The sequence below is a fragment of the Scyliorhinus torazame genome, chromosome 14 (assembly GCF_047496885.1).
Source record: "Scyliorhinus torazame isolate Kashiwa2021f chromosome 14, sScyTor2.1, whole genome shotgun sequence".
Taxonomy (NCBI): domain Eukaryota; kingdom Metazoa; phylum Chordata; class Chondrichthyes; order Carcharhiniformes; family Scyliorhinidae; genus Scyliorhinus; species Scyliorhinus torazame.
Window position 1 is genome coordinate 82,457,284 of NC_092720.1, and position 144,179 is coordinate 82,601,462.

At 48.4% G+C, this 144,179-nt stretch overlaps 1 protein-coding gene across 1 annotated transcript; it reads left to right on the plus strand.

Moving 5' to 3' along the window:
- The first annotated feature begins 231 nt into the window (after positions 1-231).
- Positions 232-54,944, plus strand: LOC140389853 (transient receptor potential cation channel subfamily V member 6-like). The gene is made up of 15 exons (XM_072474430.1): positions 232-296; positions 24,114-24,208; positions 28,998-29,120; positions 31,890-32,030; positions 34,867-34,965; positions 41,325-41,497; positions 41,981-42,127; positions 44,915-45,121; positions 48,803-48,889; positions 48,999-49,075; positions 51,138-51,303; positions 51,888-51,954; positions 52,861-53,129; positions 53,598-53,707; positions 53,801-54,944. The coding sequence occupies exons 1-15, from the start codon at positions 262-264 to the stop codon at positions 53,943-53,945; spliced, it is 1,941 nt and encodes a 646-aa protein (XP_072330531.1). The 5' UTR covers positions 232-261; the 3' UTR covers positions 53,946-54,944.
- The last annotated feature ends 89,235 nt before the right edge of the window (positions 54,945-144,179 follow it).

Sequence of the window (144,179 nt, forward strand, 5' to 3'; positions counted from 1 at the left end):
GGCATTCTAAGTAAAACCTATCATCCTGGTTAAGAGGATGTATGATCATATTATTCTACATTAAAATGAAAACACTAAAATTAAATGTTTACTGTTCTTATCGCAGAATGCTCAATCATATATGTTGGAGGTTGTGCAGAACTCAAATAAGCAGGTTGAGCATGGGCAAACCTTTCAATTTTCATTCTGAAAGCAAATGTTTACACTTGCCTTTTCACTTTTGAAGGATTTCACTGGGACCTTGAACTGTCCAAAGTCCACATGCATGTCACAATGGATATGAATGACACAACAAGGTAAATTAAACGAATAATTTTAATTCATGAAAAATAATGCTTTTATGAAATCACCTTGCAGTTGCCTGCTGAAAAAGACTGGGTGGTTGAAATTTGTTTCTCTGAATAAGTCAGAGCAGCAAATCAATCTGTTGCATATTTTTCCTTAGCTGCTGGTAGATGCCTGGGGCGGGATTCTCCGACCCGGCTCGGCAGGGGGTGACGTGAATCCCGCCCCCGCTGGCCGCCGAATTTTCCGGCACCGAAAATTCGTCGGGGGCGGGAATTGCGCCGCGCAAGTCGGCGGGGCCCCCCCGGTGATTCTCCGGCCCGCGATGGGTCGAAGTCCCGCTGCTGTCATGCCAGTCCCGACAGCGTGAATCAAACCACCTCCCTTACCGGCGGGACTGGCGGCGCGGGTGGGCTCTGGGGTCTTGGGGGGGGGGGGGGGGCAGGGCGATCTGGCCCTGGGGGTTGCCCCCTCGGTGGCCTTGCCCGCGATCGGGGCCCACCGATCCGTGGGCGGGCCTGTGCCTTGGGACACTCGTTTCCTTCTGCGTCGGCCATAGCCTCCGCGATGGCCGATGCGGAAGTGACCTCCCCCTGCGCAGGCGGGCGGACTTCCACCGGCCGGCGAAGTCCCTTCGGCCCCGGTTGGCGTGGCGCCAAAGGCCTTTCCTGCCAGCCGGCGGCGGAGCAACCACTCCGGCGCGGGCCTAGCCCCTCAAGATGAGGGCTTGGCCCCTAAAGGTGAGGAGAAATCCGCACCTTTGGGGCGGCCCGACGCCGGAATGGTTCCTGCCACTCCATCCCGCCGGTATCCCCCGCTCCGCCGGGTAGGGGAGAATCTCGGGCCATCTGCAAATCCTGGGGATAGCGTCATTAGCATACAAGGAGCAGATGGTATTTATGATATATTGTGGGTTGGCTCCAGAGAAGTCAGATTGGGAATGTTTTATTGGCTACGGAGTTGAATTATTTTCTTAATGTAGTGTTTCTTTAACGCCAATTTCCTGACATCAGTTGATTGTCCTGTGATCAATTACCTTTCGAGAATCAGCATTGGGCCTCCCAATTTGACCATTGCTACACTCATTCTGCTGAATGCATGCAGATGTAATGAAAGAAAAGCAAAACCTACATTTATGCATCACCTTTCACAATGTTGCAAATCACCTTACAGCCAGTTAAGCATTTTTGAGTTGTAGTCACTGGTATAATGTAGGCAATGTTATCAAATGGCGGAGTAGTCTCAAGGGGCCGAATGGCTTACTCCTGCTACTAATATGCATGTCAATCTGGATGTGCTGGGTTAGCTATAATAATAATAATCTTTATTGTCACAAGTAGGTCTACATTAACACTGCAATGAAGTTACTGTGAAAAGCCCCTAGTCGTCACATTCCAGTGCCTGTTCGGGTACACAGAGGGAGAATTCAGAATGTCCAAATTACCTAATAATACGTCTTTCGGGATTTGTGGGAGGAAACCGGAGCACCAGGAGGAAAATCACGCAGACACGGGGAGAACGTGAAGACTCCGTACAGACAGTGACCCAAGCAGGAATTGAACCTGGGACCCTGGCGCTGTGAAGCCATAGTGCTAACGTCTATGCTAACGTGCTGCCCTTTGTTATCCATAATGATCTTGTAAACAAAGGGTGGAGTACATGGCTAAAATTATGTTTATTTTGTAGCTTTGGAAATTTGGAAATTTACTGTGGGCAGGTTTTGTGGGGTGGAAGTACCAAGACAGGAGTGTGTAATAGTGGATCACTGACCTGGTGTTGGAGGGAAGAAAAACCTCAAAGTCTGTTCTCGACCACGTGGTGTTGGCAAAACTTAGTTTAATTTGGAATAACTGTGTGCACACAGGAGAGATAGATTCTGCGACTATCCTGTAGCTCGCAAAGGTCAGCTCTGCCTGTCCTCAGAATTACATGCATATATATTTAAAGTTCTTCAGAGTCACAAGCAGGTATTGACTGTCATGATATGCAGACACACACATAATGATATACATACAAGCAGCTAATGGACACAGAGAACAGGACATGACCAATAAGCAGGCAGGACACTCAGGGGTGGGATCTGACTATAAAAGACACGAGGCACTCACACTCCCCCTCTTTCCACTGATGAACATCTAGAGAGTCAGTCAAGGATGTTGTTGCAATCTCACACCGCCACCACGTGGCTAAGAGCTAGTCTGGTTCAGTCAGACAGAGTAACCACACTTAAGTTAGCAGAGAGTTGAACTCAGAGAACTGTGCTATTAGTTCAATAAAGCTGATTGAACTAACTTCAAGGTCTGGAGTATCTTTTTGATCTAAGCTGCATCCAGTTGCAGCCAGTGTTATAACACAACATGATACCAGGAGACTACTAATTTAAGGTGCTTACCTCAGCCCGTTCCATGATGATCAGCAAATGTATCCCGGCACCATGGAGAAGATTCAGGCTCCTCACCAGTCAGGCCCTCCGGCAATCTCAGTGCCAACTGGCGGATATTCAAGCAAAAGTTTCTGCTGCACATTGAAGCTTCAGACCTCGAGGTTGCGCCTGATGCAAGAAAGATCGCACTTTTCCTCTCAACAGCGGGTGATCAAGTCATCGAACTCTTCAACTCGTTTAACTTCACCGAACGCCAGGACAAGACAAAGTTTCAGACCATCCTGGACAAGTTCGGTTGTCACTGTGAAGTGGACACCAATGAAATCTTCGAGTGCTACATATTCAAACAACGTCTTCAAGGTAAAGATGAATCTTTCAGTGCCTTCTTAACTAACCTCCGCCTGCTAGCACTGTCCTGCAACTTCAGTGATATTGCTGACTCCATGATCAGAGAACAAATCGTGTTTGGAGTTCACTCTGATCCTCTGAGAGAGCAGCTACTGAAAATCAAGCATATGACCCTGCCAGTTGCGATTGAAACATGTACGGTGCATGAGCACGCATAAAATCGGTATTCCCAATACAAATCGGCTGAAAATTAGAAACTTGCCTCCCACGAGGCAGAGAGTGTACAGGCCATCTCCCGGATGCAGCGCCTTAGCATTGAAGACAGCGGCCATCTTGCGTGCTTTTCCCGGAGCCCCACGCATGCGCGATGCGAATGGGACAACAAAGCGGCCGACACCCACACAGTGCAGGTGCAGACGTCTGCCGACCGCACTGTGCATGTGCGACAACGTACACCGTGTCATGCCGCCGACGTCATGACGTGCCCGAACTGAGGCACTGCCCACTTAAAGGGACACTGCCCTGCAAGAGGCAGGTGAGGTTTAAACTGCGGGAAGACTGGACACTATGCAGCCTTGTGCAGGTCTGCACCGCCAGTCAGAGGCCAGCACTCCCAATTCCGATGACTACACGTCCAGAATGTGCAACGACGATTACAGGATTCTGATCCTGGCAGTACAATGGATCCAGAGGACGAGTGCCTGGAGTCCGCCTACCGAGTGGACATCATTACTACACTTGAACATGCCACACCTAACTCATCTTGCATTCAGTCCATCCTCGCTGTGGATTCGGAGGACGAATGGCGTGCGGTGATGCAGGTCAACCACTGCTCCATCCAGTTCAATCTGGACGCGGGTGCTTCTACCAACCTCTTCTCACAGGCAAACTTCAAATGCATCCAGAAGCCCCCCAAGGTTCTTCCAGCAGCCTGCCAGCTCCTGGACTATAACGGTAATGCCATCATGGCACTTGGGTCCTGCCATTTACTCATCTCCAACCAGAGCATCCATGCACGGCTAAGGTTTGAAATTGTCAAGCTGAACAGGGCACCCCAACTGGGCGCGCATGCTGCAAAAAGCTAAACCTGGTGAAGTGGGTTTATTCAATGACATCCTCCAATGTGGATCTTCAAGCTGGCATTGACGACATCCTCGCTCAGTATCCAGATGTGTTTGACGGGATGGGCACTTTGCCATATCGGTACAAGATCCTACTGTGAACTGATGCCAAGCCAGTGGTCCATGCACCACGCCGGGTCCTGGCTCCGCTGAAGGAGCGCCTGAAGGAAAAGCTCAAGTAGCTGCAGCAGCAGGGGATCATTTCCAGGGTAACCGAACCAACTGACTGGGTCAGCTCGATGGTGGTCGTTAAAAAACCCTATGGAGACCTGCGCATTTGCATTGATCCCAAGGATCTCAACGAGAATATAATGCGTGAACACTACCCCATCCCGAAGCGGGAGGAACTCACCAGTGAGATGGCACATGCAAGGTTTTTCATGAAGTTAGATGCGTCACGTGGATTCTAGTAAATCCAGCTGGATGAGTCCAGCAGAAGGCTCTGCACCTTCAACACACGGTTTGGCAGGTGCTGCTATAACCGTATGTCGTTCAGCATCGTCTCGGCGTCGGAGATATTTCATCGCATCATGGAGCAGATGATGGAGGGCATCGAAGGGGTTCGTGTGTACGTGGACGACGTCATCATATGGTCCACAACCCCTGAGGAGCATGTTTCCCGTCTCCAGCAGGTATTCCGCTGTGTCCATGCTAATGGCCTGAAGCTGAACAGGGCCAAATGTTGCTTTGGCATGTCGACACTCAAGTTCCTAGGAGACCAGATCTCTCAGCAGGGCATGTGCCCCGACACAGACAAGGTCAAGGCCATCGCAGCCCTGAAGGTCCCGGAAGACAAGAAGGCGGTATTGCACTTCCTGGGCATGGTCAATTTTCTGGGCAAGCTCATCCCAAACATGGCCTCACACACCACGGCCCTACGAAACCTAGTGAAGATGTCCATTGCCTTTGAGTGGCAGGCGGCCCATCAGGCAGAGTGGTTGGAGCTGAAAGCCAAGCTCACCACTGCACCCGTATTGGCATTTTTCAACCCAGACAGGGAATCGAAAATCTCGACAGATGCGAGCCAGGATGGCATCGGTGCGGTCCTGCTGCAACGTGATGACACTTCATCCTGGGCACCGGTTGCCGACGCATCAAGGGCAATGACGTCCACCGAACAAAGGTATGCACAAATCGAGAAGGAATGCCTCGGCCTCCTCACTGCCATTCTCAAGTTTCACGACTATGTCTACGTTCCGACATTCACAGTCGAGACGGATCACAGGCTCCTGGTCCACATTATCCACAAGGACTTTAATGACATGACGCCTCAGTTGCAGCGCATCCTCCTCAAACTCAGAAGATACGACTTTGACCTGGTCTACATGCTTGGCAAGGAGCTCATCATTGCCGATACACTGTCCCGCTCCATCAGCGTGCCTAGTGAACCACTGGACGTCATCCGGCAAATCGAGTCACAGGTTGAGTCACAGGTGCAGCTGTGTGCTAGCACTCTCCCGGCATCTGATGCACTCTCCCGGCATCTGATGAGAAGGTGATTCGTATCCGTGAGGAGAAAGCCAAGGACCCCCTCTTGCAGTGTGTTATGCAACACCTCGCCAATGGCTGGTAAAAAGGGCAGTGCCCTTAATTTTTCAATGTAAAGGATGACCCTACGGTGGTTGATGGTATCCTCCTCAAACTGGACCGGATTGTAATTCCACACAGTCTCCAGAGCTTGGTGCTCCGTCAAATCCATGAGGGCCACCTGAGTGTGGAAAAGTGCAGACGCCAGCCAGGCAGGCTGTCTACTGGCCCGGGATCAGCCAGGTCATCGCGAACATAGCCCTTAACCGTGCGACCTGTCAACGCTTCCAGCCAGCGCAGAGTAAGGAGACACTTCAGCAGCATGAAATCGAAACCTCTCCGTGGTCCAAGGTTGGCATCGACCTCTTTCATGCAAATGGTCGTGATTACGTGTTAATCATTGATTACTTTTCCAATTACCCTGAAGTCGTGAAGCTCTCACACCTCACGTCTCGGACCGTCATCAAGGCCTGTAAGGAGACGTTCTCCAGGCATGGTATCCCACTCACTGTCATGAGTGACAATGGCCCGTGCTTCAGCAGCCATGAATGGTCTCTGTTTGCCCAGTCGTATCAGTTCAAACACGTCACTTCCAGCCCACACTATCCGCAGTCAAACGGAAAAGTTGAGAAAGGGCTGCACATAGTGAAGCAGCTCACCTGCAAAGCCGCGGATTCTGCGCCTGACATTCACCTTGTGCTGCTTGAGTACAGGGCGGCCCCACTGTCCACTGGCATGTCGCCGGCTCAACTCCTGATGAACAGGGACCTGCGAACGACACTTCCAGTCATAGACTTGCCCAACCTGGATCACCTCCCGGTGCTGCAGAAGGTGCAGCAACTCCGAGACTGGCAGGAACAGGACTATGATGCTCATGCCACCGATTTGCCCGTGTTATCCCCGTCAGACACTGTTCAAGTCAAGATCCCCAATGGAGGCTGGTCAGCTCCAGCTGTCGTTGTTCGATTGGCTGCCCCCCGCTCGTATGTTGTGCATCTGGCTGATGGTTCTGTTGTGCGATGAAACAGACGGGCACTGCGCAAAGTTGCCTGCTCACAACCACATTCTTCTCCGTTTCCTTCTGTTGTTTTGCCACCTCCTGATACCTCGACTCACGAGGCCACCAGTCAGGCTTCAATCCCGCCCATCAAGGCGCTGTCGTCCGCACCACCACCTCTCTGGCGGTCAACCAGGATCAGACGCAAGCCACAGAGACTGGACGTATGAACATTTGTTCTGTTTGCTTTGTTCTGTGTTCGCGCATTAGACAGCTGTTTTCACATGTACATATGTTCACATCCACTGCATGTATATATGTTAATATTGGCCTATTCTTGTAACTACATTCATATAAGTCATCCAAACATAAAAAAAAGGGGAGATGTCATGATATGCAGACACACACATAATGATATACAGACAAGTAGCTAATGGACACAGAAAACAGGACATGACCAATAAGCAGGCAGGATACTCAGGGGTGTGCCTATTAAAGACACGAGGCACTCACACTCCGCCTCTTTCCACTGATGAACATCTAGAGAGTCAGTCAAGGGTGTTGTTACAATCTCACACCTCCCGCACGTGGCTAAGAGCTAGTCTGGTTCAGTCAGACAGAATAACCACACTTAAGTTAGCAGAGAGTCAAACTCACAGAGAACTGTGCTAACTGTGCTATTCGTTCAATAAACCTGATTGAACTAACTTCAAGGTCTGGAGTATCTTTTTGATCTATGCTGCATCCAGTTGCAGCCAGTGTTATACCGGTGTACCTAACATGACATTGACGTCACTGAATCATTCAGAACAATACAAGTTCATGGGTTTGTGCTTAACATATTTAACTTCTAGAAGAGGTGGCCCTGGCTTCAGTTGTAATGAAGTGCTTCGAGAGGTTCATCATGAAGCCCATCACCTCCATACTCCCAGAATACCTTGATCCACTGCAATTTGCATACCGTCGCAACCGGTCCACAGCAGACAACATTTCCCTGGCCATACACTCATCCCTAGAGCATCTCGACAACACGGTCTCCTACATTGGATTCCTATTTATTGACTACAGTACTGCCTTCAATTCCATAATCCCAGCCAAGCTCATATCAAAGCTCCAAAACCTAGGACTTGGCTCCCCACTCTGCAACTGGATCCTCGATTTTCTGACCAACAGACCACAATCAGTAAGAATGAACAACAACACCTCCTCCACAATAGTCCTCAATACCGGGGCTCCGCAAGGCTGCGTACTTAGCCCCCTACTCTACTCCCTGTACACACACGACTGCGTGGCAAAATTTGCTTCCAACTCCATCTACACGTTTGCTGACGATACGACCATAGTAGGCCGGATCTCGAATAACGATGAGTCAGAATACAGGAGGGAGATAGAGAACCTAGTGGAGTGGTGCAGCGACAACAATCTCTTCCTCAATGCCAGCAAAACTAAAAAGCTGGTCATTGACTTCAGGAAGCAAAGTACTGAACACACCTCTGTCAGCATCAATGGGGCCGAGGTGAGATGGTTAGCAGTTTCAAATTCCTAGGGGTGCACATCTCCAAAAATCTGTCCTGGTCCACCCACGTCAATGCTACCACCAAGAAAGCACAACAGCGCCTATATTTCCTCAGGAAACTAAGGAAATTCGGCATGTTCACATTAACCCTTACCAACTTTTACAGGTGCACCATAGAAAGCATCCTATCTGGCTGCATCACAGCCTGGTATGGCAACTGCTCGGCCCAGGACCGCAAGAAACTTCAGAGAGTCATGAACACCGCCCAGTCCATCACACGAACCTGCCTCCCATCCATTGACTCCATTTACACCTCCCGCTGCCTGGGGAAAGCGGGCAGCATAATCAAAGACCCCTCCCACCCGGCTTACTCACTCTTCCAATTTCTTCCATCGGGCAGGAGATACAGAAGTCTGAGAACGCGCACGAACAGACTCAAAAACAGCTTCTTCCCCACTGTCACCAGACTCCTAAATGACCCTCTTATGGACTGACCTAATTAACACTCCACCCCTGTATGCTTCATCCGATGCCGGTGCTCATGTAGTTACATTGTGTACCTTGTGTTGTCCTATTATGTATTTTCTTTTCTTCCCTTTTCTTCCCATGTACTAAATGATCTGTTGAGCTGCTCGCAGAAAAATACTTTTCACTGTACCTCGGTACACGTGGCAATAAACAAATCCAATCCAATGGATCCCTTAGACTTACTGGGACCTCCTGTGTATCCCTTTTCATATTCAAATGCCCTGTGAGATGATTAAATCATTTCCAATGTGGGTGACTTTAACCCTTGCTTGCTGGTTTTCCCTTGGTATATATTTAACCCCTTGCCTGCTGGTTTGCCTTTGACCTGTGCTATTACAATGCTTTGAGACATCTTTATTATACCAATCCTGACACATACAGCAATTTCTTCCGCTAGCACTCCCCCCTGATGGCTCTTGGTAATTTACATACCCAAGAAAGCCATCTAAACACTCCCTTCTCTCTGTGTGCTTCCTTTGATTAAAAACATATTTTATAGCTATTTTGTGGCTTTATCATGCCTGCTCGCCCATGGGTGACTTCCTACCGTTTTACTTATTTTTTGAAGACACCGACCGCACCTGATCCCATCGGGTGGCCAGCCCTCCGGTCCCACGGAATGTGCCCTAAACAACATGGCTGTAAATTCCAGCCACTCCTTTCTCCTCCTCTCCCCCATCTCGGACGAATACCATTGGGATGTACTGAGGGGCAATTGGCCTTTCCCCTGCCTTTCTTTGCTTGCAGCTCATAACTGTTGCCCATATCAGTACAGGGTTATCCCTAACCTCACTGTCTCCCGTACGCCTGCTGAACGACCCCCTCCGAATATGTCCCACCAGTGGTGTGCCCCTGAGAGTCCTATCCTGATGGCAGTCTGGAGCGCTAAGTTCACCTGAATTCTCTCCTTGCTAGTTTGTTCTGCAGACTGCCTGGTGTAATCCTGGCCTAATTCTGTGGTGCGTTTCATTGCCTCACGAATTATACTGCCCGGTGTCTTGGCAATGTACAGGGAATCGTCCCACCAGGCTCCGAATAAATACCCTGATGTGCTCCCTCGCAGGTGAAATTCTCCCACTGTCAATGAGTCTGTGACTTGCAAACAGAAGCTATGGCTGCTATCACAGAGTAAACCCGCTGAGATGCCCTCCGTCTCCGGCGTTGTGAAGCACCACTGTGTCGGCCCCACTTGTATAGCTTTGAAGGCTTCCCGTAAAGGTAGTATGTTGACTATCACTTTGCTGGTATTAGACAGGGGCTCGAGGGTTTTACATGCACACACGATATAATGTATTGATTCTGAACAGCACTCCGCAGTGCTTAAGTATGCAAAACCTTCGCTGTGTGCAATGTACCCCCTGAATCCAGTTCGATAAACCCAGCCCTCCTGTACTGTCCCCAGGGATTCAAACCTGTAACTGTCCTCAAACGTGCCCTTTGTTTGACTTTCCTGAGGGACTGCCATTATGAATCTCATCCGTCCCTCAATTGGTTCATCGCCTGGCCTGGTGACCACAAGCTCATGCCTGTCCCTATGTAAATTTAAGAGATTTAGCCTGTGTAGGGAGGCGAACAGATGCCACGGGATGGTTCCAAATCGTAAGTCTGTGATGTCAGCTTTGATACCGTCAATTGCATCCCTTGCCAATGCATCGCATGCCCTGCCTTTCGCTTGCTCTTCTGTGGTGTTAATTATTCCTGCTGATAGCATATCTAAGACTCGCACTAGGTAGGTTTCTTGTAGGTTTATGGCAGTCAGTGCATATTCAGTCCCATAAGCTCCGTACTGCAGCCCCTTTCCTACTTCGGCTGCTACCCAGGAGGCATAACTGCTGGCCTCCACTAACTGTGCTGAATTCATAACAGAATGTGCGCTGCCAAACAACCCGCCAACGTCCCCTAGGGTACTGCGTTTGTTGCGCCTGTATAACTTTGATTCTGGGGCGATCCTCTAGCTATAGTCGTCTATGGCTTCCTGCAGTCTGGTCTCTACCCAAATTATAGCACTAGGGTGATCATAGCATTTGGAGCGCAAAATGTCCAATAACCTTGTAGCATTATATGTGACTTCTAGCGACACCATGGTGACATCATGTAGCAGAAATTTTGGCTGCCCAATCCTAACTAATCCGTCCGGGGAATGTTCAACCACATGGGGGCATTTCGTGGGCTTTTGATATTCACAAGTGCTGAGATTGTAGAATCTTTCATGTGTGCAATATTCCTGACAGTACAACCCTCCAAGGCCAGGCGCCCACACAAAGGGGGGCAGACTGGCACATCCGGCTGTTATATTTAAATACGGACCAAATACCCAAGCTTCCCCTTGTGATCCTGTTCCATTGCATGTATATCCCCACATTCCCAAACCCGTGTGTACATCATGAATCCCCTTTATGAGCAAATGTCCTTCAGTGTCCAGTTCAGTTTTTAGTCCCAAGTCGGAAGGGGTGGCAAACCACCCTCCTCCTGCAGGTGTCTTCAGAAAGTGCCATCCTGTGGGTCGCTTAATGGTGTTTGTCCCCCAATTGCTTTTGGCCCAATCGCAGCCTGGATCCTTTAGTCTGATGGGTGTACCGGGTCTTTCAAGGGGTACCAAAACTGTGCGCTCTACCACCGTCCTTCCCCATACGGTCGTGATCACTTGGGTTTAATGGCTGTCCGGTGTGACCCTCTCCGAGATCCACGTGGTCGGTTTCTTTATCCATTCCCCCATTCCTTCTGTGGGGAGTTGCACATATTGCCCCGGGTGCAAGCATGTGTGGTCGCTGATGAATACTGTGGGTGCCTCCCAGGTCTGTCCTAGGCGTATCCACGGACAACAAAAGATGGTATGAACTCCTCATAAGTTAGACCTCCTTTGGTTCCTTGTACATTTTAATTTGAGTATAATGCTTCCACTTCGGCGTGTCTTTCATTTCAATTAAGGCACATGTATCCCCTGCAACAATCACTCCATGCGGTCCCACCCATCTGGGCTGTAAGCCTGCCCTTTCTGGAAGTACCTTAATCATGACTGTCCCCAGCCTTTGGGGTCTGGCTGCGGATGCAATCCCTTTCTTTCTCCCAATCTCTCACTCTCTGTGTGTCTATCACTCCTCCCTTTAAACTGTGCAGCTGCTCCGCTGGGAGCCTGATAAATTTAAACACTCTCTCTCTTGCATTACAGCTCTCTGCACCCCCTGTTACAATGTCCTCTGGGAATGCCATAGCTCTCCCGGTCATTAATTCGAATGGTGTCAGTCCTGTCCCTCTTGCCCTTGTGGCTCGCATTTTCATGAGTACGGCGGATAAAAGCTTTACCCAACCCTGCCCTGTGTCTACTAAAGCTTTTGTCAGACCGTTCTCAAGGGTTTGGTTTGTCCTTTCAATCATGCCGGAACTCTGGGGGTGATACGGGACGTGAAATCGCTGTTTGACTCCTAGCAGGGCACAAGCCCGCTTCATTACCTTGGCCGTGAAATGAGTGCCCTGATCTGAATGTAGCTGCAGTGTGTCTCCCCACCACGGAATTACTTCTGCCAATATCCTGCCCATTGTCCCTGCTGTCCAATCCCTGCAGGGGGATGCCTCCACCCACCGGGTGAATCTGTCTATAATAACTAAGCAGTATCTTTTATTTTGTGACTGCGGGAGTGGTCCGGTGAAATCGAACTGCAGTTGCTCCCATGGCCCCTGCGGTCTGGGCTGAAACCTCATTCTTATTTATGGGGATTTCCCTGGTTCGCATTGGGCGTAGACTATACACTGCAGGCAGTGCATTTCTATCTCTCGACCCATCCCTTTCCACCACTAGCACCTATATATTTGTTCGATCATTTTGTCCCTACCAATGTGAGCTATTCCATGGCAAACCTTTAATAATGTCTGCCTTATACACCTGGGTGCAACTATGCGCCGGCCCTCCTTTCACCAGATTTCATTTGGATCGTGTTTTGCCCCCTCTCTCTTCCACTCCTCTTTCTCTTCCTCCCCCGCTGTTGCCTGTAAACGTCCCATGCTGTCGGGGTCTGGTTCAGGTGCCGCAATGGGTGACACTACTTCCCCTGGTCCCTCGGGGATCTGCTCGGTAAGGGCCTTTGCTGCCCTATCGGCATAAGCATTGCCTTGTTGTTGCGGGTTTGTATCTTTTTATGGCGGCTACTTTGATTACGGCGGCTTCTGCTGGGGCTCTGGCTGCTTCTACCAGGTCTCGTATGTGCTGTTCATGCTGCATGTACCCCCCTGATGAAGTTATGTAACCTCGCCTAGCCCAAGCTACATATAGTCATGAATCACTCCGAATGAAATGGAAATCGCTTATTGTCACAAGTAGGCTTCAAATGAACCCTAACCCTAGTCACCACATTCGGGGCCTGTTCGGGGCTGGTACGGGAAAGCATACCGGCTGTCTGGATATATGTTCACCCTCTTTCCTGCTGCTAATCTTAAGGCTTCTGTAAGGGCAATTAATTCTGCTACCTGAGCTGACCAAGTCCCCAGAATCTGGCTTCCCCTTAGTACCGTGCCTATTTTATTCACCACTGCCCATGCTGTACGGGGCACCCCCTCATAATATTTCAGGGACCCGTCCACACATAATTCCCATACATCTCCCCCTCCCAGGGCTTCCTCTGTTATCCCGCCACTCCCGCTCTCATCGACCTCCTCCACACAATTATGCTCCGTACCTTCTTTAACCATCATGGACGCAGGGTTAAGGGTTGAATCTTTAACTATCTGGATTCTTTTGTCTGCCGGGAGTAAAATGCTTTCCCATTTAGCTCGGCGACTATCTGAAACTGCCCTTAATTTCCCTGCTTCTAATAGCTGTACTGAGGCACAAGCAATTGGACAAAAGACGGTCGTTGAATCCAACTGAGCCTCTATTGCTATAAGATGTGTGGCCTCCCACAGCAGCTGGCGAAATGGCTGCTGGCTGGAGGACACGCATATTTATACCCCACCTCCTGGGCGGAGCCAGCAGGCAGGGACTACCGGTGAACCTGTAGTACAGGTCCTACCGTACATCACCTAATACAGGTGCAACAGTGATTTACCACATTCACCCCCTGTTAAAAATTGAGTCTGGCAGGGGTGGTGGATAACTATATACAGCAATGAGTTAATATTTATGAGATTTGAGCAAACAAATGTCCTTTGATATCCGGTGGACCGGTAAGAGGTTTAGCTGGTCCGGGGCCTTGATGTCCCTCTGGGAGCGACGCAGTGGTGTTGGTGATGTTGGTGCTGATCTGGTCGATGGTGACTCCGGGAGCGTGCCAAAATCCTCTTCATCGTCGGAAGTGGGCAGGGGACGGACGGATGGTCCTGGGGGGGGGGGGGGTGGGGGCTGCTGTTGGGAGCGATGGGGGAAGGGAGGGTGGCGCCGGGGGCGGAGGGGGTTTGGGGGTGGAACCTGCTGGTGCCAGGTCCCTGAGGGAGACAGTATCCTGGCTGCCGTCGGGGAACGCCACGTAAGCGTACTGGGGGTTTGCGTGGAGCAAGTGCACTCTCTCCCCCAACGGGTCCGCCTTGTGGAGTCGGACGTGCTTACAGAGAAGCACGGTTCCCGAAGCTGCGAGCCAAGTAGAGAGCGACACCCCGGATGTGGACTTCCTGGGGAAGGCAAAAAGACGTTCATGCGGTGTACGGTGTATTGTTAGTGGCAGTGCAGAGTAATGAGCGAATGGAGTGGAGTGCATCAGGGAGGACCTCCTGCCAGCGGGAAGCAGGGAGGTTTCTGGATCGTAGGGCCAGCTAGACGGCCCTCCATACCGTCCCATTCTCCCTTTCTACTTGCCCGTTTCCCCGGGGGTTATAGCTTGTCGTTCTGCTGGAGGCGATAACCCTGCTGAGCAGGAACTGACGCAGCTCATCACTCATGAATGAGGATCCCCTGTCACTGTGGATGTAGGCGGGGAAACCGAACAGAGCGAAGATTGTGTTGAGGGCTTTAATGACGGTGGCAGACATCATGTCGGGGCATGGGATGGCAAAGGGGAATCTGGAGTGTTCGTCGATCACACTGAGAAAATATGTGCGATGGTCGCTGGAGGGGAGGGGGCCTTTGAAGTCCATGCTGAGGCGTTCAAAGGGGCGGGAGGCCTTCACCAGGCGCGCGCGGTCTGGCCGGTAGAAGTGCGGCTGGCAGTCCCTGGTGATTGTCCTTGCTTCATCGGCGGAGTAGGGCTGATTTCGTACCTTAATGAAGTGGTACAACCGTGTGACTCCTGGGTGACAAAGGCTGTTGTGCAGGTCCCGGAGTCGGTCTACCTGTACGCTGGCACATGTACCGCGTGATAAGGCGTCTGGAGGTTCGTTGAGTTTGCCGGGGCGATACATAATCTCGTAATTATAGGTGGAGAGCTCGATTCTCATCTTTGATCTTGCCCCGCTGTGTGTTGTTGAACATGAAGGCTACCGACCGTTGGTCAGTGAGGAGAGTGAATCTCCTGCCGGCCAGGTAATGCCTCCAATGCCGCACAGCCTCAACGATAGCTTGGGCCTCCTTTTCGACGGATGAGTGCCGAATTTCTGAGGCATGAGGCGGGAAAAGAATGCCACGGGCCTGCCTGCCTGATTGAGGATGGCAGCAAGGGCGACGTCTGATGCGTCGCTTTCTACTTGGAAGGGCAGTGTCTCATCTACAGCGTGCATTGTGGCCTTGGCAATATCAGCTCTCATCCGGGCGAAGGCCTGTTGGGCCTCGGTCGTCAGGGGAAACTGGGTGGACTGTATGATTGGGCGGGCCTTGTCCGCATAGTTTGGGACCCACTGAGCGTAGTACGAAAAGAACCCCAGGCAGCATTTGAGAGCCTTGGGGCAGTGGGGGAGGGGGAGCTCCATGAGGGGGTGTATGCGGTCGGGATCGGGCCTCAGAGCTCCGTTCTGGACCACATAGCCGAGGATGACTAAGCGGTTCATGCTGAACACGCACTTCTCCTTGTTGTAAGTGAGGTTTAGGAGAGTAGCGGTGCAGAGAAATTTAGCAAGGTTGGCGTCGTGGTCCTGCTGATCATGGCCGCAGATGGTGACGTTGTCTAGGTACGGATAGGTGGCCCGCAACCCGTACCGGTCGACCATTCGGTCCATCTCCCTTTGGAAGACCGAGACCCCGTTTGTGACGCCGAAGGGGACCCTAAGGAAGTGGTATCTGCCTCAAAGCTGAAGGGGACCCTAAGGAAGTGGTATCTGCCTCGAAGGCGATGTATGGACGGTCCGATTTACGGATGGGGAGCTGGTGGTAGGCGGATTTCAGGCCTACCGTTGAGAAGACCCGGTACTGCGCAATCTGGTTAACCATGTCAGATAGGCGTGGGAGGGGGTACACGTCAGGCTGCGTGTCCCGGTTGATGGTCTGGCTGTAGTCCACGACCATTCGGTGTTTCTCCCCAGTTTTATCTACTACCACTTGAGCTCTCCAGGGGCTGTTGCTGGCCTTGATGATGCCTTCCCGAAGCAGCCGCTGGACTTCGGACCTGATGAAGGTCTTGTCCTGGGTGCTGTACCGTCTGCTCCTGGTGACGACGGGTTTACAATCTGGAGTTAGATTGGTAGATTGGCAAAGAGTGAAGGTGTGTCGACCTTTAGGGTCGCGAGGCCACACACGAATTTCAGAGTTAGGCTCTGGAGGTTGCATTGGAAGTCCAGGCTGAGGATTAGTGGAGCGCACAGGTTAGGGAGGACGTAGAGGCGGAAGCCGCTGAATTCTATGCCCGGGACCGTGAGCGTGACCGTACAGTACCCCTGGATCACTGCGAAATGGAGGGCAGAGAGATTTTTTGGTTGGCGGGGTGTATCGTGAAGGAGCAGCGCTTTACCGTATCTGGGTGTATGAAGCTTTTGGTGCTCCCGGAGTCCAGCAAGCAGGAGGTTACATGTCCGTCGACTTTCGCGCTGGTGGATGCGTTGGTCAGGTTATGCGGACGAGACTGGTCGATTGACATGGAGGCGAGTCTTGGTTGGTCGTCGGGTAATGGGGCGGCTGGTGAGCCCGGGTCCTGGAACGCTGGTGGTGCCCATGTGCTGAGGGGTAGACAAGATGGCAGCGCACGAAGATCTTGAGGGTTACAAAATGGCGGCGCCCATGGAATGCATGTTGTGGGGGTGGAACAAGATGGCGGCGCCCATGAAACGCACGTGTTGCGCGGAGGGGAAGATGGCGGCCCCCCCTGGCCGCACGCGGTCTGAGGGGGGGATGGCGACGCCCATTGTCCGTGACCGAGGGGGGTGGGGGCTATAGCGGCTACTGAGCAGCCTGGCACACCGCGAAGAAGTGGCCCTTCTTCCCGCAGGCTTTACAAAGGGCAGCGCGGGCCGGGCAGCATTTGCGGGGTGCTTCTGTTGGCCGCAAAAATAGCATCGGGGGCCCCCGGGATTTGCTGGCTGGCATGCAGCGTAGGCGTAATGGGTGGGCAGCACCCCCGCTGGGGCGGCTTTCTGTGGGTTCCACGAAGCGTAGGAGGGGTGGGCTGTGCGGCTGGGGGTGTAGGACTGGACGTTGCGCAGGGCGACCGTCATGGAGAGCGCTCGCGTTTTAGTCTCTGCGAGGTTGTGAGTGGCCCCTTCTAGGAGCCACTGGCATATGAGATCTGACCCAATTCCCCAATCAGGAGGTCTGAGTGTTCCGTGGCCGTAGCGGCCTTACAGTCACAGTCCCGGACTAGTGGGATTAGGGCCCGCCAGAAGTCTCCTATGGACTCACCAGGGAGTTGAGAGCGAGTGGCGAGCGCGTGCCTGGCGAAGAGCGTGTTCGTTTTCTGTGCGTAGTTGTCCTTGAGTAGAGTCATGGCTTCGGCATAGTTCGGTGCGTCCTGGATTAACGGAAAGACTTTGGAGCTCAATCTGGAATATAAAATCTGAATATTCTGAGCCTCCGGAACAGGGGTTGGTGCCGCGTTGATATACGCTTTGAAGCAAGCTAGCTAGTGCTGGAAGTCCTTTCTGGCGTCGCTTGAGTGCGGATCCAGCTGCAGGTGATCCGATTTGATATGGAGGTCCATCCTTAGAAACTGATAGCAATAAATTGAGGCACGATCAATTGGACAAAGACGATAGTTGAATCCAACTGAGGCTTTATTGCTATCAGATGTGTGGCCTCCCACAGCCGCTGGCGAAATGGCTGCTGGCTGGAGGACATGCATATTTATACCCCGCCTCCTGGGCGGAGCCAGCAGGCAGGGACTACCGGCGAACCTGTAGTACAGGTCCTACCGTACATCACCTAATCCAGGTGCAACAGTGATTTACCACATGTACTATGGAATGAGGGGAATGAAAGATAACAGATTCTAAGAGAGTCACTTCTTCGAATGCCTCTATCGCCCACGTGGCACAATCCAGGGCCTGCGCACATCGATGTAAGCCTGCCACCACGGGACCCAGCCTACATGAGTAATAGGCTACTGGCCATATCTTGTCCCTGTATTTCTGACCTACCACCGCTGTATAATGTTCCCCCCTGATTGTCACAGCGGAGGTGAAAAGGTTTAGTCGAATCTGGCAACCCTAGGGCTGGGGCTAAAGTGAGGGTCTGCTTTAATTTGTTAAAGGCTGTGACTTGCTCTGGGCCCCACTCGACTCGCTCCCGGGACTGTCTCCCTCCCCTGGTCAATCTTTGCAATGGCTCCGCAAGCTCGGAGTAATTCTCGATAAAGTTCCTACAGTAGTTGAATAGCCCAATGCCTGCCTAACTCCTCTTATGGTCTGGGGTTTTGGCATTTCTAAAATAGTTTTCTTCCGATCCCCTGGAATCTTTCTCTCCCCTTGTTTAATGTGGTATCCCAAGTACACCACTTCTCCCCGCCCTAACTGCGCCTGCTTGGGGTTGATCTTAAGCCAACTCGCTGTATGGTTGCTAAGGTCCGGGTGAGGGCGATAATGTGGTCTTGCTTCCCTACTGAAGCTATTAGATGTTGTCTACATACTGGAGTATGGTACTCCGTGTCCCGCTAAGATTCACTTGGGCGACCAGCTTGGCCATGTGCCTATGAAAAATGGCCGGACTATTGTGAGAGCCTTAGGGTAATCTAGTCCACGTATACTGTTTTTCCCCTACGGTAAAAGCTAATTTGTCCTGATGATTTTCCCCCACTGGAACAGACTGGAACCCGTTGGCTATATCTAAGACTGAGAACACATTCTGTTTTGGGCAAAGGTTATTCCAAATAGTGGTCAGATTTGCCACAATGGGGTATTCCCTTACCACGTGTTTGTTTAAGCTGGTGTAATCTACCATCAGTTGGTACAAGCCGTCTGGCTTCCTCACCGGCCAAATTGAGGAGTTAGTGGATGAGTGGGTCTCTTTTACTGTCCCCTGAGCTTCTAATTCTTGCACTATCTCCCTTACTGCCTCGGTCGCTTCCTGTTTTATGGGATACTGCATATGTGGTGGGTGTGGGTCTCCGGTAATGGTGACTGGAGTCATTTCCAGGCTCCCACAATCTTGCTTGTTTCTGGCCCATACTGCTGGATATGCTTGTGCTATTATTCCCCACATCCCCTGCTGCCCCCAGTCAGTGTTGACTGAAGCCATGCTGTGGATGCGATGCCAGGCCTTCCTTCCCCACCGACCTACATTGTATGGCCCTTTCCACTCAATGGCCTATGTTTTAGTGTTTATTACTGCTCCCAATCGCTCTAGCCAGTCTATTCCTAATATAGTCCCGTCAGCAGTCTTGCATACCCAGATTTGGATTCTAACCGTGAAATCTCTGATTTCTAAAAGGGTGGATTTGCTTAATGTGGCTACACGGAACCCATCCCCCACCCCTCTGATCTGGGTTGTGCGACCGGTTTAGGGTAAATCTATATCGGTGATGGATGTTGCTGCCCCGGTATCTATTAACATTGTGTTCGGCTGGCCCCCTAACAGAGCATCAACAAATATCCGGGAGTCCCTTTCTTTACCAGTGAGGGCTGAAACATGTCATTGCCTTAGTGCACTGAACATCTTCGCGAAGTCCTTAGCTGAAACCTGTATTACCGATCCTGGGGCACTCGACCCCCCCCTCACTGCCGTTTAGGGCTGTGGAACCCTGACCTTCCTTGCCCCCTCCCTTTGCCGAACAATTTTCCTGCTCGTATCCTGGTCTCCTGCAATTCAGACATCTCAGGAGTCCCTGTTTGGGTTCTTTCTTGCTTTTACACTCCCTTGCGAAATACCCTTCTTTCCCGCAGGTGTAGCACTGCCTTCCTCCTCCTAATTGTCCTACGGAGCTAACCTTGGACCCCTTTCCTATGTTAGCCTCTGCCTTTATAGCCCATGCTAAGACCTGATTAAAGTCGTTCCATACCGGAAGTCCCATATCTACGATCTTAGTTAGGTGCGGACCCATTCCATCCGTTAACATTTTTAAAAAGGTTTTGTCATCTCTACTGGGGGCTACTGTCCCTGAATGATGCTTGAACGCCTCAAATTTCTTCTCTGCGTAATCCTCGATCCTTTACTTTGGTCCCTGTTTAAGTAAGGTGATCAGTGTCCAATTTGGGCTCCCTCTCCCTCGGGCAGTTCGCACTGCCATTGTGAAGGTTACAAAGTGGGCGTCTTTGTTTCCCCCACCCCTCTGCGTGACCCACATGCAATCCCTATATGGTTGTGGCATGCTTGCCCATACCAGTGCAGGAGTCCTTGCCTTTAACAATAAATGGATATCATCATTGGTTAACCAATGAGCCTCCCGTAATTCACCCAGTTTATCCCAAAAAGGGCCATTATCATCCTGTCGTTTTAGAGAGTGCAGTTCGTTCAAGATCATTTGTTTTTCCCCAGCTGTGAAGGGCGTTTGAATATGCTGCTCAGTGGTTTGGCCTTCTACCATTTTCCTCACTACACGCACTGGAGCTACAGGCAACGTTTCCTCCGTTTCCTCATAAGGAGGGGGGAATGCATAATCCCCGTGCATTCCCTCCTCTGATCTGTCCCAGTCATCCTGTAGTCACTCTCCTCCATGACACGTGGTGCGGTCGGGGCCACAGTCCCCAAAAATCTGCCCTGCGGTTTTCTCCTGCCCCCTTCCTGTGCGCGTTGTACAGCTGCTACTCTTGCCTCCTGCAATTCTTTGCTCCCTATGTTCCTTAAAATTGCAGTTGCAATTATTACCCCCTTCTCATACTTATTCTTGGTTTGGCCTGCCCACCAGGCCTTCTGCTCAGCCGCGGGTGCGTCTGGTAGCATATGGCAGTAACCTCCATCATCTTTAATTCTCTCAGTGATGCCAGATATTGCGACTCTGTCACAACCAGCCCCATGATGCACACCGCTATCTTCTCCATCGTGTTCAGAATGAATGCATGTCTGTCCCCTGCCAGTTCTGTTGTGCCCCCTTTTATGATGGGCAACTATATCATGCAAGAGAGAATGCAGAATCTTGACGATTATGTTGTCCTGTTTCTTCAAAGACCCATGAATCATTGGTTGACATTCCTGCCAAAGCTGGAAGTGGGTGTGAGGCTGTCATCAGTGTGTGAGGGTGAGGTTGAGTTTCTGAATGTTAGGCATGGATTTTAGGTGCTGGGTGGTGTGCGGTGCATTGAATAGCATGTACGTTTGGTGGTATGGTGGATAGGAGATGTCCTTAGACAATGCATTCACTGACCTTTCCCATCCATGTGAGATAATTAAACTTCTTTGGGGTCAGATTCCTAAAACTGACTTCCAATGTCATCAGTTCCTCTTCCATTTAAAGAATATACCTTGAATATCCCTCCTGTTCCCTGATGGCATTATGCCATGTCTCTTCTTGTCTACCTCCATGACTAAGTCCTCCAGTAAGAGGTCTTACAACACCAGGTTAAAGAAGTCTTACAACACCAGGTTGTAAGACTTCTTACTGTGCTCACCCCAGTCCAACGCCGGCATCCCCACATCAAGTCCTCCAGCACCAGGGGCTGGATTCTCCGCCCTGCCGCGCCACGTTTCAGGTTCACCCCGCCGGCGGGATGCTCCGTTCTACTGTCTGCTCAATGGGGTTTCCCATTGTGGGGCAGCCACACGCCATCAGGAAACCTCCGGGCTGCCAGCGGAGAATCCAGCCCCACATCAATAGAACCTGGGGCCTTTCTCTTTGCTCTATTGAACAACAATCTCCTTTCATTCAGTATATCTCCCCTTTAAGTGGGGCAGACTGATTTTAAGAGCTGGAGACTATCTACAACATGTACCCATCTCACACAATGCCAGGCCCCCTGTTGAGAATTCAGCCAGCTAACAGCACAAGTTATGCCCGGCTTCATACTGAAATCATGGAAGTGAGGATGCAACACAAATTTTGAGTGCTGGCTGCATCACTAAGAGTGGTAGCAGACATATTGTGATCACATCCCCTTCACATGGATGTGAATCAACAAATGTATAGCCCCTGGAGTTTTATTTGCTCTCATCAAGATGTGTTGGTTCAATTATCTCTGCTTTTCCCAGTACAGGAATGCCCAAATTTATTCAGTAGGGATCATTTTTAATTCTTCTTCGTGGTGGAGAGCATCATTCACCAGGAATGCACATGGGGAATTTGGGTGCACATTGCCCACAAATTTCCAACCATTCACTCTAATAATCCGGGAATTGTAGGTTGTGCATCCCTCAATTTCTGATACACACCAATGGTTTCCCAGCCAGGGGTGTAGACTCAAAACATTACCACAAGTTTATTTAGAGATTCAGCATATAATCAATGTACAATAGAGCAATAAATTAGAATTAGCACCCAGTAATGCTGATTCAGCTGGTAAACCCTTAAAATGCATATTCGTGGATAGTCTCAGAGCAACTGTAATCTGTGCAAATGTTTCTGCTAATTCATGGAGTAAGGAGATCATAAAATGTCTGCCTTAAGGTGTGAGGACATAGCAAAATGCAGATCTGAAGGGAAGCATGCACTAAACAGAGTATCCAACGGGTATAGCTAACAATCACATAGAAGGTAACACTGAACCCTGAATCCCACTCGGCAGAACAACAAATGAGTTGTAAATGGGGCTCCCAATCCAAACCAACACCATTCTTGCTGAGTTAGTTTAAAATTGAGAGTTTGGTGCCAACAATCCATCATACTTGGAAGGATTTGAAGATAATGTACAGCTTCAAGAAAATGCCAAGGTAAGCAACGAAGATCATTATCAATTGTCTCATGTTGCTTTCAACTCTTCACACTTTAATGTTCTGAGTCATGGCATAGCAACAGTCCTCACTCAGTCATTTTATGATTTCTTTGATTCATGGGTCTTTGAAGAAAGAGTTTCCTTCCTTTAAACATGAACTGGCGAGCAAATCAATTAGACCATTTCACAATGCATCACAAGCTAGTCTCGATAGATTTGCAGTTCCACACCTGCAGGCAAGGATTTTCTGCTGTTCAAACATCTACAAATTTTTTTCAATGGAAATAAGAATCAGTAGTATGCAAAATGGCCTTCCGACTTGCATCATGTGTAAAGTCACAGTATTCCATATCATAGAATTTACAGTGCAGAAGGAGGCCATTCGGCCCATCGAGTCTGCACCAGCTCTTGGAAAGAGCACCCTACCCAAGGTCAACACCTCCACCCTATCTCCATAACCCAGTAACCCCACCCAACACTAAGGGCAATTTTGGACACTTAAGGGCAATTGATCATGGCCAATCCACCTAATCTGCACATCTTTGGACTGTGGGAGGAAACCGGAGCAACCGGAGGAAACCCACGCACACACGGAGAGGATGTGCAGACTCCACACAGACAGTGACCCAAGCCGGAATCGAACCTGGGACCCTGGAGCTGTGAAGCGATTGTGCTATCCACAATGCTACCGTGCTGCCCCTTTAAAAGGCCTTGGGGTTTTCCTTGATCCTACCCGCCAAAGATTGTTCATGCCCTCTCTTAGCTCTCCTAATCCCTTTCTTCAGTTCCCTCCTGGCTATCTTGTGTCCCTCCAGCGCCCTATGATGTATAAATCCTGAATAAATTTACATCTTTTCTTTTAATTGGTCATTAATAAGCAGAAAAACATCAGTATGTGATCAGTATTCCTGTGCACCACAGCTCTTACAATTTGAGGGATTTGGGACAAACATTAGTGCTTAATAGTGCCAACTAATGATATGACCATACTTTAAATGTGTGAACTAACTCAAAACATTCAGAGCAAATTAAACCCTATATCACTATAGGGTTTAATTTGCTTGTAAGAGTCTTTTACAATCCTCCCGAATACCTTAGGTTATTCAACGAGTCTTGATAAATGAGTGAATTGAGTTTCAGTCAGTCACCATCTGACCATTAGCTTTGAAATGTTGACACGCCTCAGGCTAAGTCAACAATTTTAATGATGTCTAAGGGGGAAACATGGATTTTTCTTGAGTTATTTGAGTTAGCTGACTGACAATGAATTTTAAAGTGAGTTACATGCTGGTTTCTCTTTGAATAAATGCAACAATGTTTTTTTCACAGACATGGAAGTGAGTTTTTTAAGGCAGCTCACACAAATGACACCATCAGTATGAAAGCCTTATTGATAAGTGAAGAATTTGACCCCTACGTTCGAGGTATATGCTTATAAATTAGAAGCTTAATTTCTTTTGGCTTTGTAGCATTAATTTTGCTTTCTCTTTGCCTACCGCTTACCAGTCAAGAATCTGATAAGATATCCATCTCTGGATGCTTGCCAATGACATTCTGTTGCTCAGAACAGATGCATGAGTGTAGTCCAGGTTAGTACTTCAATTCTGTCATCTCTAGTACTTCTGCCTGAAATCTCAACTTTGATTACAATCTCACTTTATAAAGAACCACCGAAAACACCACTCAACAGTTTGCCTTACATATTTTGCCTAGTTCAGCCTCTGTCCTTTCTTGCTTATATTTCCTTAAAGCTATTGCCAGTCAGAGTGTAACTTCTTTCCAACAGATAAATGGACTGGCTAGCCTAAACTCTACAGTCACACAATATATTAGCTCTGCAATTTGTAGCTTGAAGAATGAGAAGGGAGAAAAGATAAACATTCCTGTGATGTAATGTAAACCCAGGAGAATGACAAATGTCCAATGTTTTGATATTTTAAGAGGAAAAATACATTCATGATGAATGTACACCGACAATACAATTTGTAGATATAGGTTAAGTTCATAGCGAACTTCCCCCTGATGACATATATTTTCTGTTAGGGTCAACACAGACCAGATTAATCTCACCAACCATAAATACAGCTCTTGGGGTGTCTATCTAACAGTTACTGAGGGGATCTGTGCTGTAAAGATTAGGTTCAGCACAGAGACATTGCAGAGCTGTACCATCTGCTGTAAGGATATTATTTGTGCCTGTATTTCTTTCTGAGGCTAGATTATAGTCTGCAAATCAGTCAATCACCTTTTCTTGACTTACCAAACAAGTTGGTGCTGTTTTTTTCAGAAAGGCCAGCGTTCGTATTGCCTTACTTGGTCAATAATCTTCATTTCAAACAAGAGGGACTCTAAAAACATCCTTGACATCCAGTGGCATTACCGTCACTGATTCACCCACCATCAAATTCCTGAGGGTTACCATTGAACAGACCTTAACTGGACCAGTCACATAAATGCCACAGTTACTAGCCCAGTCAAAGGCTGGGTGTTCTTTGGTGAGTGGCGAACCTCCTGCCTCCCTAAAGCTCCTCCATCAACTACAAGACACAATCAGGAGTATGATGGAATATTCCCCATTTACCTAGATGAGTGCAGCTTAAACAATACTCTAGAGTCTTGAGACCATCCAGGGCAAAAGAGCCTGCTTGATCAGGACCCAATCCAACACCTTAAATAGCTACTCCCTCCACCAGTGGTGTACTATCGTTGTAGGGTGTAACAAAGCAAGTTCACCACAGAAAATCACCAGATCGTCTTTGAAAATACCTCCCAAAACACCTCCCAAAACTCTAACCTCGACCACCGAGAAGGACGAGAGCAGCAGGTGTAGGAATCACCATCACCTCCCAGTTTTCACCAACTCGTGCAGCGTCCCAATTTGAACATATATTCGGTGCTAGGTCATCGACATCCAACAGCATTTTAGTGATCCTTCCACCAAATGGACTGCAGCAGCTTAAGAAGAAGGATCACCGTCACCTTCTCAAAGGCAACTAGGGACTGATAGTATTTGCTGACCCTCCTCGTGATGTATACATCCCAGGAATAAAAAATTTTTAAATATATTTTTATTGAAGTTATTCTACTTTAATAAATAACCCAACAAAACCTCCTGACACAATAAGGGAACCCCTCGAGATTCAGTACACCAAATTGGGACCTGCAACAGCATGCTGCCTACCCAAGTAAGGAAAAGAGAAACCCACAAGAGAGAAACACCAGGATTAGCCAACAAATGTCAGACATGGACCAGCAGCATACATTGTTACAAAAAAGATACACGGGTGGAGCAACGTACCCTTATCAGAGACAGTACACTGCCTCCCCAGGGGAAGTCTGGCTTCAAAAAGGAGGGCATTCAGGAAGTCACTTGGAAGAGGGCATCTATCTCCTCCACTCAGCCTACCCTTGAATTGAAGAAGAGCTCCAACAACGCCAATCCACAGTACTCAGATTCTCACTCAAACCTTGCAGCCCACAGACTATTACTTCCCCAGTGGAACCTTATCTCGAGAGGTGGAGCACACCAGGAGTCCACAAAAGGTGACAACTCGGGAAGGGAAACTCACTCCACCACCCAACTGACTCTTCGCCCAACCTAGGTAAACACAGTTGCTCCTGCCCTAATTTACGCGATCAAGCGACCACTGTTACTACTCACGCAGCCAAGAGAATATTGAAGTGGACAAGTCAAAAAAGGATTAACCAAACACGCCTGGATGTGTGCCAATACACATTTCCCCCTCATCCAATAACTCCAGAGATGCCAATGACAAAGAAGAATCACAAGGAACCCAGTCCTCTCTAGCAGACATAATCAGTCAGGACATTCGTAGGCGATAAGCACAGGTTCCATAAACTCAAAGTAACAAAAATACAAAGGAAGAACACAACATAGATAGCTTTAACTAAGGACTTTCCTCAACCATAATGAGGACTTACATAGCCATACCACCCACACCAACCATCCACCCAACAACCTGCCGTGGCTGTACTCATCTTCTCTATAAATAAGGTGAGGGGTGTCTAAAATGTACTCCATCTTTGTAAATGCAAGGATTACAGCACATGAAAAGAAAGCAAGATACGCATAACCCTCATGTCACATTACCGACGCAGTATGTGCTCATTTATCATATACTCTTGTCAGAAAAAAGACAATAACATAATATCAACGGCATAGTTGCAGAGGGATAAAGTTCAGGATTATCGATGAACTGCAGGATAATAACACCATCTATGGAACCTAGAAAGGCCAAAGTCCTAACAGTGATTGTCGAGCAGCATTCAGGATCCCTCCACAGTTCCATCGAACGAAATGCCTTCACATCCACCATGGCATCACTCCGGCACCCAGGCAGCAAGAAACCTAGGACTTGCAGGAGGCGACGGCCTGACGTGTCCAGCCACCTCCAACCCCTCTCGACCAGCATCGAGGTCAAGATAACGTACTACCAGTGGTCGGGGTCTCCAACCGACCCCAGGCCTCAAAGACCGGAAACAATGTACTCTGTCAAGCTTGAAACACTCAGCCTTCAAATTGAGATTATGAAATCATGACAGCCAACTTTCAAGTTCGGACGGGAATTTGTCCCTTCTCCCCACCAAAGATCGGACACACAGTACACTCCCTATCCGTCCCAACTCCCCGATTCAGTCAAGATAAACGACATACCATGCAACAGGATTTCCAAGGACTGAAGGCAAGCCTTCACCAGGGAGATTGATTTATCCAGTAATAAGGTTCTCTTCTCCACTATTCTCTGATGGATATTTCACAGTTCATCAAAGTGAGCACTAACAACCTGAGCCATGAAGCTGAGATCATCATCCACAACATCATATGCAATGGCAGCTATCATCCTGATGCCAACAGCACTGTCGAAGTGTAGGCCTGCTCACCAGCACAACCACCGCTGCAAACTGGGCCACACCCCAGCCACCTCTGATCACCTCAATCGAACAAGTATTCCCTCAGATTTAACTTGGCTCCTCATCACCAAAATCTAGTCAGGATCTTCCAGGGACACAGAACAAGACATTTACCCCAAAAGCAAGTAATTATGGGATGTACATTAGGGTAAAAGAAAGGATTAAAAGATGAGCGGAACCAGAGTTTGCAAATACGCTCCCATGCTCATGTGATCACGTGATCCCCCTAAGAATTTTTTAAAATATAAATATTTTTTAGTGTCCTTTTTCACATTTTCTCCCAAATTTACATCCAACAATAAACAATAATCAGTAACGAATGTAATGTCAATCCCCATATCAATAACAACGATCCCATCCTCCCACCAAACCCCAGACATTAGCCCGTATGTTAACATAAACAAATGACAAAGAGGAATCAGGAATCACCCATAGTCACCATTAACACATATAGTCCCCCTCTCCGCAACCCTCCTAGCAGCACCCCCCACTCCTAATGTTTGATGTGATCCAATTCTCAAACATGCATAATGAATAACGCCCATGAATTGTAGAATCCCTCCATCCTTCCCCTCAGTTCAAATTTGACCTTTTCAAGCGTCAAGAATTCCAGCAGGTCTCCCCACCACGCCAGAGCACAGGGTGGAGAGGTTAAGCTCCACCCTAACAGGATCCGCCTTCGGGCGATTGATTAACAAGGTGAAGGCTACAACATTCGCCTCCACGCCCGTTTCCAACCCCGGCTGGAATTATTTTTTTTAACTGCCATTTAACTTGGCACAACTGTGCAAATGCATTGAAGTGTTAGATTCACTAACGCCCAGGAGGTTTTTGAGGGTTCTCATGTATTCCTTCCATCTTAAGTAAAGTGTTAAAGTTTGGAGCGATATCACTTAAGTGAATGTAGAAAGATTGTTTTTTGTGGTTGGTTTATTACCAACGAGAAGTCACCAATTTGAAATTTCCATTGAGGAGAGAAGTCAGGAAAATAATTCTTTGCACCAAGTTAAGACAGCACATATTTACTTAGCATATGGGGCAGTTTAGGTGGAAACCATTGTGCCTTTTAAGGAAGAGAATTTAAACATTTGAAATCTTGGAAGATACAAATCTATGGAGAAAGCAGAGCAGTGGAATAGTTATGGATTGCACAAGCATAAAGCTGGCATAGCCATTGTGGGCAGAATTGTGTACTGTGCTGAAAACTTCTTTGGCTCTAACTGTTTTGATATTCTTCTATGCATTTGTTCAGAAACTAATATTCAAAAATACCGTTTAAAGGGAATTTAGAAGAAACAATACTGCATTCAGCTTTGTTCAATGGTAATAAGGAAATTGCAGAGTTAATTCTGGATAGGATACCATCACTGATCAATGAACCCATGACGTCTGACATGTACAAAGGTAAAATGCATTATGTTTAATGTTGATTAGGGTACAGAGTTAACAGCAGACAAGCATTATTTTACCAATTCTTAAGTCCTGTAAGTACATTTACATTATTATTTTGTAAATGTTTTCTAAAACATATAGTAAATGTACAATTATGGGATCATTGACTACGAAAGTAATCAGCAACAGTGTACAACTACCGGTGGCCGGTTTAGCTCAGTTGGCTGGACAAATGGTTTGTGATATAGAGTGAGGTCAACAGCGTGGGTTCGATTCCCTGAGGCTGAGGCTATTCATGAAGGCCCTGCCTTCTCAACCTTGCTCCTTGCCTGAGGTGTGGTGACTCTTAGGTTAAATTACCACCAGTCAACTCTCCTCTTCAAATGGAAAAGCAGCTTATGGTCATCTGGGGCTATGGTGGCTTTATTATTTACAATCACCTTTGCGCAGAAATAGTTATGTGTCAATAAACACTTCAATATTGTCTGGTATTATAGTGCATTTAAATATTTTAAATACATGACGGTCACCAATACTAAGGTCTGACTAGCTTTCTAGTTATAATGCATCCCTTCTCTCATCATCCATTATTCTGCAGCTGACCAAACCAGTAGGTTTGAAAGACCAAAACAAGGGGCTGGTAATGTGTAAGATTGCACTTTCAATGATTTGAAACATAACAAAGTGAAACCAGTAGGAAATGTTATCTTGGGTAATTATAATCCAGAGTCGTAAACCCGCAACTGGTCATCCACTAATACAGTTTCAGACTCGGTATTATTCACTTTGGGTGGAATTCTTCCAAAAGTGTGGTCTCTGGTGGAAAACGAGGTGCGATTCCCACCAGGTGGATCGACATAATCCAGATCGCAATCCACCCACATTGACAAAATCTTTTGGAGACAGGGGTGATTCATGCTGAAAACGAGTCGTGTGGGACCTGAAGATGCCAGTAAGGCTTGTCATAATATACACCAGTGAAACTGTTGAACATACTTTCACTGTGGGTTAACACGATGTTAGATTAAACTAAAGACCTATGCTTGTCCGAACCAGTCTATGCACTCAGCTCATGGTGAGGGTCTGTGCCGTAAGCTCTGTCCTTCTGAGAGGCTGCATCCTGAATGAGCGGGAACTCTGATGCCCCCTGTCTTTATAGTGAGTGTGCTCTAACTGGTGATTGGCTGCGGTGTTGTGTGTGTTGATTGGTCTTGCTGTGTGTCCATCAGTATGTGTGTCTGCAGCATGATATACTGGTGTATATTATGACAAGGCTGGATACTCAGAGATCAGGATGCCCTTCTTAAAGGGTTCCCGAATCTCAGAATAACCCGACAGCACCCCACTTCATGCAAGCAAAGACACCCCTTCTCTCCGGCAAAGACCCCCCTCCTCCCTTTCTCACCAGCAATTAACCCCCTCCTTGCCAGCAATCGCTCCATGTGCGGAGGTAAGTGGAGAGGAATACTCACTCCTTGCTTCCCCCTCTGAGTCCATGGCACCTTGACTCCGCTTTTAAAGAACAGGAATGATTCACACCTGGGTGACTTCCTGCTGGGAGAGGCGGGCGGGGAAGCGGGCGAATATTGGGAGGCCGCTGCATTCGACTTTAACCTCATCAATTAGTTTTAAATGAATACAAATTAGCTGTGATCAGTTTCTCGCCCTTTTTGGGCAAAGTCCGGATCACGCCAGCGAAAGTGGGTCAGGAGTGTTGGAAACTAAAGGCGGGAGAATCCGCAGAGTGGAGAACCGGCGCCGGCGTGATCGGCGCGGTGGCAGTTGGGGGCCGCTCTATGCAGCCCCCCCCCCCCCCCCGACCCGCCGCTTCTCAGCCTGGGATGGGCCGAGCGGCCGTCGCAAATAACCCAAGTCCCACCGGTGCCGTTCACACCTGCCCTCAGCCGGCGGGACCTCAGCGTGGATGGGTCTGCGGACAGCCTGTAGGGGGAGGGGGGGAGATCGACACCGGGGGGAGGGGGGGCCTCCGTTGTGGCCTGGCCCCCGTTGTGGCCTGGCCCCTGTTGTGGCCTGGCCCGCGATCGGGGCCCACCGATCAGCGGGCTGGCCTCTCGGGCTGGGGGCCTCCTTTCTTCTGCCTCGGACCCTGTAGCCCTACGCCATGTCGCGTCGGGGGCGCAGGCGCGCGTTGGCGCCGGTGCCATGGCGCATGTGCGGACCCCGTGGCGCCCAGTTGGTGCCAGGATCAGCAGTGTGGGCCACTCCAGTCCGGTGCTGGCCCCCTGTCGGGGCCAGAATTGCTGATCCTGGGGCCGTGTTGACACCGTCGGGAAACGCGACGGCATTTCCAACGGCGTCAACACGTAGCCTCAGGATCCCAGAATCCCGCCCTAAATCCCGTTTAGGTGCTCTCCTGCAATTCCCCCAGCATAGTGAGCACAACACAGTCGGAGAATCACCCTCCTTAGATTCAACTAGGAAGGAAATAAGCATGGCTGGGAGGCTGAGGTGAGTGTAGAGGGTATTGTGCTTGCATTCCTGCTCATCAGAGAGATGAGGGGAGCCTATTCAACACTGTTCTAAATCAGATGAAGTATCCCTCAAAATTTTATATTGGTGATATCCAATCAAAGGTCTGTGAGCAGGACTTTCAAAATGAGGAGAACGTCCTTGAATATCACATGAAATGGAGGCAGAAAATATTAGTGCAACATAAACAATGACTAGACTGCTTTAGTATCCTGTATAACCTACTTTTCTTTCTGTTCATATGAATAAACAATTTCTGGTATCAGTTTTCAATTTTCTTTCTAACTGTAGGTGAGACACCCATGCACATAGCTGTTCTGAAACAAGATGTGGAAATGGTTAAGGAACTGTTAAACCGAGGTGCTGATGTGGTAAATGCTCGTGCAACCGGTTCCTGCTTTGTCCCTGGGGAGGAATGTCAGTGTTACTACGGTAAGGTCTCATTTTTGTTCTCAGAGGTAAGATGAGATGAACTATTGAAGTGGTATTGTGGATTGCTGAAGGTCGAGGATTCTTATGTATCTGTAACATAATAATCCAGTTGTTAGTGGGTGTAATGTTTCAGTGTATCATCAGTAACCTTTTATTGCCCAACCTCATTCCCAGTTGTTTGAGAATGACATCTGCATAATTGGTACTTGTAAATTTCCCTTCCTAACAGCACTGTGGGTGCACCTACATCAGATGGACTGCAGCAGTTAAAGAAAGTGGCCCACTGCCTCCTTCTCAAGGGCAATTAGGAATGAGCAACAAAGGTCGGCTTAGCTGACAGAAGTCTTCAAAATGATGAATGGCGTGGATAGTCAGAAGTTTTCTTCCAGGGTGGAAGAGTCAATTACTTGGGAACATAGGTTTAAGGTGCGAGGTCAAAGTTTAGAGGAGAGGTGCGAGGGAAGTTTTTTACACAGTGGGTAGTGGGTGCCTGGAACTTGCTGCTGGAGGGGGTGGTGGAAACAGGTACAATAGTCACGTTCAAGGGGCATCTTGACAAATACATGAATAGGATGGAAATAGAGGGATACGGGCCCCGGAAGTGTAAAAGGTTTTAGGTTAGACGGGCAGCATGGTTGGAATAGGCTTGCAGGGCTGAAGGGCCTGTTCCTGTGCTGTGCTTTTCTTTGTTCATTCTTTGTTCTAGCCAGTAATGCTCAGATCTGTTGATAGAAATATTTGATCACATATACCACCAGGTCTCTCTATTCCCACATCCCCTTTAGAATGTGCCCTTTATTTTATTTTGTTTGTCCTTTTTTGTTCTATAAAAATAAGTTACTTCACACTTCTCTGCATTCAATTTCATCTGCCACATCTCTGGCCATTCCACCAAACTATCTATGTCCTTTTGAAGTTTAACATTACCCACCTCACCAGTTCACAATATTTCCAAGTTTTGCATCATCTGCAAATGTTGACGTTGGGCCATGGACACCCAAGTCCAGGTCATTAATATACACCAAGAAAAGTAGTGGGCCTAGTTCCTACCCATATCTAAAAAACAACCATTCACCACTACTCCCTGTTTCCTCTGTGCAGAGAAAAGAAGAGGAGGGGCAGCTGGTTTTACCCCTACATAGGGTATTCAGGAAACCCTTTTCCTCACTTCCACCTCAGCTAGGAGCGGTTGCTACTTTTCATCGAGGAAGTGGTTATTGAACTTTTCCACCTTCTCCGACCAAACCGACATTTGCAGAGTAGGGTGACATTGGCCATCAAGATTATGTCTAAGCTAGCAGATTTGTTTCAACCAATTTATTTCAGTTTTCTCTCCATCTATGTGTAGAAAGCAAGGGGTTCATAGTGAAATGTTTTACAGCTTGCCCTACATACCAGATCGCGGGATGAGGATAAGGTGGGATTTAGGGAGAGGTTGTAGGGCTCAAAGCAGTGCTAAACGAATGAGGGCAAGGTGCGACATATGAATATTAGGCATGAGTCCTGATTGCGAGATTGTTGCTGGGTAACTAACGTGGGTTTGGTACATTGAGCAATGTGTGGGAAATCCAAAGAGGATCAGGGGTTATGGGGAGAAGGCAGGAGAATGGGGATGAGAAAATATCAGCCATGATTGAATGGCGGAGCAGACTCGATGGGCCAAGTGACCTATTTCTGCTCCTATGTCTTATGGTCTTCTGGTGTGGGGCTGGTGATGCCATGGGTACATAATGACATTTGAAGATGCATTTGCTGACCTTGATCCCTTGTGTGATGTCAATGAACTTTTAGTGACACTGCAGCCAGGTCATCATGGCTGGACTCCTTGAATTGACCTCTGCAAATAACTGCCCATTCCCTTCACAAGGTATGTCTTGAGGACTTTCTGGCCCCCTGTGAAATCCTCACATCTCTCCTCTTTTCCAGTTCCTGAACTGAGTTCTCCGGCACTGCATTAGAGAACCTGGGAAAACTCTCCCTGGATTTCTGCTCCATTAAAACCCTTATCCTTTCTGTGAAACACTGTTAGAATCAGTTCCACCAGTTGTTGCATACTGAATGCACCTCCCCGTTAAGAGGTCCAGGCTAGCTATAATTCATGCTAAGCAGGCAGGGGTCTTCCTGCTGAGCATGAAGCCTGTCAGCAGCCTGTTTAACACTGCAAATCATGCCACACTCATCCCGATCAGCAGGCAACATTAAGTTTTCTTGCTGCCTGCATTATCTCGCCTAGGCGCAGGATAATCACATATTATGATCCCCCTGAGTCAAAATCTGTGCAATTTGATTTTTAGTCCACTTAAACCAACAATTCTGAAGTCACTACTTCAGATCCAATCCAGACCAGGGGGAAAACAAAGTTCCAGAGTGCTCTAGAAACCCATTCCCATTTTGGGAATTTTCCAAATGTATTTTTTGTTTTTAATGCCACATACAATAAAACAACACTCTCATCCGTTTTCTTGTAACATTAAAAAGCAGACAGCCTCGGAGTGGAATCCACTATGACGTAAATTAACTGGGGTCTAACAACTCTCTGGCACTATAGACCTACTGGTTTACAGCAGCATTCTTACACATTATTTATCAATTTGGCAACATTCTGTTGATTTTCATTAGTGCCTTCCCATTAGCTGCCATTGATCTGCTAGTAAACTGCATTAAATGCCTCACGCATACTGCACAGCGATATTCTTGGTTTGGCATGGCTGGGTGAATTATAGCTGGGATGTTTATGTTACATCTGCAAGATTAACAGCAGCAGCAGAAACCATTTTTCTGTCTTTTATTTTTAATTAATGATAAGAGTTTTGACCACATATTATCTTACCTCCAGGTGAATATTTGTTGTCATTTGCAGCATGCATTGGCAATGAAGAGATTGTCAGGACTCTTATCAAGCATAGTGCTCCATTAGAGGCACAGGATTCCTTAGGTAAATATTTCATAGTCTATCAGCCACCACGTATTTCAGCTTCTTCTTCATGTCTTAGAATCCTTACAGTGCAGAAGGGGACCATTCGGTCCATCGAGTCTGTACCGACCCTCCGAAGGAGCACCCCACCCAAACCACACCCCAGTCCTATCCCCATATCCCCTCCCAATCTTTTTTTTTGGACACCAAGGGGCAATTTAGCTTGATCAATCTACCAAACCTGCACATCTTTGGACTGTGGAGGAAACAGGAGCACCCGGAGGAAACCCACGCAGACACAGGGAAAACACTCTACACAGACAGCCACCCAAGGCCAGAATTGAACCCGGGTCCCTTGTGCTGTGAGGCAGCAGTGTTAACCACTGTGCCACTGTGTTGCCCTGGTATTATCCTTGGTAACTTAATTCTTTCCTCACAAAGAATGTAAAACCTTGTGAATGATCTTGCAAATAATAAGCATGTTTGAGGCATATAGCTGGGTTAAAATCAGTTATGGGTGATTTATAACTTCATATGAATAACCTTTCCACAATAAAATTCGGATGATTCCATTTGATGAAGGTGAATCTTTAAATACCTGTAGATTCTTTGAATACATCCTCAGAAATGTAATTATGGGAATAATTCCGTAGCAGTGCAGAACTCACAATGTACCGTCAAAATTATTAAAAACAGAAGAACAACTTAAGAACAGATCACATGGCACCAGAATAACATATATACAGGCCTCATGCTTGACCATTTAGACTGAGGGCAGAATTTAAGGAGTGGCATGTTTTCCTGCCCAGCCATTGAAAAGGTTAACAGGAAAACCCCACCCTCCACCACAACTCTGCAGCCATTTAATGCTCTGAGGAGCTGCTGGCCATCTGATTGGTGAGTAGCTCTCTGGTTCCAGCAGTGCCACTGGGAGTGGTGGCCACTGTTGGGACTGTAGCAAACCCAGAAAACAAAGAGTCGTGAGCCGATAGAAGGGAAGCCAGGAGGCTCTGTGCGAGGCCAGGAGAGGAGGACCATGGAATTGGGGGGAGGGGGGGGGGGAGGGGGGAACGGTGCAAAGTCCAGTGGCACGGGGACACCTACAGGTAGTTGTAGACCTTGGGGTACCCCGATTAAAAAAGAATGCCAATTATGTGTGGTGATGTGCATCAATGTAAATACATGTAGGTTAGCTAGACACTAGAGGGAGCACCAGAAACATCACACACACACACACTCAACCAATAGATCAGTTAGATAGGATACGACCAATGGACATTCACGATACACAAGGAGGTGACACGACCACAGGAGGGCATTACACCAACCCATATATAAAGGACACCACACACATGATCTGCCTCTTTCCAGTGGAGACAGTCAGTGAGTAGAGACACAGGGTTGATTCAATATTACACCCACCACGTGGATTGCAGCATCTGGTTAGTCAGTCTGGGTAGCTATAGAAGGATTAGCAGTCGTGTCGAACCCGAGTAATAGAAGTGTAAATAGTTTAATAAACGTGTTGAAGTTATCTCCACGTCTGAACCTTCCTTTGTCAAGTGCACCACAAGGAAGCCGCTTATGTTACACATACAACATAACAAATCATGGTACCAGGACTGAATTGTTTCAATCCACATAGCCATACCTCAGCGTACAGTGGCAACCAGCAACGATACCCAGGCAAGATGTTCAAAATCCGGGTTCTGCAGCAGCTCCAGTGCCACGGCGACCTCTGCGAAAACTGGCGGGCATTCCGGCAAAAGTTTGAAATCTTCCTGGTAGCAGCCGAAGTAGACGAAGTGGCCGATCCTGAAAAAACAGAGCTTTTCCTCACCACCGCCGGTGCCAGAGCAGAAGAAATCTTTTAAGAATTCAAGTTCTCCAAGGGGCAAAACAGAAGTGGCTTCCAGGCAGTCCTGAACAAATTCGGCAAATACTGTGAGGAAAACACACTCCAACCAGCAGGAAAAGGTAAGAGAAGTACCAGTACTCACCACGAGGCCGAGATCCCGGAGCAGAGAACGATTTTGGTCGGCGGCCATCTTTCTAAAGGGACTGCACTTGCGCAGTTGCGCGAGAAGCTCGCAGAACGGGAAGGTACGTTTGCGCATGCGCAAGATGCCGCACATGCGCAATCACAAAAATGGCCATCGGTAAAGGAACAGCAATCTGTGCAAAACGTGCTACATACGTGCTACTTCACGCGCGTCATGACGTCAGAGGCCCCGGACCACGCCCATTTAAAGGGGAAACATCCCAAATCAAAGATAAAATCCTTTAAAACCGTAAAACAACCTTCCTTCACCTGGAAGGACAGCACAATGCCTCAAATTGAACCAGGGAATGAAATTAACCTCCGAAGAACCCTGTAACAAGCAGTTACCTACACCCAAACCGATGAGTCCGACCTTGAATACTTCGATACCGACCTTTACATTTTCTCTGGACCTCGCGAGCCCAATGCCAGCTCCGACGCAAACAGTGATGATATGGTCCTAGAAGACTACGACTTGGACAAACCTTTCACCTTGGGAAGCTATCCCAGTACAAAATCCGAACTGCAACTAGGTGTGTTGCACATTGGCGACCCCCATATTGAATCCGATGCAGACACGGATTCGTTCTTCGGATTTGAGGATCTTCAGCCCAGCAGATATGACATCCCAACTCGTGAGTGCAGGATGATGCTGCAGCCTGAAACCAAGAGACAGAGAGCGGTACAAGCCCACAGAGAACGGCCTGCTGCCACACAGGGCGTGGTCCACGCACCGCTCAGGGTTCCTGACTCTACGAAAAAAGAAACGCAAGACTCCGACGCACTGTCCTTGCAGGAACAAGACCATGAGGGTCTAGCAGCCTCCTCTGACCAACTAGCGATGCAATTCTGCCATGCTCCAGTAAACAGCAAGAAGACTATGACAGTCTACCACGCTCCAGTGCACAGCAGGACGACCATGACGGTCTATCATGCTACAGTGAAGAACAAAGCGACAATGACAGTCCAAGCCCAAATGAAGGACAACAGCAAGACAATGACAGTCCACCCACATTGTCTGCACCACCAGATGAAGACTCTGACAATTTACCCAACCAAAGCGAACAACAAGAAGCTACTGAGGCTCTACCCACAGTATGTGAGACGAGTGACGACAGCATCTCACTTCCCATGCAAGATGTGCAAAGTGACAGACCTCAGCTAGTGTGTACAGGGGCACTCGACGATCACTGTGAGACCACTGGTGACTCCGGTGACACCATGATACTTCCACCCTCATTCGCTCGAACCTCTCCACAAGTCAATGCATTCCTGTATGTTCCGACTCCAGACGTGCAGCTTCAAGAAATCTCAGCTGACTCCAGTGAACCTGCTAAGACTCCGGACGGGGAGCATCAACAAACCAACACTAACTCAGTTAAAACAGACCAGACTCCAGATGGGGAGCAACCAAACGCCGACTCTGATTCACATAAGCCGGACTTTACTCCAGACAGGATGTGCCGCAGCCTCAGTGATGGCACGCTCAGGGTGACTGCAGATGCCACGACAGGAGATGGATCACTTAACAATTACACTGGGTCAGTAATAACAAGCAGCGGCTACAGTCCAAGAGGAATACACCAATATCCACACATTTGTTTTCACACCAGCAGTGCAGCCAATGACAGCTCATGCTGGACAAACCCAGTATTCAGGCATGCAGCAGCCAGCAGTCTATGCAGCATATTCTCAAACAGGCCAGCACTACGGATTGCCCACTGATGGAATCAAGACCGAAGGAGGACTACCGCAAGCGCAATCTTCACTACAGACTGGATGCCTTAGTTACAGCCCAGGATTTGCTGCACCCCACCCTGGCCAGACGGCATATTCCTATCAGATGGGCTGGCTTAGCACACTGGGCTAAATCGCTGGCTTTTAAAGCAGACTAAGCAGGCCAGCAGCACGGTTCAATTCCCGTACCAGCCTCCCCGAACAGGCGTCGGAATGTGGCGACTAGGGGCTTTTCACAGTAACTTCATTGAAGCCTACTTGTGACAATAAGCGATTTTCATTTCATTTCATTTTCAGATGCAAGGTTCTAGTTTCACACCATCACCAGGTATTTATGCGAGCAGCAATTCTGTTTCCAATTCGACAAGCTTCAACGGTTCTCAGCAGGATCACCCTTCCAGCACAGCATGTGGCCAGAACCAGTATGTACAGTCTCATCCGACTTCAACATATGGCATATCCATGACCTCGCATGATACTGTTGATGGTACCTCTTCAACATCAACACCTTATCAGCTACAAGATGCCATTCGACAGCACCATCACAAACATCGGAAAAAGAAAGGAACTCCAAATCAGACAGCAGGGACGTTGATGGCGTTCATAACCAAGAGAGACATTTGACCATGATGATTGATGGTTTTTGGACTCACACAAATGATTTGGACTTATTGTTTAATCACTGTTTCCATGACTTGTATATACCTTACCTTATCTACCTGTGGGGAAGGCTCTCCATGCTGTTTTAAGCTTCCCCCCCCCCCCCCCCGCCCCAAACGTGGTCTACAAACCCATCAATGGCAGAACATAAAATTCAGGTTGTGGTATTACCTCAACTGGCTGCTTTACCTAATATTCCACACTTTTATTGCAGAATGAATAGCTAGGTACACACAAGTGCAGTTTACAACTGTGATGTGTTCAGAGGTTCCTGAAGAGGTATACCAGTGCTGAATCCAAGATTAATCTAGAAATTGGCACCTCGTAGACTCTGCTGTGTTGTCAGCCCCAGTAGCAGAAATCTATCAGGAAATATTGTTGACGGTTGGATGTGTGACATGTCACTTTACGCATTTTCTAAGAGCTACATTTCTTTTACAGTACAACACCTGGGAAGCAGTTCGCATTTTTGTTGATATTGGGCCCTGAAGCCTGGTTTAACAATCTTCTACCTCAGCTTTCACTTTCCTGCACTATCTGCATATCACTTGATTCCATTAGCATCCACAAATCAGTTAATCTAATACTTGAATATACTCAGCGACTGAGCATGAACAACTCTCTGCGGTGTCGAATTCCAAAGGTTCACAACCCTTTAGCTGAAGAAATAGTTCCTCATTCTGCCATTAATGGCTGACCCTTATTCTGAGATAATGCATCCTAATTCTAGATCCCTCAACCAACAGGTAACATCATCCCAACAACTACTCTGTCAAGCCCTCAAGAATTTTATATGTTTCAATGGGATCACCTCCCATCCTTTTAAATTCTAGAGAATACAGGCTTATCCTATTAATTCTCTCCTCATAGGACAATTCTCTCATCCTGGGTGTGGTTTCTTCCTTTGACAAAATGTTACACTTGACCTGATATGTCACCACATATTTATTTTATCTTTTGTACTAATGAGATAAACATATTTTAAATCAGTAATCAAGGTGATCAAGGGTTATGAGGATAATGCAGGACAGTGGAGTTGAGGATTAACATATTAGATCAGTCATTACCTCACCGAATGACGGAACAGACTCAATGGGCCGGATGACCTACTTCTACTCCCACGTCTTATGTTTTTTTCCAATCTCAATCAAAACCACAAGTTTTAACCTTCATCTAAGTTTCCCAATTTAAAAAAAATCTCAACCATTTTTACCGTGGTTTAACTTTAAATTCCAGTAAAAGGTTATCTGCAGCATTAACTATAAACCTTCTTATTACAATGGGTGAGAATGTAAATTTCTTTGCATGTGTAGACATCCATTTCTAGAAGGAAAACGTAACTAAAATCTCAAATGGGAATAATTGGGCAGGGTTTAAGCATATTCAAATTCACCTGAATTCGCCATGGTGAGGTGACTTGGGGTTTTCAGTCTGATTGAAGAGTTCACTCATAGATTTGGGTGGCAGGGTGGCACAGTGGTTAGCACTGCTGCCTCACAGCACCAGGGACCCAGGTTCAATTCCGACCTTGGGTGACTGGCTGTGTGGAGTTTGCATGTTCTCCCCGTATCTGCAGGGGTTTCCTCCGGCGGCTCCACAGTCTCCCACAGTCCAAAGATGTGCAGGTGAGGTGGATTGACCGTGCTAAAATTTCCCCTTAGTGCAGGTTAGGTGGGATTACGGGGTTAGGGCAGGGGACTGGGCCCAGATCGGGTGCTCTTCTGGAGGGTTGGTGCAGACTCGATGGGCCGAATGATCTCCTTCTGCACTGTAGGGATTCTAGGGATTCTGTGGATGCATCCGTGAGTACTCACACAATTCATTTATCTCAACGTGTTTTGAATTCAGAGAAACCCACAAGGGATGCATGTTTATTTCTCAATTTCTCTTCAGAAAACAAACTACCTTTTGTATGATTAGAAATTAGAATTCTTTTGGACAGGTAATACAGTGCTTCATGTGTTGGTTTCACAATCGGAAAAAAAGCAAAAGTATTCCATGTATGAGCTCATCACATCACTTGTGACTGAGAAACAACAGCCGAGTCTCGAGAACATTGTGAACAATGATGGCTACACTCCATTGAAGCTCGCAGCAGCTGAGGGTGACTTGGAGGTGAGTGAATTGCGACTTTGTAATGGAATATGAAGCTATTGTTTGCTAAACTATAAAAGAGGAAGGGCTTGTTTATTTAAGGAGCCTATTCATTTTGAGCACACATTAATTCAACAATGGAGTTTCTTGTGAAAGTGAGTTAATTTATAGTCACATTTCACTGTAAGTTCTTTAAAATGTTTGTTACTTTGAACCTGATTCTATTGTGCCTTTTCAGTCCATAGTCTTTCTTTAGCTACATTATTCGCACAATGTGTTGCACAGCATTCAGAATGATTGCCTGCATTGACAGACTCCTTATCTCCTTTCCAATTTTTGAGCATTAATGTTCTATACAGTTCTATGTATTTCGAAACACCAGTTGGATGAAGATGCTTGGTGAACTGTAGTTAAAGTCAAATCAGTTCAAATCTTTCTGCAAAACAAGGTATTACATTTAATTTAATACTTGCTTTAATTCATTAATCAAACGTTATTTTGTAGATGTTCAACTTTTTGGTGCAAAAGCAGAAGAAAATATACTGGACAATGGGAACGATTTCTTACTGTGTCTATGATCTCACCAACATTGATACATGGGGTGATCAAAAATCAGTCCTGGACATCCTAACAACAAGCAGGAATAGAGAGGTAACCATAAGGAATGAACCTGTCTTTTCTGGGTTGACATCATCCTTTATACGACACATTTGCATGGCATAATTTTCCATTTTCTTTGTCCTTACCAGGGGGCTGCATAAATAAGTATGTACATTCTTAATGTGTATAGATGTCGCGAGAAATTTAGCGGTAATGGCTCACCACTCCAACTCTGTGTTCAGCAGCTCAGCTAGTGAACTCTAACTTTGGTTGATTGCCTGAGAATATTTTCAATTTTTATTACAGAACGCATGCTGCAAAATTTGTTTGCATAGTGGACCTATTTTTGGCGCTAACGGTGCCAGTTCAGGTCCCAAATGGCATCCACGCCGCGCACACAAACTTCCAATTGGTCCACGTCGGACTACATTTTGGTTAGGATATTAATGTGGTTCTGGGAGCATGCTGAGGGAATAGTCAGATCAGGATGCGAGGAAGTGTGCAATGCTGATTTTGACTCCAGAAACACAATTTTTAATCTCAATGCTCCAGTTAATGCCATATCTTAATCCTGCATCTCTGAACATGCAAACAGCAGTAGGAAGTACCGAACAACACCACCACCAGCACTTTTTGCAAAGGCCATAAACCAAGTTTGAGCTGTTTACAGATTGATTTTTGTGTTGATGAGTTAGCAGAAGCACTTGGAGGTTAGTACTGATAGCCAAAGTTGGTGAAGTCCACAGGGAGTGGTTTGGCACATGGCAAAATATTTGGTTCTCACTTCGAGTTCTGCTCAGACCATTTGTGCCTAGTCATTGATATTGCAATCTCTATCCCCCATGGCTTTTTTGGTGGAGAACCTGTTTGAAAAAAGAGGAGATAGTGAGGAAAAGAGCTTTCAGCAGGGGGCAATATACACCTGGGAGCTTCAAGAAGCATTTCTCCAACATTAATTTATGTGCAATGGGTGCAATTCTCCCATCGGGAGTCTAAGTCCCGACGCCGGAATGAAAACCGGAGTGTTTCACTCCGGCGTCGGAGGCCGCTCCCAGACCCCTATTCTCCTGCCCCCGGGGGGCTAGGAGTGGCGCCGCGCCATTTATGCACGCCGGGCCTTGGCGCCGCGTAAAAGTGGCGCCGCGTAAACGATGCCACTGGCACCACGTAAACGATGCCACCGGCGCCGCGTAAATGACGTCGCCCACTCATGTGCAGGTTGGCCGGCACCAACCCGCGCATGCACGGTTGCCGTCCTCCCTGCGGCCGCCCCGCAAGAAGATGTCGGATGGATCTTGCGGGGCGGCGGAGGAAAGGAGGTCCTCCTTCAGGGAGGCCGGCCCGCCGATCGGTGGGCACCGATCGTGGGCCAGACCTCTTTTAAGGCACCCCCTGGTGCAGGAACCCCCCCTCCCGCCCACACAGGCCGCGCTATTCCCGCCGGCAGCGATCAGGTGTGGATGGCGCCAGCGGGAACCTGTCGTGTTGGGCAGGCCGCTTAGCCCATCCGGGCCGGAGAATCGCCGCTCGCCCGTTACCAACGGCAAGCCGCGTTTCTGCCAGCGGCTAGCCGTGATTCTCGCCGCGTCGGTTTGGGGGGGCTGGGAGAATCGTGTGCGGGCGTCGGGGTGGCGTGGCAGGACTCGCGCGGCACCCGGGCGATTCTCCCACCCAGCGTGGGGGGTGGGGGGGGGGGGGGGGGGGGAGAGAATTCCGCCCAATGCCTCTGGGTGGAATTCTCCCATGGCCCCGATTTTTCAATGCGGCCCCCAGATATGCTGGCAGTTCACGCAGCATCAAGCCTGCCCCACCATTGAATATAATGCAAAAGCTTCTGGGTGCATAATTAATGAGGTCAGGAAATCTGCCACCTGTTGTATGCAGACCTGCAGCCTCAGAGAAGGTGATGACAGCACTATGGTTGACAGAAAAGAGCCAAAAATAAGGGGCGAGATTCTCTGTCGCCCGATGCCGATATTGTATTCAGCGATAGGGCGAGGAACCCCTTCCGACGGCCAAATCGGGGGCAGCGCCGGTTTGACGCCGGTTGTTGAGTCTCTGCAACCTCCGAAATGGCATCATCATGTCGCGCACCGCACGCCATTGGAATGTCGGTGGCATGTCATCGGAAGGCCCTCCCCGGTGCCCCGCCCCCAATGTGCCGAGCTCCCAACCAAGCGGTTGACGTTTGGTCTGAGCGGGCGGGAACCTGGCATGACGGCCGTGCTGCTGACCGGGAGGGCTTCGGCGAAGGCTGGGGGGATTGGTGGGGGTGGCCTGGGAGTGGCCAGGCGTTGCCCTGTGGGGCTGTATTTGGCAGGTCGGGGTTGCGTATGGCCGGCACCATGTTGTACGACACAACCGCTGCCATGCACATGCGCGGCCACTGACACGGCCATTCTCCGGCCAATTTTGGTGCAGGAGTCGAGGGTTTTGCCCAGTGTCGCTGCCGGACCTTCACTGGTCCTGGAATCGGGAATGAGGGTTCAGCCCTGATTTTGGGGTTGTAAAAGGCCACAGTTCACACGCCAGTGTCGGCACTTAGCCGCAGAATTGGAGAATCCAGCCCAACACACATTAGAATTAGTAGCACTACAATTGATGGAGCAGACAGTCTCCGTGGTTCTGTCGTCAGTTGTGGTATATGTTTTAACCTGCAAGTGAACCTGACTGAAATATCGATACGCAATGGCGGTACAAGTGACTATCCTGGTCCCTTATGTAGCATAAACCAATTTAATGGCTGATCATGATAGGCCCTTGATGCCTTATGAAATTTAATGATTTTGTATTCTCTACCGAAATGATGAGATAGGAATTAAGTTGTTTTCTTTGTAGGTTCATAAACTCATTGATGCTAAACCAGTGAAGGAATTATTGCATCAGAAGTGGATTTCATTTGCATACAAGTATTTTCTAATGTGGATGTTTTCCTATAGTATGTACATCACAATATTCACCATCTCAAGCTTGTACCGGCCCTTGAAGCCAGTTCCACCTGGCCAATTTGGTGACTACATTGTTAAAACACAAAAGACTCTAGCAGTAAGTACAGAACGGCATTGAAATATTTTTGGCATTAGTGTTTTGATGTTTGTGAATTTGTAAATTCTTTGTGAAATAGAGTAACAAATCACTGTCATCCTATAATGAAGACTTGAATGGATGCCAAACTGTTGCATGGTCCAAGAAGGTGCACGTCCAGTTTGAAGAAACTCCAATCAGACATCCTGGGCGAATTTCTCCCCCAACGGCGGGATGCCCGCCGACTGGCGCCAAAGCCGGCGCAAATCAGACGGGCATCGCGCCGGCAAAAAGGTGCGGAAGTCTCCGCATCTTTGGCGGCCTAGCCCCAACATTGAGGGGCTAGGCCGACGCCGGAGGGATTTCCGCCCCGCCAGCTGGCGGAAATGGCGTTTGTTGCCCCGCCAGCTGGCGCGGAAATGCGGCGCATGCGCGGGAGCGTCAGCGGCCGCTGTCAGTTTCCCCGCGCATGCGCGGGAGCGTCAGCGGCCGCTGAAAGTTTCCCGCGCATGCGCAGTGGGGAGAGTCTCTTCCGCCTCCGCCATGGTGGAGGCCGTAGCGGAGGCGGAAGGGAAAGAGTGCCCCCACGGCACAGGCCCGCCCGCGGATCGGTGGGCCCCGATCGCGGGCCAGGCCACCGTGGGGGCACCCCCCGGGGTCAGATCGCCCCGCGCCCCCCCCCAGGACCCCGGAGCCCGCCCATGCTGCCTGGTCCCGCCGGTAAATACCAGGTTTGATTTACGTCGGCGGGACAGGCAATTCTTGGGCGGGACTTCGGCCCATCCGGGCCGGAGAATCCAGCGGGGGGTCCCGCCAACCGGCGCGGCTGGATTCCCGCCCCCGCCCAATCTCCGGGAGCGGAGACTTCGGCGGGGGCGGGGGCAGGATTCACGGCGGCCAACGGCCATTCTCCGACCCGGCGGGGGGTCGGAGAATGACGCCCCCTGTCCCAGCTAGAAATGTTCATGTTTTGCTCAAACCCTAAAGTACTTTACAAGAAGAATAGATATCCGGAATTGTGGGCAGAAGCAATTAATTAGAGAAGTAGACTGGTGGAATACAATGCTCAATTATCACAGCATTATGATGCATTTACAATAGTTTCATCTGATACTGCCAGTCACGGTTGTTAAAAGCATTTCATTATGAATTGATGAAACGATGCTGGTGCTAATAAATAAATATGACCTGAATTAAAACTGACTGATCATTCTGTTAAGTTCAAAATCAAAAAAAGGTGAATGTAAAAGTTTACATGTGCGTGAGAGTTTATTGTGAATCTTATAGATATCTAACATGCAAGCTGGGGTGGCAAAGTAGCACAGTGGTTAGCACTCCGACCTCAAGGCACCAGGGACCTGGACTCAATACCGGCCTTGGGTCACCGTCACAGGATTTTCTGGGTAACTCCCCCCCCACCACAGTATGGTGGTGACCCCCCACTAGAAACCCCCATTACAGAGATTCCCCCATAAGAGAGATCCCCACAAGAGAGACCAACGGCAGAAACCCCCCATCAGAGACCCCTGCCTGGAAGCCCCCCCACCGGAGAGACCCGAGTCTGAAAGCCTCCCATTACGGATATCAGTCCTGGAACCTAAAGAGCATTCCAGGAACAGTGGGGGAAATAAATCACTGCTATAAATCTCATTTGTGCAATACACCTGCTAAATTCCTAGAAAGGGAAAACCACACCAACTGTGTTTAAACCCCCTCAGATCTTTGTCCTGCTAGGTTTTCATTCATATCAGTATGAAATTGATTACACTGGGCTGTGATTGACAGCTTGCACACACAGCCAGCTGTCTGGATTGTTTAATCTAATTTTTCTTCACTTTGAGTGGATTTCAGGTAGCCAGTTGTGAAATTAACCGCAATGTTTATGAACATCTAGCTATGATTGACAGCTCTTGAACCTCACTAAAGGCAGTTAAGCGCTCCCTGCTGAAAAAAAAGAGGAAGTGAGAACATTTAACTCGCAGGGCGGGAACCTTGATGCCTCTGCCAGCGGGGGACTCGACGATCCCATTTTCTGGCCGACACTGGATTCTCCGCCGCATTGGGAACTCCGCCATCGGCGGCAGATAATTCAGCACAATATATGTGATTGCAGGTCCCTCACTATAAGAGGGATACAATAACTCCCATAAGTAATGATTGACGCTAAATCAATTTCTGCATTCAAATGTTTGAATGATTACTTAAAGAGGTCAGGGGACAAGAGCAGGAAATTGGGAGGGGACAGATCTACTACTGGAAGGGCAAGCAAAGCAAACTGACCTCCTGCTATGCTCAGCTTTCTCTCGGGCAGATTAGACAATGACACAGAAGTGTGAAATAGTTACATAATAAATGATTTTGCCAATTAAATTGACTGTATCTCCAAATGGCATTCTAATAGAATACTCATAGTAGGTATCACTTTATGGCATATAGCTGAGTTAGCGTTACTAAGAGGTATATCCGCTCAGTGTTTTTATGACACTTATGGCACAGTGTTTTTATGGGCAGCACAGTAGCATTGTGGATAGCACAATTGCTTCACAGCTCCAGGGCCCCAGGTTCGACTCCGGCTTGGGTCACTGTCTGTGCGGAGTCTATACATCCTCCCCGTGTGTGCGTGGATTTCCTCCGGGTTCTCCGGTTTCCTCCCACAGTCCAAAGATGTGCAGGTTAGGTGGATTGGCCATGCTAAATTGCCCTTAGTGTCCAAAATTGCCCTTAGTGTTGGGTGGGGTTACTGGGTTATGGGGATAGGGTGGAGGTGTTGACCTTGGGTAGGGTGCTCTTTCCAAGAGCCGGTGCAGACCCGATGGACCGAATGGCCTCCTTCTGCACTGTAAATTCTATGATTATCACCTGTGACTCCTAAATTCACATTATATTCAGTACAATTCATGTTCAGTACCTGGGGCGAAATTCTCCGGAAACGGCGCAATGTCCGCCGACTGGCGCCCAAAACGGCGCAAATCAGACGGGCATCGCGCCGCCCCAAAGGTGCGGAATGCTCCGCATCTTTGGGGGCCGAGCCCCAACATTGAGGGGCTAGGTCGGCGCCAGACGAATTTCCGCCCCGCCAGCTGGCGGAAAAAGCCTTTGGTGTCCCGCCAGCTGGTGCGGAAATTACATCTCCGGGCGGCGCATGCGCAAGAGCGTCAGCGGCTGCTGACAGCATTCCCGCGCATGCGCAGTGGAGGGAGTCTCTTCCGCCTCCGCCATGGTGGAGACCGTGGCGGAGGCGGAAGAGAAAGAGTGCCCCCGCGGCATAGGCCCGCCCGCGGATCGGTGGGCCCCAATCGCGGGCCAGGCCACCGTGGGGGCACCCCCCCCAGGGCCAGATCGGCCCGCGCCCCCCCAGGACCCCGGTGCCCGCCCGCGCCGCCTTGTCCCGCCGGTACGGTAGGTGGTTTAATTTACGCCGGCGGGACAGGCATTTTAGCGGTGGGACTTCGGCCCATCCGGGCCGGAGAATCGAGCGGGGGGGCCCGCCAACCGGCGCGGCGCGATACCCGCCCCCGCCGAATATCCGGTGGTGGAGACTTCGGCAACCGGCGAGGGCAGGATTCACGCCAGCCCCCGGCGATTCTCCAACCCGGCGGGGGGTCGGAGAATCTCGCCCCTGTTCTTTTATGTTTATGTGTCATGCTAGAAAAAATAGTTCCATAAACCATTATGATTTAATTAACAAGGTTAATATTTTAGGAATCCTATCAAACAAAGGAAGACTACTTGAGACTCCTGGGTGAGCTAATAACTATCGTAGGAGCACTGGTAATACTCATCAGTGAGGTAAGCTGAGAAGCAGTGAATTCTTTAGAGCTGGGAACTTGCCCATTCTCTGCAGTACTATCTACAAAACTACGTATACTATATAATGGAAATGTTGTCTTTGTTTCAGATCCTGTATTTGTACAAAATTGGACCAAAAAATTATTTTGGGAATACATCAATTGGAGGACCTTTTCCATTACTACTGTAAGAGCGTAATCATTTTTTTCACCCTTCTTGTTTGTGTGAATCTATTAGAGTGCATGTCAAAAAATAATAATTGTTAATGTTCTGGCTTCCCATTACCCAGGCTGCATGCCTAGAACAGGTGTTAGACACCTTCTTGAGTATGTAAATTGGGGCTTCATGCCATTTTTAGGTCATCAATATGGAATTTTACAAAAATCTAGGCTCTGCTCTGTTTTTCCAGGTCCACTTCCACCTAGCCAGTAGTGCTTAAAGAGAGTCAACTGACGAAAAGATTAAGTTTTCATTTTTTAACATACCCTAATGTGGTAACAGGAGGAGCAGATGTGCTTCACCTTGTACCTTCACAGCAATTCTATCAGCTGCTGTCACCTCTTCCCATTTGCCATCCCCTCCTCCCCTGGCTGATCCCTGTCTGAGCGAAGTGATTTTGAGGAAGCCCCAGTCTGCTACCTGCAACCCGATGCATGATTGGTGTCTCCAGCCTGTGTAGCTGAGACCCGAGGCCCATTTTCCTGTGAGCCTCTGCTCTTCATCATCAGACGTGTGTTGTCAGCCAACTTCCCAGCCAGAAAGTATGAATGTTGTCAGGCTGGGGTGGGCTGTTGAGTAATGTCTGACAAAGCTCACAATTTAGATCCCTGTTCAGAGAGTAATAATGGATTCACTATTGGCAATATCTGGACAATGGAGGGTGTGTGGGTGAGGGAGTTGTCAATTAAAGCAGCTACCACAGCACTTGAAAATATAATTAGCACATTGAAATATCATTCTTCTGGTGATATGGTATGGCTGAACAAGGCAACAAGGCATTGGTCAGTTCACCTTGAGCTGTGCGGAGTTCTGGCTACCGTGAAATTAATCTTTTGGAAATGGTGCAGGGAAAAGCGATAAGAAGGATTGCAGGTGCAGTAGGTTGAGGAAGGAATAAAAAAGATAAACTCCATAGCTTAGAAAAAGGTTACCATTGGAAGTTCACAGAGTTAAACATACGATAAACTATGTATTAATTTGCAAGCTCAATGTGGAATGCTACTTTAAGGAAGGTAAGATAGTAAGCTCCGAGGCCGCAAGTACAAACTTGTGAAAAGTAAATGTATTTTCAGAACATCTTTGAACCATAGAATCCCTACAATGCAGAATAAGGCCATTACTGAGCCAATTGACACCCATTATCCTGAGCCCACCAGAGTTTAATGTGACTCAATGATTGCATGCAAATGACAGGGCTTTCATGTGCTTTCAGACGTTTGCCAGACAAACAAATTTGCCTGCGGCCTTCAGGGGGAGTTTCCCTCTTTCAATAGGCACTTCGTGCCCAATCAAGGAACGGGGGTGGGGGGGGGGGGGGGGGGGGCGGAGGGGATTCTGAAATTCTGAAAGTCCTTATCCCTGCTCTTATCTCCGATTTCCCTGCCCCTCCCTCGTTACCCCCGTGTAGTCCTTACTCTGCCATAGCCGGGGCCCCTGTCCTATGCATTACCAACAGCAGCCAATATTCTCTGTAGCTCTGCCTATAATGGAGGGCAGCCTACCTCTAAACGGCTGGCAGCTCTTGGTGGATTTCCACCCTCTAGATCCTGAATCCCTGGCTTTTCTGATTCATTTTGCCTGCCGACAGCAACCTCCACCTGCGGGTTTCCTGGTCGTATGGGAAGGCATTCAATGAGAAATCCCATTGACAAGCAGTGGGAAAATAGAATCCCAGCATCAGCGAACAGCGTGTCGTCGAGAAACATGTGGCTGGGGGACCGGAGAATCCAGTCCAATTCCTTCCACAGTGCAGCACTTCCTCATACTGCATTGAAGTACTCACCTGTACTCACTCAAGAACAGTTCTACTGAGCCAAGGCAGAATACATGTAATAATTCCATGTTGAATATGTGTATGTTTTTTATGATGCCTCATGATGTATTTCCATATTGCTCCAGTGCATAGTATTATATTTACTGGAAGTGTACATAACAAGACTATTAGTGTATTTTTCAAAACTACATCTGTGTGAAGTAGTTAAATTACTCGCCACGTTTGACTTTTTGGTGCATTTTCCCACTGTTCCAGGGTCTGTTACTCCCTTTTGATTGCAGTAGCAGTTATCATGAGAATTCGAGCTGATGCTGGAGAAGCAGTTCCAATCTCCTTTGCTTTGATCATCGGGTGGTGCAACACCATCTATTTTGCAAGAGGTTTTAAAACTTTTGGGAAATTTTCGATTATAATACAAAAGGTAGGAAACCAGGCTGAGGTCATTTAGTAAAATCTGACAGGGCCGATATCATCATTGGAGCTAGAACTGGCTCTCAAAAAAAATGGTGAAGTTCATGGCCCTCACCATTATTTATATGTGAATTGTACAGCGACTTCAAATGAGGGAAGAGCTGGAGGTAGAGCAATGCTTCTTTTTATCACCACCAATAAAATTAAGTCCACAAATGTTATAAGGGAGAGTTTTTGAGTTGCTGCAAATTTGAGCAAAGGTCATTCTGCTAGGAAATATTAAAAAATTACAGTTAATATATTTATTGTTGCAACAAATATGTTTCTGTGAAGATGTCGTAAAATTTAACAGTTCCATTCTGGACATTGTACTGATGCACTTTATTTTTTTGTAAATTAATTTACCTGACATATGAGTTTAGATAAATATGTATTTTATGGGAGGAGTTGAATTCATTTAGAGCATCAATTTACATATTTACCCTTTATTTTTACATTCTTTATCAGTCATGTTGTATATGGAGAAAAACAGTAAAGTACTTCATGCAAAATTGTACTTGAGCATCACATTTTTGTGTTTTCATTTTCTTACAGCTAATATTTGGAGATTTTATGCATTGGTGCTGTCTGGTATTTATCTGTATCATTGGATTTACCTTTGGTACGTGCTTCTTCTGAATAAATAGTCAATTTTACCTCTTTCCTAATTAAAAACAGAAGGGTAACTTGAAAAGCATGGTCTGGTTTCATATGTTAAACTGTTGCTGGGTGCGGAGAAGAACATGAGAATAGGATGGTGTGTACTCCTCACTAACTCAATGTTCTGTAGTTTAAAGGTAATTTTAATTGCAGGACATAATCTGTGTATGTCCATGGTTGAGACTTCACGGTCAGAATAACAGGAGAGATAAACACTTAATAATAATATTAGTAATCGCTTATTGTAGGCTTCAATGAAGTTACTGTGAAAAGCCCCTAGTTGCCACATTCCGGCTCCTGTTCAGGGAGGCCGGTACGGGAATTGAACCCGCGCTGCTGCCTTGTTCTGCATTACAAGCCAGCTATTTGGCCCACTGTGCTAAACCAGCCCCTGTATTAAACTTATTCCACTGTATTAAAACAATTGAGTTCATATATTTAATTTTGACAACAGACCATGCTCCACTATTTAGTTCTATGTTGCCACTGAACATTTTCTAGAATCCTGCTCCAAATGTTAAAATACATATTGTTAATGTCAGTCATTATCATCAATACTTTTGACTTTAGGTATAAATATAACAATGATTCGCTGGGATGGATTCCAATTTATGATCCTTTTTTGTTGTGTAAAGATTAGTAACCATCGTTTTCTGTTCTCATGTAATGTACAGCATGAAAGTGCCGGATGTTTGAACCTAATTTAATCGTTTTTATTGATGTTAATCCCGGGTAGATCTTACTGCCAACTGATAGATTATTCCAAAGAATAAACAAAATAACATTTGGTGTCTGCAGTGTTTGCAGAAGTTTTAATTGATAAGATCTATATTTTCTCAAATGACTGCGTTTTATTTCTTTCCTGCAGCATTTTATCTTATGTTTCAGACTCTAGATTTGGCAGATTACCCATACTTTAGAGATTTTTCAATGACATTGCGCACCACATTTGAGCTGATGATGGGATTGATGGATATTCCTCTACCTTATAACAAGCCTACTCCCAACAATATATACATTGCCTATGTCATGTACATGCTCTTTGTATATCTTCTGTTGTTAAATCTGTTGATTGCGATGATGGATGATACCTACTGGAGAATTGCACCAGAAACAGAGGAGCTATGGAAAGTACAGGTAAAGCAAGCTTTATTTGATTGTTTCGTGTCCACCGCTGATTAATAGAGGAGATGGTAAGCAAATAATGTGATCAGGAGGGAGGTAAGTAATCCGTACTGAGAGCTAACACTGCTTGTCTTTTGGAATAGACTGCCTTTGCATTTGGCACTACCCTTTTGAGGCTATAGACTATATTATAAAAATCAATTTATTTGAAGACTGATTAATTGCTGCAGTAACTTAAAGCATTATCAGAACTGTTTTAACTAATCAGAGAAAGTATTGCTTGTAATCACCGTAACCTGTATTTTCAACAAGAGTAATTAGAAGTTTAGTTGCTCACCTCTGTTCTTGTATCATGTGTATGTATATGTATGTGTGTGCATGTGAGTGTGTTTGAGTGTGTGTGCCAAGCGAAGAATCAAAGCTTCTGTGCATGTTGACCAACTTCTTTCCCGTTATATTAAGAATCAATTTCCTTTTCAGATTGCAGCGACCATACTGCTTCTAGAGCAACGAATACCAGCATTTCTGAAGATCCGCTCTGGAGTTCCAGGGAGGTCACTGGGCTTTGATGATGACAAGTGGTACATTGGGTATTTAGACAATTGCATTCCAAGATTTTTCTTGTTCATATCTTCAGAGTCATAAATGTATTTCCTTTATCTAACCTGTTTTTTTTAACACAGGGTTGAAGAGATTCTTCCTGAGACAGAAGGAGGAGCCGGAATGAGCACACAGAGATATTCACAAAATATAAGATGGGATGTGGTTAGAAGAAACCTTGGGAAAATCATAAACATGAAAGATTCTTCTGAATCTACCATTTTGTAGGAAACAGCAATAGTGAATCATCATCTTTTTCTTAAATGAACTATATTTAATTAAAATCGCTAAATCATTGGTGTTGGTTATTTCCAATAAAGAAAGAGGTTGAAAAATATCAAAACCAATTATTTTCCCTAAAAGTATTGTGAAGCTCCGTAATCATGACCGACCTTCGTGCAGTTTTAAATTTTATAGCTCAGAGGGTAAGGTCCAGTTTGCTGAGAATATTAACCTTCCCGCAACCCCTCATTTTGGAATTTTTGATTTGAAATACTTTGTGGTTGAAACTCAAAACTGGAAGCGACAATTTACTTTTGTTTTGACAAGAACTCATTTTGCACAGGAAGAATGGTATGAACACATTAGGTATCAGGAATCTGCACAGAGGAGCAGATTTCTTTTTGGAAATATCCGATAAATATCCTTTTCTTGTAATGTTAAATAGTCTCTTTTTATTGGGAAACCAAGGCCAAAAGAACACAATGGATGGGTTAAACTGGGACATTTTGAGGAAGATGGAAGGATTGAAGGATGTTATGAAGTTCTGTGCAAGATTGAGTCAGATTCTTGACTTCAACACAGTACAGCTGTGACTAATGGGAAGAAATCATGGACTGCGTAGTTGGACGATGGAAGAAACGAGAGAGGAAAGTTCCAAGAATCACTGGCCAAAATAAGACAAGATTAAGGATGACAGGAGTATCAGAAATTTCTCACCTCCTCTGGTGTGCAGCACGGTAGCACAGTGGGTAGCACTGTTGCTTCACAGCTCCAGGGTCCCAGGTTCGATTTCCTGCTTGGGTCATTGTCTGTGTGGAGTCTGCACGTTCTCCCTGTGTCTGTGCGAGTTTCCTCTGGGTGCTCTGGTTTCCTCCCACAAGTCTTGAAAGTCGTGCTGTTAGGTAATTTGGACATTCTGAATTCTCCCTCTGTGTGCCCAAACAGGCGCCGGGATGTTGCGACTAGGGGATTTTCACAGTAACTTCATTTGCAGTGTTAATGTAAGCCGACTTGTGACAGTAAAGATTATTATTATGTTATAGTCACTGAAAACTGTTCGGCCTGCCCCACAATTGAGCAATGTTGTTTATGAGTTTCAGTGTTGGTGTGTTTTTTGAATGCTCTCTCTGATCTGTGGACTGTTGGTGTGGTTCTTGGTTTTTCCTATGCATGACCTTTCTTCCCTTAGACAGACTGTAGTCATATTCTGGTACTTGCTTAACACTTGTTTATTACTACTGCATCTAAACAGGTGACAGAGAAGGCATGTTGATCCTGGGAATGGTGTGTTCCAACCTCTCCCCTGAGAGTCTAACACATAACTAACTGATGTCAGTGATACATCATCATCTACATTATATATTAGCATATCTATTCTGTTAACCCTTTCACTACACCTCCTCAAAGGTATGCTGTCTAATTTTAACAACATTATGAAACTTTATCTTAAACTATTTACATTGAATTTCTCTCCCTCCCTTTTTACAACTACAGTTTTGCAGCTTCAGATTCTACCCAACTCCAGCTCCTTTCCCCCCTCCCCAATTCAAAGTGCTGAGGGATTTAGTCTTCCAAAGTATTCTCAGCCCTTGGGGGAAGATATTTTTGAGACATGTGGGCTTTCCTCTTTGTCTTGGAAGACATCATCAGCAGAATAGGACAGATCTTTGCAGCAATGCTGGTAAGCAGAATGTAGATTACAGGACTACAGAACTGCAAGGACAATGAGTCATTTTCAACAAAAAGCTGATCCAAGCAAGAAGACGGAAGGGCATCAATCTTTGGACGCCCTCGGAGTAGAAATGAAGATATCAGGATTCTCTGAGGAACATATTGCTCCCTTAAAGCAGAGAAGAAAAGACCTTTAGAAGATGAATGATCTTCAACTCCAATGAAGATTGTCACAGTCGCATTCTTCACTGCTGCATTGAAGACTGAAAAGGTATTGAAGATCTAAGATTCTGATTAATCTGAACAACGAAGAACAACGCTCCCCCCCTCCAAAATTCCAATAAGCCTTTCAGGAAAAGAAGAAATGAGTTTCCAAAGTATTTTGGAAGGAAAGTCTTCTTCCTGTAGACAATGGTAAGAGAGCCACACTTCTCTCCGTGTTCGGTTATATAGGGAATATAGGAAATTTCCATTGAAGCCATCCCACGCTGCTGGGAAACCCGTGGGTGGGGGTGCGCTGCTGGTGGGACCAGAAATTCACACCAACAGTGAACAGAAGGAGAATTCCAGCCTTGAAGATCTCTTGCCCCTTGTAACAAAGATGAGCAATTATCCAGCCTTTGATTGGAAGGTTTGTGCTACCTGGACCTTGCAATTTGATGTTTGCTGGAAGCAACATACCTTCTTAAAGATCCCTTCTCTATAAACAAAAGAATCATGTTCAAACCTTGTGTCTTTTCTTGAATTACATGGAGATTTAGAGTTAATTGTTCCCTTTTGCTTTTTCCATGGCAATCAGTTGATTTGCCACCCAATTAGCACCCTTTTGATGTGGTCGTTTGAAATTTGGCAATCTTGCATTTGTCTTGATGAGAGCAAGTCGAAAAGCCTCAGCAACTTGTCTCTCTTTTTAGCAATATTCAGTATTTTTATTCTTTCACGCAAGGCAAGGGCAGCATTTGTCACCCATCTCGAATTATCCGTGAGAAGGTGGCGGTGGACCTTCTTGAACCGCTGCAGTCGAGCTTGTGTAAATACACACACAATGCTACTAGGAAGGTTGTTCCAGTATTTTTACTCAGCAACAGTGAAGGAATAGCAATATAGAGTGGGATTTTCCAGTCCCATCTGCTACCAGGTTAGGCCAGTCTCGCTGGAAGTCAATGGAATTTCAGCTGGACCACAGGGTGTCACATCACAACAGGGCCAGAAAATCTCGGCTATAGTTCCAAGGCAGGATCGCGTGTGGCATGGGGGAGAACTGACTAGTGGTGATGTTTCCATACATCTGCTGTTCTTGTCCTTCGAAGGAGTAGAGGTCGCGGGTTCAGAAGGTGCTATCAGAGGAAGCTAGGCAAGTTGCTGCAGTGCATCTCATTTGGTACTCACTGCTGCCACAGTGTATCAGTAATGGAGAAAGTGAATGTTGAAGGTGGCGGATGGATTGCCAATTATGGCAGACTGTTTGGTCCTCGACTGCGTTGGGCTTCTTGAGTGACGTTGGAGCTGCCCTCGTCCAGGCAAGAGTATTCTATCACACTCCTGACTTCTGCCTTGTAGATGGCGGACATTTGGGGAGTCACGTGCCACAAAATTCCCAGCTTCTGACCTGCTCTTGGAGCACAGTATTTATACTGGATATACTGATTCAGTTAGGTGTCTGGTCAATGATAATTATCTTTAATTACAATGATATTAATCAGAAGGACCAAAATGTGGACAACTGAATGGCATAAATTACGACACATCATTTCTTTAATCATGCTACAGTAAATTTTGGAATGTCTGCTGTCAGCAAGATGTGTTACAGTGTCAAATAATGGACTATTTATAGAGCAAGGAGGATCACGAATAACATCAGAAATTAACTATTTTTTTGGTTAACGTCATTTTTCTTGTTTATGCAGTTGGCATTCTCTCACTGTGTGGTTTCCTGATACTGTCAAGTTTGACTACATATTTCTGATCAAATTGATCTGAAATTCAGTGAACATTCCTGTCCCCATGTAACTGATTTATTAGCACTTCTTTCAGTCTTTAAATTTGCAATGCTATGCTATGTACAGATACTAATCTCTCCCACATAGTGATCTTGATCTTAACTCTGTGCAAGTGGATGTTTAGAACCAGTTAAAATTTTGCCCAGTGTCTTTACATCAATCAGGACACAATTCCAAAATTAAGTCAGCAATAATACTATGAAGTGGCAGGATTACGTTTTGCAATGGGAACTCCCAAACCATATGTAAATGAATAAGCAGGCTTAGTGTTCCAATTTCATTTAGCACTCTGGGAGCATAACCAGCTTCAAGCAACAACATTATACATTGCATATAGTCAGTAGAGTCATACCCGGATCTCTGTTTTAATGAAAAGATTGTGAATATAAACTAGCTTGTAAATCAAAGTAAGACTGGAAATATTTAATCAATAAAATGTATCCATTTGTCTCCATCTTGAGTATACATCCAACAAATTTATTGTTTCGCTCCTGTTCAAAAATGTTTTTTAAACAAATTATTGACAAGATGCCGCTACATCTTTTCCACAGGGTCTAATATTTCCACTCTTTTCCTTCCCCTGTTCATGCACAGTACTGCCAAGGTTCCTTCTCTACCCAAAGTCCTCCAACCTGATGTCTCTTCACAAATCTAAGCCTACCTTTCACTTAACTTTATGTCTGAACTGCTCCAATCAGGCTTCCACTCAATTTGTATTCATGATGTTCTACATGTCTTCTCAACCTTGCCCCTTGCCTGAGGTGCGGTGATCCTCAGGGTAAATCACCGCCAGACAGCTCTCCCCCTCAAAGGGGAAAGCAACCTGTGGTCAACTGGGACTATGGTGACTTTACCTTCCCTTATCAATTTGTATTGGAAGCAACAGAGGTGAATTCCAACTCTGGTTTGGTGCAAAATAGCAGTAATGGATTGACTATCTATTTTACATTGACTTCAATGGAGAGGAAAATCAGCAGGTTATATAATGAGCAGCTATCCACAATCACCAATGTTCTGGCCAATGGGGAAGGTTAAATTCTACTTTGCTTTTTCTGGAAATCCTATAAATGAAATAAAACTCTCCTGGAATGTATCACTTTGTTCTATTTTAATGCAGCATCCTTTGCATGCAAACAAAGTTTCAGAATCTTACCTGCACTCAACTGTTGACTGGTCATTTTCTTCTTGCATTAGGAGATATGTTAAATACAGCCTATTCCAGGTTAAATTGTATACAGTTTTAATGGAAGAACACTTCAAAGCACAGTGGTTAGCTCAGTTGCTTCATTTGGCCAGTGACCCGGGTTTGATTCCCAGTTTGGATCACTGTCTGTGCGGAGTCTGCACGTTCTCCCCGCGTCTGCGTTGGTTTCCTCCGGGTTCTCCAGTCTCCTCCGACAGTCCAAAGATGTGCAGGTTAGGTGAATTGGACATTCTGAATTTTCCGTCAATGTACCTGAACAGGCACCGGAATGTGGCGACTAGGGGATTTTCACAGTAACTTAATTGCAGTGTTAATGTCAGCCTACTTGTGACACTAATAAAGATTATTATTAGTATTATATGGAGCAAGAAAGGGCCAATCATTGGGTGGGCTACTCAGAGTTTTGAACTTTTCATTAAGTACAGATACCAGCCATTTGTCATGGAATACAAACAGAAATTGAGATTCATTGTCAATTTATTAACACATATATTGTAATAGCAAAACACCATTATTTAATTGCTATTAATTTTATATCAATAGAATCAGAGGAGGCAGCTCAAAAACTACAGAATGTTTGGGGTAAAATATGTAGGCAGAAAATTGGTAGAATACATTTTGTGCTATTCTGGTAAAATGACATGGGAAGAAAAAATAATGATATGTACTCAATGGGTGGCACGGTAGCACAGTGGTTGCTTCACAGCTCCAGGGTCCCAGGTTCGATTCCCTGCTTGGGTTACTGGCTGTGCGGAATCTGCATGTTCTCCCTGTGTCTGCGTAGGTTTCCACCAGGTGCTTTGGTTTCCTCTCATAGCCCAAAGATGTACAGGTTAGGTGAATTGGCCATGATAAATTGCCCTTAGTATCCAAAAAGGTTAGGTGGGGTTACTGGACTATGAGGATGGGGTAGAGGTACTCTTTCCAGGGGCCTGTGCAGACTCGATGGGCCGAATGGCCCCCTTCTGCACTGTAAATTCTATGAATACTCTATGAATTTTGCTAAAAATGTTAGGGCTCAAGATACAAGAGATTTTCAAAAAATTCATTCTTGTGGTGGGTGTTGCTGGTATTTATTTCCCGTCCCTCGGTGCCCTGAAAGTTGGAGAATCTGGGCCTCTTCATGAACCACTACAAATAGTTTCAAATAGCTTAGTGACTTGCTAGGATTTTTTAAATGGCAGTTTAGAGTCAACCACATTAGTCTGAAACTGGGGTCACACATAGGTCATATCAGGTAAGCACACACGTTTGCTTCATTAATAAACCAGTTGGGCAATTACATTTGTTTTATTTCCAGATTTTTTTGAAACCAAATTCAAAATCAAACTGCCAGTGGGATTCGAAGTTACCGTCTTTGCATTGTTAGCTCAGACTTCAGGATGCCTAGCTTGGTGACAATCATTACTCTCCCTATCTAATGATGCTACATGCTTAATCAAAGGAGAAAAACACTTAGCAAAGACTAGATTGTGTGAACGGCACAGGCCCAAAATCAGCAAAGCCTAGATTCTGAGATCAAAGGTGCCCAAATCTCAAAATTACATTTAAAGACCCCTGCCCCCCGCGCACCGCCCCCCCCCCCCCGCACCCCGGCGATTAGGACCCCCCCCCCCCCCCCCCCCTCCGAGCATTGAGTAACCATCACCCCCCCGCAACCACCACAGCAGCAACATCGGGGCATCACCCTCGCAGGCATCGGGCCTCTTCCCCACCCCTTCTTAGGCATTAGGAATCCCCCCTCTCCACAACCGCTGTATCCCCCCCCCCCCCCCCCACCTGCGGGCATCGGGGCTCATCCCTCTTTCCCCCCCCCCCCCCCCACCACCACACATAAGGGGAAACCCCCACAATGGAGGAGGGTTACCCCCCTGCCAGAGCCCCCTTTATGTGCCCCCGGCATTGTCCACTTGGCACTGTCAGGGGATAATGCCCAGCTCTGTCCCTCAACCAAGGGGCCTCCAGATGTGATTCATGCTAGCATGGTGTCACGCTGCAGGGGGACAGGATAAGTCATGTGCGGACGCTACAACATAAAGCCCTTTAATTATATTAAAATTTATTTAAACTCATGGAAATCAGATTCTCAGCTTCGCTGAATGTGAACCTGTTCACGTCACCGACGGGGCGGAGGGTTTGTTATCTCAAACTGAGATCCCGCCAGCTTAAATCCTGTTTTTGTCCTCTTGAGAGATTTAGCGGGCATAACGGGAGTTATGCCTGCGGCGAGCGGGGCTGCTAGATAACGTCCCCTAGTGTCCAAATCTGATCCTCAAGTCAATTCCGACATTGGAGGGAAACACCCTGGAAACTCTTTTAAGCAATTTGACATGGAAATGGAGGACTTTAGATTCCTTTTGGATAATGAACTAAGATGGGTGAAATTGTGTTTCTTATCCTTAACTATTTTAAAATCTTGAAACCGGCATTTTCTTCAAAGAACCTTCGGACAAAATCACCCCTGAAATTAAACTGAATTTATTTGGTACACAACTATGTATTCTGCTGACAGCTTTATGTGCAAACAAGAATATACATGTGGTGCGTCAGTATTTTAAAAATAATTTATCACGTTTCTGGAATAGTTAAATAAATTAAAAAGTGACTTAATTTAATAAATATAATAATTTCATCCAAAAATATTAAAAGCTCATTATTTCTCACTGTCACTATTAAAAATTGTTTAAAAAGACTTATCAAAAAATGTCTTAAGGCAGCTCTTCATTAATAGTTTTGTAGTTATGAAATAATGCACATTCTGGACTTTACCGGACAATCCACTGGGGCACAATCAGCTGGCAGTTTCGGAATTCCATCTAATGTCTTCAGATTTGGCACTGAGGAAAAGACTCTGGAAATAAAGAAGAATGCTGTTTTCAACATTTCAAATGTAGACATTTTTCTTTGTTTGATATATCAGCAAGACACCATCTAAACTGTCATCTATCTCCCTGAAGCTTACTATTTCTTAACATTGAGCCTTGCAAGAATTCATTGGCTGCCATTGATAAATAGAAGCATCTGCAGGAACCACTGGTTTGGCCGCTTCAATTCTGAAAAATCTGACTACAGCATGCAAAGTAAACGCTGATAGTCACTCAGAACCCAATTTTTATATTGGGCTTGAAACGGGTGTTAGATTCTCCACCTGTATACACAGTGAACCTAATGCTCATTTCAGGCAAGTACCTAAGCTGATGGCACGCAAACTAATGTGACAATCATCACACTTTAAATGTGTTTTGATCATGCTCGATTGTTGACAAATATTATTATGTTGTGGACATATTTTGTGCCCAGAAAAAGGGGCTAAACAAGGTTCAATTCTTTTCCCTAAATTTTTCCTTAGGTGAAAGTTGTAGTGGAATAATGTCAGAGTACCATTCGTGTCAACAGCAAAACTCAAATAGCTGACGCTGACGCAATTTCAAGTCAGCTCATTTTTAATAAAGCAGATAAGCTCCTGGCCTTTCTACCATCGCCAACTGTGACCTCACTAATGGGACCAACACTTCGCTGCAGAATTTAAAGGCTGTCAGAAACAGTAGAGTGTGCCAGGAAGAAGGCATTTGTGCACGTTGTCCGTGAATCAGGCGCAGACATGCACGATGTGCATCTCATAGTTGCACATCAGCTGCATGTTCATCGTATGGAACCCCTTTTGGTTTGTGAAGACTGGCCCTTCATGCGTTGGTGCTCGTAGGGGGACATGCGTCTCGTTGATCACCCCCTGAACCTGGGGAATCCTGAAGATGGTGGCGAACCCCGCAGCTTGGGCATCCTTGTGGGCTCGGTCCACATTGCTTTTGATATATCATGCCGAGCGGGCATATAGGGCTTCCATTACGGTGCAAATGCGCCTGTGCACGGAGGTCTGCGAGATCCCAGACAGATCTCCACTCGGCACCTAGAAGGACCCCGTAGCGAAAATGTCCACAGAGACCGCCACCTTGACAGCCACCTGGGGCGGATGTCCTCCCCCATATCCCCGTGGTTCCAGGGGTGCTATGATCCGGCAGATAGACCAATGGTCCCCCCTGCTCAACCGGAGTCTTTCGATGGCATGCCCAGTCCAGAAGGTCCTCGAAGGACAGATCCTGCCTGATGCGGGGCCTCCTTCCCACCTCCTCGTTGGCCTGCTGTTCAGCCGGCTCTCCATCCCTGTTCCTCTGGGTTGGACTGCGTTGCTGCAGGTTCGTCCATGAGCAGCTCCTGCTCATACAGCCTCAGTGCGTCCCAGGACTGTGGTGGCTAGGATGATGCCAACCATTCCTGGTTGGATTCTAAAATTTATTGTCTGCAGGGGGTGAAAAGCAGACATTGTGCTTACCCCCATGCCCAGCCAGGTCCAACGGGCCTCACAGTGGCCCCGGCCTGCACTGCAGCCCTTCCCCTCACACGTCCTTCTCCCCCCTTCCCTCCTCTCCCAGCCCTACATCCACCACCAGCCGTTCCCTCTTGTACTCTGCCATCCGCACTGCACCCGTGGCTCCATCAGTGCCCGGTACCATGGGGGCCTTTGGCCCCAGCATCCATTCCTTCTGGCAGCGATACCAGTGGCTGGCGATACCCATGCCGGCAGTATGTTCTGCGGCCCCTGTCCAGCGGCCTTCTCTAGGGGCTACTGTGGGCGTTCCCCTTGGGTGATGCCCTGTCGGCGGGTGGCGCTTGGATGTGGGTAGGAGGTCATTGGCGGGCTGGAGATGGGGTGGAGAGAGGAGTTGGGGGTGGAAGGTGGTGGGCGCATCAATATGGCTGGTGTCACTCTGCGCAACCATGGGCCACGGGGGCGGTTAGTGGGGTGAGCAATGTGGTAGTATGCATTAGGGGTCATGTGGGACTGTGAAGCCGTGATGTCATTGGCTGACAGATCCCGGGTCCTGGTTGGATGTTGACCTCTAGCTCCGCCCTGAAGGTGGAGTATAAGTACCAGGAGTCCTCCCCCGCAGGCAGTCTATTACTGAACTGCGGGGGAACAGTCACACTTAATAAAGCCTCATCGACTTCACTCTATTCGTCTCTCGGAGTCTTTGTGCGCTACAATTTATTAAGCGTGACTGTTGCCTCGCAGTTCAGTAGTAGACTTGTTTCGAGGCCTACGTCAGAACGGCCACCGGCCGGTCTTCCCCTGGAAGTCCTCCTCTGGAACGTCGCTGCCGACCTGGCTGGCGGCCCCAGGACCCATCTTGCTCCGAAAACATGTGCGGGCACACAGGTCGGACCCGTTGGTCGAAAGGGTTCACCTCCTTCATGCGAACCCGCAGTACGCTTTACGTGGAGTACCCCGACGGCTGACAGGACACGGTCTCCCTGCGAGATCTGGCGCCCGCCGGCAACACACACACTACCCCGACACCAATCACCCCCTTCCTGCCACCGCCGCACCCCGCTCCCGCCCCCTTCCCAGGAGGATCGGTCCTCCTCCCAGGCCCGACCAGGAGTGAAGCCCAAGCTGAAACCGTAAGGCTTCCGGAGACGACAACACCGGAACAAGCACCACCACCACCACCGGGGCCGAGGCGATCGACACGGATGACCAGACCGCCCAACCGACTCGTGGCGTCGATCTAACACTACAATATGTGGACTTTTAACGAGAACATTTTGTCTTTTTTTTTCCTGACGATTACTGTAAATAGTTTGAAACAAAAAAAAAACCTTGTACATACTGTAATAACATGCGAAAGTTTTCCTCCCAGGACCAGCCTTGTAAACCCTTACCACCATGCGAAGCATCACCCCACCGGGTTCATTTTTAACAAGGGGTGAATGTGGTAGTATGCATTAGGGGTCATGTGGGACTGTGAAGCCGTGATGTCATTGGCTGACAGATCCCGGGTCCTGGTTGGACGTTGACCTCTAGCTCCGCCCTGAAGACGGAGTATAAGTACCAGGAGTCCTCCCCCGCAGGCAGTCTACTACTGAACTGCGGGGGAACAGTCACGCTTAATAAAGCCTCATCGACTTCACTCTATTCGTCTCTCGGAGTCTTTGTGCGCTACAAGCAGCTAGATGGCTGCCTTGCAGGCCATGGCAATAGCGGTCTGTGCCTAGACACCACCCCAATCCTGGGGGTCATTCCTACCCCATGTCCCATCCACTGGTCACCCCCTGCTACACTGCCCCATCCCTGGTAGACCCCCCCCCGCCAGCCATGCCAGTGGCAGGACTGGCAGCCCAAGGTAACGCCTCTCAGAACATGTCCTACCTCTTCTCTCTCCCTCAGCAGCCATGGCGCCTGTTTTTTAAAAATAAATAATTTTATTCTCCTTTTTCACACTTTCTCCCGTATTTACACCCATCAACAATAAACAATAATCAGCAACAGATATGTCAATCCCCATAACAGTAACAATGCTCCCATCCTCCCACCAACCCCCAAACATCAGCCCGCATGTTAAGACAGGTTTCGATAAAGGATCTGGATCGGCGCACGCTAGGAGGGCCGAAGGGCCTGTTCCTGTGCTGTAATTTTCTTTGTTCTTTGTTCTTTGTTCTTAACCTTCTCAAGGGTCAAGAATTCCAATAGGTCCCCCCGCCACGCCAGGGCACTGGGTGGAGAGGCTGCTCTCCATCCCAGCAGGATCCACCTTCGGGCGATCAACGAGGCGAAGGCAATGATATCTGCCTCCGCACCCGTTTCCAACCCAGGCTGGTCCGACACCCCGAATATGGCCTGCCGGGGACCCAGGTCCAGTTTCACACGCACCACCTTGGAAATTATCCTAAACACGTCCTTCCAGTACTCTACTAGCTTTGGACAGGACCAAAACATATGAACGTGATTAGCTCCGTACACCGCTGACACTGTCCCCTTCTCTAGTCCCCTTGTCGTCAGCACCTCCTCCAGCAATGTGGAGGCCAGTTCCTCTGGGAAGCTCTGTATCTCCTTCCTGGCATAATCCCGAACCTGCATGTACCTAAACACTTCTCCCTGCTCCAGCCCATACTTTGCTTCCAGCTCCCTCAATCCTGCAAACCGACACCGAAGAAACAAATCTTTTAGCATCATAATCCCCCTCTCTTCCCATTTCCGAAAACTTCCATCCCACCTCCCTGGCTCAAATCTGTGGTTCCCCCGAATTGGCATTTCCCTTGACCCTGCCCCCAACCCGAAGTGTTGGCGATACTGCCTCCAGATTTTCAATGAAGCTATTATTACTGGAATCCCTGAGTATTTCCCCGGAGCTATCGGGAGCGGCGCTGTTGCTAGTGCTTTCAGCCCCAACCCCCTGCACAAACTCTCCTCCATTCTGACCCACTGAGAATCAACCCCTCTGATCCATCTCCGCACTTTCTCCACGTGCGCCGCCCAGTAGTAGTACAACAGGTTCGGGAGACCCAAACCCCCTGCCTGCCTTCCCCTCTGTAGCAGCACCTTTTTCACTCTGGCCACCTTCCCTCCCCATATGAACGAGGTAATCCTTCCCTCAATCTTCCTGAAAAAAAACTTTGGCAGGAAAATCGGTAGGCATTGAAAAATAAACAGAAATCGCGGCAACACATTCATTATAACCGCCTGTACCCGACCCACCAGTGACAGAGGAAGACCATCCCACCTTGCCAGATTGGCTTTCACTCTCCTCACCAAACTAGTGATGTTGTACCTGCGAAGACTCCCCCATTCCCGGGCAACCTGCACCCCCAGGTACCTAAAGTGAGTCCCTGCCCTACGGAATGGCAGCCCCCCCAACCCTGCCCCCACCCCCGGCCAAGACACCACAAAATACTCACTCTTGTCCAGGTTCAACTTGTACCCCGAGAAAGACCCAAATACCCGCAGTACCTCCAATATTCCTCCTATCGATGCACTCGGTCGTCGGCATATAAGGACACCCTATGCTCTATCCACCCCCCCCGTCCCCCCACCCCCCCGCACTATTCCTTTCCATGCTCCCGAACTTCTCAATGCGATGGCCAACGGCTCAATCGCAAGTGCAAACAGCAGGGGGGACATAGGACATCCTGCCTCGTCCCACGGTGGAGAGAAAAGTATCTCAAACTGATATTGTTTGTGCGGACACTCGCCTTCGGTTCCTTATATAATAGCTTTACCCAGTTCACAAACCTTGGTCCAATCCCAAACCACTCCAGCACTGCCATAAGGTACCCCCATTCTACCCGATCAAACACTTTCTCGGCGTCCAATGCCACAACCACCTCTGTTTCCTTCCCTTCCGCCCGTGCCATAACGACATTCAAAACCCTCCTGATGTTCGAAAACAGCTGCCTCCCTCTCACGAACCCCGTCTATCCTCCCCTATCACCTTCGGGAGACACTCCTCCAGCCTACCCGGCAGTACATTCGCCAACACTTTTGCGTCCACATTCAGAAGTGATATGGGCCTATACGACCCACACTCCGTCAGATCCTTATCTTTTTTTAGCAACAGTGAAATCGATGGCTGCCCCAAGGTTTGCGGCAACACCCACTTCCCTATTGCCTTTTCAAATATCCCCACCATCAGGGGTGCCAACCTATCCCTGAATTTTTTTATAATATTCCACCGGAAACCCATCCGGCCCTGCCACCTTCCCCGATTGCATCCTCCCAATCGCATCCTTTATCTCCTGCTCCACTATTGCTCCTTCTAATGTAGCCCTGTCCCCCTCCCCTAGCCTCGGGTACTCCAACCCATCTAGAAATTCCTGCATCTCACGGTCTCCCCCGGGTGGCTCTGACTTGTACAACCTCTCATAAAACTCCTCAAAAACCTTGTTAATCAGCACTGGAGACACCACCAACTTCCCTGCCCTATCCCTCACCTGAAGAATTTCCCTTGCCACTGCCTGCCTCCAGAGCTGACCTGCTAACATAACCCGCCTTATCTCCATGCCTTACAAGCCTTATCCCCATGTTCATAAACTGCACCCCTTGCTCGTCTCAGTTGGCGCTCCGCCTTCCTGGTAGACAGTCGGTCGAAGCTCGCCTGTAGTTCCTTCCTCTTTTCCAGCTTTGCTGGGTCCCCATCTTCTGCATACCTCCTATTTACCTCCAACATCTCATCTATTACCCTCTGCCGCTCCAACCTCTCCTCTTTGTCCACCCTGGCCTTAAACAAAATTACCTCACCCCTCACCACCTACTTTAGAGCCTCCCAGACGACTGCCTTCGACACCTCACCCGTACAATTGAAACCTACATATTCCTTAATTACCTTTTCAATTTTCTCACAGAACACTTGGTTCCCCAAAAGCCCCACATCCAGTTTCCACCCCGGCCTCTGTGCTATCCCCTACTCCAGCACCATATCCACCCAATGTGGAGCATGATCAGACACTGCAATTTCAGAGTATTCCGATCCCTTGACTCCAGCCAGCAAAGTCTTTCCCATCACAGAAAAGTCGATCCGCGAGTATACCTTAGGGACTGCTGGGAAAAACGAGTACTCCCGTTCCCTTGGGTGTAGGAACCTCCAAGGGTCCACCCCTCCCATTTCCACCATTAGCCCAGCCAGCGCCTTCGCCCCCCCGATGGGACCAGCGAGCATGGCCGTGATCTGTCCAACCTTGGCTCCTGCACCAAGTTCCAGTCCCCCCCCCACAATCAGCTCATGTGAGTCCAAGTCGGGAATGGCCCCAAACACCTTCCTCCGAATCCTACATCGTCCCAATTGGGACCGTATACACTTAACAGCAGCACTAATCTCCCTTCAAGTGGCCCTGCCACAATCACATATCTACCCCCCTGATCTGCCACCACCTTCTCCATCTGGAAGCGTACCCTTTTGCTGACCAGCACCGCTACCCCTCGAGCCCTTACATAAAATCTGGAGTGAAACACTTGGCTAACCCAGCCCTTTTTAAGTCTCACCTGGTCCTTCACCCTCAAGTGAGAGCCATGGCGCCTGTTAACCGATTTATATAACCACAAGTGAAACTCGCCATCGGGAATTCCTCCTGGCGGAGGTGGAGTATCGCAGAAGCCCTGGAGAATAGCAAGTCAGGCCCATTAATGATATGCCAAAGGCATTTCTGTACGTGCGGAGTCGAATGCATTGACCCTGCTGTTGAGGCACCGGGAATCCTGTCGGATGCCCGGCCATGATTTTCAGCTCACACACGATTCTCCATCCGATCGCGTTTCACGATTCCTGCATCACTGGATGGAGATTTCCGCCCCAGATTTATTACTTTCAATAACAGAATTTTTGGTAATAATTTGTAATTTCTTCCCAATCTTTGTTGATGTTGTTAGAGGATTTTGTACCATCACATTTAAAAAATGGCCCCTCACACCTAAGACTTTCGTGAGTCCCCCTGTATAAATGATCTTTTCCCAGCAAAGTCCAATTGCACATACCTCGATCTGTACTTATCCTGAAATTCACAGGGGTTCCTTTTCAAAGTAAGTGATTCTACTGGAGTTGATCCTAGTTCGTGAAGTCCTCTTAATGTCTCTATGTTGTTTTCAGTTAATGATAAATGTTGAATTTGGGGAACTTCAGGCAGTTGTTTCAAAGATGTCAAATGATTTTTGTTGAGATTAAGTTCTTTGCATCTGCAAAGATAGAACAAGCACATTGTGTTGAGAAAGAATCTGAAAGACGACCAAATTGTACATCAACTTGGGAAATCAAATCAGTCCATTGCTTCATTTTGTCAATGATGAAAGGGAAGGACTTGTCAAGGTGCAAAGGTCAGGACAATTAAACCTTTTGCTCCTTTCACTGAAACCAGAATGGGGAAATTCTCAATGAACAACTTTATCACAAAGATCCACAGACTTGGAACTAAAACAAGTGAGTTTGTGAATTGCAGGTTGGCCCTGAATATAGAAAGAACAATTGGGAGGTATTTAACTTAATTGTGATGGAGGCTAATTTGATTAACAGTGTGCGGGTTTCTGGCTTCCTCGTGCTGTGTTTCTCAACAGCTTGAGGTGGCTCACCGTTGACCAGCAGTGGGATCTACCGTCCCTCCGCTGTCAATGGGATTTCCTAAGTTAACTAATTATTGTTTGACAGTTAGATCAGAAAACATGATCTCAGGTCTAAAGTGAAGGTTTCAGGAAGCCATTTTGTTGTCTACATACTGAGTGTCCTGAGGATGAGAAAGCTATCATCACTTAATGTCTTCAGCCTGTTCACCCAAGGAAACTATGTGTATTTCTGTTCAGTTGTTAAGTTAAGCTTTTTCCTTTGACCGTTAATTGAAGCTTTCCTTTCTATAGATCGGGTGGACGCTGGGATGAAGTGGGTGCAAAAGGGGTCACGTCTCGGGGGGCAGAAGTTCTCCCCTGGGTGCGGGCAGTCACACAGCATTTAAGATTTGCTCAGTGTTATCAACAAACCTCTATTGTGGTTAGTCCCTGGTCACCATGTATTGCAATCCAGTATTTCTACACTTTCTGGGCACGGTCTAGCCAAATTCGTCCCGAATGTGGTGGCGAGCGGGACTCGCCGGGATTTCCCGACAGCCAACCCGGCGAGGCCATCACTGGTATCTAACATTAATTGCTCCAGTTAATGAGGCCCCACGGGCCTCACGCCGGCTGATTCGCCGGGAATGGGCTAGCCACCCACCCCGCTAACTAGGAGGAGCAGCACTTAAACCGATCCCGCAAAGCAAACCCCATACAGCATGCAGTCATGCCAACAATGAGACCAGCTCCAGGATTGGGAGATGCAGACCTGGCCAGCAATTTAGATGTCTGCTGGATCCCAGTTAGATGCTGAACCTCTGGACCAGGTCTACCCGGCGCTGATGCAGTTGATAGGATGCGGCCGAGAGATTCAGAGGGGGTTGTCAGAGACACTCCAGCAGGTCCATAGCCGATTGGAGGGGTTCCAAAGTCTGAGGGTGCAGGAGATAGCACCGGCAATTCGTGACACGGAGACCAACACTACTAGGGTGGCGACTGCAGAGGAGAGCCTGGAGCATGATGTCAGCAGCATGGGTAGTGGTGTCCAAGGCGATGTCCAGTCAGTGACGGCCATGTATGAGCGACTCAGCAGCATGTTCCAGTCACTGGGGGACATCTCCCTCATGCAGGTGGACCTTTCCGAGACCATAAGACATAGGAGCAGAATTAGACCACTCGGCTCATCGCTTCTGCTCCGCCATTCAATCATGGCTGATATTTTTCTCATCCCCATTCTCCTGCATTTGCTTCATAACTCCTGATCCCCTTATTAATCAAGACCCTATCTATCTCTGTCTTAAAGACACTCATTGATTTGGTCTCCACAGCTTTCTGCGGCAAATAGTTCCACAGATTCAACACTCTCTGGCTGAAGAAATTCCTCCTCATTTCTGTTTAAAGGATCGTCCTTCAGTCTGAGGCTGTGCCCTCTGGTTCTAGTTTTTCCTACTAGTGGAAACACCGTCACTACATCCACTGTATCCAGGCCTCTCAGTATCCTGTAGTTTCAATACGATCCCCCCTTATTCTTCTGAACTCTGTCATGCAAGAGTGTCTTTAAGAACTGGATGTTTAAGCAATGTACCTTTAAGAAAACAGTGATGTCAGAGAGTGGGTGGGGCTGAGGTCAGGTCAGCCATTTTGCAGTTTAGTTTCAGTTTAAAAAGCAGTGGGTGTGTGTCTGTGTGTGTCCAGAGAGTTGCAAGGAGAAAGCAACCAAGCTAATATATCTCTGCCATTCTACAGAAAAGATATATATCCTTGAACCTGATGTGATAATGTTTAAAGGTGTTAAGTCTCTTGGAAGTTTGAAGGAACATTTTAAAGAGTTATTTACTGTTGCAATATTTTCTGAGTTAACTTTGAAGTAAAGGTTGTTAAGAGATCCAATGTTTATTTAAGATGTTAAGTTGAGTTCATGGAATAAACTGTGTTTTGTGTTTAAAAACCCACGTGTCCATAATTGTAATCCCACACCTAGGATAAACGCTGTGTGCTAGGAAAAGCAGCAAATCCATTAAAGGGAGAGGTTGGTTGAACTCCGTGATACATTTTGGGGTTCTGAAAATGCCTCGCCCATAACAATTGGGGGCTCAAGGGGGATAAAAGTCTATCTATTGGATGGGTTTTGTGAACTTAAAGACAGTGAAGGATTGTTGCTTTTCCGGTGTGGTATTTTAGTTTAAGTGGAGAGAGTGTTGTGAACAATGGCTCTTTCAGAGGCTCAGAAGTTTTTGGGGATGGAGAAGGTCACACGTAATACTTTACGGACAGAAATGAAAGGCAGACTATTAGATTTGGCAAGAACATTGCAGTTAACATTACCGGACAAAATGCGAAAAGATGAGGTAATTATGGCAGTGGTTAAGCATTTAAAGTTGCCTGAGATAGAGTTTGACTCATTGGAAATGGCAAAAATTCAGTTGCAAATTAAACAAATGGAACATGAGAAAGAATTAAAGTGGCTGGCATACGAGAGTGAGAGAGAGGAAAAAGACAGAGAAAGAGAGAGAGAGGAAAAAGAAAAGGAGAGAGAAGAAAGGAGAAAAGAAAGAATAGCCCTAGCAGTACAAAAAGGAAAAGAAAGGGAGATACAGATCAGGGAAAAAGATAAAGAGAGGGAGTTTGAACTTCAGAAAATGGCCATGAAACATGACAATCAGTTAAAATTGGCAGACGTAAAGGGAAACGTACAGTTGGATGATAGTGACGAGGATAGTGAGAAAGAACATCATAGTCGAAGGCTTGGTGGGAATCCATTTAAATATGTCCAAGCATTGCCAAGGTTTGACGAGAAGGACGTGGAAGCCTTTTTCATTTCATTTGAGAAGGTAGCTAAGCAAATGAAATGGCGACTTCCGGTTGCGGCGATGACCAGCTAAGCCGCACGTTTCGGCGGCTCCAGCTTAGACGGACCTTCGGGCTCTTTTAAGAGCCCCAATGGGAATTCTTTTTTCAACGAAACCCGGTGTGGGGTGAAGCAACAGGGAGTCCCCCCCAGTGGGAAAGAAAAAGATCGGCGGCGACGGGCAGATCTCGGAGGATCCTCGAGGGCAGCGGCAGAGGAAAGAAAGGAACAAGATGGCGTCGGAGGGAGCCCAGGCGACATGGGGACCGGACCAGGATGAATTTTTAAGACGGTGTGTGGAGCTGCTAAAAAAGGAGGTGCTGGCCCCGATGCTACAGGCAATTGAGGGGCTTAAAGAGACACAAAAGGCCCAGGAGATAGAGCTCCGTGTGGTGGAGCAGAAGGTAACTGACAACGAGGACGAGATCCTGGGTCTAGCGGTCAAAATGCAGACGCACGAGGCGCTCCATAAGAAGTGCATCGAAAGAATTGAAGTCCTGGAAAATAGATCAAGGAGAAAGAACCTACGGATCCTGGGTCTCCCCGAGGGAGTGGAAGGAGCTGACGGCGGGGCTTATGCGAGCACGATGCTACACTCGCTAATGGGAGCTGAGGCCCCCTCGGGCCCCTTGGAAGTGGAAGGGGCCCACCGGGTCCCTGCGAGGAGACCAAAGGCTGGAGAACCACCTAGGGAGATGATCGTGTGATTTCACCGCTTCAATGACAGAGAGGTTGTTCTGAGATGGGCCAAGAAGGTACGAAGTAGCAGATGGGAGAATGCGGTGATACGAGTGTATCAGGATTGGAGTGCGGAGGTGGCGAGAAGGAGGGCGAGTTTCAATCGAGCCAAGGAGGTGCTGCATAAGAAGAAAGTGAAGTTCGGGATGTTGCAGCCGGTGCGATTATGGGTCACGCACCAGGATAGACATTACTATTTTGAAACGTCGGAAGAAGCATGGACCTTCATTCAAAAAGAGAAACTGGACCAGAACTGAGGGACTGATGTTGGAGGGGAAACGACAATGCTGATGTATAGAGGTGTAAATTGGGGAGGGGGACACACTGAGAAATGTAGGCGCCGGTGGGGGGGAAAAAGAGACACAGGCGGGGGATGGGGAATGGGAATGGGGCGGTAGGGGGAGCTGCGCCAGGGGGTGCGGGATGGTTCTAGAAAGCCCGGGTTTCTTTTTCTTTTCCCGCGCCAGAGAGATGATGGCGGGAAGATAGGCGCAAGGAGGATGGGAGTTCCTCACACGGTGGGGGGTCAAGGAGAGAGTGGGAGAAGCCGGGGTCAGTTGAAGTGGAAGCAATATGGGGGGAGTAACCATGCTAGATGGGGATCTAGCGGTGGGGGGGGGGGGGGGGGGCGGGGCGGGGAACAACTGGGTTGCTGCTGCTGAGATCGAAAGGGAGCTGGTAAGAGAAAAGGTGGTCGGGGCGGGAATGCGCCGCCTGGGGGACGGGTGGGTGCGCGGAACCGGGACGTGGGACTGGCCCAGAGAGGGTGATGGCTAGTCGGCAGGGGAGGGGGCGGGCAACCCCCCAGTCCGGCTGATCACGTGGAACGTGAGAGGCCTAAATGGGCCGATTAAGTGGGCCCGTGTGTTCACGCACTTAAAAGGACTGAAGGCAGACGTGGCCATGCTTCAAGAGACGCATCTGAAGGTGGCGGACCAGGTTAGGTTAAGGAAAGGATGGGTGGGACAGGTGTTCCACTCAGGGCTGGACGCAAAGAATAGAGGGGTGGCCATATTGGTGGGGAAACGGGTGTCGTTCGAGGCTAGGAACATTGTAGCGGACAGCGGGGGCAGATATGTGATGGTGAGTGGCAGACTGGAGGGAATGGAGGTCGTGTTGGTCAACGTACATGCCCCGAACTGGGTTGATGCGGGATTTATGAAGCGGATGCTGGGACGCATCCCGGACCTGGAGGTAGGAAACCTGGTAATGGGGGGGGACTTCAACACCGTGCTAGACCCAGGGTTAGATAGTCTAGATCCAGGACCGGAAGAAGGCCGGCAGCGGCCAAGGTGCTTCGGGTGTTTATGGACCAAATGGGGGGAGTGGGTCCGTGGAGATTTGCTAGGCCGCTGGCCAAAGAGTTCTCCTTTTTCTCCCATGTCCATAAGATATACTCCCGGATAGATTTCTTCGTTTTGGGAAGGTCACTGATTTTGAGGGTGGAAGGAACGGAGTACTCGGCCATAGCTGTTTCAGACCATGCCCCACATTGGGTGGATCTGGAACTAGGAGAGGAGAGGGAACAGCGTCCACTCTGGCGACTGGATGTGGGATTATTGGCGGATGAGGGAGTCTGCGGAAGGGTGCGGGGATGTATCGAAGGGTACCTGGAGGCCAATGATGATGGTGATGTCCGAGTGGGGGTAGTATGGGAAGCGCTGAAGGCGGTGGTCAGGGGAGAGTTGATCTCCATCAGGGCTCACAAGGGGAAAACAGAGGCCAAAGAGAGGGAAAGATTACTGGGGGAGATTTTGAGTGTGGATAAAAAATATGCAGAGGCCCCGGACAAAGGACTATATAGGGAGAGGCGACGACTCCAGACGGAGTTTGACCTCTGACCACAGGGAGGGCAGAGGCACAGTGGAGGAAGGCACAGGGGATGAGATATGAATATGGGGAAAAGGCGAGTCGCCTGTTGGCCCACCAGCTTCGTAAGAGGACGGCGGCGAGGAAAATAGGGGGAGTTCAGGATGAAACGGGAACCACGGTGCGGAGAGCAGGGAAGGTAAATGAGGTGTTCAAGACCTTTTATGAGAGGTTATATAGGTCCCAACCCCCAGAGGGAAAAGAGGGGATGCAGCAGTTTCTGGACCAACTAAGGTTCCCGAGGGTGGCGGAGCAGGAGGTGGCAGGCCTGGGGGCGCCAATTGGGGTGGACGAGGTGACCAAAGGGCTGGGGAACATGCAGGCAGGGAAGGCCCCGGGACCTGACGGGTTCCCGGTGGAATTTTACAGGAAATACATGGACTTGTTGGCCCCGCTGCTGGTAAGAACCTTTAATGAGGCCAGAGAAGGGGGGATCCTACCCCCGACAATGTCGGAGGCGACGATATCACTAATCCTGAAGCGAGATAAAGACCTGCTGCAATGCGGGTCTTATAGGCCTATCTCGCTCCTGAATGTGGACGCCAAGTTGTTGGCAAAGGTGCTGACAATGAGGATAGAGGATTGTGTCCCGGGGGTGGTGCACGAAGATCAGACAGGGTTCGTAAAGGGGAGACAATTGAATGTCAACGTGCGACGGCTATTGGGGGTGATAATGATGCCCCCAGCAGAGGGGGAGGCAGAGATAGTGGTGGCATGGATGCAGAGAAGGCATTTGATAGGGTAGAGTGGGAGTATTTATGGGAGGTGCTGAGGAGGTTTGGGTTCAGGGAGGGGTTTGTCAGCTGGGTTAAACTCCTCTATGGGGCCCCAATGGCAAGTGTAGTCACAAATCGGCAAAGATTGGAGTATTTTCGACTACATAGGGGAACAAGACAGGGGTGCCCTCTGTCCCCATTACTGTTTGCGCTGGCAATTGAACCACTGGCCATAGCGCTGAGAAACTCCAGGAAATGGAGAGGGGTGGTTAGAGGGGGAGAGGAACACCGAGTGTCACTCTACGCAGATGACTTACTGCTGTATGTGGCGGATCCAGTGGGGGGTGGGGGGGGGGGGGGGTGACAGAGGTTATGCAGATATTGAGGGAGTTTGGAGATTTCTCAGGATATAGGCTTAACATGGGAAAGAGTGAGCTTTTCGTAATACACCCTGGGGACCAGAGTAGAGGGATAGATGGCCTCCTGCTAAGGAGAGTGGAAAGAAACTTCCGATACCTGGGGATTCAGATAGCCAGGAGCTGGGGAACCCTACACAGACTCAATCTGACTCGGCTGATGGAGCAAATGGAAGAGGATTTCAAAAGGTGGGATATGCAGCCGCTGTCACTGGCGGGCAGAGTGCAGGCGATTAAGATGATGGTCCTCCCGAGGTTCTTATTTGTGTTTCAATGTCTCCCTATATTGATCACTAAGGCCTGTTTCAAGAAAATAGATAGGAGCATCATGAGCTTCGTGTGGGCAGGGAAGGCCCCGAGGATAAGGAGGGGGTTCCTGCAACGTAGCAGGGACAGAGGGGGACTGGCGTTGCCGAATTTGGGCGACTATTACTGGGCCGCCAATGTGGCGATGATCCGTAAGTGGTTGATAGAGGGAGAGGGGGCGGCGTGGAAAAGGCTGGAGATGGCGTCCTGTAAAGGAACAAGCTTAAAAGCGCTGGTGACGGCGCCACTACCGCTCTCCCCGAAAAGGTTTACCACAAACCCAGTGGTGGTGGCAACACTAAGTATCTGGGGGCAATGGAGGCGACAGAGGCGTGTGTTGGGAGCCTCGGTGTGGTCTCCGATCAGGAACAACCATAGGTTTGCCCCAGGGAGGTTGGACGGAGGGTTCCAGAGCTGGCACCGGGCAGGAATTAGGAGAGTGGGAGACTTATTTATAGATGGGACGTTTGCGAGCTTGGGAGCGCTAGAGGAAAAGTACGAGCTGCTTCCGGGGAACATCTTTAGGTATATGCAGGTGAGGGCGTTTACGAGGCAGCAGGTGAGGGAATTTCCGCTGCTCCCGACGCAGGGGATACAGGTTAGAATGCTTTCGGGGGTGAGGGTCGGGGAGGGCAAAGTGTCCGAAATATACCTGGAGATGAGAGAAGAGGGGGAGGAGCTGGTAGAAGAGCTGAAAGGAAAATGGGAAGAAGAGCTCGGGGAGGAGATTGAGGAGGGTTTGTGGGCTGATGCCCTAAGTAGGGTAAATTCCTCTTCCTCGTGTGCCAGGCTTAGCCTTATCCAATTTAAGGTGCTACATAGAGCACACATAACGGGAGCAAGGTTCAGCAGGTTCATTGGAGTGGAGGACAGGTGCGGGAGGTGCGGATGAAGCCTGGCGAACCACACACATATGTTTTGGTCGTGTCCGGCACTGGAGGGGTATTGGAGGGGAGTGGCGGGAGTGATCTAGAAGGTGGTGAAGGTCCGGGTCAAGCCAAGCTGGGGGTTAGCTATATTTGGGGTAGCGGATGAGCCGGGAGTGCAGGAGGCGAAAGAGACCGATATTGTGGCCTTTGCGTCCCTAGTATTATGTGGTTAAAAACACCAGATAGAAGGAAAACTCACCGAGTGTGTCATGCGAATATGCTTAAAAGGTACTTTGAAAGTGAAGGAGAGAAAAAGGAGGTTTTAATGATTCTAACTCAAAGTGAAGAACCAAATCCAGATGACTGTGAATTTGACATATCTCAAATTAAATTGGAAAATAAGGATGTTCTTAAAAATTGGGATAAATTGTTAAATTACCTTCCAGGGAAAAACAAACTGACCTGAAAGAGGTATTGATATCACATGGGCAAGTTTGTAGAGATAAATTGGGAAGTACAAAAATGGCTATACATGATGTAGATGTGGGAAATGCTGTTCCTATCAAACAACATCCATATAGACTTAATCCTTTAAAATTGGCACAGGTTAACAGAGAGATTGAGAGTATGCTGAAGAATGGCATAATTGAAGTGGGTTGCAGCCAATGGAGCTCACCCATAGTGATGGTACCTAAACCAGACGGTACCCAACAGTTGAGTGTGGACTATAGAAAGATGAATGCAGTTGCAAGAACGGACTCTTATCCTGTCCCACCATTGAAGGATTGCATGGAGAAAATGGGACAATCTGCTTTCATTTCCAACTTCCAGACATGGAAAGAACATTTAAACCATCGTATGGAGTTCTTCGATCGACTTCAGGTGGCGGGTTTGGTGATGAACCTAGCTGAAAGTGAATTTGGAGAAGCCCGAATCACTTTCCTTGCGGAGTTTCCGTTATCCTCAAGACGAAGGGAAATAATGCGAGTTCTTAGCATGAATGGCTTTGATCGAACAGTTGTGCAAAGGTTTTGTGGCATGATTACTCCACTGATGGAATTGCTGAAGAAACGTAAAAGATTTCAATGGACAGCGGACTTTAAACAGGCATTTGACTGCCTGAAAGCTGTGATCATCAATGCACCTGTGTTGGAGAATTGCAAGGGACTCTGTGGTCAGATTGAACTAAATTATCTGATTCTAAAGAGAAATGCCGAGGAGTAGAGGAATGGATGGATCGTGCAGAGACTTTGTTCAAAGAGACTGTCAATCAAGAAGGATTTTGGTTGGAGGAAGAAGAACAAAGAAAAATGGACCATATTATTATACCTGTTTGCATGTGTTTTTTTTGTGAAACGTAAAAGTATTTTTACTGTGCATTTCTTAGTGGATGGTGCAAAAGTGAAAAATGAAACCATCTTGAAGTTGATGGTTTATTTTTTTTTCTTGGGGGGAGTTGTCATGCAAGAGTGCCTTTAAGAACTGGATGTTTAAGCAATGTACCTTTAAGAAAACAGTGATGTCAGAGAGTGGGTGGGGCTGAGGTCAGGTCAGCCATTTTGCAGTTTAGTTTTGCAGGTTTTTAGTTTCAGTTTAAAAAGCAGTGGGTGTGTGTCTGTGTGTGTCCAGAGAGTTGCAAGAAGAAAGCAAGGTGCTGGAGCTGAAATCAACCAAGCTAATATATCTCTGCCATTCTACAGAAAAGATATATATCCTTTAACCTGATGTGATAATGTTTAAAGGTGTTAAGTCTCTTGGAAGTTTGAAGGAACATTTTAAGGAGTTATTTACTGTTGCAATATTTTCTGAGTTATCTTTGAAGTGAGGGTTGTTAAGAGATCCAATGTTTATTTAAGATGTTAAATTGAGTTCATGGGATAAACAGTGTTTTGTGTTTAAAAACCCACGTGTCCATAATTGTAATCCCACACCTCGGAAAATGCCGTGTGCTAGGAAAAGCAGCAAATCCATTAAAGGGAGAGGTTGGTTGAACTCCGTGATACATTTTGGGGTTCTGAAAATGCCTTGCCCATAACAATTCCAACAAGTACAGACCCAGATTCCTCAACCATTCGCCACGTGACAACTCTTAATTCCAGGTACCATTCTTGTGAACCTCCTCTGGACCCTTTCCAAGGCCAGTACATCTTTCCTTAGATACAGGACCCAAAGCTGCTCTCAATAAATCCTTTGCATTTTCCATCTGAAGTGTTCAGTCATGCCTGAGGCTAGATCCAGTGTGAACCAAATGATTCATTAGACAATTCACATTGGGAATTTATTACTGACGAGCTGTACCCCCTAAATCATAGTCAATATAATCCCATTCATTCTAGAAATATAGATGTTGGATTTCACCCGGCCTAGGAGGCACCTGCCAGGGGTTCCTCTGAACCTCCTCTCCTCTGCCTCAGCTCAACCTAAGGTAAACCAGCAAGGCAAAAAATGGAGTCATACATTTAGGAGCAACCAGCCCCTTTATGTAATAGATATATGTGTCGCATGTGATAAAGACCTTCAGATGTTTCCATATAAGTTCTAAAATTATTAAAAATATAATATTGAAATCTGAATCAATAGAGGAGTCAGATATCAAGTTAATAGTTAATAGCACTCTATTTCCTACCTCGGCAACCTTATAGAACTAAGGTCTGTCAGGTAATTGTCCACCAGCTGAAGCTTTTCCACTCGAATCAGCCTATGAAGAATTTTATAAAATTTTTCCAGCTGATAGGAATCACCAAGGCCTTGGTATGACAGGTTTATTTCCTGCTTGATGCAAATGAAAAATCTGTTAATTTGCACACTTCTGAGAAAGAAATGCATCTGTTTATCACTGAGGCTGAATTGATTTGGAAAACGCTTAACATTTACCAGTCAGTCATAGTATTTTAACGTGACCCTGTGATGCTCGATCAATAACTCCTGAGATGAGATTGGAGACAATTGAAGGCTTTATTGCCCTCAATGTTTCCCCCAGCAGCGCAGGTACAGAATGCAGCTGCTGGGGAGACACAGGCTCTTACACTCCACCTTACTGGGTGGAACCAGCAGGCAGGCTTCACCAATGAAAATAGCAGTCTCAGGTACCTCCCACACCAATGGTCTTACAGCATTATTCAGGGTACCGTAATACCCCTAATACCGACTACCACATTCACCCCCTGTTAAAAAAAAGAGTCCGGCGGGGATGATGGTCTTGCATTATACAGTGGTAGAGGTGTAGGTTATGGTGGTACCTGGTATAATTAGCACAGTGTTTTGTCTCGTTACATGTTGCAACTATTTACAGAAATTATTTACAGTCAGATTGAAGCAATTAGTCGATCGGGGGCCCTGGTCGTCCTCTGCGATCGTCGTAGCTTCGGCGGTGATGCAGGCACCGGCTCGGGCATCCGTGGCTCCGGGAGCGTGGCTTCGGCTTCTTCAGCAGCTTCATCACCCCTAGATGGGACCAGTGGAAGGACCGATCCACCTGGGAAGGGGGCGGCTGTGGGGTGCGCCGGTGGGAGGGAGGATGGAGTCGGTTGTGGAGGTGTGGGTAGGGATCCAGTGGGCGCCAGGTCCCGTAGGGAGACCGTATCCTGTCGGCCGTCGGGGTACGCCATGTAGGCGTATTGAGGGTTAACGTGCAGGAGGTGGACCCTTTCGACCAATGGGTCCGACTTGTGCGCCCGCACGTGTTTGTGGAGGAGGTTGGGCCCAGGAGCTGCCAGCCAGGTTGGGAGCGAGGTCCCGGAGTAGGACTTCCTAGGAAGACAAGGAGACGTTCATGACGGGTTTGGCTGGTCGTGGTGCACAGTAGTGATCGGATTGAGTGGAGAGCATCCGGGAGGACCTCCTGCCAGCGGGAGACTGGGAGATTCCTGGACCGTAGGGCCAGTAGGACGGTCTTCCTCTCCACCTGCCCGTTTCCTCGGGGGTTGTAACTGGTCGTCCTGCTCGAGGCAATGCCCTTGCTGAGCAGGAATTGATGCAGTTCGTCGCTCATGAAGGAGGACCCCCTATCGCTGTGTATGTAGGTGGGGAAACCAAACAGCGTGAAGATACTGTGGAGGGCTTTTATGATGGTGGCTGCGGTCATGTCGGGGCAGGGGATGGCGAATGGGAACTGGGAGTACTCGTCAAACTGGGTGGATAGGAAGAGAACAGCGCCTTACTGTATTGGGGTGTATGAAGCTCTCTGTGCTCCCGGAGTCGACCAGGCAGGATGTTTTATGCCTGTTGATGAGCACGGTCGTCGTCACAGTCGAGAGTGTTCGGGGCGAGACTGGTCCAGGGTCATCGAGGCAAGTCGTGGCAAAACTTGGATGTTTTCCTCGGGCGGTGTTTGGTCCTCCGAGTCAGGGTCCTGAGAGTCCAGCCAAGATGGCGGCGCCCACTGGTCGCACATGGCTGGAGATGTACAAGATGGCGGCGCTCAGCCATCGCACATGGTCACCGCGGGACAAGATGGCGGCTCTCGCTGGCTGCACGTGGCTCGTGGAGAGGGTTGTGGTGGCGGTCCCGGTTCACCCCCCGGGGACTGTGGCGAGCGCCCGGGCCTGGCATACTGCCACGAAATGGCAATTTTTGCCGCACCCTTTGCAGATGGATGAGCGGGCCGGGCAGCGCTGCCGGGGGTGCTTGGCTTGCCCGCAAAAATAGCAGCCTTCCAGGGTTGCCGCACAACCGCACAGTCTCGCAGCACAAGCTTGTGGGGGGATGGGGGAAGCAGCAAAGTCGGCCGCGGGGGGGGGGGGGGGGGGGTTCCACGCTGCCCAAGGGGCTGCCGCGTGGTCAGGGACGTAAGCGCGGGCGTTTCGGGAGGGCACATCCAGGGAGCTAGCAAGGGCCTGTGCCTCCTTGAGGCCTAGTGTCTCTTTCTCCAGCAATCGCTGGTGAATTTGGGAGGACAGCATACCTGCAACGAAAGCGTCCCGGATCAAAAGTTCTGTGTGGTCGCTGGCCGAAACTTGCGGGCAGTCACAGTTTCTCCCTAACACCAGGAGCGCATGGTAGAACTCCTCCAGCAATTCCCCAGGGATTTGTCGCCTCGTCGCTAGCAGATGTCGGGCATAGGCCTGGTTTACAGGGCGAATATAGTGTCCTTTCACCAGCGTCATTGCGGCCTCGAAATCGTCCGCATCCTCGATGTTGGTGTAGATCTCTGGGCTCACCTCGAGTGGAGGACTTGCAGTTTCTGTTCCTCCGTAGGTTCAGTCGTGGCCATCCTGAGGTACCCTTTGAAGCACGCCAGCCAGTGTTTGAAGGTTGCTGCTGAGTTTGCCGCATGGGGGCTGAGTTGCAGACACTCCGGCTTGATTCGGAGCTCCATTCTTTAAAATCTAGTGCAATAAATTGATGCTCGATCAATAACTCCTGAGACAAGATTGGAAACAATTGAAGGCTTTATTGCACTAGATGTTTCCCCCAGCAACGCAGGTACAGAATGCTGCTGCTGGGGAGACACGGGCTCTTATACTCCACCTTACTGGGCGGAACCAGCAGGCAGGCTTCACCAATGAAAATAGCAGTCTCAGGTACCTCCCACACCAATGGTCTTACAGCATTATTAAGGGTACCGTAATACTCCTAATACCGACTACCACACCCTGGTGATTATGGAATAAGTTCTCATGATATATGAACTTACACGAATAACATGCAGTGAAACAAAGATAACGATTAGCACATTATCATAAAAGTAATTACTGAATTGACTGTTAAACTGTTGTACTACTACTGTTTTAGTTCCAAATTTATAGTTACCAGTTTTGCTTTTGTTTAGAACAAGGATCAGCACTGCTGCCTCACAGCGCCAGGGACTCGGGTTCAGGTGACTGTCTGCATAGTCTGTATATTCTCCCCGTGTCTGCGTGGGTTTCCTCTGGGTGCTCTGGTTTCCCCCCACAGTCCAAAGCTGTGCAGGTTAGTGGATTGGCCATGCTAAAATTGCCCTTTAGTGTCGAGGGATGTGCAAATTTGTTCCTGGGTGTGGGCAAGGAAGTAGATGGATGTAAGAGTGCTCTTTCGGAGGGTCGGTGCAGGCTCGATGGGTGGAATGGCTTGTTTCTGCGCTGTATGGATTCTATGATTCTATGAATTATACCACATATTATTTGTTGCTGTAAAATAGTTTGGTCCACCTGTTGGCACAGAATTCATGCAAATAATGTGGCAGCAACTTCAGGAGATTGTAGAATCATGCAACACAGTGGGGTCGCTGAGGGGGCTGATGGATCGGGGCTGCCATTAAAACTGCCGCCCTGATCCGTGACTTATCTTCCTGCACTGACGAGCTGAGCAAAGTGCCGGTGAATAGCGGGTGTTTCTTGGCACTGTAGCTGCCGAGAAGCACCATATTAAATGCGCCAAAATCTGACTTTTTTGTTCATTGAATCGTGCCCTTTACCTTTTGTGGTAGTCTGTGTAGAGGTATTACGGTACCTGATAATGCTGGAACACCATTGGTAGATATTGTATGTTTCCTATTGGTCAAGCTGTATGGTAGCTCCGCCCTGCAAGGCGGGGTATAAGATCCCGTGCCACCCCAGCAGCCTTCATTCTGTACCTGAGCTGCTGGGGGAAACATTTAACTTATTAAAGCCTTCAGTTGGACTGCAACCTCGTTTTAGTGGTCATTGATCGTGCATCACCTTTCCTGTATGATTAACCCATGGTGTTCTCAGAAACATAGAACTAACTAAAATCATCCATAGCATTCACTGGTCTTAGTGAGCTTAAAGAGCAGTCAATGAAACCTGGGCTTGCTTAATACGCTATTTTGCCATTTAAGAGCCCAGTTTTTGAGGATGTGTACTCCTGGTGGGAGCAGCGTGATTTTGAAATAACGATCCTTTAGCTCTACTGTGGTATTTTCATTGTTGAAAGCATTGTGAATGAAAGAGGTTTGGCAATTGAATATGGTAAATATAATAATAATCTTTATTGTCACAAGTAGGCTTACATTAGCATTGCAATGAAGTTACTGTGAAAAGCCCCCAGTCGCCACACTCTGGCGCCTGTTCGGGTACACAAAGGGAGAATTCAGAATGTCCAATTCACCTAACAGCATGTCTTTCGGGACATTAGGGAGGAAACCAGAGCACCCGGAGGAAACCCACGCAGACACAGGGAGAACATGCAGACTCCAAACAGACAGTGACCTAAGCCTGGAATCGAACCAGGGACCCTGGAGCTGTGAAGCAACAGTGCTACCCACTGTGCTACCGTGCAGCCCTTGGGTGATTTAGTAGATTCTTTTACATATGCAACATAACCCATTTTATTACAAATTCTCACTTTTGTAAGGGCCACGAAGAATCCAGCACGAGTTTTAAGGATACAAAGTAATAACATTTATTTACAACAACATATATACATAACTGTAGCAGTAACTTCCCTTGCTACATACTCCTTCCTGCTGGTTCCGGAACTGGCCAGCTTTATTTATACTAGGAGTTTACTGATGGTTTCTCATCCCCCCTCATTGGGGAAACTCATACTCCCACGGGATTGTGGGATAGTCATTAGTCCCCAGCCAATGGTAAGTAGGCAGGTTATAACATCCCCTCCCCCCCCCCTAAAGTCCAAGGAATCCACCGAAGACCCTGGCGAAGGAGGGCGTCGGACTCGTTTGGCCGCAGGCCGGACACCATTTGCACGCGGCGCTGGATCAGGCGGCGTGTAACGAGACGGAGACCGGCGCTTCCGTGATGAACGGCGCAACGGTTGTACATCCACGGCCCGTGGACCTGAGGATTCCCCCTCTGATGCATCCTGTGTCTCCATCTCGGAGTCAGAGTCTGCTGCCTCCATCATGTCAGCGTCTCTATCTCCATTCAGTTCCGTAACGACCTGTGCAGGCTTCGAGTGAGGCACCAGTGGAAGATTGTGAGGACTACCTTCCCTTGTCTCTGGTCTCTGCGGCTGTAGAAATGAGCTCCGGGGGCGGGGAATCTTTTGAGGGGATAGTCTTCTGGACCGAACGTGGTCTACATGTTTGCGCTGGAGACGACCCTGGGCTTGCACCTGGTAAGATATAGGGCCCGTTTGGCGAAAGATTACACCAGGAACCCATTGGGCACCACCAGCAAAATTCCGAACGAACACTGGGTCACCGGGCGCAAACTGCCGAATCGGCCGATGCCGAGAAAATCCCTGTCCCTGCCGTTCTTGTGTGCGGCGTACTTTTGCGCCAATGTCCGGGAAAACCATACTAAGGCGGGTGCGAAGTCTCCGGCCCATTAGGAGTTCTGCGGGAGCTACCCCAGTCACTGCATGGGGGGTGGTCCTGTACGTAAACAAAAAGCGAGCCAGTCTCGTGTCCATTGATCCGGAAGACTGCTTCTTTAGGCCTCTTTTGAATGTCTGCACTGCGCGCTCTGCCAACCCATTTGAAGCCGGGTGGTAAGGGGCAGTGCGGATATGGCGGATGCCGTTCATCTTCGTGAACCTCGCAAACTCCTCACTCGTGAATGGAGTGCCGTTATCCGTGAACAGCACCTCGGGGAGGCCATGCGTACTAAACGATAAACGCATCTTTTCAATTGTTGCGCAGGACGTTGTCCCCTGCATCTTATGCACCTCTAGCCATTTAGACTGGGTGTCAATTAGTAGAAGGAACATGGATCCTTGAAAAGGGCCTGCGAAATCTGCATGCAAGCGTGCCCAAGGCCGCCCTGGCCATTCTCAGTGATGTAGGGGCGCGGCCGGCGGAAGCTTCTGATGCTCCTGGCAAATGGAGCAGTTTTGGGCCACCTTCTCAATGTCGGTGTCGAGGCCTGGCCACCAGACATAACTCCGGGCCAACATTTTCATTTTGGTCACGCCTGGATGCCCATTGTGCAAGTCTGTTAGTATCAGCTCCTGGCCTTTTTCCGGGACAATCACACGCGTCCCCCACAAGAGGATGCCGTCTTCCCTGCTGAATTCTGACAGCTTGGAGGAAAATGCCCGCAACTCGCTTGGGAGCTGTCTATGCTGCCCACCATACAGGACTATGTGCCGAACCTTTGACAGGACTGGCTCCGCCTGGGTCCACTCACGGATCTGTGATGCCGTGACAGGAAAGGTGTCCATAAAATCTAGGGTTGCAACCACCTTACCGGTCATGGGGGTCGACATGGGGCCGGTCGATAAAGGCAATCGGCTCAGTGCATCGGCATTTGCTATCTGCGTACCTGGTTTGTGCTCCAGAGAATACTCGTATGCAGCAAGCAACAAAGCCCAGCGCTGGATCCGTGCAGAAGCAATGGGCGGTATTGGCTTATCCTCTCTGAAAAGTCCCAGCAGAGGCTTATGATCAGTCACGATAGTGAAATGGCGGCCATACACGTACTGGTGGAAGCGTTTCACCGCAAAAACCACTGCCAGGCCCTCCTTCTCGATCTGCGCGTACTTTTTCTCCGCTGCAGTCAATGTGCGGGAGCCGAAAGCTATCGGTCGCTCGGCCCCGTTCTCCATCTTGTGGGACAGGACGGCCCCAATACCATACGGGGATGCATCACATGTGACGAGCAAAGGCTTTCCAGGATCATAGTGGGTGAGTAACCCAGACGACGACAATTGTTGCTTTACCCGCCGGAAAGCGGTTTCTTGCGGCTGACCCCAAACCCAGGTGTGATTTTTCTTTAGCAGAAGGTGCAAAGGGGCCAGCGTAGTTGCCAGATTGGGGAGGAACTTCCCGTAATAGTTTACGAGACCGAGAAAAGAACGAAGATGCGAAGTGTCAGTCGGGGCGGGGACATGTTGAATTGCACGCACCTTCTCTGCAACGGGGTGCAGACCTTCGCGGTCCACCCGATAACCTAGGTAGACTACTTCCTTTGCCTGAAATATGCACTTTGTGTGACGTAAATGGACTCCAGCCTCCGAAAGGCGTCTAAGGACAGCCTCCAGATTTTCCAAATGTTCCTGCTCCGACGTCCCTGTAATCAAAACGTCATCTAGGTAGACAGCCACACGTGGTAAACCTCTCAAAATGCCCTCCATAACACGTTGAAAAATTGCGCAGGCAGAGGATACTCCAAAGGGCAACCGTGTATATTCATACAGGCCCCGGTGTGTATTAATCATTACATATGGTAGGGAGGCAGGGTCCAGCTCCAACTGCAGGTAGGCGTGACTCATATCTAATGTTGTGAACGAGAGTCCACCTGCAAGTTTCCCGTAGAGATCCTCTATGCGAGGCATTGGATATCAGTCAAGTCGGGAAACCGTGTTCACTGTAAGTTTATAGTCGCCACACAAGCGAACTGTGGCTTCTGGCTTCATTACAGGTACAATTGGTGCTGCCCAGTCAGCAAAACGGACGGGCCTGATAATACCCAAACTCTCCAAACGAGTGAGCTCCCCTTCTACCTTCTCGAGCAAGGCGTAAGGCACTGGGCGCGCCCAGAAATAGCGCGGCGTGGCTCCTGGTTCGACTTGGATACGAGCTACGGCCCCTTTTATTTTCCCCAAACAAGGCTGGAATACATCTGGGTATCGTCCGAGCACCTCAGTCAACCCTTCAGAAACTGTTTGGAGGATGTGCTGCCATTGCAACCGCAAATGGCGCAACCAGTCCCGACCCAACAGGCTGGGCCCATGGCCGCGCACCATGATAAGTGGGAAACGTCCCTCCTGGCGTCCATAAACAACAGGGGTCATTGTAGTTCCTGCAATGTCCAGTGGTCCCCCCATGTAGGTGGCCAACCTGGCCTGTGAGTCGGTTAATGTAAGGGTCTGTATACCCTGCTTGATGCGGTCGAATGTCCCCTGGGCGATCACGGAGACCGCTGCGCCAGTATCCAACTCCATCTCAAGCGGGTGGCCATTGACCCGTACTGTCACCTTAATGGGGGCCACACGGGGAGCTGCCACACAATGCAGCTGCAGGCAGTCGTCCTCCATCTCCACGTCCTCAGGAGTCGTCGCTGCAGGTTCATCCACATGGAAGGTACGGCCCCTGGGCTGGTCCCAGTTACGGCCCCTGGGCTGGTCCCCATTTCGGTCGGAACGACGGCGCCTCTGGCGTCCCCAGGACCGCCGTCCGCGACGGGGTCGGCCCCTACAAGTCTGACACGGACATGGCTCCTCATCCATTGGCTCTGGAGAAGGCTCCCTTCTGGGAGGAATGTCTGACGGCCACTGGCGTCGGTCTGGACGTTGCCTCGCCCAAGGTACTGCAGGAGTGCGGGGGGACGTTTTCGGACGGAAGGGGTTGCGCCCCAAGGCAAGCACTTCCATTCCCTGTAGCTCCTGTACTCCTCGTTCTGCGCTCTCTCGGGACAATACTATTTGAATGGCCTGTTGAAAAGTCAATGTTGGCTCCGCTAACAACTTTCTCTGGGTGGCCGCATTGTTAATACCGCAAACCAAACGGTCGCGTAATATTTCTAACAAGGTCTCACTATAGTCACAGTACTCCGCAATCCTGCGTAGCCTGGATAGAAAATCGGCAAGGGATTCTCCAGGGGTCCTCTCAGCGGTATTAAACCAGTAACGCTGGACTATCGTGGACGGGGTTGGGTTAAAATGTTGCCCCACTATATTCACAAGTTCATCAAACGTTTTGGTGTCCGGCGCAGCTGGGTACGTAAGGCTCCTAATCACCCCAAACGTATGCGGACCGCAGGTGGTGAGCAATATGACCACCTGGCGCTTGTTTTCGGTGATATTGTTTGCCCGGAAATAGTAACGCATCCGTTGTGTGTACTGGTTCCAGCTTTCCAGCGCAGCATCAAAAACATCCAAACGTCCGTACAGAGGCATGGTATAATAGAAAACAACTTCCAACCTGTATCCAACAAAAATCCAGGGAGGTGGCTTCAGCAGTGTAGACAGCTATTCACTTTAACTTTCGTCGCCAGTTTTGTAAGGGCCACGAAGAATCCAGCATGGGTTTTAAGGATACAAAGTAATAACATTTATTTACAACAACATATATACATAACTGTAGCAGTAACTTCCCTTGCTACATACTCCTTCCTGCTGGTTCCTGAACTGGCCAGCTTTATTTATACTAGGAGTTTACTAATGGTTTCTCCGCCCCCCTCATTGGGGAAGCTCATACTCCCACAGGATTATGAGATAGTCATTAGTCCCCAGCCAATGGTAAGTAGGCAGGTTATAACACTCACCAAACAATTCTCCCAGTTTTCTAGTAATCGTTGATCCAGTGCACCTTCGTCCTGTCTTCCCTTCCTCACAGCTGAAATCCTTCCTCTGTCTTTGAAGAATTGATGCTCTGGAGGGCCTATTACACATTTCATTAAATTAATACGTATAGTTCTCATTAATTTTACAGACTAATATTTAAATCATCCTGTAATAATTCACCACGTGTTAAGTTTAGGGGCACTGGTAACGGCACCTCTGCTGCTCTCGCCGGCTCGGTCCTCCACAAGCCCAGTGGAAACTTTGAGGTTGTGGGTTTGGCAGAAGCATATGGGAGTGGAGGGAGCGTGGGTACGGACTCCATTGTGGCAATGACCTGTTTATGCCTGGAGGAGATTAGATGGGGGTTTCGGAGGTGGCATCGAGCTGGGATTGACTGTGGCCCATATGAGCAGGTGTGGGCGATGTGCAGGAGGGCCCACGAATCATGTCCACATGTTTTGGGCATGTCCGAAGCTTAGGGGATTCTGGCACGGTTTTGCCAATGTCATCTCCACGGTATTGAAGGTACGGGTGGCTCCGAGACCAGAGGTGGTGTTTTGTGGTGTGTCGGAGGACCCAGGAGTCCGGGGGGGCGAGAGAGGCTGACATTTTGGCCTTTGCCTGCCTGGTAGCCCGGAGACGGATCTTATTGGCATGGAGGGACTTGGAGCCCCTGAAAGCGGGGGTATGGGTTAGTGACATCGCCAGGTTTCTCAGGCTTGAGAAAGTCAAGGTCGTCCTGAGAGGATCAACGTCAGGATACGCCCAAAGTTGGCAGCCATTTATCGACTTCTTTGGTGAAAATTAAGCTGGCAGCAGATACAAAAAGCAGGGGGGGGGATTAGGGAGGGAGGGCGGTGGGGAGTGATGGTTGAGGCGGGATTAGTAAGTGGAGGAGGGGGACTGGGTAACTGTGAATGAAAGCCATGTTGGCTGGATTACAGTGGGATGAGAGAAGAACTAGCTAAGGTAGACTGGGAGCAAAGAATTTATGGTGAAACAGTTGAGGAACAGTGGAGAACCTTCCAAGCGATTTTTCACAGTGCTCAGCAAAGGTTTAGACCAACGAAAAGGAAGGACGGTAGAAAGAAGGAAAATCGACCGTGGATATCTAAGGAAATAAGGGAGAGTATCAAATTAAAGGAAAAAGCATACAAAGTAGCAAAGATTAGTGGGAGACTAGAGGACTGGGAAATCTTTAGGGGGCACCAGAAAGCTACTAAAAAAGGTATAAAGAAGAGTAAAATAGATTATGAGAGTAAACTTGCTCAGAATATAAAAACAGATAGTAAAAGTTTCTACAAATATATAAAACAAAAAAGAGTGGCTAAGGTAAATGTTGGTCCTTTAGAGGATGAGAAGGGAGATTTAATAATGGGAGATGAGGAAATGGCTGAGGAACTGAACAGGTTTTTTGGGTCGGTCTTCACAGTGGAAGACACAAATAACATGGCAGTGACTGATGGAAATGAGGCTATGACAGATGAGGACCTTGAGAGGATTGTTATCACCAAGGAGGTAGTGATGGGCAAGCTAATGGGGCTAAAGGTAGACAAGTCTTCTGGTCCTAATGGAATGCATCCCAGAGTGCTAAAAGAGATGGCTCGGGAAATTGCAAATGCACTAGTGATCATTTACCAAAATTCACTAGACTCTGGGGTGGTCCCGGCGGATTGGAAATTAGCAAACGTGACACCACTGTTTAAAAAAGGAGGTAGGCAGAAAGCGGGTAATTATAGGCCAGTGAGTTTAACTTCTGTAGTAGGGAAGATGCTGGAATCTATTATCAAGGAAGAAATAGCGAGGCATCTGGATGGAAATTGTCCCATTGTGCAGACGCAGCATGGGTTCATAAAGGGTAGGTCGTGCCTAACTAATTTAGTGGAATTTTTTGAGGACATTATCAGTGCGGTAGATAATCGGGAGCCAATGGATGTGGTATATCTGGATTTCCAGAAAGCCTTTGACAAGGTGCCACACAAAAGGTTGCTGCATAAGATAAAGATGCATGGCATTAAGGGGAAAGTAGTAGCATGGATAGAGGATTGGTTAATTGATAGAAAGCAAAGAGTGGGGATTAATGGATGTTTCTCTGGTTGGCAATCAGTAGCTAGTGCTGTCCCTCAGCGATCAGTGTTGGGCCCACAACTGTTCACAATTTACATAGATGATTTGGAGTTGGGGACCAAGGGCAATGTGTCCAGGTTTGCAGACGACACTAAGATAAGTGGTAAAGCAAAAAGTGCAGAGGATACTGGAAGTCTGCAGAGGGATTTGGATAGGCTAAGTGAATGGGCTAGGGTCTGGCAGATGGAATACAATGTTCACAAATGTGAGGTTATCCATTTTGGTAGGAATAACAGCAAAAGGGATTATTATTTAAATGATAAAATATTAAAACATGCAGCTGTGCAGAGAGACCTGGGTGTGCTGGTGCATGAGTCGCAAAAAGTTGGTTTACAGGTGCAACAGGTGATTAAGAAGGCAAATGGAATTTTGTCCTTCATTGCTAGAGGGGTGGAGTTTAAGACTAGGGCGGTTATGCTGCAATTATATAAGGTGTTAGTGAGGCCACACCTGGAGTATTGTGTTCAGTTTTGGTCTCCTTACTTGAGAAAGGACGTACTGGCACTGGAGAGTGTCCAGAGGAGATTCACTAGATTAATCCCAGAGCTGAAGGGGTTAGATTATGAGGAGAGGTTGAGTAGACTGGGACTGTACTCGTTGGAATTTAGAAGGATGAGGGGGGATCTTATAGAAACATATAAGATTATGAAGGGAATAGATAGGATAGATGCGGGCAGGTTGTTTTCACTGGCGGGTGAACGCAGAACAAGGGGGCATAGCCTCAAAATAAGGGGAAGTAGATTTAGGACTGAGTTTAGGAGGAACTTCTTCACCCAAAGGGTTGTGAATCTATGGAATTCCTTGCCCAGTGAAGCAGTAGAGGCTCCTTCATTAAATGTTTTTAAGATAAAGAAAGATAGTTTTTTGAAGAATAAAGGGATTAAGGGTTATGGTGCTCAGGCCAGAAAGTGGAGCTGAGTCCACAAAAGATCAGCCATGATCTCATTGAATGGTGGAGCAGGCTCAAGGGGCCAGGTGGCATACTCCTGCTCCTAGTTCTTATGTTCTTATGTGGCTGTTGGGTGGGAGGTATTACTTCCTTTGCTGTGTTTTCTCTTGAAATTGTTGTTAAAAATTTACAAATGCCATAATAAAAATGTTTTTTTTAAAAAGAAATAATAATTCACCATGTGTTTTATCATAATTGATAATGTTTTTTTTGTCTCCACAAATCTCTTTAGTTAGGAAAATCTGATGAGTATACGCCAAACCTGCGTAACCTTCCCATATAAGACAACCCCTTTAAACTTAGGGATCAGCCTAGTGAATTTTCTCAGAACTGCTTCTCGTGAAAGTATTCCCAAAACTACCCACAGTACTCTAGGTGTGGCTTCACCAATGCCATGTGCTGTTGTAGAAAGACTTCCTTAATGTTATACAGCACGCCACTTCCAATAAATGGCAATACTCAATTTGCCCTCCTAATTTCTTTCTGTACTCGATGCTAATGTTTTTTAAAAATTTATAGTACCCAATTAATTTTTCCAATTAAGGGGCAATTTAGCGTGGCCAATCCACCTATCCTGCAAATCTTTTGGGTTGTGGGAACGAAACCCATGCAGACATGGGGAGAATGTGCAAACTCCACATGGACAGTGACCCAGGGCCAGGATTCGAACCCGGGTCCTCAGCGCCGTTGGCAACAATGCTAACCACTGTGCCACCGTGCTGCCCTCATGCTAACGTTTTGAGGTTCATGTATGAGGAGACCCAGATCCCTCTGTACCACAGCATTCTACATTCTTCCTTATATATATTTCATATTATACTCTATCTGCCAAACTTTTGCCCACTCACTTAACCTGTCTATACCATTCTGCAGACTTTGCAGTCTTATAAATCATAATAGATTATAAACAATTGAGGCCCCAGTACTGATCTCTGTGGCACTCCACACGTCCTGCTTTACCAAATTGAGAATGACCCATTTATCCCCACTCTGTTTCCTGTTTGTCCGCTAATTCTCTTTTCCTAATATTTCATCCCCCAATACCATGAGCTCTTAACATGTGTAGTAATGTTTTATGGGGCACCTTATCAAATGCTTTTTGGAAATCCAAATACACTTCATCTACTGGTTTCCTGTTATCTGTCTTGCTTGATACACCCTGAAAGCACTCAAATAAATTTGTCAAACCTGATTTTTCCCTTTCACAAAACCATGCTGACTCTGCTTAATTGTATTATGATTTTTTAAATGTCCTGCTACTACTTCCTTAATAATGGATTCCAGCATTTCCCCAATGTAATAATAATAATATTATTATCTCTGCAACCACTTCTTAAGACTCAAGGATGGTGGTCATCATGGCAGGAGACTTGTCAGCCTTTAAATCCATTAGTTTTCCCAATACTTTTTTTCTAATCATAATTATTGTTTTTAGTTCCTCCACCCTTTTGCATCTTTATTTTCTACTATTCTTGGGATATCGTTTGTATCCTTTATTGTTAAGGAAGATGCAAAACTTTTGTTCAAAATTTCTGCACTTCCTTGTTTGCCATTATTAATTCCCCGGTCTTATCCTCCAAAAATCAATGCTTACTTTAGCTACTTTTTTCGTTTTTATATGTTTGTAGAACTGTGACTGTCTGTTTTCATATTTCATTAAGACCCGTTTGCATCCTATTTATGGGCTGAGCGCCATATTCTCTGGGGTCTTCCATACAGGGGCCTCTCTTATGAGGGGTCTTGGGGGTATCTTTAATTTTGGGGTATCTGTGGGGGCTCTCTTTATTTAGGAGGGCTCTGAGGGGTCTCTGGTTGGGAGTGGTGGAGTTAGTGGGGGGGGGGGTGGTATCTGGTCATCTCTGTATGGCGGGGGAAGGAACCCAGAAAATCCCTGGGGAAGGCCCAGCCGCAGGACTTTGTTATCGGGCCACCCACTCAAAATGGCGGCCCAATAGCAGGAATTCTTTACCACACAATCCTCACCACACAAAGGTTTGCATGGGTAAGAATTTGGAATCGCTTCCTGATTTGCACTCCCAGCATGAGCGCAAATCAATGCAATTCAGCTCCGACGGGAGAACATCTGCCAAACAGAGAATCCTACCCATGTCTCTGCAATGATTATCATATCATGCTGATTTATTTGCTTTTGTGCTATCAACTCATCCATATTGCTATGAATGGCATGAACACTCAAATAAAGAGCTTTTAATTGTGTCTTTTTACCATTTTTCCCTATTTTCCCTATATATTGGTGCATTCTGAAGTTTGTTCACTCCATGCGTTCCTGCCACATTCTGGTTATCATTATCCTTATTACTACCTATATTTTTAAAGTTTCTGAACAATGAATCATATGAAAATGTCAGAAGGTGTAATTGTTGCAGTGTAAAATGAATGATAATGAAGCCCATTTTGTACTTCGTTCAATTATCTTCCCCATTGACCTCAATAGAAAGTGAATCAGGCAAATTGTAAAACAGATTGTCAATACTTCCCCATCACCCATTCTGTGCAACCACTGAAAGCTAATTTCACACTTTAAGGCTGAATTCTCCGGCCATTGAGATTCTCTTTTTCCACTGGCTGCGCACCCCTGCCTGTGGGTTTCCTGGCACGGTGGGGTAGCTTCAATGGAAAATCACATTGACAAGTGGTGGGAAGAGAGAATCCAACCTCCAGCGAACGACACCCCGCCAAAAAGCATGCAGTTGGGGGACCGGAGAATCACACCCTGAACATTTTAATTTAGAATTTAATATTACTATGGGGAAACACATGTCCGGATATTATGGTCCTTCCTGCCCGATGGGATATTACGGCCTGCCGAAGTAAATGGAAATTTAAATGGCCTGCCGTATGTGCCAAGTGGGGGAGATTCTGCGGCGGGGCCATAACATCCTGGCCTAAGTATTCATTAAAAGGAGTAAAATATTCCACTTGTTTTATGCATTGTGCAGAACTGCAGACATTATTTTCAGCATGTGCTCTATATTACAGAACAGAGCTGATGGGTGTTACGTTTGGGCACCTCCCAGGTACAGCTTTCTTTTTGCAAACACAAATGGTGAGATCTGAGCACTCCAGGATGTCAGACCTTGGACTTCAGCAAAGTGAAGATGATGTTGAGGGAGATGGTAGATACTTCAAGATTTGTCCACTGGGAAGTCATGATTGGGAAGCTTCACTTTGGAACTGGACTCAAAGGAGGGATCAGACCCTTGAAGGAAAAGGCAAGTGATTGGATTTGAACCGGTGGATTCAGCTTGTGGTCAAGACGTTGGAAGAGGGGTTAGGGGATCGGATTTTGGACCATGCTGGAGGAAGCATGGGGACAAGAGGTTGGGATGCCGATTATATTTAACTTTTATTTAGGAGAAGTTGTGGGTTGATCTTCCTTGAGCCGAACCAATATTACCACAAATGCAAAGGGCCTAATTTCTGATTCAGGCATAGGTGAAGGACATCTCTTGTTGTTACCCAATATGGCAGGCAATGCACTTTCAGCTGGAAGTGTGTGCAAGTTTCCTACACAGCACTTGGGCCTTAGGAAGCCACATTGCGCCTGAAAAATTAGTGTTATGTGGCTCAATGCAACCACTATTGTCTTTTTGCAGTATCTTTTGAGAAAGTAATTCATGGATTTTATACAGTTGGTCTTAACTTGTAGTAATAAAACTTTTGTGCCTCTTAGAAATTGACTAAAACGGTGTAAAATTTGTTAATTTTGCGATCTTTAGGACTTCATTTATTATTATTGTTGTTGCCTGTTCTGACTCTTGGACAATGAAGTTGAGTACCTTTGATGTTGTGTCCTTCGAGCTCATGCCAAGTTCTGAACTTGAATTTATCGGACGGCAGCTTAGAAAAAAATGGCAAGATGTGCATAGATTTTAATTTTATCACATTGGAATATTAATCAAGTAGTGATTAAACATGAGTAATTTAATACTGAAAAGACAAAAAATGATTCAAAGTGAATTCAGCAAAATCATAGCATTCTTACCAGGATAATTAAAATATGTACATTCATTTAACTCAAAGTCTCACGCAGGCATAAATTTTCTGATGGAAGATTTCCTTTTATAAGATTCTGGATAGGGTAATGATGGTATATTCAAAAGATCTGCATTAGACTGGAATTAGACTCTTGGGGGGATTCTCCGCTGCCAGCCACCTATAGCGGAGTTCCCGAAGCAGCAGAGAAAATGGATCATTTGAATCCATTTGCATCCTATTAACGGGCTGGACACCGGGGGGCGAAATTCTCCCCCAACGGCGCGATGTCCGCCGACTGGCGCCCAAAAAGACGGGCATCGTGCCGCCCCAAAGGTGCGGAATGCTCCGCATCTTTGGGGGCCGAGCCCCGACATTGAGGGGCTAGGCCGGCGCTGGAGGGATTTCCGCCCCGCCAGCTGGCGGAAACGGCCTTTGTTGCCCCGCCAGCTGGCGCGGAAATGACATGTCGGGGCGGCGCATGCGCGGGAGCGTCAGCGGCCGCTGACAGTTTCCCGCGCATGCGCAGTGGAGGGAGTCTCTTCCGCCTCCGCCATGGTGGAGACCGTGGCGGAGGCGGAAGGGAAAGAGTGCCCCCACGGCACAGGCCCGTCCGCGGATCGGTGGGCCTCGATCGTGGGCCAGGCCACCATGGGGGCACCCCCGGGGTCAGATCGCCCCGCGTCCCCCCCCAGGACCCCGGAGCCCGCCCACGCCGCCTTGTCCCGCCGGTAAATAGGTACTTTAATTTACGCCGGCGGGACAGGCAATTTCTCGGCGGGACTTTGACCCATCCGGGCCGGAGAATCGAGCAGGGGGGCCCGCCAACTGGCGCGGCCCGATTCCCGCCCCCGCCCAATCTCCGGTACCGGAGACTTCGGCAACCGGTGGGGGCGGGATTCACGGCGGGATTCACGGTGGCCAACGGCCATTCTCCGACCCGCTGGGGGGTCGGAGAATGACGCCCCGGATTCTCCATGCCTCCGTGATGCTCCGGCCGTCTGGGCCAGGATTCACGCGGCCAAGGATTGGTGCAAGTATTTGTCAGCGTGGCCCTGACTCGTGTTGTTCAAAGTTCTGGAATGTCTTTCCGAACAGTACAATGGAGCTCTTTCACCCTTATTCCAGCAAGAGTTCAAGAAGAGGACAAAAGTGCCATTTCAAGGGAGAAGGCAGAAAAATGGCCTTGCCGGTGATATCCACATCCCAAAAATGAGTTTAAAAATTACCAGGCCACCATGTTAAGCGTTTTTTTTACAATGTGTGCAGAAGGTTTGAAAAATGAATCATTTTGCGAGCCTGCCCGGCCGAGCACCCCCCCACCCCTCCCCGCACAGCAGAGCGTGGGCGGCAGAAGAGAAGCAGTAGCCCGGACCGCGAAGCCAGAGACACAAGCGCTTGGGAGCGGGGCCAAAGACCAGGAGAGAGAGAGAGAGAGAGCCCCCCTCTCCCCTCCCCACCAACGGGACCGGCGGCGAACCACGTGGTGAGCGACGAGACAAAGAGGGACTCCTGTCTGCACCAGGAAACCTCTCTCCCAAACCCTCCTGAGAAGCGGGAAGGAAGGGAAAAAAAAGAGAAGGAGAAGGGGGAAAAATAAAAGTAAATAAATCAATAAAGAAAGAAACAAGGAACGAGAGAAAGGAAGGAAGGGAGGAAGGGAACCAACCACAACCACCCCCCCCCCCATCAACAAAAAAAAGAGGGAAACCCGTGTGGTGAACCACTGTATTGTGGGATGTAAGGTAGGACCTGCACTACAGGTTCACCAATAGCCCCTGCCGCCTGGCTCCGTCCACTAAGATCTGTATAAATATGCGTGATGCACGATCAATTGCACAAAGGCTAACGTTGGTACAACTGTGGCTTTATTACAGTCAGATGCATGGTCTTCTGCTGCAGCTGGCGAAATGGCAGGGCACTGGAGGTCATGCATATTTATACAGTTCTCCGTGGGCGGAGCCAGCCGACAGGTGCTACCGGCGAACCTGTAGTGCAGGTCCTACCTTACATCTCCTATTACAGTGGTTCACCACATTCACCCCCTGTTAAAAATGAGTCCGGCGGGGTGACGTGAAACTATATACAATTAGTGCAATTATGTACAGTGGTAGGGAAAGAAAAGTCCATGTTGACTGTCCGGAGTCCGTCAAAAGTTCAGCCGGTCCGGTGCTTTGGTGCTTCGTTGGGAGCGGCGTAACGGTGGTGGCGAAGTCGGTGCTGGCGGTGGTGGAGGTGGCACCGATGGCGGTGGTGGTGGTGCTGATGCTGGCCAATCATCGGAGAACTCCGGGAGCATGCAGAAGTCCTCTTCGTCCTCTTGTGCGGAAAAGGGGAGGGGGGGGTGCTCTGGTGGGGTCAATATTGGTGGCGCGGTGGGAGGTGGGGGGGGGGGCACATTGGTGGGGGTGTGTGTTGGTGTGGAGCCTGACGGTGCCAGGTCCCTGAGTGAGACAGTATCTTGGCGGCTGTCGGGGATCTCAACGTAGGCATATTGAGGGTTGGCGTGGAGCAGGTGAACCCTGTCCACCAAGAGGTCCGCCTTGTGGAGTCGGACGTGCCTACAGAGAAGGACCGGTCCTGGAGCAGCGAGCCAAGTCGGGAGCGATTCCCCGGATGTGGACTTCCTGGGGAAGGTAAAAACACGTTCATGGGGTGTGTTATTAGTGGCGGTGCACAATAGTGACCGGATGGAGTGTAGAGCGTCAGGGAGGACCTCCTGCCAGCGAGAGGCTGAGAGGTTCCTGGACCGCAGGGCCAGCTGGACGGCCCTCCAAACCGTCCCATTCTCCCATTCTACTTGCCCGTTTCCCCGGGGGTTGTAGCTGGTCGTCCTGCTGGAGGCTATACCCCTGCTGAGCAGGAACTGACGCAGCTCCTCGCTCATGAATGAGGATCCCCTGTCACTGTGGATGTAGGCGGGGAAACCGAACAGAGCGAAGATGATGCTGAGGGCCTTGATGACGGTGGCAGACGTCATATCGGGGCATGGGATGGCGAAGGGGAATCTGGAGTACTCATCGACCACACTGAGAATATACGTGTTACGGTCGGTGGAGGGGAGGGGCCCTTTGAAATCCATGCTGAGGCGTTCAAAGTGGCGGGAAGCCTTCACCAGGCGCGCACGGTCTGGCTGGTAGAAGTGCGGCTTGCACTCCGCACAGACCTGGCAGTCCTTGGTGACTGTCCTTACTTCCTCGACGGAGTAGGGCAGATAGCGAGCTTTGACCAGATGGTACAATCGAGTGACCCCCGGGTGACAAAGGCTGTCGTGTCGGGCCGGGAGTTGGTCCCCTTGTGCGCTGGCACATGTACCTCGGGAGAGGGCGTTTGGGGGCTCGTTGAGTTTACCGCTGTGTGTTATTGAACATGAAGGCTACCGAGTGAATCTCTTACCGGCCAGGTAATGTCTCCAATGCCGCACAGCTTCAACGATAGCTTGGGCCTCCTTTTCGACGGATGAGTGTCGAATTTCAGAGGCATGAAGGGTGCGGGAAAAGAATGCCACGGGTCTGCCTGCCTGGTTTAGAGTGGCGGCAAGGGCGGCGTCTGAAGCGTCGCTTTCTACTTGAAAAGGCAGTGACTCATCCACTGCGCGCATCCTGGCCTTGGCGATGTCTGCTCTGATGCGGGCAAAAGCGTGTTGTGCCTCGGCCGCGAGGGGCAATTGGGTGGACTGAATGAGTGGGCGGATCTTGTCCGCATAGCTTGGGACCCACTGAGCGTAGTAGGAAAAGAACCCAAGGCAGCGTTTGAGGGCCTTGGGGCAGTGGGGGAGGGAAAGTTCCATGAGGGGGTGCATGTGGTTGGGGTCAGGCCTGAGAAGTCCATTTTGGACTATATAACCAAGAATGGCGAACCGGGTCGTGCTGAATACACACTTCTCTTTGTTATAGGTCAGGTTGAGAAGAGTGGCAGTGCGGAGGAATTTATCGAGGTTGGCATCGTGGTCCTGCTGGTCATGGCCGCAGATGGTGACATTATCTAAGTACGGAAAGGCGGCCCGCAAACCGTACTGGTCGACCATTCATAGAACATAGAACATAGAACATAGAAAATACAGCACAGAACAGGCCCTTCGGCCCACGATGTTGTGCCGAACCTTTGTCCTAGATTAATCATAGATTATCATTGAATTTTCAGTGCAGAAGGAGGCCATTCAGCCCTTTGAGTCTGCACCGGCTCTTGGAAAGAGCACCCTACCCAAACTCAACACCTCCACCCAACACCAAGGGCAATTTTGGACATGAAGGGCAATTTATCATTGGCCAATTCATCTAACATGCACATCTTTGGACTGTGGGAGGAAACCGGAGCACCCGGAGGAAACCCACGCAGACACGGTGAGGACGTGCAGACTCCGCACAGACAGTGACCGAAGCCGGATCGAACCTGGGACCCTGGAGCTGTGAAGCAATTGTGCTATCCACAATGCTACCGTGCTGCCCTTAAGAACAAATAAATCTACACTATATCATTTTACCGTAATCCATGTACCTATCCAATAACTGCTTGAAGGTCCCTAATGTTTCCGACTCAACTACTTCCACAGGCAGTGCATTCCATGCCCCCACTACTCTCTGGGTAAATAACCTACCCTAGGTTACCCTAGGATATAGGAGGATATATCCCTCCTATATCTTCCACCTTTCACCTTAAATTTATGTCCCCTTGTAATGGTTTGTTCCACCCGGGGAAAACGTCTCTGACTGTCTACTCTATCTATTCCCCTGATCATCTTATAAACCTCCATCAAGTCGCCCCTCATCCTTCTCCGCTCTAATGAGAAAAGGCCGAGCACCCTCAACCTTTCCTCGTAAGACCTACTCTCCATTCCAGGCAACATCCTGGTAAATCTTCTTTGCACCTTTTCCAAAGCTTCCACATCCTTCCTAAAATGAGGCGACCAGAACTGTACACAGTACTCCAAATGTGGCCTTACCAAAGTTTTGTACAGCTGCATCATCACCTCACAGCTCTTAAATTCAATCCCTCTGTTAATGAACGCGAGCACACCATAGGCCTTCTTCACAGCTCTATCCACTTGAGTGGCAACTTTCAAAGATGTATGAACATAGACCCCAAGATCTCTCTGCTCCTCCACATTGCCAAGAACTCTACCGTTAACCCTGTATTCCGCATTCATATTTGTCCTTCCAAAAATGGACAACCTCACACTTTTCAGGGTTAAACTCCATCTGCCACTTCTCAGCCCAGCTCTGCATCCTATCTATGTCTCTTTGCAGCCGACAACAGCCCTCCTTACTATCCACAACTCCACCAATCTTCGTATCATCTGCAAATTTACTGACCCACCCTTCAACTCCCTCATCCAAGTCATTAATGAAAATCACAAACAGCAGAGGACCCAGAACTGATCCCTGCGGTACGCCACTGGTAACTGGGATCCAGGCTGAATATTTGCCATCCACCACCACTCTCTGACTTCTATCGGTTAGCCAGTTCGTTATCCAACTGGCCAAATTTCCCACTATCCCATGCCTCCTTACTTTCTGCATAAGCCTACCATGGGGATCCTTATCAAATGCCTTACTAAAATCCATGTACACTACATCCACTGTTTTACCTTCATCCACATGCTTGGTCACCTCCTCAAAGAATTCAATAAGACTTGTAAGGCAAGACCTACCCCTCACAAATCTGTGCTGACTATCCCTAATCAAGCAGTGTCTTTCCAGATGCTCAGAAATCCTATCTTTCAGTACCCTTTCCATTACTTTGCCTACCACCGAAGTAAGACTAACTGGCCTGTAATTCCCAGGGTTATCCCTAGTCCCTTTTTTGAACAGGGGCACGACATTCGCCACTCTCCAATCCCCTGGTACCACCCCTGTTGACAGTGAGGACGAAAAGATCATTGCCAACGGCTCTGCAATTTCATCTCTTGCTTCCCATAGAATCCTTGGATATATCCCGTCAGGCCCGGGGGACTTGTCTATCCTCAAGTTTTTCAAAATGCCCAACACATCTTCCTTCCTAACAAGTATTTCCTCGAGTTTACCAATCTGTTTCACACTGTCCTCTCCAACAATATGGCCCCTCTCATTTGTAAATACAGAAGAAAAGTACTTGTTCAAGACCTCTCCTATCTCTTCAGACTCAATACACAATCTCCCGCTACTGTCCTTGATCGGACCTACCCTCGCTCTAGTCATTCTCATATTTCTCACATATGTGTAAAAGGCCTTGGGGTTTTCCTTGATCCTACCCGCCAAAGATTGTTCATGCCCTCTCTTAGCTCTCCTAATCCCTTTCTTCAGTTCCCTCCTGGCTATCTTGTATCCCTCCAATGCCCTGTCTTAACCTTGTTTCCTCAGCCTTACATAAGTCTCCTTTTTCCTCTTAACAAGACATTCAACCTCTCTTGTCAACCATGGTTCCCTCACTCGACCATCTCTTCCCTGCCTGACAGGGACATACATATCAAGGACACGTAGCACCTGTTCCTTGAACAAGTTCCACATTTCACTTGTGTCCTTCCCTGCCAGCCTATGTTCCCAACTTATGCACTTCAATTCTTTTCTGACAACATCGTATTTACCCTTCCCCCAATTGTAAACCTTGCCCTGTTGCACGTACCTATCCCTCTCCATTACTAAAGTGAAAGTCACAGAATGTGGTCACTATCTCCAAAATGCTCCCCCACTAACAAATCTATCACTTGCCCTGGTTCATTACCAAGTACTAAATCCAATATTGCCCCTCCTCTGGTCGGACAATCTACATACTGTGTTAGAAAAGCTTCCTGGACACACTGCACAAACACCACCCCATCCAAACTATTTGATCTAAAGAGTTTCCACTCAATATTTGGGAAGTTAAAGTCGCCCATGACTACTACCCTATGACTTCTGCACCTTTCCAAAATCTGTTTCCCAATCTGTTCCTCCACATCTCTGCTACTATTGGGGTGCCTATAGAAAACTCCTAACAAGGTGACTGCTCCTTTCCTATTTCTGACTTCAACCCATACTACCACAATAGGGTGATACTCCTCGAACTGCCTTTCTGCAGCTGTTATACTATCTCTAATTAATAATGCCACCCCCCACCTCTTTTACCACCCTCCCTAATCTTATTGAAACATCTATAACCAGGGACCTCCAACAACCATTTCTGCCCCTATTCTATCCAGGTTTCCGTGATGGCCACCACATCGTAGTCCCAAGTACCGATCCATGCCTTAGGTTCACCCACCTTATTCCTGATGCTTCTTGCGTTGAAGTATACACACTTCAACCCATCTCCGTGCCTGCAAGTACTCTCCTTTGTCAGTGTTCCCTTCCCCACTGCCTCATTACACGCTTTGGCGTCCTGAATATCGGCTACCTTAGTTGCTGGACTACAAATCCGGTTCCCATTCCCCTGCCAAATTAGTTTAAACCCTCCCGAAGAGTACTAGAAAACCTCCCTCCCAGGATATTGGTGCCCCTCTGGTTCAGATGCAACCCGTCCTGCTTGTACAGGTCCCACCTTCCCCAGAATGTGTTCCAATTATCCAAATACCTGAAGCCCTCCCTCCTACACCTTTCCTGCAGCCACGTGTTCAACTGCACTCTCTCCCTATTCCTAGCCTCGCTATCACGCGGCACCGGCAACAAACCAGAGATGACAACTCTGTCTGTCCTGGCTTTTAACTTCCAGCCTAACTCCCTAAACTTGTTTATTACCTCCACACCCCTTTTCCTACCTATGTCGTTGGTACCAATGTGCACCACGACTTCTGGCTGCTCCCCCTCCCCCTTAAGGATCCTGAAGACACGATCTGAGACATCCCTGGCCCTGGCACCCGGGAGGCAACATACCTTCCGGGAGTCTCGCTCGCGACCACAGAATCTCCTATCTATTCCCCTAACCATTGAATCTCCTACAACTATTGCTTTTCTATTCTCCCCCCTTCCCTTCTGAGCCCCAGAGCCAGACTCAGTGCCAGAGACCTGGCCGCTAGGGCCTTCCCCCGGTAGGTCATCCCCCCCAACAGCATCCAAAACGGTATACTTGTTTTGAAGGGGAACGGCCACGAGGGATCCCTGCACTGTCTGCCTGTTTGTTTTTTTCCCCCTGACTGTAACCCAGCTATTCTTGTCCTGTACCTTGGATGTGGTTACCTCCCTGTAACTCTTCTCAATCACCCCCTCTGCCTCCCGGATGATCCGAAGTTCATCCAGCTTCAGCTCCAGTTCCCTAACACGGTCTTTGAGGAGCTGAAGTTGGGTGCACTTCCCGCAGGTATAGTCAGCGGGTACACCAGTGGTATCCCTCACCACCCACATCCTACAGGAGGAGCATGCAACTGGCCTAGCCTCCATCCCCTCTTACCTTACAGAATATAGCTGCCGTGTGGACTAACTAGATCTCCGCACTCCGACTCTGCTCCCAGTCAGCTACACTTTCTGTAAACTCCTGGCTCTCTTTGCACTCTTTGCGGAAATGTCGGAAACAAAATGAAAGGAGCACCGTACTCCCTCCTCACCTAACTCCCTCGGTCACCAAACTCTTACTATAGCACTCAAAAAGCACAAAATTCAGCACTCCCTCGGTCACCAAACTCTTACTATAGCACTCAAAAAGCACCAAATTCAGCACTCCCTCGGTCACCAAACTCTTACTATAGCACTCAAAAAGCACCAAATTCAGCACTCAGTGCAAACCATTCGGTCCATCTCTCTTTGGAAGACCGAGACCCCATTTGTGACACCGAAAGGGACCCTAAGGAAGTGGTAGAGGCGACCGTCCGCCTCGAAGGCAGTGTATGGCCAGTCCGACGTCCGGATGGGGAGCTGGTGGTAGGCGGATTTGAGGTCAATTGTTGAGAATACCCGGTACTGCGCAATCTGATTGACCATATCAGATATGCGTGGGAGCGGGTACGCGTCGAACTGCGTGTACCGATTGATGGTCTGGCTGTAGTCCACGACCATCCTGTGTTTCTCCCCAGTTTTAACCACTACCACTTGGGCTCTCCAGGGGCTGTTGCTGGCCTTGATAATACCCTCCTTAAGCAGTCGCTGGACTTCGGACCTGATGAAGGTCTTATCCTGGATGCTGTACCATCTGCTCCTAGTGTCAACAGACTTGCAATCCGCAGTTAGATTGGCAAAAAGGGAGGGGGGATCAACCTTGAGGGTCGCGAGGCCGCAAACGGTAAGGGGGGGGTAAGGGCCTGCCGAATTTGAGGGTGAGGCTCTGGAGGTAGCACTGGAAGTCCAGGCCCAACAAGAGTGCAGGGCAGAGATTAGGAAGGACATAGAGGCGGAGGTTACTAAATCCTACGCCCTGGACTATGAGGGTGACTGTACAAAAGCCTTGGATCGGGACGGAGCGGGATCCGGATGCTAGGGAGATCCTTTAATTGGCAGGATGGACCGCGAGGGAGCAACGCCTTACAGTATCTGGGTGAATGAAGCTTTCGGTGCTCCTGGAGTCCCGGAGGCACGAGGTCGCGTGGCCGTTGATTTTAACCGTCGTCGACGCGGTGGCCAGGTTGTGAGGCCGAGATTTGTCCAGCGACATCGAAGCTAGCTGCGGGTAGCCATTGGATGCTTCGGGTGGCAGGCTTGTGCGGCTCCGATGTCGGGATGTCCGGAGGCCCTGTGGGGGACAAGATGGCGGCGCCCCTGGTGCACACATTGCGGGGTCGGGACAAGATTGCGGCGCCCATGGGGCGCACGTGGCCGAAGGGGGACAAGATGATGGCGCCCATTGGTCGCACATGGACCCGGGAGGAGAAGATGGCGGCTCCCATTGTGCGTTTGGCGTGGGGGAGGGGGCGATAGCGGGCGCAATCGCAGTGACTGCACGGGCCTGGCACACAGCTGCGAAGTGGCCCTTTTTACTGCAGGCTTTACAAACTGCAGTGCGGGCCGGGCAGCGTTGGCGGGAGTGCTTCTGCTGACCGCTGAAGTAGCTGCGGGGACCCCCGGGGTGCACGGATCGGCGTGCGGCGCAGGCCTATTGCGAAGGCAGGGTCCCGGCTGAGGTCGGCGGCGGGGTCCAGGAGGGGTAGGAAGGAGTAGAAGCGTGGGCAGCGCAGCGGGAGGGGCACGATTGTACATTACGGGATGCGACCATCATGGAGAGCGCCAAGGTTTTCATCTCCGCCAGTTCGAGCGTGGCCACTTCCAGTAATCGTTCTCGGATGCGGTCCGACGCAATCACCGTCACGAAGGCATCGTGCATGAGGAGATTCGCGTGTCACAGTCCCGGACGAGTGTAATTAGGGCCCACCAGAAGTCCTGGGGTGGCTGCGTGTGGGGCCCATGAAGCATAGGAGGAGTGGGCCACGTGGTTGGGGGCGTAGGACTGGACATTGCGCAGGGCGACCGTCATGGAGAGCGCTAGTGTTTTAGTCTCTGCGAGGTCGCGCATGGCCCCTTCTAGGAGCCGCTGCCTGATAACATCAGACCCAATCCCAGTCACAAAAGCGTCCTGCATAAGGAGACCTGAGTGCTCCTTAGCTGTAACGTCCTGGCAGTCACAGTCCCGAACTAGGGGGATCAGGGCCCTCCAAAAGTCCTCGATTGACTCACCAGGTAGTTGAGTACGCGTTGCGAGCGCGTGTGTGGCGAAGAGCGTGTTCGTCTTCTGTTCATAATATTCTTTGAGTCGAGTCCTGGCATCAGCGTAATTGGGCGCATCCTGGATCAGCGGGAAGACTTTGGAGCTGAGTCTGGAGTACAGTATTTGAATCTTCTGAGCCTCTGGAACAGGGGTCGGTGCCGCGTTGATATATGCTTCAAAACAAGCTAGCCAGTGCTGGAAGTCCTTTCTGGCGTTGCTTGCTTGTGGATCCAGCTGCAGGCGATCTGGTTTAATCCAGAGGTCCATCTTCTGAATCTGATACTAATAAATTGAGGCACGATCAATTTGATTGGAGATGAAGTTGAATTCAAACTGAGGCTTTATTAGTATCAGATGTGTGGCCTCCCACAGCAGCTGGCGAAATGGCTGTGAGCTGGTGGCATATTTATAACCCGCCTCCTGGGTGGCGCTAGCATGCAGGGGCCCAGGTGAACCTGTAATGCAGGGGCCCAGGTGAACCTGTCGTGCAGGTTCTACCGTACAACCTCTAATATCGGAACACAGTGATTTACCACAGGGAAAACCAGAACAAAGAGCGGAGGACAGAACGCAAACAAGGACAATGGACTGATGAACTGTGCACACGTGTGTTATGCCTTGCGCGGGACTGTGCTGTCTTGTCTCCTCCTTCAATGCAATGGGGGGGGAGTGGAGCGAGGGAAATGAGGCTGAGGAAAGCAAACAGGAGGGCGAGACAAGGGCCAGTAGGAGAAAGGTTAAACAGGATCAGAACTGGGCAAATACTGGGAGGAGGGCCACCGTACTAGCGAGGAGGGCCAGCACAGGAGGGCAGGAAGGAAGGAGGGCCGCAGCGCGCCTCTCAGGGGAGGGGGAGCATCTGGCACAAGGAGGGGATGGGGCAGTAGGGGGGGGGGGGAGAACACAGGGGGCGACAAAGGGACAGGGGCTGTGGGGGGGGAGGAGTCTGGGGAGAATGCAGAACAAAAGAGAAGCAAAGAGAAGGGTGCGATAGTGAAGCAGTACAGACATAGGCCTCGGCGGGCAGGGAGCAAGGCGAGGAACCAAGAGGGCACCGCAAACAGCCACTCGAGAGGGCATCAGGACGGAGGGAGATCCCGGAACGCAGGGGCGCACCCGTGTGGCGTACACACAGCTGGTGGCTGCAACGGGTGCCCCCTGGGCAAAGGGAAACCCCTGAGCGTTGGGTCACGGCCCCATGGTGAGAGCGATGACCCTGGCCATTGTGGATGGCCCTCTAGCAAAGGGAAACCCCAGAGTGTAGGGGTGCGTTTACCAGGTAAGTATGGGTGATCCCACAGGACCGGGAGGTCAGAAACCCCCCACCAGGATTGTTACCTGGAACGTAAGGGGACTCAACGGCCCGGTCAAAAGATCCAGAGTCTTCGCCCACCTAAGAAGCCTAAAAGCAGACATAATCTACCTACAAGAGACGCACCTGAGGGAGAAGGACCGACTGCTGGTAAGAAAGGGCTGGGTGGGACCGACATACCACTCATGCTACGGGACGAGGGCTAGGGGGGTAGCAATATTAATTAGCACGAGGACGAGGTTTCGGGGAACAAGGACAGTTACGGACCAGGTACAGGTACGTCATGGTCAGCGGTGTCCTGGAAGGGGCACCGGTCATACTGGTAAATGTGTACGCTCCCAAGTGGGACGACTCAGAATTCATAAAGAAGACCTTGGCGGAAATCCCCGACCTTGACACACACCGACTGATTATGGGGGGGAGACTTTAACTGCATACAGGACCCACTGACCGACCGATCAAACCCCAGAATGGGGAAAACGCCTGGCATGGCTAGGGAGCTAGGGGCCTTCATGGAACAGGTGGGGGCGGTGGACCCATGGAGGTTTCTGCCCCCGAGAGAAAAGGAGTTCTCGTTCTTTTCGCAAGTGCACAAGGTAAACACCCGTATCGACTTCTTTGCAGTGGGGAAATCGGTGCTTCCAGGGATCACGGGAACGGACTACTCCGCGATCGTTATCTCCGACCACGCTCCACACTATATGGATGTGAGGCTGGAGACAGGCCGGGCACAGCGCCCCACATGGAGGGTAGACACGGACCTCCAGGCCGACAAGGCCTTCTGTCAAAAGGCCACAGGCGATTACGTTAGTAACAACTAAAACGGGGAGGTCTCACCCTCCACGTTCTGGGAGGCACTGAAGGCCATGATCAGAGGAGAGATCATAGCCTACAAGGCAAGTAGAGATAGGGAAGAGAGAGTGGCCAGGCAACAGCTAGTGGACTCCATTCTGGAAGTCGATAGAAAGTAATCCGACAAAAAAAAAAAAAGTACTCCGAGGCCCCGACCGTAGAGCTGCTGGCGGAGAGGAAAAAGCTGCAAATGGACTTTACCTGCTATCCACTAGGAAAGCAGTGTACCAACTCTGCCAGACACGGGGAATCTTCTACGAACACGGAGACAAGGCTGGCCGCCTATTGGCTCACCAGCTGAGAAAGCACGCAGCCACGAGGGAGATGGCGCAGGTTAAGGACAGCAAAGGCAGATTGGTAACAGAACGAAAGGAGGTCAATCGGGCGTTCGAGACCGTCTACCGGAGACTGTACTCCTCCGAGCCCCCGACAGGGATGCGGGAACTGCCAGTGGTGGGGGAAGACAGGCGGGGGCAGCTGGAAGCACCAATAGACCTGGGAGAAATCATGGAGAGCATCAGCTCCATGCAAGCGGGGAAGGCACCGGGGCCCGACGGGTTCCTGGCGGACTTCTACAAAATATTTGCACCAGTCCTAGCCCCACACCTAAGGGACATGTTCGCGGACTCACTGGCAGGAGGCACCCTGCCCCCAACGCTAGCGCAGGCCACAGTCTCACTAATACCCAAAAAAGATAAAGACCTGACGGAATGTGGATCATACAGACCCATTTCACTGCTGAACGTGGATGCGAAAATACTCGCAAAGGTCCTGGCCAAAAGGCTGGAGGGATGCTTACCAGAGGTGGTCGCAGAGGACCAAACCGGCTTTGTCAAGGGTCGGCAGCTCACAGCTCACTCAGGCGGCTGCTGAATGTGATAATGACCACCCCCCCCCTCCTCCTCTCAGGCTGCAAACCTAACCTGGGCAAAAGTGAGACATTCCCAGTGAACCCAAAAGGGGGAGGGACAGAGCAGAAGGGGCTCCCGTTCAAAATGGCCCAGAACAGATTCCGTTACCTGGGGATCCAAATAGCCAGAGACTGGACACAGATCCACAAGACCAGCCTGGTGGAGGAAGTAAGAAGAGACCTTCAACGGTGGAGCTCACTCCCACTCTCCCTGGCGGGAAGAGTGCAGATGATCAAGATGAATGTACTGCCAAGGTTCCTCTTCCTGTTTAGATCCGTCCCGATCTTCATCCCCAAGGCCTTTTGCCAAAACGTAGACAGTCTAATTATGGCGTTTGTGTGTGTGTGTGTGTGTGTGTGGGGGGGGTTAAGAACTCGAGAATCCCAAAACCGACACTGCAAAGAGGAAAAGTCAGAGGGGGCCTGGCTCTACCGAACCTACAATACTACCACTGGGCAGCAACGGCAGAAAAAGTGAGGGGATGGGTACAAGAACCTGACACAGATTGGGTACAAATGGAGGAGGCATCCTGTAAAGGAACAACCCTCCGGGCCCTGGCCACAGCAGCACTCCCATCCCCCTCAACAAGATACACAACAAGCCCAGTGGTAGCGGCTACGCTGAGAATGTGGACCCAGTTGAGACAGCACTTCGGGATAACCAAAACGTCCCTTATGGCCCCCATCTGCGGCAATCAGATTCCCCCCAGCCATGCTAGATACCACCTTCAAAAGATGGAGGCGGGACGGGGGCACATTGACGGTCGGGGACTTCTACATAGAGCGCAGACTGGCGACACTGGACGAACTGACGAGGAAGTGGAAATTATCAAGAGCACAGGAATTGAGACACCTCCAAATAAAGCACTTCCTCCGCAAAGAGACAGTAGGGTACCCCGGGGCCCCAGAAAGCGCACTACTAGAGGACCTGATAGGCACAAGCAGCGAGAAGGGGGAGCTATGTGGGAAAATATACAGACAGCTACTGGACAGAGCCCGAACACCACTGGAAGGGACCAGACAAAAATGGGAGGACGAACTGGGGACAGAGGTGGGATGGGGACTCTGGAGCGAAGCACTGAACAGCGTGAACTCCACCTCCTCCTGCGCAAGGCTAAGCCTAATGCAGCTCAAAGTGGTGCACAGATAACCTGACCAAAACCCGAATGAGCAGGTTCTTCCCTGAGGTGGAGGACAAATGTGAGCGGTGCCAGAGGGGCCCGGCCAACCACACCCACATGTTTTGGGCTTGCCCCAAGCTTGCTGGGTGCTGGACAGCCTTCTCTGAGGCAATGCCCAAGGTTGTGGGGGTGAGGGTGAAGCCATGCCAATATTGGAATCTTCGGGGTATCGGAGCAGCCAGAGCGACACATGGGGCAGGGGGCCAATGCCCTCGCTTTCGCTTCCCTAATCGCACGCCGGAGAATCCTGCTGGGCTGGCGATCGGCAGACAGGCTGGCTGACCTCTCGGAATTTCTCCACCTGGAGAAGATTAAGTACGCCATCCGAGGGTCAGAGGAAGTCTTCCTGGATACTTAGGGGCAGTTCATCGGCCTGTTCCAAAACCTGTTCGAGGCCGGCAACGAGGAGTAAGCCAGGGAAAAAAAGATGAAGAACCAAAGGACTGCGCAACGTGGGGGGGATGGGCAAACCACAAGAGAAGAGGAATGGGAGGAGGAAGGGGGGACATCATAGACCGATCCAGAGGGCAGCAAAATGTATGGACAGTTAGTCAAATGAAGGACAAAACAAACCTCTCTGTAAAATAAAGCAAATTAGCGCGGGCAAGGAAAATGTAATGTATATAAGTAACAACTGTTAATAAATATGAGAAAAGCCAATAAAAAGATTTACCAAAAAAAAGAAGAATTTCACATGAACTATAGTTGTCTTGGACGGGATCTTGGGCTGCTGATGCTGGCGTCAACTAGGCGTCGCGGGATCTGTGCATGCGCAGTGGCACCGGCGCCAATGCGCACATGCGCAGTGGCTTCCTTCAACGCGCTGGCCCCGACGCAACATGGTGCAGGACTGCGTGGAAGAAAGAAGGCCGCCAGCCAGAGAGGCCAGCCCGCCGATCGGTGGGCCTCGATCGCGGGCCAGGCCACATTGGAGACCCCCCCGGGGTTGGATCCCCCCTCCCCCCTCACAGGCCGCCCCCCCCCCCCACCCCCCCCACCCTTCCACACCGAGATCCCGCCAGCTGAGAGCAGGTGTGGCTGGCGCCAGTGGGACTCGGCGTTTTTACGACGGCTGCTCGGCCCATCCCGGGCCGAGAATCGGCGGCCGGCCGCAAAGAGCGGCACCCAAATGGTGCCGCACCAACCGCGCAGAGCGGAGAATCACGTGCCGGCGTCGGGGCGGCGTTGCGCGATTCGCGCCGGTCGCGGGGACTCTCCGGCCCGGCCCTGTCTGAGAGAATCCGCCCCTCATAACCCAACCAACAATACATACATGGCTCAGTGTTATGTCTTATTGAAATAGTTACAATTCTGTATTAATATTCATACAGTAGAACTTTATAAATAACTTTCTCATTATTCACAATGTACTTTTTCTTAATTTAAAGAGAAAATGTTCTTTTTAAACAAAAACGATAGCTCAATTACCTAATGTACAATATGATTGCTAAAGGATAACATGCACAGGTTGTGGCGACATTTAAATATATAGTCCTCAATCTGAGAAAGTTACAAAAATCCCATTTCTCATTAAGCAAATAAAACTGAAGATTATTACCACAAGAATTATAAAACATTTTAGTTTCCTAAATATTTCTGCTAAAACACAAACTCAAGAATAAGCTGAGTAGGTGTGAAACAAGAGCGTGATGTCATTGGGCAGTACAGAAACACACAAGACCTCTTAGAGAGCAATTAATCGTGTATCTCCTTAACTAATTAACTCATCCGATTGAAAGATTGTGAAATGAACAGCCGAAAGATGGGCAGAAGTGTAAATTAGAGTGGGTGAATTCAATGTCAAATCAGGTTGCGAAAAGAGAGATAAGAAAGGGAAAGAAAGGTCAAATTAAAACAGAGAAAAAAGAGAATAAAAAGTAAAACTTGGCATTTAAAAAAATCTTCAACAACAATTAAAAACTTGAAGGAATGTGATTACAAACATGTAGTTCATTTCCAGTGCTGGAGAAGTTGAATGGCAGTAATTAGCACCAACCATGTTGCTGAAAGAATAATCGACTGCAAGGAAATCAATGCTTAATTAAATATGCAAGGCAAACTCCTTGCACCACTATAGCTCAGTCCATCTTTTTGTCCAATTTCATGTCATTCAAAGCATTTTAATGGTAAAGAAGACAGTTTTTGCAAATCCAATTGTGGAGCGCGCAGGTCAACAGCTACTTTCGGGTATCCCCATTTAACTGCACATCTATCCCTCACCTGACGTTGCTGCATCATTTGCACATAAATAACAGTGAACGTCATTAGCCCCACTGTTATCGTGACAGCAACATTTGGCCAAATGTGACTTGGATTTTCTAAAAACGTGCGAAAAGGTCCCTCATATATGAAAATAATGAGACTTGTGGGACTGGGTACAGATTCTCCTCTGATCCTCCTTGGTCATGTCCTCATAGACAAGAGATTGACATTATTGATAGCTGTTCCACGTGGAGGCTGAATATTAATAAAACCCCACAGGGATGTTGTTCCTCTTTGCAATAAAGATCAATATACGAAGGAACTGGGTTACTGTCTGTAAGTCTGTATATGACACAATGTTCTATGGATGTCAAAATGCAGGATCTGAAGAAAAAAATACAATTTGACCCGAGATAAAATGTGAGGAATTAGCTTGTATCTGGTAGAAGACATTCAATGCGTGATGGTATGGTTAATTCTAAGCATATGTGGATCATATTAGGCTTTAAATTGAAGTTTAAAAAAAAAAAATAGACCAAGGTGCTATAATGCATGAGTCTGTAAAGGTCCACTATAATCCCAGCAGATTATATTAAAAGCAAAAATGATGGATAGGATGACGCATTCAAAGTTAAGATCAGTAAACTAGAAAGAAACCAGCTTATGTGTTCCTGTACAAGGCCTTGCTTAGGGCCCATCTAGAATATTATGCCAATTCTTCTTGGATGACATGATGCTGGGAGATATGTAGGCAATAAGAAAGGTTACCAAGAGGGACAACACGGTCTAATATCCCTTAGCAAATATGATAGGCTCATAGAGCTCAGTCTTTTGACTCTCAAAAAGTTGAAGTTTTGGAGTGATCTGATTGAAATATTGAGGGATGTGCCTGGAGAGATGGGAAAAAGGTGCGGAAGTCAGCCTGCATTGTGGAAGGATGTGTCTGAGGCATCATAATGGTTGTGCAAAATCCCATGTCAAAAGCCTTACTCGAATCCATGTAAACTACATCAACTGCACTACCCTTATCTACACACCTCCATGAGGTGTTCTCTTTGTTCTTAAGAGCTTCCTAGAACGAACAGGTGCTCTGTTTAAGTGCTGCACCTGCACTTGCTCTTTCTAGGCAGCACTTCAGAACAAAGAGACAGCCTCTTTAAGAAAAACTGCAGGTAGAAAGAACACCTGCTCAAAAGAGGAAGAACTTCAGAGTTAATGGCCCCTGTAGAACTATATAAATAAATAATGGTTATCCTTCCTGGTGAATTGCCTGGGCCTGTCCATAAAGAGGCTTGAAAAAGGCAATGAACTGTGAAATTGAATGTAAACAAGATTTTAGGCTTCTAGCATGCTCAGAGGCTTGAAGAAGTTAAAGGGCAATGAAATTGACTGTGATAAACCCACTCCAAAGGTTTGATCATAGAATTTACAATGCAGAAGGAGGCCATTCGGCCCATCGAGTCTGCACCAGCTCTTGCAAAGAGCACCCCACTTAAGCCCATGCCTCCACCCTATCCCCGTAACCCAGTAACCCCAGCTAACCTTTTTTGGACACTAAGGCCAATTTACCATGGCCAATCCACCTAACCTGCACATCTTTGGATTGTGGTAGGAAACTGGAGCACCTGGAGGAAACCCATGCAGACAGTGACCCAAGCCAGGAATCGAACCCGAGACCCTGGAGCTGTGAAGCAACTGTGCTAACCACTGTGCTACCACGCTGCCTGTGGTGGTGGGAGCCTGGAATCGCTGCTGTGGGAGGTGGTGGAAGCAGATACTATAGTGACTTACAAAGCGTATCTTGACAAATACATGAATAGGATGGGAATAGAGGGATATGTCCCCGGAAGGGTAGGGTGTTTTAGTTCAGATGGGTAGCATGTTCGGTGCAGGCTTGGAGGGCCGAAGGGCCTGTTCCTGTGCTGTAATTTTCTTTGTTCTTTGGGAGAAAGTGTGAAGATTTTAGGGCTACAAAGAGAAGACTTTCACCTTTTTCTCATATCTTTGACCTTGACATGCTGAAAGACAGTTGGATGATTTCAAGGCTACAGATGGGAAGACCAGCAAAACACCCCCCCATCCTGGGAAAGACCCCGGCGTGGGTCCCTCCAGCTCAGCCCAAACCCTCCCCCCACACACCTCCCCTGAAGGACCACACTTGGCACCCTGGATGCAAAGTGTAGGGAGGGCACTCAATTCTTACCCCCCTCAGAGTGCAAGGCACCAGGCTCACGCTTTTCAAGACTTACACTAATTCACGCCAGTGTGACTCCCGGCTTTTTTTTGGGGGGGGGGGGGGTCTGAAGCATGCCAAGAGGCCAGTAAATTGGGCTTCTGTCCTAAAATGGACTTTAATTAGGTGTTTGCATGTTCCCGCTGGGTCTGGGCAGGAACCTCGTGGGGGCTGGCGGAACCCTCTTCGTGGCTGAAGGGGCGGGCCAGGATACTTCAAACATGGGTTTCAGGAACCATTGTGTGGTAATTCTGAGGACAGCCTGTATTTTAATGAATCACAACTACATACCCTGTATAAACATCATACAGTATTTAATACCTGCAGCTATATACTGCATAACTTTGGCTGTGGTTCATCGTATGAATGGCAATCTTTTGACTGTTCATGTATTTCCAAATCTTTTATTGTTGAAGCCTGTCCAGTAACATTTAATATACATTCCTCATACTAGTGAAGTTGTTTAAAATGGTTAAATGTGGCATCCACTCAAAGATTTGATTTTGATGAAAAAAACCTGCATTAAATTACAAAACGGAACAAAAGTGCAGAATTATGGGAGCATCAAACACCCTAGAAGTCAAGGAAATCCTTTCTGTATGTCATGTCCCAATATGAAAAATGCCCCTCATCAGATGGTGAGGAGTACGCATCCAAATAAGTATTAGACAGACTCTGACGTTTCCTCCAGATAAAATGTTTCCAGTATTAAACTAAACTTCACTATCTTTTCTCTTGAGAAAGTTAGATTACCATCCCTTGTGTTGTTCAGCATTGCATTTTCTGAAAAGTCAGCTGAAATAGAGGTTAGATGTGCTGAAACAAATCACAAAATACTTCAAATGTTGGAATGGTATGCTGGAGGACAGGGCAAGTGTTAATTTTTATCTTGATGACTAACTTTACTGTCAGAGTAGATCATTCACCCATTGTGGAACCCAGCCCATTTTAAATTCCATGGCGATGAAAAGAACTGGCTTTCATAGCATGTGAGCATTCTGCTTTGCTAGTTTACCACTTGGTGATGAAGGTGGCACTCTGAAACACGATACAAGCTAGGAAATTGTTTGCTCGCCTACATTCCCAATCTCTCTTTCATTGCAAGCTTTTTATGTTTCTTTCTATTTTACTCAGCTCACGTGTGCTTTTCTCATGGTCTTCTACTTCATGCACCCTTACTAGACAGAAATAAAAATCACTGCATTGTCTCTGCTTCTGAGTTAATCTTTCCCAAGACACCAAAACTGTGGATCTAATTACCTCCTTCAGTCTTTCCTTATTCCTGCAATGTGGAGGGTTTTAAAACCCAAGCTTTGTGTTACCGAACCATTGTTTCTTTATGCTGTTCGTAACCTTTCTGTTCTGTTCAAACGTGACATCAGTTTCTTACCCTCTCCATCACAAAGACTGCTTCCTTCCATATCAAAAGCGTCACTGGCCTTGATGTCCTTAATGCTGAAGCCCTTGTACATTTTTCCAGTACCTTCAAACTCAACCACTCCATTGTTCTCCACTCTGATCTTTTTCTATTGTTATGGGCGAGGCATTTTCAGAACCCCAAAATGTATCATGAAGTTCAACCAACCTCCCCCTTTAATGTATTTGTTGCTTTTCCTAGCACACGGATTGTTCCCTAGGTGTGAGATTATAATTATGGATATGTGGGTTTTGAAACGCAAAACAATGTTTATTCCATGAACTCAACTTAACATCTTAAATAAACATTGTATCTCTTAACACCCCTTACTTCAAAGGTAACTCCGAAAATATTGCAACAGTAAATAATTCCTCAAAATGTTCCTTCAAACTTCCAAGAAACTTAACACCTATAAACAGAATCACATGAGGTTAAAGCTTTACTATTATGAGTTTAGATCACCCAAATGATCCAGAGATAGTCTTTCATGGCAGACATTACAGCAAATACAGCTCACTGCAAAACACAGACACTCCCCAACCTCTTTTCCTCCAAACTGCAGCTCTCTTAGAAATTCTGCTTAGAATTTCGGCGGGAGCGGAGTGCAGGGGCCTGCCGGGAGGTGAGTATTTACTTTAAAAACACTTACCTTGCAGGAGCAGCCCTTAAAATTTCGGCGGGAGCGGAGTGCAGGGGTCTGCCGGGAGGTGAGTATTTACTTTAAAAACACTTACCTTGCAGGAGCAGCCCTTAGAATTTCGGCGGGGCGGAGTGCAGGGGCCTGCCGGGAGGTGAGTATTTACTTTAAAAACACTTACCTGGTCCCGTTTCGGTTCTTCTTTTCTGTTTTTAAAATTTCTTTTATATAAGGCGGGAACCGGAAGTTCGACCCGCGGACTTCTGGGAAGGTCCCCCCCCCAACCAATAAATTCTGGTGGAGAGGAAACCCGAGGCACTACACGTGTAGTGTCTCTCCCACCCGTCCTCCTCCTCTAACCTAATAATAAGACCCATTGGTGTGAGGTAAGTGCCATATTATATTATTATTATTTTAAAAAATTTATTTATTAACCAGATCTTGGTTGGAAGTTAGAGGGATGGCAGGGAAGGGAGTGCAATGTTCCTCCTGCAGGATGTTTGAGGTGAGGGATGCCGTTAGCGTCCCTGCTGATTTTACCTGCAGGAGGTGCAGCCATCTCCAGCTCCTCCAAGACCGAGTTAGGGAACTGGAGCTGGAGTTGGATGAACTTCGGATCATTCGGGAGGCAGAGGGGGTCATAGATAGCAGCTTCAGGGAATTAGTTACACCAAAGATCGGAGATAGATGGGTAACTGTAAGAGGGACTGGGAAGAAGCAGTCAGTGCAGGGATCCCCTGCGGTCGTTCCCCTGAGTAACAAGTATACCGCTTTGGATACTTGTGGGGGGGATGACTTACCAGGGGTAAGCCATGGGGTACGGGCCTCTGGCACGGAGTCTGTCCCTGTTGCTCAGAAGGGAAGGGGGGAGAGGAGCAGAGCATTAGTAATTGGGGACTCGATAGTCAGGGGCACAGATAGGAGATTTTGTGGGAGCGAGAGAGACTCACGTTTGGTATGTTGCCTCCCAGGTGCAAGGGTACGTGATGTCTCGGATCGTGTTTTCTGGGTCCTTCAGGGGGAGGGGGAGCAGCCTCAAGTCGTGGTCCACATTGGCACTAACGACATAGGTAGGAAAGGGGACAAGGATGTCAGGCAGGCTTTCAGGGAGCTAGGATGGAAGCTCAGAACGAGAACAAACAGAGTTGTTATCTCTGGGTTGTTGCCCGTGCCACGTGATAATGAGATGAGGAATAGGGAGAGAGAGCAATTAAACACGTGGCTACAGGGATCTTGCAGGCGGGAGGGATTCAGATTTCTGGATAACTGGGGCTCTTTCTGGGGAAGGTGGGACCTCTACAGACAGGATAGTCTACATCTGAACCTGAGGGGCACAAATATCCTGGGGGGGAGATTTGTTAGTGTTCTTTGGGGGGGGTTTAAACTAATGCAGCAGGGGCATGGGAACCTGGATTGTAGTTTTAGGGTACGGGAGATTGAGAGTATAGAGATCAGGAGCACAGATTTGACTTCGCAGGAGGGGGCCAGTGTTCAGGTAGGTGGTTTGAAGTGTGTCTACTTCAATGCCAGGAGTATACGAAATAAGGTAGGGGAACTGGCAGCATGGGTTGGTACGTGGGACTTTGATGTTGTGGCCATTTCGGAGACATGGATAGAGCAGGGACAGGAATGGTTGTTACAGGTTCCGGGGTTTAGGTGTTTTAGTAAGCTCAGAGAAGGAGGCAAAAGAGGGGGAGGTGTGGCGCTGCTAGTCAAGAACAGTATTACGGTGGTGGAGAGGATGCTAGAGGGGGGCGCTTCTTCCGAGGTAGTATGGGCTGAGGTTAGAAACAGGAAAGGAGAGGTCACCCTGTTGGGAGTTTTCTATAGGCCTCCAAATAGTTCTAGGGATGTAGAGGAAAGGATGGCGAAGATGATTCTGGATAAGAGCGAAAGTAACAGGGTAGTTATTATGGGAGACTTTAACTTTCCAAATATTGACTGGAAAAGATATAGTTCGAGTACATTAGATGGGTCGTTTTTTGTACAATGTGTGCAGGAGGGTTTCCTGACACAATATGTTGACAGGCCAACAAGAGGCGAGGCCACATTTGATTTGGTTTTGGGTAATGAACCAGGCCAGGTGTTAGATTTGGAGGTAGGTGAGCACTTTGGGGACAGTGACCACAATTCGGTGACGTTTACGTTAGTGATGGAAAGGGATAAGTATACCCAGCAGGGCAAGAGTTATAGCTGGGGGAAGGGCAATTATGATGCCATTAGACATGACTTGGGGGGGTAGTTTGGAGAAGTAGGCTGCAAGTGTTGGGCACACTGGATATGTGGAGCTTGTTCAAGGAACAGGTTCTGCGTGTTCGTGAAAAGTACGTACCGGTCAGGCAGGGAGGAAGGCGTCGAGCGTGGGAACCGTGGTTTACCAAAGAAGTGGAATCTCTTGTTAAGAGGAAGAAGGAGGCCTATGTGAAGATGAGGTGTGAAGTTTCAGTTGGGGCGCTTGATATTTGCAAGGTAGCGAGGAAGGATCTAAAGAGAGAGCTAAGACGAGCAAGGAGGGGACATGAGAAGTATTTGGCAGGTAGGATCAAGGAAAACCCAAAAGCTTTCTATAGGTATGTCAGGAATAAAAGAATGACTAGGGTAAGTGTAGGGCCAGTCAAGGACAGGGATGGGAAGTTGTGTGTGGAGTCTAAAGAGATAGGCGAGATACTAAATGAATATTTTTCGTCAGTATTCACTCAGGAAAAAGAGAATGTTGTGGAGGAGAATGCTGAGACCCAGGCTATTAGAATAGATGGCATTGAGGTACGTAGGGAAGAGGTGTTGGCAATTCTGGACAGGCTGAAAATAGATAAGTCCCCGGGGCCTGATGGGATTTATCCTAGGATTCTCTGGGAAGCCAGGGAAGAGATTGCTGAGCCTTTGGCTTTGATTTTTATGTCATCATTGGCTACAGGAATAGTGCCAGAGGACTGGAGGATAGCAAATGTGGTTCCTTTGTTCAAGAAGGGGAGTAGAGACAACCCCGGCAACTATAGACCGGTGAGCCTCACGTCTGTTGTGGTTAAAGTCTTGGAGGGGATTATAAGAGACAAGATTTATAATCATCCAGATAGGAATAATATGATTAGGGATAGTCAGCATGGCTTTGTGAAGGGTAGGTCATGCCTCACAAACCTTATCGAGTTCTTTGAGAAGGTGACTGAACAGGTAGACGATGGTAGAGCAGTTGATGTGGTGTATATGGATTTCAGTAAAGCGTTTGATAAGGTTCCCCACGATAGGCTATTGCAGAAAATACGGAGGCTGGGGATTGAGGGTGATTTAGAGATGTGGATCAGAAATTGGCTAGCTGAAAGAAGACAGAGGGTGATGGTTGATGGGAAATGTTCAGAATGGAGTTCAGTTACAAGTGGCGTACCACAAGGATCTGTTCTGGGGCCGTTGCTGTTTGTCATTTTTATAAATGACCTAGAGGAGGGCGCAGAAGGGCGGGTGAGTAAATTTGCAGACGACACTAAAGTCGGTGGTGTTGTCGACAGTGCGGAAAGATGTTGCAGGTTACAGAGGGACATAGATAAGCTGCAGAGCTGGGCTGAGAGGTGGCAAATGGAGTTTAATGTAGAGAAGTGTGAGGTGATTCACTTTGGAAGGAATAACAGGAATGCGGAATATTTGGCTAATGGTAAAATTCTTGGAAGTGTGGATGAGCAGAGGGATCTCGGTGTCCATGTACATAGATCCCTGAAAGTTGCCACCCAGGTTGATAGGGTTGTGAAGAAGGCCTATGGAGTGTTGGCCTTTATTGGTAGAGGGATTGAGTTCCGGAATCATGAGGTCATGTTGCAGCTGTACAAAACTCTGGTACGGCCGCATTTGGAGTATTGCATACAGTTCTGGTCACCTCATTATAGGAAGGACGTGGAAGCTTTGGAGCGGGTGCAGAGGAGATTTACCAGGATGTTGCCTGGTATGGAGGGAAAATCTTATGAGGAAAGGCTGATGGACTTGAGGTTGTTTTCGTTAGAGAGAAGAAGGTTAAGAGGAGACTTAATAGAGGCATACAAAATGATCAGGTGGTTAGATAGGGTGGACAGTGAGAGCCTTCTCCCGTGGATGGAAATGGCTAGCACGAGGGGACATAGCCTTAAACTGAGGGGTAATAGATATAGGACAGAGATCAGAGGTAGGTTCTTTACGCAAAGAGTGGTGAGGCCGTGGAATGCCCTACCTGCAACAGTAGTGAACTCGCCAACATTGAGGGCATTTAAAAGTTTATTGGATAAGCATATGGATGATAATGGCATAGTGTAGGTTAGATGGCTTTTGTTTTTTGACTTCCCATGTCGGTGCAACATCGTGGGCCGAAGGGCCTGTACTGCGCTGTATCATTCTATGTTCTATGTTCTGGAAACACACAGACACACACAAGCTGCTTTTTCAAACTGAAACTTCAAAATTGCAAAATGGCTGATCAAAAGCTCAGCTCCACCCACTCTCGACATCACTGTTTTCTTAAAGGTACATTGCTTAAACATCCATGTCTGAAAGGTACTCTCACATGACACTATCCTTTCGTAAAATCCTGTATTTTCACAATTCTGCACCCTACTAAATCCTGATTGTCCATTACCTCTACTTACATTGACATGTGTTGGTGCTCCTATGGAATTTAAAATCCTTCTCCAGCTTAGAGTTTTTATTATTTTGTTTCTGGAACGGTGCACGCTCAAAGACTTCTTTAGAAACATAAAATGTATTTATTAATTTTTTAAAAAATGTGCAGAGGTCAGCAGCCACCTGAATTCCCTAGAGTAGCCCATCGGCTACACTTAGCTTCCTACATGTCTTCTGCCGAAGAGAGGGCCCCACCTCCTGGGGTGATTATCTACTTTCAGTCCCAATTGGTCCCTCAAGCCAGGTTACCCTCTTCAGCTGTGTTACCCTTAAAGGGACAATCACCACATCCTTCCCCCTTTAACTCCTTTATACAATCTTCAAAGCTAAGTTACACAGTCCTAAATTATAATTAAACATTAGACACATGTGTTGAACAATTCTAAATTGGATGTTTGAAGGGCTTTTCTGTTTCATGTAGAGCTGAATAATTCTGTAGCCTAAGATGCTTCCACACGATCAGCATTAACAGGACTGCAATAATGGGTACTCTTCTGGCACAGGCAGTTCATTATTACTTACTGCCACAGAGACGTAAGTTATGCCTAGAACAGGTCGATCAGGTACTTTGGAACTTAGAGGTTCGGAAACATTTCTTGATGGCAACACCGACTACTGGAGCATCTTTATACTGCACAAGTGATTCACATGTTTCCGAACGATCAGTCCCTTCACGTGTACTGGTTAGGACAGAAGTCCGATCACTGAGATAATAATTCCAGCGATCTACTTGATCCGCTACCAAAGTTTCATATTATGACTCCATGGTAAATGATGTACTTAATTGTTGCGGTGGTGATGGCTCATTGATGCGATCTTGAGGCTTGTGTATTTAAACATAAACACTTTTACTGGTTGGCTTTAACCATGCAGAGTTCCAAATATAGTCTTGCCTTTTACTCATTCACACAGGCTTGCTGCTTTTCTATTCGCGTGACCAATTCAGCAATCATGTTCTGGCACGGAATCTCAGTTTCTTTCACTGTGTAAATTGCTGATTCTGCTGTCAATTTCAATGTTTTTACTTTTTCAGTTAATTCCTCATTGCCAAGTCTCCTTCATTGAGCTCGTATTCTTCCCATTCAATTCTTCACTGGAGTTGTTCTTATTTTCCAGTTGTTTTTCATGAAATTCAGTTTATTATTTCATTCATGTCTCCTTATTAATTTCATTTTGTCAATGTTTTGTAACTTATTTTTTTAAGTTTGCTGTCAGTCATTTCATCTTGTTTCAATGTCTGAGAATCATACGGCGCGATCCAATGGCCACGCTGCACCAGGAAAGCAGCTCGCCACTGCACAGCGTGGCTGATGAAAGCCGGGAGACCCTGCTCGGGATCTACCCGGCTCGCCACGCCTCGTGAGATTCTCACAAGACATTGCAATGTGAATCCCGCTCATTGTGGGCGGGATCACTTTCTGGCAAATCTGCATATTAGAGCGAGACAGCTAGTCTGACTTTAATGTGCAGATTCCCGAGGTACTTGAGGCTTTGGGATTCAATCACATTGTAAGTGCCACCTGGGTGCCAGCTTGGCACTGCCAAAGTGCTCAGGTGGCACTGTAAGCTGGAATGGGTGGTGCTGAGTTGGCACTGCCAAGCTGGCATTTGTTGTAGGCATGTGATCAGGAGGGGTCTCATCATGCATTCGGGCTAGCGGGGGAGGTTGGGGATCTTTTTGGGAGCCTCAAAGAATGGGACGACATTTTAAAATGTGAGAACATGGGATTTGGTTGGGTGGTTCGACTTGCAGTTAGCTTAGGCATGATGGGCCATAAATGTTTAAATATTCTATGTTAGTAACGAGGACTTTACAGTGTTGACAGGACAGGGTGTATCGTTGTTGTTTCTGGAGCCTAGATCAATCCTGGGTGGTCCATCCAGTTTCACCCCTCAGCCATTTGATACTACTGAGTAGCTTGCTAGGCCATTTAAGAGGGGCAAGTTTTGGCACCATCTCAATGATTGCTGGTGGACTCAGGTGGGAACCTCTTCAGCAACATGCAGTAACAAAATCTGGAGCTTAAAATTGCCTGTGCCTCATATCAGCATCTCACTCGCTTCAACTCCTGTACAATGAAATGCCTCAGGGTGAATGTCAGGGCTCCAGATGAAAACCTATCCTAAATAATTCTCATTTCAAACACTATTGCTTCTTTTAATCTCCATTATTTGAAACAATGCTCAATGTGACCTTATTCCTTTTTTGGATGTTGTTGTTTCACCTGTATGTTTTATTATCAAACACAATCTTATTTCCGAAAGCAGATTTAAACATCTCAATAGGTAGCCTGTTTCCAAAATAAAGGCCAACGGCGCGATCTATCGGCCTCATCGCGCCCGACTCACGATGCAACGAGCTGGTAAATCTTGTGAGATTTACCAACCTCGTCATGCCTCATAAGATCTAACAAGATCCCGTGAGGTGTCGGGATCTGGATCCCACCAATTGAGGGCGGGATCCAGATTTGCATATTCAACAGAGTAGTTCCGGGATCTAATAGCCTCAGAGATCCCGATCGGGCGCCATTCAGCATTGGTTACAAACATGGATCAGGTGTATCAGCACTTGGAGGGGGGTCTTCAGGCGATCAAGGGCTCTTGCATGGCTGGGCACTGGGCACGGTGATACCCTGGCACCCCCGAAGCCACTTGAGCACCGTTGAGAACCAGTCTGGCAGTGCCATGGTACCCAGGTGGCATCCTGCCCATGCTGGGAATCAGGCCCAGGGGTGCCCTGCCCTTATGAGATGGGTTGTGTGGCACACGATGACCTGCTAATTGATGAATTGGGGCATGGGGGGGAGTGGGGGGGGGGAAATAGAGACTGCGGTGGGGATCTAGAGATCAGGGAGCCATTTGAAAATGGTGCCCCGATCTCTTCCTGCACTGGGTGCGGGAGTTCGTTAGTGCAGGAAGTGAGCCTAAGTGCGGCCTTGGTGGGGTGTTCCTTGTCAAGGCCCAGAAATGAAGCAGGGTCCCATTTAATACTGGGGTCATTCATGCACTGCAAGTGTCGGGAAACATCCGGGTAAACGCGCCCAATACGGGACTCTGTTTCATTTCCGTTAAATTGCACCTATCTTTAACGGAAGAGGAGGAGAATGGGGCACGAGGCATCAACATCTTTTCTTTAAGTGATTAACCTCCCAACACATATTGTGTTCAGTTGTGGTTCCAAAGCTGAGGTTCCCTAACTGATGGCTAAAAGAAAATACTTTAAATTTACTTAGAAAAGGCCTGCCTATAAGGAAAAGGAAGGTTCTACAAACAGAGATTTATCAAACTTAATTTTTCCAATAGCCTGTTTCTGATTGTTAAACATGGTAAAGAGATTGAAACTGGGTATGTGAAGAATTATTACTGCATCCCAGACATTGCAATGGGCAGCCATTCAGTGAAAGGAGGGCACCTTGCTAGAGGAGAAAAGTAACTTTGGAGGGACTGTCCTCTCTCCTAGCTTGATTAGTCAGTTTTGTCACGCTAACTGATTTTATTTTTGTTCAGGCAGTAAATTTCCAATTCTATTTGTGTAAAACATGCTTCTCGTATCATCATTCATATTCAATTGTCATTCATAGTCACCTCTGTGACACTGTTTTTACTGATATCATCGAGACATAGGAATTAATATAGCCACCCTCACTAAATGTCCATTTTTTTATTGGTTACTTTTGTGTTGAACTCTTACATACTCCATTCATTCCGACATCTAAGATGGGCACAAAACCCCAGATTGTTCCTTAGTGACAAGTGGAAGTGAGGGTGTTAAGGTTTCACTTGTTTCCTTGACATAAAGTTGTCAGGGTATCAAAAAACCATGGCATTGCCGTGTTGTTTACAAAGCAATGGAGTATTTAGCCTTGATCATGTGCTGTTGCCTGAATTGAATCAACTGTACCAATATTGGACTACTTAAGGGTAATTTGTAAATAGTAGTACTTACATTTTGCCCAATTAACATTTCTATTACCTATCGTGCTCTATTTGATAATTAGAAATCGGAAAGAAACCAGAATTCTAAGGATCAGTTGTATATTTACACCCGGTCACTCCTTACTGAGTAAGTGGTTATATGGGGTATTGTACAATTCTACTTTGGATTGATAAAAAACAACCCCTTGTGGTCAAGGAATTTCTAAGAGGCTACATTGTGTAGGCCGGGCATAAGAACCACCAATTCAGTTTATGGTTAGCTTTGTGTTATAAAAACAAAACAGCGTTCGTGGAAACTCATGTTGGCTGTGAACCTCCTAGCTTATGCTGCCTCAACTAACATGAGGTGAAGCTTTTTCAGTAATCTGCTCCTGTAGATTCTTATCACCTGGAAATGAATAATTAACCTCCATCTAAGGGCAGGACGGTGGCGCAGTGGTTATCATTCAATGGCATTACCATCGCTGAATCCCCCCTATCAACATCCTGGGGGGGTTACCATTGAACAGAAATTGAACTGGACTACCCATACATATACCGTGACTACTGATGCGACCATCAATTCACTCAAAGACACGTGGAGAAGTAAACCGTGGTTTTAATCAGCTTAGAACTGAGCCTGCCTGTGATCGGTACAACACTGAAGGCGGCCCCGCAGGTCAGCAGCTCTTGTACTTCCTCTAAAGGGGTGGAGCCATGGGCAGAGCCCGTACATGCCCCAACATATCCCCCTGTGGGTGAAGCCACACAATGGCCCATAGGTGCAGCCCACAGGGTTAATAACATAACATAACATAATACCGTGCACTGGTGAATTATCAGTAATTGTACATTCACCACAACTACCAGAGAACATAGAACATAGAATTTACAGTGCAGAAGGAGGCCATTCAGCCCATCGAGTCTGCACCGGCTCTTGGAAAGAGCACCCTACCCAAGGTCAACACCGCCACCCTATCCCCATAACCCAGTAACCCCACCCACCACTAAGGGCAATTTTGGACACTAAGGGCAATTTATCATGGCCAATCCACCTAACCTGCACATCTTTGGACTGTGGGAGGAAACCGGAGCACCCGGAGGAAACCCACGCACACACGGGGAGGATGTGCAGACTCCGCACAGACAGTGACCCAAGCCAGAATCGAACCTGGGACCCTGGCGCTGTGAAGCAATTGTGCTATCCACAAGGCTACCGTGCTGCCCTTTGAAGGTCAAAGGCTAGGAATCCTGCGGCAAGTAACTCACCTCCAGCCTCCCCCCCACTCTCCTGCCCAATGTCTGTCTACAAGGCACAAGTTAGGAGTGTAATGGAATACTCTCCATTTGCCTGGATGAGTGCAGCTCCAACAGCACTCAAGAAGCATGACACCATCCAGGACAAAGCAGCCCGCTTGATTGCTACTCCTTTCACAAACATTCAAACCCTCCGCCACTGATGTACAGTGGCAGCCGTGTGTACTATCTACAAGATATGCTGCAGGAACTCACTCAGGTTCTTTAGGCAGCACCTTTCAAACTTACGACCAACTACCATCTAGAGGACAAGATCAGCCGATACCTGGGAACCCCACCACCTGGATGTTCCCCTCCAAGCCACTCACCATCCTGACTTGGAAATATATCGCCGTTCCTTCACTGTTGCTGGGTCAAATTCTTGGAATTCCCTCTCCAAAGCACAGTGGGTGTGTTACACCTCCGGGATTGCAGCAGTTCAAGAAGGCAGCTCAGCGCCACCTTCTGAAGGGCAACTAGGGATGGGCAATAAATGCTAGCCTAACTAGCAACACCTGCAGCCCGTAAATGATTTTAAAAAATGTGATGTTAACCTCAGTGCAGCTAGTCTCCGGAGCCTTACATGTTGTCAGGGAAATGTGCTTAAATCTTTATTAGAATAATGGAAACGGTTGTAACCCCTGGTTCTCAAGGGACAGAAGTGAGTGAAAATAAATTAATTGGCTAACCTGGGTGTCTGTCAATGCCTGTTTTTACCTCATGATGTGCATGGGTGCATATTATGACAGCCACCCCCTGCTCCTATTTTCTATATTTCTATATTTCGATGTCCTAGAGGGTCATGCGGCCCGAATGCACAAATGTGAATGCAAGATTCGTTCTCAGCTGTCCCCTGAGATGAGGGCTGACAGGATGTGTCCAGATGACCTCACTTCACTTCACTCCTCCTGGAGCCTGCCGGCTATTTAAGTATCACTGACTCATCTCCCACTTCTTTCTTCCTTCACCGCGCTCAGACAGCCTCAGCAGCCCCTGGGCTCCCTAGATCTCCTCATCTTCACCTTCCAATGAGCTGTCATTCTCCTACAGTTCCCTCTGGCTCACCACTCTGCCTAGCCAGATTTGAAGGCCATGGCAAACTGCGATCCTGTGGGGAACCCCCTCTGTGCATATTACAGAGAACCACCTGAGCAGTCCAGGCATCTGATGCACATCTTCGGAAATCCCATTGTCTGCTCTATAAGGGAGGGTGTGGAGTTGTGGCAGCGTTGAACCTCTCCTCCGCACGGGTTTGAGGATGACACACTGGAGTCACAAGCCACTGTTTAAGTTTGTACTCCTTATTCCCTGCAACCAATGCTGCAGACGTTCTGGCCCCTTAAAATTCCCACCTGAGCATAAGAACATAAGAACTAGAAGCAGGAGTAGGCCATCTGGCCCCTCGAGCCTGCTCCACCATTCAATGAGATCATGGCTGACCTTTTGTGGACTCAGCTCCACTTTCCGGCCCGAACACCATAACCCTTAATCCCTTTATTCTTCAAAAAACCATTTATCTTTATCTTAAAAACATTTAATGAAGGAACCTCTACTGCTTCACTGGGCAAGGAATTCCATAGATTCACAACCCTTTGGGTGAAGAAGTTCCTCCTAAACTCAGTCCTAAATCTACTTCCCCTTATTTTGAGGCTATGCCCCCTAGTTCTGCTTTCACCCGCCAGTGGAAACAACCTGCCCGCATCTATCCTATCTATTCCCTTCATAATTTTATATGTTTCGATAAGATCCCCCCTCATCCTTCTAAATTCCAACGAGTACAGTCCCAGTCTACACAACCTCTCCTCGTAATCCAACCCCTTCAGCTCTGGGATTAACCTAGTGAACCTCCTCTGCACACCCTCCAGTGCCAGTACGTCCTTTCTCAAGTAAGGAGACCAAAACTGAACACAATACTCCAGGTGTAGCCTCACTAACACCTTATACAATTGCAGCATAACCTCCCTAGTCTTAAACTCCATCCCTCTAGCAATGAAGGACAAAATTCCATTTGCCTTCTTAATCACCTGTTGCACCTGTAAACCAACTTTTTGCAACTCATGCACTAGCACACCCAGGTCTCTCTGCACAGCAGCATGTTTTAATATTTTATCATTTGGGTCATGGACATGGGTCATGACAACTCGGGGCAGCATGGTAGCATTGTTGTTAGCACAATTGCCTTGGGCAAATGTGGGGCTCCACAGCTTTGGGTGCCCTGCTTGCATTGTGCATGATGCAGCCTTACCCCATAGATGATAGCACACACATTGAGGTGAGCAACATTTCACTCCAGGAATGTGACACCTGGTGCCCTCTGGGGGTCTGATAGGTTGTGATAGAAATTATTAAACCAAAGTAGTTCCGCGCTTCATTCTGTGAAGTGGCATACCAGTGACATTTCAGTTGTTGATGGTCAACGAGTGGAAGCTGTTTGGCCAATGATGACTGGTATTATTGTTAATCTGTGACTGCACTTCGCGGATGAGATGCTGGATATGATCCAGCTGTGCCTCCTTCACTATTGCCTTCACTCTCCAAAACTGCATTCCCAGATAGAACCAATGTTACTTTTGTTTTTGTTGGGCGCCATTATTCTGGGACCTTAAGATGGTGCTGCTGCACCCGTACTTCAGGACTAAGTTTAACACTCCATTTCTCACTGTGTGCCTCCGATTTACCTGGAGTCTCACAATGCGAAAGTAGAATTCCCTCCTGTCATTCTCCAGCCTCCCTCCAGCTCCCAACTGCAGAAACTTGAGCTTTGGGTTTTGGAGCTCGAGCGGTGGCTGGAGACACTGTGACGCATCCACGACGCTGAGAGTTATGTGGACAGCATGTTTCGGGAGGTGGTCACTTCCTCAAGGGACTGGAGGAAAGAATTGTGACCACCATGCAGAGAAACAGGCAGGTAGTGCAGGTGTCCCCTGGGATCCTGTTCTCAAAGCAGCTTTCCATTTTGGAAGCTGATGAGGGCGCTGGGTCCTGGGATCAGAGCCAAGATTCTGGCACCATAAGCGGCCTGACTGTACAGGAATACAGGAAGGAGAAGCATTAATGATAGGAGATTCATTAGTTCAGGGAACAGACAGACATTTCTGTGGCCGCAGACATTACTCCAGGATGGTGTGTTGCCTCCCTGGGGCCAGGGTCAGGGATGGTACAGAACAGCTGCAGGGCATCCTAAAGGGGGTGGGTGATAAGTCAGAGATCCTGGTACACGTTGGTACAAGTGATATAGGTAGCATAAAGGATGAGGTCTCGCAGCAAGAATTCAGGAAGGTAGGCAGCAGATTTCCAAAAGGCCTTCAATAAGTGCCACACAAAAGGCTACTTAATAAAGATGGCAACCTGTAACTTGTGGAGTGCCACAGGGATCCGTACTGGGGTGACAATTATTTACAATATATATTAATGACCTGGACGAGGGAAATTAAAGTACTATTGCCAAGTTTGTGAATGACACAAAAGTAGGTGGGAAGGCAAGTGGTGAGGATAACACAAAGAGCCTACAGAGGGATATAGACAGGTTAGGTGAATGGGCAAAAATCTGGTAAATTGAATATAATGCAAGAAAATGTTAAGTTATGCACTTTGGTAGGAAGTATAAAGGAGCTGAATCACAAATCACAAGAAGCTAGTGTGCACGTTCAGCAGGTAATTGGATGTTCGCCTTATTCAAAGGGAATAAAGTATAAACATAGGGTAGTCCTGCTAAAACAATAAAAGGTACTAGTTAAACCACATCTGGAATACTATGAACAGTTTTGGTCCCCTTATCTAAAGAAAGATATACTGGCCAGGATTCTCATTTTGGGGACTAAGTCCCCACGCCCATCGGGAAATGGGCAAGAATCACTCCGGACTTTTTCCTCGAATGTCCGGGGTGCGTCTCCTTTTTCCAGGGGGCTAGCAGAGCCCCGGCGTGCGTCGCGCAGCTCTGGCTGCCGGCGGGGCCCTGCTAGCCAGACCGCACGGCTGCTCATGGGCACTACAGCCACAAGCGGGTCCACATGGCGGAGCCACACAGCGGGCTCGTGCGGAGTAAGGTAGATCCCCCCCAGACCGCGGTGGCCCGCTGATCGGTGGCCCCCGATTGCGGGCCTGGCCACCGCTGAGGCCCCCCCAGAGTCATATTCCCCCTGCCCCCCACCAGGACCGCCACCGCGGCCGCGGGTCCGAGCTCCCGCCGGGTGGTACCAGACATAAACCACGCCGGCGGGAGTTCGACCGGTCGCCCGCGGAGAATCGCCACGGGGCCTATTTCAACGGCCCCGACCGGTGCCGCGACGACCGCGCAGGTGCCATTGGCGCCGATTCTCCGGCGACCGGAGAATCGGCGGCTGGCGCCGGAGCGGCATGGCCTGAATTTCCCATGCCCCCGATTCTCCGATTCTCCGACCCGGCGCAGGCTCGGAGAATCCCAATCATTGGTTTTGGTCAACTCGGTTGATCCTGGATTTGGAGGGATTTTCTTATGAGGTGGGGTTAAGTAGGTTGGGCCTGTACCCATTGGAGCGTAAAAGAATGAGAAGTGGCGCCCTTATTGAGACATACAGGATTCTCAGGGGACTTGACAGGGTAGATGCTGAGAGGATGTTTCTTCTTGTGGGAAAGTCTAGGACCAGAGGGCAGCATCTCAGAGTAAGGGGTCACCCATTTAAGACAGAGATGAGAAGGAATGTCTTCTTTTAGAGGGTAGTGAATCTGTGGAATTCCTTACTGCAGAGAGATGTAGAGGCTGGATCATTACATACGTTCAAGGCTGAGATAGACAGATTTTTAATCAGTAAGGGAGTCAAGAGTTATGGGGATAAGGCAGGAAATTGGAGATGAGGATTATATTAGATCAGCCATAATCTAATTGAATAGCAGACAGGGTGGGCTGAATGCCTACTGCTGCTATGGCTTTTGTCTTATGGTCTTATTAAAAAACAGGACCTCAAAGATTGTAATCTCTAGATTACTTCCAGTGCCACGTGCTAGCAAATACAGAAATAGGAGAAAAGGGCAGATGAATGCGTGGTTCAAAAGTTGGTGCAGGAGGGAGGGTTTTAGATTCCTAGGTAATTAGGACAATTTCTGGGGAAGGTGGGACATGTACACGCAGGATAGTCTGCATCTGAACAAGACTGGGACCACCATCCTCCCTTTGAGTTTGCTAGTGCTGTTGGAAGGAGTTTAAACAAGTTCAGCAGGGGAAGGGGTCACAGAGGGGTCACAGAGGATCAATAGAGACACAGCATACTATAGCAAAGGAACCAAGACAGAGGGAGTTCAGCCATGTTGAGTTCCAAGGCAGTACGGTGACGCTGGAGGACCTCTTTAGGTAGGCTGATGAGTTAAGGGCCTGGGTTGACACGTGGGATTGTGATATTGTTGCCACGATAGAGATGTGGATGAATGAGGAGCAGGACTGACAACTCAACATTCCAGAGTATAGGATCTTCAGGAAAGGCAGGGGAGGGCGTGAAAAAGGTGGTGTCACATTATTCATTAAGGAGTAAGTTAATGCAGAAAGGAAAGACAGTTGTGCCGACTTGGTGTTGGGATGAGGCCGCTGAATCTCACAAGAGGTCTCTCGTGAGATTTGCGACACTCGAAATGCCTCGCAAGATTTAATGGAGTCTCGCGAGATGTCGCGATCTGGATCTCGCTCTCACTGTGCGTGCTCCAGATTTGCATATTTAAATATGCCATTCACTCATTTAAATATGCGTTCATAGGATTCTCCCAGCGCTGGGGACCTAAGAGCACGTCTAGGAGACCTCGCCAGGGCACCATTTATTACTGGTTTCCATAAACGTGGAGCAGCTGCACTAGGACCTGAGGTGGGTCCCCAGGCCATTAGAGACCCTCGGGTGGTCGGGAACAGGGTTGGGTGGCACCCTGGAATTTCCTATGGCACCCGAAAGAAACTCCCGAGCCAAACAAAACGGCAAAGTGCCCTTGAATAGCCGGGCGTTTCTTGGCACTGCAGCTGTCGCACTATAGAGATTTTATGATTCTATGCTTATCTCCCACATACACGATCCCCAAGGGACCCACCACACCCACCCCTTGACCCGACTCCCCCCATCTGACTCAACCCCCACCCCCGACTTGACCTTACCCCTCTCATTCCCCAACCCAGCACCCTCCCCGCAGCCTGTCTCAAGCCCCCCCCCCCCCCCCCACTCCCGGTCTGACCTGGTCCAATATTTCTTACAGGAATCACTGGAGGCAGGAAGGATCCCAAAGGACTGGGAAAGTGCCTAATGTAACACCGCTGTTTAAGAAGACAGGTCGGCAGAAGAAGGGAAATTATCCGGTTAGCCTGACTTCGATCATTGCTAAGATTTTAGAATCCAGTGTTAAAGATGAAATCGCAGAGTACTTGGAAGTGCATGATAAAATAGGACTGAGTCAGGTAGAAACACATTTGTACCAAATCGCCATTGTCCATAATAGTGACTCACACAAGGCAAATAACAACCACAAAGCAAGGAGCGCCAACTCCACAGCTCTCCCAATCCTACTGCTAATTGGGAACCGTCATTTTTGAGGCAACCAGCACACTGAATGGAAGTGTCTCAGCCTCCAAAAACAGTGCATGTAAGCCATACCAGTCCAGACCCATGATGTGGAGATGCCGGCGTTGGACTGGGGTGGGCACAGTAAGAAGTCTCGCAACACCAGGTTAAAGTCCAATAGGTCTGTTTGGAATCACTAGCTTTTGGAGTGTAGCTCCTCCCTCAGGTGAGTGAAGAGGTAGGTTATGTGTTTGTGTAACATGCCTCTTCACTCGGCTTATGAAGGAGTTATGCTCCGAAAGCTAGTGATTCCAAACAAACCTGTTGGACTTTAGTCCAGACAAGCAGCCTGGACACCTGAAATATCCCAAATCATTTATTTGGATGAGCTCCTTGCTAAGGGCAATATGAACATAGGTAGCTAATAGATGAGAGGAGGTGATAGTAAGAGTAATATTCTCTTTCCACACAGATGAACAGTCACAGGAGACCCTAATTATCAGGATAGCAGCAGAAATGCACCCAAGAAGGTAATTTCATGGGGCAGGCAGCAGAAAAGGGATGCACTCCTGTTGACCTCACAATCTTCAAAGAGGTTTCAGGGCCATATTCTCTACATGAAGAATCACTTGTTCTAAAGCATTGCGTAGTCTCATAATCCTCTGCATGAAATCATTCTGATTTTCTTCATTGTTCTTTTTGTGATAACCCTTTGGTCTCCTCATTACTGATTCACCAATCTTTTACAAAGTCTTTCACAATTTGGAAAACCTCTGTCAGGTTCTCATATTAATCTTTTCTGCTCCCGAGAAAGAAATCCCAATTTTCTGAGCTTTTCTTCATAACTGTAACTATTGAGTGAAGCTTTTCTTTATCCATTCCACAGATCTACTGTCAAATGAGATTTCAAACCATCCAACTCACCCAAGTTAATGTAAAAGATCGCATTGCACTATTTGAAGAACAGCCAGGGAGATCTCCTGGTATTCTGGCCAAATTTATGTATTCACAAACACTTAAAGATGATTTGGTCAGCCTCCCATGTATGTTGATGGGGAAACTCTGGAAGATGAAGAGCACGTCCCACACCTCCACAACCACCTCACTTAAAAGGCCATCATTGACAAGGAGATCCAACACTGATACAGCCACCTACAACTACGACAATGAGTGTTTGAAAACAAAGACTTTTGCAAGCCAACAAAAATCTTGGTGTACAAAATAGTTGTCATCCCCATGCTCATCTGCTGAAGTGAGACCTGGACTATCTATCGGTAACATGTAATAGTGCAGAGAAATTTCATCAGCAGTGTCTCGGCTGCATCCATTTGGGAGGACCATTAAACAACCACTAATATCCTTCTTGAAGTCAGCTCCACAAGCATACTGACAAAACTCCTGCAAAATTAACTTTAATGGACTGGATGCTGTGTCTGGATAACCAAAATCTGTTTCACCTGCCAGACCCAGTTTTCTCAACTCTCAAATGGCTATCGTTCCAGCGGAGGACAAAGAAAATGTTTCAAAGGCACTCTGAAGCTCTCCTTCAAGTGTGGCGGCTTTGACATTAATGACAGGGAGGAGCTTGCTACTGTTCGTTCAAAATGCCAACAACCTGTCCATCAAGCTGCATCACACTTCTGAGTCACAACGTCTTTATAATGAGGCAGAGCAGTGACAGAAATAAATAAAAGAGAATTTGAATTTTTCCACTTTGGCATGAAGAAAATTGAAGCAGCATTTTATTTAAATGGAGGGAGACTGCAGAAATCTGAAGTACAGAGGGATCTGGGTGACCTGGTATATGGATCACAAAAGGTTAGTGTGCAGATAAATATGTGATTAGGAAGGCAGATGGAATGTTGCTGTTTATTACGAGGGGAATGGAATATAGAAGTAGGGATTTTTGCTACAGTTGTATGGGATATTGGTGAGACCACATCTGGAGTACTGTGTAAGTTTTGGTTCCCATATTTGTGAAATGCATTCGCGGAAGCTCAGAGAAGATTCACTTGATTATTACTTGAGATGAAGGGGTTATCTTATGAAGAAAGGTTGAACAGGCTAGGCCTGCATCCATTGGAGTATAGAGGATTGAGAGGAGATCTTATTGAAACATATAAGATGCTGAGGGGACTTGATGGGGTGGATGTTAAAAAGATGTTTTTGCTTGTGGGAGAGACTAGAACTAGGGGGACACAGTTTAAAAATAGGGGCCTCCCACTTAAGACCGAGAGGTGGAGAATTTATTTTTCTCTCAGAGGATTGTGAGCCTTTGGAACTAGGAAAGTGGTGGAGGCAGGTTCATTGAATATTTGTAAGGCAGAGGTAGATAGATTCTTGACTAACAAAAGAGTCAAGGGGTATTGGGGGAAGTGTGATGTGGAGTAGAGACTAAAACAGATCAGCCATGATCTCATTGATGCAACCATCAATTCACTCGAAGACGCGTGGAGAAGTAAACCGTGGTTTTAATCAGCTTAGAACTGTGCCTGCCTGCGACCGGTACAATACTGAAAGCAGCCCCGCAGGTCAGTTGCTCTTATACTTCCTCTAAAGGGGTGGAGCCATGGGCGGAGCCCGTACATGCCCCAACATATCCCCCTGTGGGTGAAGCCACACAATGGCCCATAGGTAGAGCCCACAGGGTTAATAACATAACATAATACAGTGCACTGATGAATTATCAGTAATTATACATTCACCACACTCATTAATTGGCAGAGTAGGCTCAAATGGACTGAATGGCCTACTCTTGCTCCTAATTCATATGTTCGTATGTAATCACATTTTTTGCTGGTAAATTTGCTGCCATGTTTCTTACATTATAACAATGACCGCCCATAGGCTGGAAAATATTTTGGGTTGTTCTGAGATCAAGCAATAATAATAAAAATAATAATCGCTTCTTGTCACAAGTAGGCTTCAATGAAGTTACTGTGAAAAGCCCCTAGTTGCCACATTCCGGCGCCTGTTCGGGGAGGCTGGTACGGGAATTGAACCTGCGCTGCTGCCTTGTTGTGCATTACAAACCAGCTGTTTAGCCCACTGTGGTAAACCAGCCCCATGTGCTGCTGCTATATAAACACAAATCTTTCATTTTTTAAATATTGCAATGTCCAGAACATATGCAACATTCCAACTGTGGCAAATTGATGTCATCACTTTCTTGATTTTATATATTCAATTTCAGTCCAGATGCTAGTTGCCTCTGTATATCATTTTCTACCCGTACTTCTATGCTTTAACGGCAGTGTACCTGCACTCCTATATTTTTTGCAAAAGCACTCAACAAATCTTACTTCTTAGTACATTGAGTATTTTCATTTTGTTCAAATGAGCAGGAGCAATGGTCAAAGTGACTGCATTGGAGGACAGCTGCAGACAACTCACAGGTGACAATATCCCTGAATCACAGCTCTGTTGTGGAGTTTCTTTTCTTCTGCAGGCCACTGGCAGTGAGAGGTTTGTATCACTGAGGTTCAACCATGGTGAAGAATGAGTCTTGGGTAAACTACTGCTGCTTGTGTTCACTCCTGAAGAACTGGAAATACAACAGAAGTTTGTTGAAGCATTATAGTTGATAAATATTTTCCACTCATTCGATACTACTTAACTTACCTGATAAAATTCAGAATACTGCTGTTATAGAGGATTTGCTGTTACAATTATTTAATATATTAAATTATATTTCTATCTTCAGGAATTGGATTCCCAAAGATGGCCAGATTGTAAGGGCCTGTTTTAACGCTGTATAAGTGGATGAGTTCTTAATGATGGGATGTTTAGTCATCACGGAGGAGTCCGGAATGGTGAGTCAAAAGAATGATTTATTTCCAAAAGGAAAGTATTTACAAGTAACAGTCCCAGTCCCAGAGGGGACTACTCTGCAGCTCGACTTCAACCTGGGCCGGCTTTTGTGCTACTGAGTTAACTAGCCCGCTGAGGGCGAGGCTCATGGGAGATTAACTGGGTCGTCCCCGCAGGTCTCGTGGGGTTATAACAAGATGGCACTAAAATCATCACTCTAAGTAAGAGAAGAGTTTTGACAGTGTCAATGCTGTCTTTTGTAAACCTATACCACAAAAGAGCCCATCATTTAACTCCTCTGTTAAAAGTGCCCATTATTCCTGAGAAATCATGCAGTGCTAAAGATGCATCCTGGCTATTCGTCCCAATTATCAATCATCTTCTTAAACTGCTCTTCCCTGTTCCTTCACCCTCATCTCTAACAAGTGTGAGGAGCCGTTGTCACTAAAATGGCGACCATCCATTCAGCTGGCTCTGCTGTTACCTACCCACTTCCCTTGCCATCTAAGCCAAATGTTTCTCAAAATTTTCCCCTGCCAAAGCCTTGACCAATCATCATCCTCGTGCGCTCTTCCTGGCTTATCTTGTCAATGAGACTCACTCCTTACCCTCTTAATTAAATTCCCGATAAACTCCTTTCCTGCCACCTGTGTTAGCTGGAATTGTAAATATTTCCTTTTCTAGTAGTCACTTGGTAATTCAGAACTTGAGTTTTTCTAAAAAGGAGACATGCTATCAAATCTGTCCATCTTTTACTCATCAGGACAGATTTGCAAGAATACTAATTCTAAAGAGAGCAACAATTTGTACTGCATGAAAGGAGAGTGTTGATTAGTTGGCAACTGGACTGCCATGAAGAATGCACCAGGGAGAACTTAACTATCAAGCTTTTGTTTAAATTCAAACCAGACACGTCAACTCTGATTGAGCAAGGCATTACCCTGAATGAACCAAGGAATGGCTATCCCTTCGGCTTTTGTTTAGTTGACAAAGGCGCAATACATGGGCATACTCTTTGTGCCTGCAAAGGGCAAGACGCAGTGAATAAATATATGTAACTTCCAGCACATTTAAGTGGGCCACACTTACACCAACATCAAACAGGCTCACTTATGCAATTTAGAAGCTATTTATGTTCATATAGGTTGTGCAAAAAGAGGTTTCCATCTCTAATACAGCACTGACATAGCACTAAGCAGCTAGAAATGGCACCCACCTTGTCTTTCTTGACCCTTCTGAAGCCTTTAACAGGGTCTGCTACACAACCCACTTACTCCTCATCTATGTGCTGACCTTCTGCAACATCATCCAAAGTCATGGGGCTGAAGACACCCTCCTCTATCGCTTTACTACCTCCGCTGCCATTGTGTTGTGTAACATCTATTCCCGGAAAGCCTCAATTTCCTCAATTGTCTTTGATGCAGTTAAGGGGTAATGTGCTGTGAGCATCAGTGTGAACCAGAAACTGTACTGCAAACATACTGTCAAATAGCTTTAAAATAAACACATTCATACATTTTAATGTGTGAGCCTCATTCTGTAAAATTAGAACATTGCATATAAACTGTAAGTATTCTGCATTTAAGCTTAGATTTAAGAAGAAAGTTGTGGATGATTCTTGAGGTTAAGATTACAATTAATCCTCAATTACCCCAATTCATGAGGTAGCCATAGTAACTGGATACGTGAGCAGGTGTAATTGAGCCATGGAGGTAACATGTTTTTTTAATCAGAAACACATTCACAGTTGTGAAACATAATACTAATGTATACATATCTCGCAAGGTTATAGCTGTGTATCAGTTGATATTTCTACAAACTCACAGTGGTTACATTGTTTTAACTGTCAAAAAATGCACTTGTGCTAATTTTCCCATTGGCAATTTTAAACCAAGGTGTTCTTGCCTAATCCTTTTTATAAATAAATTTAGAGTACCCAATTCATTTTTCCCAATTAAGGAGCAATTTAGCGTGGCCAATCCACCTACCCTGCACATCTTTGGGTTGTGGGGGCGAAACCCACGCAAACACGGGGAGAATGTGCAAACTCCACACAGACAGTGACCCAGAGCCAGGATCGAACCTGGGACCTCGGCGCCGTGAGGCTACAGGGCTAACCCACTGCGCCACCGTGCTGCCCCGTTCTTGCCTAATCCGATGTGATCTAGCTGCAGCTTGTCATTCTATCAAACTATTTTAAAGCTCTTACCTTTCTGACATGTTGTGTCTGTCTTACAGTCCGCTCGATGGCTGTATGAGCTTCAATACCTTGTGTTAAATCTTTAAATTGACCCAAATCCATGAGAGAGGCAAAGGTCTCGAGAACCAACCAAACTGATGGGTTACCTGGTAACTTCCGAAAGCTAAACTGACAGACACATGAGATGACCGTCAGGAAGCGAGTTAGGTTGCACGCCAGGTAAAGCTGGTTAAAAATCCACTGCTGATGAGGAAATCAATATTTATAACAATAGATAGCAGAGGAGAACATCAACTGAAACACATGCAGTTTTTCAGTGTTGTGCAATGCCCATGTGAATGATGTTCATAATTAACAAGCAGTCCTGTAATTCAATGAATGGATATCAATACCAGGTCAGAAGCATTTCTGTGCTTCCCAGGATAATAATCAGCATTCAGACCATTCTAGCCAATCGTGTATCACGCGTAAGAAAGACAAATGCCTGACAGTCAGCCTGAATAGAACGTAAGTTCTCCCAGAGATGAGTCACACAACAGCTTGATATCATCCTTCTCACAGAATCATACCTTACAGCCAAACTTCTCCATCACCATTGCTGGGTCAGTCTGTCCCACCGGTAGAAGAGACCCACCAGAGGGGGCGGCATCCCATTGCCGATGTTGAAGTAATGATACTATATGTGGGCATGCAACATGCAACCAATGAGCACTCAGAATAAGACACAATCAATGGGCAGTCAGGACACTCAGAGGTGGCATCACCACAAGGGGGCATGACACAAACACTATAAAGGGATGAAGCACTCACACCCTGGGCGAAATTCTCCGGAAACGGTGCGATATCCGCCGACTGGCGCCCAAAACGGCGCAAATCAGACGGGCATCGCGCCGCCCCAAAGGTGCGGAATGCTCCGCATCTTTGGGGGCCGAGCCCCAACCTTAAGGGGCTAGGTCGATGCCGGACGAATTTCCGCCCCGCCAGCTGGCGGAAAAAGCCTTTGGTGCCCCGCCAGCTGGCGCGGAAATGACATCACCGGGAGGCGCATGCGCGGGATCATCAGCAGCCGCTGACAGCATTCCCATGCATGCGCAGTGGAGGGAGTCTCTTCTGCCTCCGCCATGGTGGAGACCGTGGTGGAGGCGGAAGGGAAAGAGTGCTCCCACGGCACAGGCCCGCCCGCAGATCGGTGGGCCCCGATCGCGGGCCAGGCCACCGTGGGGGCACCCCCAGGGGCCAGATCGCCCCGCGCCCCCCCCCCAGGACCCCGTAGCCCACCCGCGCCGCCTTGTCCAGCCGGTAAGGTAGGTGGTTTAATTTACGCCGGCGGGACAGGCATTTTAGCGGCGGGACTTCGGCCCATCTGGGCCGGAGAATCGCGCGGGGAGGCCCGCCAACCGGCGGAGCGCGATTCCCGCCCCCGCCGAATCTCCGGTGCCGGAGAATCCGGCAACCGACGGGGGCGGGATCCACGCCAGCCCCCGCCGATTCTCCGACCCGGCGGGGGGTCGGAGAATTTCGCCCCCTGTCTCTTTCCACAGACAGACATCTGGGGCGTCATTCTCTGACCCCCCAGAGGGTCGGAGAATGGCAGTTGGCCGCCGTGAATCCCACCCCCACCGGTTGCCGAAGTCTCCGAAGGGAGAAAAGTCGGCGGGGCGTTAATGTCGCCGCTGCCGTCGGAGAATGTCACGGGTCTGCGCAAGGCAGCCGATTTTCGGCCTGCCGATATTCTCCCTTCCGGATGGGCCGAAGGGAGGGGGATGGGGGTCCGTGCCGGGGTGGAGGTTGGGGTCCGTGCCGGGGTGGAGGTTGGGGGGTGGGTCCGTGCCGGGGTGGAGGTTGGGGGGGGGCCCGTGCCGGGGAGGGGGATGGGGGGTCCGTGCCGGGGAGGGGGATGGGGGGTCCATGCCGGGGTGGAGGTTGAGGTCCGTGCCGGGGTGGAGGTTGGGGGGGGTCCGTGCCGGGGAGTGGGATGGGGGGGTCCGTGCCGGGGAGAGTGATTGGGGGTCCGTGCCGGGGTGGAGGTTGGGAGGGGTCCGTGCGGGGTGGAGGTTGGGGGGGGGGGGGGGTCCGTGCCGGGGAGGGGGATGCGAGGGCAAGTGAGTTGGTCCACCTGGCCAGGTGCCAGCCTCCAACAGTTGGATCCATGCGGTCCATGCCTACCTGGCTGGGGGGAGGAGGGGATATGGGCAATGATGACATGTCGTCGTTCCCCTCCCCCCCCACCAGGCCGTCATGTATTCCGATCATCCAGCGATGTTGGCCGCCGTGGCGGCAGCCGCTAATGTCTATGTTGCCCTGGATGAGGAGGAGGAGGAGGAGCGTGCCAGAGAGGCGGCGCAGGCTGCCGCAGAGGGACAGGCGGCAGCCGCCCAGGCTGGAGGGTCACCTGACCGACAGGACGAGGAGGGGGAGGAGGACGTCGCGGCCCCACGGCAACGGAGGCACCCGAGGGCGCCCCGTGTGTACCGGCCCTGGCAGTCATACCAGGACCTCACGGACCGGGAATGCAGGAGGAGACTCCGGATGAGCCGGGAAACCGTGGCACACATCTGCCACCTGCTGGCACACCTGTCACCGCGTGGCACTGGCGGGGGACACCCTCTCCCCGTGTCCGTCAAGGTTACGGTGGCCCTGAACTTTTATGCAACGGGGGTCATTCCAGGCACCGAGTGGGGACCTGTCCGGCATATCGCAGACATCGGTGCATCGGTGCATCCGGGCAGTGACAGATGCCCCTATATGCCATGGCGCACCGCTACATCCGCTTCCCCGTGGACCGGGCCAGCCAAGATGCCCGGGTCGTGGGCTTCTCTGCCGTGGCCAGGTTCCCCATGGTCCAGGGCGCGATCGATGGGATGCACGTCGCCGTGCGGCCACCTGCAGATATTGTTCACCAATAGGAAGGGGACCTATTCGATGAACATACAAGTCGTCTGCGACCACCGCATGATGATCCTGCACGTCTGCGCCCGTTACCCAGGCAGTGTACACGACTCATACGTGTTGTCGCGGTCATCATCCCCGGCATGTACGAGGGACGCAATCCCCGGCTGAGGGGCTGGTTGCTGGGCGACAGGGGCTACCCATTGCGATCGTGGCTGATGACGCCTATACGGAAGCCACGCAATGAGGCGGAGGACCGCTACAATGATGCCCATGTAGCGACAAGGGGAGTGATAGAGAGGTGCTTTGGCGTGCTGAAGATGCGTTTCAGGTGCCTGGACCTCTCTGGGGGCGCCCTCCAGTATCGGTCAGATAGGGTCGGCAGCATCATTGTGGTGTGCTGCGTCCTGCACAACATAGCCCAGCAGAGGGGCGATGTGCCGCAGGCAGAGGAGGGTGGAGTGGAGGAGCAGCAGGAAGAGGCGCAGTCCTCCCCAGATGAGGGGGATGGGGGTAATGGTCAGGGAAGACGGGGTAGACACAGGCGGGTGGCTGTCCACCGTTACCGGCTGGCCCAGCGGGCACGGGACAGACTGATAGCCGCCCGCTTCACTGACTAGATGGCGTGGGAATCGGGTAGTATGGCCACAGACCGCACACCATGGCAACAGCCGACCACCCACACCCCCCACCCATCCACCCACCCAGCACCCTCACCCCCCTCCCCAACCCCACCCACCCCACCCGCATGCACACCACCCCCCCCCATTGCCGATCCACCTGCGGCACAACGGGCCGGGCTCACACAGTTGCGGGTGGACGCGTGTCTATTGCAGGCCATGGAGGATGATGACAACCCGCCCTGCGGTGAGCTCCTGGATCTACATCGTTGGACTATGTCTGACCCATGGCCACAGTACCACCATCCACCCGGACCATCCCTGCATGCGGCTGTGACACTG

Coding starts and splice junctions, on each gene's coding strand:
- LOC140389853 (XM_072474430.1), top strand. CDS start 262: ATGCATGTCACAATGGATATGAATGACACAACAAG. Junction 34,966..41,324: donor AGAGGCACAGGATTCCTTAG/GTAAATATTTCA, acceptor TCTTTTGGACAG/GTAATACAGTGCTTCATGTG. Junction 53,708..53,800: donor GATGACAAGTGGTACATTGG/GTATTTAGACAA, acceptor TTTTTAACACAG/GGTTGAAGAGATTCTTCCTG.